We start from the raw sequence: 125,847 nt of genomic DNA, 5'->3' as shown, positions 1-125,847 counted from the left end.
GTGTGACTTATTTTTGGGATTGACCACCAACAAAAACTGCATTTTTATAGAACTTAAAACGTGGTCAAAATGTACAATAGGCTAGGTTTTTCAGGACACTATGAAAATAAGAAGTACGTGCCCTTGTGCTTCAGAAAACATCATGATTGCTCTTGGTTGCCAGGGCTGAGATAATTTTTTCAATGGGTAATACTGCAAAGTTCCCTCCTCTATGTCTAAAATTGCTTTTGGTTTGGGTTGTGTTTTTCCTCTGAGTATATAGGCCACCCCAGAAGCAAATGCCTGACGTAATAGACCAGTAATCTATTCTGGTTTTGCCGCTCCTGTGATCTTGTTCAAAGTATTTCTTGTATTAATTAGATGACTTTCTATGCATGAATCATGGTTTATCCTTTGCATAAAGGGATCTATACCTTGGGAAAAGTAATACAGAAATAAAAATTCATATAAACACAGGAAGCCAAAAATTACTGTTTTAATGGGATCGGTTATCCTAGGTGAGTTAAGTGGGGTTTTTTATGGTGTGTTCCTTACAAAACACACAAAGTCTTTCTTCAGATTGGCATCAAAGGTAGAGGAAATTTTCTTAATGGCTCATCTTACAACGCCTTACTGCTTAAACTGTATTCTTTAGTAACAGGTAAAAAGAGAATTATTTTTCCTAAAACTTAACATTTTTAATATTATTAGCCCATATTAAATAAATAACCTACAGTATATCAAAATCAACTGGTAACTTAGTTGGTTTTAAGTCTATTAACTACCAGTGCTTGCACCTTTACTGACAATTTCCGTGTATTCCACAAGCAGATGCACTGAATTAACTCAGGTTTCTTCTGAGGTAAGGCTTTGATGAGTGCCTAAGTTACTCGTATCTGAGGCAGTCAGGTGACGCATGATCTCGAGGAGCGCTGCGAGACGCCTGTAGTGCTCCATACGGCCCAGCATCTTTGACCTGCATCTTTTCCACCTATCCCTGGTGGCACTTCCGGCCACTGTTACAGTTTGGTTACCAGACCAGCTGGATCCGGGGTCTGCCCGAGTCCGTCAGGTACTGTACATAACACAGCAGCAGCAGGACCGGATCCTAAAGAGATTTACTCACCGTACATAGGAACACTTATGAGAAAAGCACTGCTGGTTAGACCTTTTTTTTTGTTACTAGAGAACAACTTGGATGAATTATAGCTTAAATAACTATTTCTGATGGAATGCTTGCAGTACTTTACAGATGTGCCTTGGACTATAGAGCTGAAATCCTCCTTCTCATTATTTTTTCCTACGGGGCAACGAGTCTTTTTTGTGATATATAAGGCGTGAGAAAAGGGCAAGAAAACATACCTACCATCCTTTGAAATTTAAAAAGCAATAGTTCCCGTATCAATCTGAGATTCCTCAGACCGAAGTATGTATAGTCTGTCCAGTGCACGCACAGTGAATCCAATGTGTCCACAAAGTACTGAATTTATGGGATGTCAGTGGAAGATTGTATTGTATGCAGTGTAGAGCTGATCTGCACACAATAAAGTCAGCCTGTCCAGAGCGCACAATGTATGACGCAAACGATTTGCACGGTGCAAATAAACCATGCAGTTCAACATACCAGAGACACTGTACATGTGATGCACAGTCAGCCTGCACCAACAGGTATGGTAGGTACCATCCAGAATTTGTTATATCTGAAGGCAGTAACAGCACCTTTCCTAACTATTTGCCTGCTGCATGTCCAGAGGTCCTGGACATCCAGCTGAAAGGTCATAGTTGATTTAGGAAGCATCTGTTTACTTCCAAAAGCAGTGGAGTTGGCAGGTAGGGGAAATCCATATTTGTTCTCCTGAATTTGCCACCATTTTGCTGCATGATCTTTCTCCAGATGCTTATTAAAATAAATCTGTGCTCAGGTTTCTTTCCCTCTCAAACAGGGAATAACAGAACATTCCTTACAAGACCAGCGTTAAATCTAATACAGTAGCTTGAGCACTTTAATTTTTACACCTAAAATGCTGCTAAAGAAGTCCCAAATATTCTTACTAATACTCCAGTAAATCCAAATTTTATGAGATTGCTTTGTGAAGCCCTTGTGAATATTCTTAAAGGGGCAGCTCCTGTTTCAGGTTGGCTGGCTCACCAGAGTCTTTTCACCACAATATTTACAGATTTCAGATGCATTTAGGGAGTTGTTTAATAGCAGTAAGCTGTATGAGAGGAGTTACCAGTTTTACTTGGTATAGGCCAGACTCAGCAGTTTTATAGCAATGATTTACATAATGGGCGAGCATACCAGCTGTGGATTTGAGCCCAGGTCTGACTAATTGTCACTGGCAGTGTGGAAGCAGAGACAAAAAAAATGGGATTTTGGAGACACAGGATCCTTCTTTTGCCTGAACACAGGTGCCAAAAGATGTCTTTAGATCCAGAAAGTCTGCTTCCGTATCAATGTTTAGGTTTGCAAATAAGTTTTCAGAAGCAATAGTTTCAATGGGATTTGCATCTTCCTTTACAACAAGGGCAACCAGTATGTGCAAGAAGCCCTGAATTATGGCAGCAACTGTTGACCAAAACAGTAAGCCAACCTTGCTAGGCAGATAATCCCTGCTTTCCACCACCACTCTGTAGAATATACACATTTGTGGGCAACCCTATAGCCTCTTCTATTGCAAGGCCAGCCAGCCCTCGCCTCCTACGTAATGACTTGATGTCTCTTGTCTTACCTGCATCTGTGCTTTTCCTATGGGAGGGCTTAATAACTCCTTTTATTACTACTTTTCTAGATTATTAAATAGCACAGTTTATCTTTGTTTTGTTTCTTTTTTTCGTGTGAGGAAAACCCTTTCGGAATTTATATTTACTGCTATTGTTGCTGTCAAAAGGCATTTTACTCTTAATAGAAATATCTATATTTCTTTACAGCCTGTCACTGGAGATGCACAGGAATTAATGAAACATGTATTTATGTTCTAGTCTTCCTAGCCAAAGTTTTTCAGTGGGTAAATTCCTTAAGCTTTATTAAAAATATATGATTAATGTCATCTCTCCAGTTATTTGAGTGAAGAAATGTAACCACTGGATTATTTATTAGGATTTGTAAGTTTCATATTAAAATCTAAAAACAATTTCATTCAAAAGACAGAAACATTCTTCAAAATGTTTCTAATGAGAGAGCTGCCTATAAATGAAAAAAGTTATAACATTTAACTTTTCTGGCAACAAGAGCAACAATTCAACTACAAGATGTAAACAACTGAAAATGTTTTAATTATTGGTAAGCGCATAACTATGATGCAAAGAATACCCAAAGATACACTTCCAGGAAAGACATGTTTTGAAAAATAAGAGAGGATATATTTTGGCTTTAAACAACTGCCCACATCAGTGGCAGGTTCTGTAAGCACCGTGCTTGTAATAGACCTTCTGAATCTAGAGCAATAGCAATTTTACAAAATAATACCCACAAATGTCATCCTGGTTTAACCAAAGAGGTGTGAATAATAGTGAGAGACCTCATGTAAGCTCAGATCTTACACTCAGCTGAGAGGTTTTATGAAGTTTAATTATCATGATGTTACCATTCTTCATTAAGATGCCCCTCTTTGTGTGCGAACTGGTATTTTACTCATTCAGCTCACATGAGGCCTAGCAAAACTGGAAAGAATATATATATATAATCTGCTGTCTTTTGAAGGGTGAAGAATAGAAGCATTTACTGAACTGACCCCTGCTATGACTTTGGCACGGAAAGCTGTGGCTCTGTTGCTCGTAACCCCACGCATTGAACTATCAGAACTGCCATCTCCACATCAGCTGGCACTTGGAAGTCAGAGTTTGCAATGGTCTTGCACAGGGAAACAGGCAGAGATTGGGTGGAAAAAAAGTCTCCCATTTTTTTTGAGGATTCCTGCTTCCTTTCAGGAAAGATGCTTTTTACTCCAAAACTGTTCATTTCACTTACTTGTAAGTAATCTGAATATCTATACATACGAATCCTCATTATGTAAATGTCCACTCCCTCCCACTGTCTCTAAGATTCAGTGTTATGCTCCTATTGGGTTGGTTTCTCTTGAACTTCAAAGTGACAGCTCCTGTCTCTCAGGGCTAGATGACACAGTCATTTTAACCTGAAACAATCATCATTTTCACTATCAGAGCTAGACGCCTGTGACAAACTTGTAGGAGAACCACCCAGAAGCTCTAGAAAATTCAGAATTCAGAGGTTTATTTAGAGAGGCTACAACTATCTAGCTTACACAACACTCCAGCTCAGGGGGCTGAACCAGCTTTGTGCTCATGTGCCCAGACTAAGATGTCTGTAATTGAAAAGTGATGGCCTAACTAGCAAGCAACACATCTTGCTTCGAGTCCTACATTATGTGTGACAACTTGTTTCAATACAAGAGACTCCTTCTGTCAGATCTTTCTCAGTCATAAGAAAAACCTGTACCAAAAACACAGATAAGGAAAGCATCTTGTAGCAAATGAGAAAAAAAAAAGTAATTAAAAGAAAGGAAAAACACCACATCTACTAGGAACAAGTGGATGTTTCACACCCAAATGTCAACAGTAGCATTTGTGGAAACTTCGCATATCATACTGAACATTCGTTCTCCAGAGTGGGAATTATTGACTTGAATTGGAACACTGTGTGTTGAGGAAGAGACTGAAATGAGTCTGGAGGGTAAGATAATGGCCTATCTGCAATTTAAGCTCATTTTGTTTAGTTTTCTTCATTAGAACTTGCTGCAGTTTGTCTCCTACAGGGTGTCATTGTTCTGTTACTGAACAATACAGCAATGCTTAACAAAAAATATTTTGTTTCCTGTCTGTATTTTAGTATGCAATATGAAAACACTGGGATTTGTTATTTTCCCTACAGCCTTCTAATACCTATGAATTTTGCCTTTATTTCTTAATTCAATGTTCAGGGATTTTGATACATGCAATAAAATCAAATGTGAAAGCCACTCAGACAGTATTTGTAGCCCTTATAAAAGAAACCCTTTTATAAGTAGAAGGCTTTCTTCTCATGAACAACTCCTGTTGATGATTATGGTTGACCTCTTTAAGACAGATTTTGACATCCCTGTTCAATTTTCTGCAATATTTTATTCTGATTCTATGCCAAGAAAACACTTAAAAGCATATTTTTATCTTCAGGTACATGTTTAGTTTCTGCTGATTTCAATGAAATGCAAAAAAAAAAATAAATCCTAGATTTAAGTCAGTGTTGAAAGTCTTTTTGGAATGGAAGTGAACCAGGGAATAAAAGCTTCTTTTGACCTGCCGTTAGTCTGAACTGCACAATCTGTAGTATCAGTGATCCCACAGCAGGAAGAGGGAAATCCCTTAGAAAGGCTTCAGTTGCACTATCAATTTCTGTTTCTGGGTGTCTCCCAGAACAGTTTTTATAAAAACATGTTTGTCTTTGGAGACCAATATTCACTTATGTTCAAATTAGCCACAACTTTAAAGTAATTTTTTGGAAGACAAAGCATAAGGTGCAAGAATTACTTAGAATTGCAAGACTAAATATGTCAGCAAATAAAATAATTAATTTGAACTGTCCTGCAGTTATACAAATAACATCCACCTCAACAGCGATCAGTTTTATAGGTGAATGAATATGGGTGGAGCCCTTTGCCCATATACAGCACCCTATGTGAACACGACTCTGCACCGGGGCATGAGACTTAGCCAAATACATCTTTAGCAAAACCTGCATAGATGATTCTGGCATGCATTTATACGTACGAGAAAAACCTTGTAGCACCATCTGACTGTACTCGATGTTAAACAGTGATTAACTAAGTTGTCATATCTTATTAAGAATTAATAAGCCAGTCTTCTCCCCTTTTGCAATATCATTAATATAATCCTTTGGTGTTAGCGCTGTATTGATTATTCATAATAACCCATCTAATTAACCATCATTCTACAATTACTTAGCTTTCAATTCTCATAAATTCCAGTCTTAGCTTTCAAAGAGTAGTTTACCCATCAGACTCAACCTGATATGTTCTTGTCACTGATGGTATATGACTTCACTAACACTAGCAAGCATCAACTATTGTTTCAGTCAGATGAAGCTGTTCCGATAGAAAGCTTTGTCCTTCTTCAGGCTTCTTTCTTAAAAGGTGTTTAGCATTAGTAAGTAATTGAAAAATTAAAAATAAAACCTGAAAATATGTTTGCTTTAAAATGTCTTTTATAGTGGCTCTAACAAGAGCATTCATATTAATAACATTATGTAAATTTTCAAATTTATCCAAACGGAAAGTTAAATTAATACCAAGGGAAGCACTTCATCTCTGTTCCATTAATGACACACGTGGCCTGTATCACGTTACAGAGATACCGCGGGGGAGACCCCCCCCAATATCCAAAATGGTACGTGGGATCTGTTGGCACCCAAGTATTTATGTAGCTGTGCTCAGTGACAAGATACAAACCGCTCTGTCTCAAGATGTTTTTCACAGAGATAGTCTTTGGCCACAATGGTGGTCTTAGCCCTCAGTTTCGGCTTTGTGCAAGCACTGCTCTATCAGAGCTGAAGATGTGGCTTACAGTATTTGCAGAGCTCTTGGTTTTCAGTATCTTAAGCACAAATCTACTCATTAGCTTAGATCAAGCTAACAAGAAAACACAAATATGACTGATAGCTTGCTGTTATCTTGCTATAATACTTCTCCACCCTATTATTATGGCTAGCACTCCCAAATGGATGGAATGACCTGTTGCCATAGCCCAGATAGCTGGCTAAAGTACAATTTTTCATAGAACATTCATGCTCAGTGGCCCAAACTGTGATATATTTAAATAATTATAGGAATCAAGTCTCAATATAAGTGCCCACTGAAAATTTGAAAAACAAGTGTTGTCAACATTTCAACAAAAAGTTTATCAGAAGCAAATGCAAAGTTACACACCTGGGGTGGAATAACGCCATTCAGCAATACAGGCTAGGGGACAACTGTATAGGAAGCAGCTTTGAAGAAATGGATTGGGGAGGCTTGGAGGACAACAAGTTGAGCATGCATCGGTTGAACATGAAGCACCGTGTTCTTGCACCATAGTAGGCCAACTGCATCCTGAACTTTTTAAAAAAAGTGTAGTCGGCAGGCCCAGGGAATTGTTCCTTTCCCCCATTTGGCACCTGTGAGACTCCATCTAGAGTACTGTGACCAATTTTTGATTCCTCTGGACAAGACAGACATTGACATATTGGAGTGCCTTCAGCAAAGGGCCACTAAGATGGTCAGGGGGCTGGAGCACACCACATAAGAAGAGAGGCTCAGGGAGCAGGGCTCATTCACACTAGAGAAGAGGAGGCTCAGGGGACATCTTAATACTGTCAGAGGATACAGAGAGGATGGAGCCAGACTCTTCTCAGAGGTACACAGTAATAGGACAAGAGACAATAAACACAAGTTTGAACATGAAAAACTACAACAGCTACAAGGAAATTTTTTTTACCATAAAGGTGGTCAAATACTGGAATAGATTACTCAGAAAGGCTGGGGAATTCCCACCCGGGGGGTGTCCAATACACAACTGGACAAGTCCCTGAGTAGCATGCTCTGGGACCTACTTTGAACAGGGCATTGGACTAGATGACCTTCCAAGGTCCCTTCCAACCTAAATTATTCTATGATCATGGAAACTGTATCACCTTCAGCGCTCATTTTCTCAAACTGCAGGCTGTGGACCTCTTTTTTGGGGTAACTGCAATTAAATCCCATTACAGATCCACCAAGCACAGTCATGTGCTTGTATGTGAAGAAGTATGTGAAGTAAGTATGTGAAGAAGAAATGGTCAAAACCTGATCCCATTTGTTTGAAAGGGCAATGCGGATTTGAATATGGGGATGGGTTGTAAACTAGATATTACAGCAGAACTGCTCATGAAAAGTAAGTCTGTCTCAGTGCTCATGAGTCAATTAAATTTAAATCAAGGTTAAATTAATAAAATAAACACCATCAGATCTTTAAGATTTTGCACACCAGGCGATCAAACATTAATAAATTAAGAGAACTGATAGGGAAATTTAGCAACATCGTGGGGGTCCTGGTCATATGAAGCCTGGCATGTGAGTCAAGGGTAAGGTAGCAAGAATCTTTTCCTGCCACATCAGTGTCAGGAAAAAGAGCAAATAGTTTCAAAGAACTTCAAACAACTATGAGAAGAAAAAAATCTAACAAAATCTGTATATTATTGGTACTGAAAACAACAGCTGTATATCAGCTATATCCTTAAACTACACTGCATGGGTACAGTCATGGAAAAAGTAAAACAACAGCAAGACCAATGGATTTCAAATTGTGTCTTAATACAGCATAATGGGGTTTTTTTCTGACCTCAATTGGGGCTAAGGCAGGGCTCTTGCTTCACTGCAAAAGAGATTAACTTAAGTTGCTTTTCAAGGTAAATTTCAAGTAAGTAGCCTTTTAAATCTATGGGCTGCTCACTAATTATGTCTTCAGTCCTATAAAAACACATAATTGCCCGTTACTATATTCAGTAGAAATAGTCAAGTATTTATTACGCACGTGCTTCCAAGTGTTTTCAGGATGAGAGTCCATGCCAAAGTCAATTAAGTACAGGACCCCAAAATGGTTAGGAAATTATATAGGATAAACAGGCAGAGGATGTTTCTTAAGTGAAGGTGCAATTCTGGATGTCAGACATAGTCAGGAGCATTGTTGTGATGTACTTAACCTTGCGAACAAACAGAAGAGTAGTTGTAACATATAATTATTAAAGAAAACACTGGCACAATTAAACCTCTAACTAATGCCTATTTACACAATATTCACATCCATCCTGAGGAGTACAGGTTTTTCATTTGTGAATTCCTTTCTTCTGTAGTCTTTCTGTTTTGACCACATTCTTATTGTCGGCAATCGATTTCGTACCACCCATTGCAAAACAAGTATTTTGTTTATGCTGTTGTGCATAACGAGTTTCAAAATGGTGATTAATTTAGCTAAAAAAATGCACAGTGACTACATGTTATGTAGGGCCAAAAGAAGCTGCCTAAACATAGGCATCTAGTTTGAGAGACCCCTGTGTATCTGAAACACCCAAACGGCAAATACAACACAGGTCTTATAAGAGACCTGTGCTCCTCTGGTATATTAACGGGGTGGCAGACAAGATACTCCCTGTCATCTCAGATAATAATAGATGTCTAAATTTAGAAAAACAGATCAAACTCTTACTCTCTAAAAACCTTACTGAGGATGTTGGAGACATGCTCAATCTTTAGGACAGCATGTGTTTATTAATACGGTAAGTTTTTGGTTTGTACGTTATCCTCAGAGTACTTTGCCAATATTTCTACGTTGATACTCGGCAGCATTTCTGCACTAGGTATTGCAGCTACACTGTGGAAGAACTGAGGTTCAGGGAGACTGAAAGCAACATTCCCGAATTTCTTCTTCACTCTTTGTTTCCAGCATTTTCCACTGGAAAAACCTAGAGCCAACCAATTGAAACACTGTCACTTAGTTGCAGTTTGGATAGTGTCAGTTTGGCCTCACATAACTTCCTCCAGGATGATTGCTTGAAGCCATCAGAACCCTTGGATGGGGAACTTGTTCTCATTGATTTTTAGAAGGCAGTCTGAAAGGAGAAAATGAGGGCTCTACAATACATGAGCTTGTGCTGTTTTAGTGAATAGCAGGTTGTAGAAGTATCTGAAGGAGCTACTCACTAGGAAGGTGAGAATCATTCCAAATTGTCCAGGGCAACATGCTTGTCTTCACAATTATTATTCCTTAGACAATTAAATACATGGAAATTGGCTTTGGGAATCACTGTTTGGAATAAAATGGTTCATTTTTTTAACATTTTGTATAGGTGCCTAGACTTAGAGATTTAGAGGAAGCCATCAAAAGAAGTTATTTCATTAACTAATTCAAGACATGAGATTCATTCTTGTAATTCAGCGTTGTTAGGTACAACCATTTAATTAGTAAAATTATATAACTATGCTCTGATATATCAAATTAACAACTACATTCAATTCAAGGTTTATTACTTTCTCTAAAATGCACAGGCCAAAGACAGAACCTAAGAGAATAAGAAGGCTGGGCATTTACCTAAGTAGGAAAGGATCGGGGAAGAAAGAAAATTCAAGAGTGGACCTGCCAAAGTGGACACGACCTGATCTCCAGTGGGGCCTGCAGGAAGTAGAAAGCAAATGGGAAGTAAGCAAGGGGGGTGGGGGGGGAGGGGGCAGGAAAAGGCCTTGACACACAGGAAGACAGGACTGAGAAAGAGACTAAATCGAGCAACTGACCAACAGGCTGGGTGCCAGGCACTTCTGGATTCTGATCTTAGATTCATTGCTGACTCACCTTGTGCCCACAAACAAATGACTCCACCTTTGTTTCAGTTTCTCATAAGCAGGGTGATATTTATCTACTAGTCTCATGGAACGTTGTAAAGATAATTAATAAATGTTTGGAAAGTACTTTGAAGATGAAAGACCAAGTTCACAGTAGTGCCTCGGAGGGCATCGAACTGAATTGCCCATGCCTTTTCAGCAAAAACAGCCTATACTTACAGAAAGCACACAAAAAGTACCAACACAGATTTGTTACTGCTGTCTACTCTCTCCTCTACCTATTTTCACTTATGATTACACTCTGTATTTAGCTAATGTTTAATTCAAGCAACACATATGTGTACAACTATTTATCAGCTAAAGTTAATCATGTGCCCAACCGATTGTCAGATTAGATACTAAGACTAAATGATGTGTAGAGGGCTGTCTTCTATCATATATCTATAGAAACATCTGATAAACACTTTTTCAAATATAAATAATAATAGCTGGTAAATTATAAAAAAGTGACAAATACATTTACCATTGGTCATCAGCCCTCTGAAGTTGGGACCTTTTTCAAGGTCTATTTTTGTGCCTTAGCATCCAAGTACACTGTTGATAGTGGGTGTTCATCAGAATTCTATATTATTAAAATATATTTTTTAAAAATCACCACAAACTATAGGATACATTTATTATTTTATCTAATGTCAAAAGCCTACTACATCTTAGGCAGCTTTGTGTTTATTTGGTCACAATCAGACCAGAAGCAGACTGGTATTCTGGGCTGGTAGAATTCTGGTTACTTACTTTTCCTAATGATTCCTCTACGCAAGGCTTAGGTCTTTCAGGAAGGCAAAACAGCCTTAGGTGTTAGGCCATTAGTGTCTTATGGGTGCCATAAGTCAACTGTAAATTCTATCCAACTTAATATGCCTGTCCTTTGTACGAGTCTGTCTAAAGTTTTGTATGTCAGGCTTTATATATGCAACTGTCTATGAAATCTCAACAACTTGACCTAATTTGCTGATGTTGAATACCAGAAGAAAGCTCAGTTGAGAAAGTTCACTGCCTTCCCTAAATAAAGTTTGTTTGTCAACTATTCAAACAAATTATTTAATAAATATTTTTGAACGATACAACACAGATTTGCTGTGTTTGGGTCAGGTACTGCCGCTGACTTCAGTAAATTATCATGATCTAATACAGTAATAGAAAAGACTGCTATTCAGTGTGAATTAGTACGTGAAATACCAGACATGCCATACTGATCAAGTGATCAGCCCACTTCTGCTTCTCCTGTACCTAATCAGTGAGGAAACCATTTTTTCAATCTAAGGAGAACAAGAAAATCTGCTGAAAGACCAAAATAGTATTAAATGCTGGGGGGGAAATAAATTTGCTTTTATCGCCTAATACAGTTTTAATTTTGGTCAACCCAGTGGAAAATAATTTATCATCTCTGCAAGGTAGGAAGCAGGGTTGTGCACTTTATTTGCCAAGCAAAAAGAAAATTGGGTTGTCCAGCCCATTTTCAAATGGAAACACAACCAAGCACACGCATAAATTTTGTAAAATAAGAGACAGCGAGTTGTAATTATTTAGCAAACAAAATAACAGCTAGTTTAAAAACAAACACAGGCTGTATCTCCAAACCATAGCACACAATCGCTATTTCTCAAGAACACCACATATAATATCACTTAACTTGAAAAGCCACAAAAAGCGACATTACCTCTAAATAGTCACATCTGAGTATGAAAGAAAAACAACATTATTTTTGTGGTTTGAGTGGCTTAACTGAAAATTGGATGGAACCACTGATAATTCACTGCTTGCTTTTTCCTTAGTGATACCAAAATGAAATGATATAGCAGCTTGCTAATCATGTGTGTGTGTCTCTGTCTCTTTGCCACTGATACAGGGTGCACCTATACTGCAGCCTCTTAACACCAGTCTAGTTATGGCAGCACTGAGTTGAGCAGAAGCTACATGGTCTGTCTAGGAGATGGGATATGTGCTCAGTTCGTCCATGTCAAGCTTTATGCTGCACACTTACTGGTACCAATACTGAACAAATACCACACATACTACTAACTCCAGGAAAAAAAATGTATCAATAGTGTATCGCATTTTCCTTTATGCTTTATCAGCAGCTTGATAGCTGTAGAGTGACAATCCACTGGTCAGAGTCTATTTTTGGTTCTATCACGGGTCTTTTGTGTGTTTCTAAACAAGTGTATATTTTGTCTTAGTTTCTTGTGCTATAAAGAGATTTTCTAACATCTTTTAAAATTTCTGGATGAATAGTGTCCTGCACAGTAAATGCAGAATGCTGTCACATCCAGTCACATCTAGTTTTACATCCTCCAATTTCCTTATCTATAGAATGAGGATTATTTTATGTGTTATAATTAACGGGTCACTTAAGAGGTTAAACTCATGAATGTCAGTTAAGTATTCTGAAAACTTGAAAACGGAAGCAGCATTCAAAGAATATTATTAGTTTCACCACGTGCATGTTACATAAAGCTTAACTCTACAGAGAGGCCAGGGAGCAGGAGACAAGGAACAATAATGTTATTGTGCCAAGAGTGATATTAGAACGATGACCGTTATAAGCTGATGATACTTTATCAACTGAATGGGACAACGGCCGACGCTTAGAACCTAGTAGTCTATTAGTTGTGACACTATAAATCAGAGAGATCATAAAAATGAGGTCAGATCTCTGGGCTAATTTTGTATGGCTATTTGTTGAGTACTGTTTGTATAGGGAAAAATGTGTAGTTCAGTTTACAGATCTACTGTACTAAAAAATGAGAAATTCAAAAGGGATGAAACTCAGCTGAGCTCCTTCCCAAGTGGTACCAGTCAGGTTCCTTTGTGGCAGGACACTGAGCACTTTCAAAAACCCCAGTGGAAAGCGGGCAGTTTGCAGGATTTACATGTCATGATTTGTTCTTTGGGAGGAAAAGAAACAGTTAACACCTAAAACATATGTTTACACACTGTCCACAGAACTGAGTGCTCCTCAGGGAACAAAGCAGTTGGACAAAGCTAAGTATTGGGGCTACCACTATATTTTTCCTCACCTACTTGGTTACTAGGGAGAAATATATATATCTATATATCTAGATGTTTGGGTAATTCGACCACCATTTTTTGTGTGTGTGTATATATATAAATATATAAATACAGCTAATAGCACTGGACTTGTCACACTGAAAACTATTGACCACCTAATACCCAGTGTGTCTAACCTTACTATAGTTCTCCCAAGGAAAGAAGATCCTTACCTAGTCAGTGAAGAAGTGCTGAAGTTCAGACAGACATTACCTTCCTTGAAGGCCTTCAGAGCCCTCTCACCACTGCATACCTTCCCAATGAGTTTGCCATGTGCTTTCTGATGTGAAACAGCTTTTTGGTGAGTAATCTGCACAAGAGTTGTGGGATAAATTACAGCCGTTACAGCAGTGGTTGCGCAGCAGTACAGCAAAGAATGTAGCTGCAGGAGCAAAGAATGCATCTATTGAATGGAGGGGACAAGAGGGGAAGCAGAATTACTAGAAGTAAAATCTGAAATCCAAGATGTCATTCATTTATTTTAGGTATTAAGAACAGCTGGAGTAGAAGAATGAAAGTGGCTTGACTGGCCAGTTCAAAAAAGTTTATTCTATCGTAAACTGTGATAAAAGCATGAAAGGCAGGAAAACAGGTTAATTGATCATACATAGTACTATTATCAGCATAAAAGAGGTAAGGAAATTAACTCCAGTAATTGAGCATGCAAAAGAAAATAACAAAAGGATCCCTGCAAATATAATGAATATGGTACACACTGTCCTTGTCCTCTCCTCTCTCCACTATAACTTCATGGAAGTTAAATGGAAATTCCATTGCACCCTTGGGGACAACTGATCAGTACAGTCTTTGTACTGGAGTCTGAGGCAGATCAGTGGATATGGGAAATGGGTTTTAGGTAGAATTCCATGCAGGTGCAGATCATCTAACAGAAGCAGGAGATGTGAGCATCGTCAATGGAAAGAAGGGCAATCAGTTAAAAGATGTTGCAGGTAAACATCAGGCCAGATTGTGGTGGGTTTTATTGGCCTTGTGAGATGCTAGACACCTTCAAGCTTTTCTTGATCTCAAAAATTTTAAAAAATAGGACAATTCAGGTTAGAAAGGACCTCAGAAGGTCTTTTGTCTAATCTCCTGCCCCAAGCAAGGTCAGCTATGAGACTGGGTTCCTCAAACCTTTATCCAGTCTGGTCTTGAAAACCTCCAAGGCTGGAGACTGCAAGACCTCCCTGGACAACCTGTTCCACTGCTTCACTGTCCTCATCTGCATCTTCTTTTATCTCATCTGAGAAATTAATTAACGCTTCCAGTTGCCAAATATCTCCTGTATCTGTTTCTGCTTCATCCTTATTGATATTGGCACTCTGAAATTGCTTTTATTCTTCTAAGGAGGCATAACTAACTGAATTTTTTTTTTACAAGGTTCATACAGTATGAGCTCTGGCAACATGATGAGAATAAAATACAAGGGAGATGATGCTGCACTATAAACTTAAAAAAACCCACCTATGTTCAGGGGAATGTAAAGCATTAGCAGATGGCACTGCCACGTTATGAACAGTCTCACTCTTGGTATATTTAAATTCTGTAGGCTAAAAAGCTCTAGTATAGTGATTTTAGGAGCTCCCACCTGACTTTGGTACAAGCTGGAAACATTCTCACTGTCATCAGAACAGTGATTTCAGTCCCCAGGGATATTTTTATGAAAGAAGAGAAGCAGCTGTGCGAGCATTCCTGCCAAAATAATCAACAAAACAGTAACTAACAGTAACTAACAGTAACTGGAGTAAGTGGCTGTATATTTTGTACCCTGAGAACAGCAGGGAGTCAAAGTGAGGGCAACAGCTGTGGAAGAAGTAGTTAGTGAAATAGCAAAGGACAGCAAGATACTCCATGATATAGACTTTTACTCATTCTGAGGTATGCATATGTGCCTTCTCAGACAGGGGCCAGGGTGCTCATCACCTCAGAGAATTAAAAAGCAGCAACGTCATTTGTGTCCCAGACAAAGCAATGATAAATATTCTTCCCACACCTATGCACAGAGGTGTGGCACTCTGGTCTTTCATCAAATCTCTATCTGCAGGAAAACAGCCTGCTAGATAAAGCATTGTAAGAGCCTTTCATAATCCACGCTGTAGACCTGCCTGGGTTACCCAGGAAATTTCCTCCAATTAATAATCCTTTCTGTTTGAAGATGGCTTTTTTTTTTTTATAAATCTGTAGAGACTTCAGTGTGCTCAAGGGCAGAATATTGGCCCAATCACACCACACTCCCTCCTCAGACAAAATGCAAAATTTTCAGTCAGGATGTTGCAGCTGCTCCACCACTGTGCACAGTGGTACTACGCAATAATTTAGGCCAGGAAACAGAGATTACTTCATACTAATGCAGAGCTGGTGATGATTTTTTAAAATTCTCAGAGGTAAAGTTTTAGTTCACAATAAAAGAAGTAAATAAATACCTGAAGCAATGGCACCAAAGTCAAGCACAAAGCCTGCTTAATAACATTCAAATATGAAGGACTAAAAGTCCAGTGTAACATAAAATGACAGTAACACATGTAACAAGTAAAAATATCCTCAGCCTATTCACCTCAACTGCTGAGTTAATAAAAAATATTTAGCCTGCTATTGGATCGTACAGAAGCTGCTCCATAGGCAGTAAGAACTACTTGATCCAAGCACGCACTACACTCTGATGAGGAACAAACTATTAAGAATTAAATAATCAAAAACAACTGCCATCTATTCTGCTAATCAGAAATTGACAGACAAATAATAAACCCTTGCAAAAAGACCTATTTTCTATCTACGGCTATATTATAAAGTCTTACTTTTAAAGATGAACTAGCTAGAAAACCATTAAAAATGAACCATTTTGCCTAAACAGAATTCCTTTTTGTTGTATCTCTCGGTAAAAACCACAGCAAATGCTTCAGTAAAAAAAACAAAACCAAAACCACATTATAATGCTAAAATACAAATGCAAAGAACTTCAGTGAATCCAGTTGTTTTTAATTAATCATGCTAATTAGCATACTAAAACCCTCAAAATTTAAGATGATAACCAAAGGCTGGCATTGCCAACTGCCTATCTTCCCACACAAGAAGACAACTCTGACTACACTGGCATTTGTGAAATTGTTTTATTACTTAACAGCTAGCAATAGTTAGGAATGGCACAAGCTATTGTGCCGATTTGTTGTTGTTGACTTCTTAAAAGTAACATTTGATAGAGGATCATAAGATCTGTTGCATTCATCTAAGTGTCAGACATTCTGGCCTTGCTCTGACCAACAGCCAGTACTACAGAGCAGATTATTGTAAATGCCCAGTTCACTGTTGCGTTTGCACACACTGGTGCAGAAGGAGACTTAAGGACTTAAACCAATTCCTTTCTGACACCTGCTTATATGCTGAAGCACGATATTTGGATCTCCTTGTTCTACTGTACTCTGTGACAAAAAAATATCATTAGTCCTCATAAAATGAGTCTATTTAAAAAACCAAATCAGCATTTTAAACTAGGAATTTCTGTGGCGTTATATTTCACCCACCAACTGCATGCAACATGAGTATTTTCAGTTCTAAATATGTTACAACCCAGCCACCCACCAGTCCTTGTTCTGTTATAAATTAAAAAGAAGCAACAATCCCTACTATTTGGATGTCTCATTCAACCATTTTTCTAGTTCTAATAAATTTGTAAATAAATTCTCCCACACGTCAACCATCTAGTACCAGTAAAGTGTTAGGTCAGAAAAATAATTAATGTCAACACTATTAGCAACCATCTTGCCCATCATCTAGCAAGTATTTCCTCATTGTTGTTCTGTGTAGGGCCAGATACGTAGGCAGAACAGATGGCGCAACCTGTCATTAGAAGCTCTGCTGGGAAGAGGCTGAATACTACAAACCTTCTCCTCCCCTGCTCCCAAAAATCACTTCCCTATCTACATATTAGAACAGAAAATCTTTACCAGCAATATCCTCAGTTTTGTCCTCAGCATCAGAATATGAGACACAATCTTCAGCTTTCTTCATCAGCTACATGCATGATGCAGCCACGTGGTCTACACTGTCAAACAAAAACACCTTCGGTTTTGAAAAACTAAAAGCAGCTTGAATAAGACTGAATATATTATCAAGATAATACATTGAGATATATACTGAATACTGACTATGTTTATCAAGATAAACACTAAGATATTCTGCATGGTTTTGGAATGGAGTAGCACCTGAAAGAAAATAGTAAACTGCAGTGGTCGTAGATGCATATTTAGGTCTGATTCATTTCATGTGATGTGGAAACTGCCCCCTTTGCTGTTCCATTTCTACTAGTGTTTTAATTCACCTGAGTTTAGGTTTTAAGGACTTCTGTAAACTTGAAAAAAATATTAGTTGAGTTATCCATGATGATTTAAAAATCCTTTTCAAAACAGTATCTGGCATCCTCAGAGGTCATCAAGCCTAAGAGAAAATTTTTCATTGGTAGGCAAGGCAGATCAGAAAAGGAGTAAGAACACCATCTATTAAGGTATGATTCAAAATTCTTCCTGTTCTCCTTAGGTGTTATTTGGTTTGTTGTTGTTGTTTTTTTTTTTTTTTTAAAGTGTTTAGTATCACCTAACTTCCTTCTTTAACTTCTAATTAATTGTTAAATATTTCAAACAATGTTGGTCCACTAAAAATCCAGACTTCTCTCATAAGTAACTTCTAGATTCTTCATCCTGGCAACAATTATTCTTGTCACTTAGGGCTTCATCCTGAAATGAGTTTATGCTGTAGGATAAGTCTGACCTTGTCACCTATGCAAAGCACCAGTTATTCCCATATATTCCAATACCCATGCAATATCTTCCAAATACTTTACAGTGGTTTTGCTTTTTATACATAACATATCAACAGAATCTGATAAAGTCCAAACTTAATTCTGAAATGAGTATGGGTTTCAACATAAGAGCTTGCTGTAACTTGTGGGTGCTTTTCTATAGATTCCTAGTGTGAACTCTGAAAATTCACAAAAAATCTAGAACTGTTTAAGTAGGGAAGTTCTTTTACAAACCAAATAAGCATCTGTATTGCATCATCCTCTCTGCTTTACTATCTAAAGAGTCTCCTAATTTCTCTTTAGTGTATAAATTTAATACACAATTCTCAACTTCCAGACTGTTTTCTCTAAAACGATTCAGCCCTTGCCAATTTTTCCACATTATTCTTGTTTGATCTTCACTAAAAATTTTTTAAGCTTTTTTGTCTACACTTCCAATATTTTATCTCTGTTTCACTCTTTCCTAGGAATCACACTAACTTGGAATTAGTTTCTTTAGAGTTTAACTACAAACTCCTTATTTGACACCATATATACATATGAAACATAGGATTCTACAATATAAAGAAATGCTACTAATATTAATTAGAATATCTAGGATAAGTATTATCTAATACAGTATGCATTGTGCATATATATAAGCTTGTATTTCTGTACTCACACACAAACTCGCACACAAACACTTAAATTTATACGAGACATGAAGTTCCATTCAAGCTAATGAAAAACCTCCAACAGCAAGACTTTCAAGACTCTGTTGCTTATATTCTCTACAGAAAGAATGCAGTCACCCAAATAGTTCTTTATCAGCTAAATCTTGCTGATCTTGCTTTGTAATCAACAGTCATTCAATTCATATTACCTACAAGAGGAAGGCAGCAGAATTTGGCTTTGCATTCATTTAAACATTTAAGCAAGATGCAGATCTCATAATAAGATTATAATGACCTTTATTACAGTTAAAAATAACAATTATGATTGCAAACTAAAAATAAATCCATTTTCCAGTTATTACTCACAACAATAAATGCTTTTTATTTCCCAATATCATGTATGAACAAAATTTTCCAATTTTTCAGTCATACAAATATGCATTTTATTCTCCAAGGTGTTAGCTGTTAGATCTTTTATTAAAAACATAAAGGTTGAGCACTGAAGGAGGAAGGATACAGTCTGCAGGAGTGTATTCTAGTCCATGATTGAAAATGAGCATGACAAAGTCTCCTGGCAATGCTTTGTGTAAAGATGCAGCAAACAAATAAGTGTAAGTTATACGCACAGTACCTGAAAGCTAGAGCCTTCATTTCTTATCCAAAAATATTTCGAATGATTCTACGTGCTGTTAAGGAGCTGTTGCACACAGCAGCAGACAATCCATGTAAGGTTGTATTTAGTGGACTTAGTTAACAGAGGATTAAAAGTCAGTTAAATACTTCAGATAAAAAATGCAAAAAAAAGAAAGTAATAATCATCTTCCCCTAATTTTTGAAAAGATCATGACCTCCTTCTAGTTAATATAATTTTTAATCAGATATCTTAATGTAATTTCTGCAGTAGCTGTAATAGAGTAAATCTGATAGTTGCAAGGGCTGGCTACGAGAACCTTTCAGCAGGTATTTGCCAAACCTGTCTGTTCTGCCTTAATTGTGCTGAATACAGTATAAATTCTTTAAGAGTTGTGACAAACTTATCCTTACACTCTGCTCACCAATAGGCCAGGCAAAGCCTGTGACACTACTGTTCAGGGGCATGGGTGTGGGTTTTTTTTTTCCCCACTGGGACAGATACCTCAAGAATCCTTGCAGTCCAACTGTCAACATCTTAACCATAATCTTTATGCCTAAGGATTGTTTTAAATTTTGAATTTGGGATTCAATTAATAAATTTTGAGTTTCAAACACTGTTCATAAGAAGATTTTGAGCACACTTGCAGACTACAAAACATTAAGCCTGAGCACTTCCTCAAGAGGAAGTAGCAGTCTTGTGCATTCTACACAGCAATAAACCACGGTCTAAATTATAATCCCAACACTGACATGAACAGTGGGAATGGGGCAGATCAGTTTACCACAGTCCCCTATTTAACTTGCGCAAATTAAAATGGTCTCCAACAGCCATTTTGGGGACCAATTACTTACCACTTATTACCTTCTGCATATTATAAACACACATTATTACTGCAATATAACTTCTTTTGCAGATTGTTACTGAAGGAAAACGTGGCTTGCTTTTCCTTTTTACCATGTACTTGTGCTAGAAAACTCTAGTTCTCCTAGTCTAATAAGTTAAAAGAAGCAAAGAAATGTTCATTCCTTAAAAATTCCTCTCAAATGCTTAGCTGTCCACCTGCAAAAACTGAGAAACAAGTTTCCAAGAGATTCTGTTACACACTGAATTCTTTTCTCTAACAAAGTACACACCCAACTCCTCCTTGATCAGCAAACAGTAGGAGACAAATCCATCTCATCTTGCTAAAGAAGGCAGTATGATTTCAAAAGCAAAAGAACTTCTGCCACACAGGTCACCATTTTTAGTGTAATCAGCATTTGAAACAAATTGCTTTTTCTTGTTTGTACTTCTTTGCATGTTCTTTCCTGGGCTACATTTATCAAATACAGACGGAGACAGCCTATAGAGCTAGACGGACCTTTGATCTGACCCCATGCAGCCACTTGTGTGTTATCTTATGTTCTAACCTCCTTCTTTTCTCCACTACAGTGCCATGTATCAGAAGTAGCAGAATTTTCATTGTACCAATTTGCTCCTGTAATTCAGATATAAGTATACTGACAGAGTCTTGTGACTGAGATAACACTATTGACTATTTTTGATGCATTACAAGAAGAGCCATATCCATATAACATACACGTAGTCCACACTAGAAAATCTACCACACGCCTCAAGTACCTATTTTCAGCTTCCATATCAAGGACTGAAATTCATTGTCTCCCTGATAATCATTTTTCAACATCTCATTGAGGATGGAAACCAGCTGAGAAGACTAAGACAATACAAAGAGTGAAAAATAGTTGCCAGTTTTCCCTTCTTTTGAGAGAACTTGCATCCTTTTGGACTGGAATAATTCTAGAATTTAATGTTCCTTCATTACAATCGTCATGCCTCTTTTTTGGTCTGGTTTGGAGAGATGCAAATATAGTCACATCTTGCTCATGTTGTTGCTTGCAATTCTATCAGGAAAGGGTAGCTCTGTAGTTTAGTTTCACATGCTACTACTGCTAGGCCACTCTAAATTTTCCTCCTTTATCCCCATGTAAACTGATACTGGCACTACTGTCACCATCAACCTATTGAGACTGTAAGCAAAATTTGGAAAAGGTTGTTTTTTCTATATTCAGTATTCTTATTTCTGACTTCCACAGCTAAACAAGGTCACTACTTCTGTCTGTCAAATTACACTGATACTCTCATACTATTTTTAAAAGGTTTTAAAAGTTTGCTCTAACAGCATTAGCTGAACTGACAATGTGTGTAGGCTGAGATTTTAACTTGCAGGTATCCAGTGTTAGTTTTGGGTTAGTTTTTTTTCCAGACAGCCACCTTACTGTCTTGATTTCAGAAAATACCAGTATCTTTCATTACAGAAACATTGGAATATTTATAAAAATTATACATTACTGGAATGTTCGATGTTGCAGAATTGTATGATTTATCTGGGCTACCTCTACCACATATGCTAATGTATGTCACTGGCAGAAAGACCTTTTTTAAACTTTCTATTACCTAAACTACTGTTAAGATTCTGTGCCATAGTCAATGTTTTGCTAAATACCCACCAGTTAAAATATATGCCAGGAATTATGTAAGAATGCCTCTCCCTCCCCTTGTGGTTATTCTTGCTCCAAATGATGAACTATCATATCAAAAAATCAGCACTGTGAATACTAGTAACTCAGTCAATATTACTGCATTTCAGGTCACTGTATCAGCTACAGATGATACTATTAACATTCAAAGCCTACCAACATTTACGTCCCTGGTTTCTTAGCTTCTAGTGGTTCTGCCTTGGAAGAAAAGGAAACCTTTTGAGGGCTATTACACTAACTAAAAGATGAGGTTCTTACATCTCACAGTAGTTACAGCCCTTTGTCCAACTGTATGTCCTTCTTCCTTAACTGTACTAGCTGTAATTACATCAAAAATTGTGATAAAGTGGGAAAGAGTATAGAATCGGTGATGGTGTTTCACAGGAGGATAGTTGAGGAGAACAGTTAAATCTCAGTGATATTTAGATTTTAAATAAGATTACAATCATAGTAATTGACAATTACTATTGTCATATGTATATGACAATCATAGTAACACATAGGACACAGCAACTTCTGTCAGAGCTCACCTAGCTAAGCTCACCTTAGTCTGCTGCCCTGTGAGAAATCTATCAGAATATTTTCCATCAGGTACTGAGATGAAGCATCTAGGCTGCCAAGCAATGCCTGTGATGGTTTAAAGCAGTCAACATAAAAACTGCAATAAAATTAAAATAGATACAAATTCACCATTCAGTGCAGGTTTTTTTTTTTGTACTGAGTAGTTTTCTGACTGTGACTTCATAAAGCAAAAATAGCCTCATTTGAAATGTGGAAATAGTAATTTAAACATGGAAATAGGAACGCTCATAGATGCAACATGTGAAGAAAAGCCAGGACCTCAAAGTTCTGTTTCTCACTCTGCCAACTCACACAACTTTGGCTTGGATTTCCTCTCTGTATTTATCTATCTCTGTCAAGCATTTTGAGTTCTATGGACCCTTAAAGCAGTCAGAGCACGAAGTATCATATTCATCATAAAATGATTGTGAACAAGTATAACCCTCAAGACTGAAAGCTCTAATAAGATTTCAGTTATTTGGGTCCCAGGTTGTTTTGCCACATGTGCAAGCTGATTTGCACTAAAGCTTTCAGGGGAAAAAAAATGGCTAGAGAGGAATAAGGACAATGGGTAAATGGGAAGCCCTCAGCATAGCGTAAGAAACAAAAAAATGAAGTATACAAATAAGAGAAGCCCAACAAACCATCTGATAACATGGCCTTTTGCACATTAGAATTTGAAAACCTAAGAGTTTCTTTTCAAACAACTCCCCTCTCCAAACCTGGAAAAACTAAATTTTATGTCCTTGGTGCCCCAAGTGGCTGTCTGTATTTGCTCAGTAGGAAGCACTAAGTACAAATGTCCATAACAATGAGAACAAAGGGACAAAAAGCACTTGAGAGCAACACGTTTAATAAATCAATCTAGGTAAAATCTTAATCCAACCAGGCCTCTTAGAACAGCCTTAGCTTCACTCTTGCCTCAGAGAGCCTTGCGAAGGTATCAGGCATTTCTGCCTCTCTCCAGACTACTCAGACATGTTCTGGTCCGCCCAAGCTCCCACTCAGGCAGGTCCATTTTGTGTCTATGGGAACATGCTTTATGGGACTGTAAGCCATTTCAGATGAAATGACCAAGTCGCTGGTTCTAGGAGACCCATATTAGATTAACACAAGCAGGCTGCTACTTTCTGTACCTCCAGCCCATCCCACTCAGGCCTGCCTACTCCTTCAAAGCAATCTAATGTCTGTGTTTTATCTTCAAGAAAATATCAGTTGTACATAGTATTAAACACAGTACTTACTGTCAGGGAGGCACTCCCAACAGGAAATAGAAGCAAGCACATAATTATCCCTCTAGTCTTCTCCAGGCTTCCTTGCTCAGCTTGCGAAAAGCAGACTACTGGGCAGGCTGACTCCTCACTCAGAGCGTATTTGGTGTAGTTCTCTTTTCCTTTTCTCATTAGACAGAAATATTAGTGTGATCTGATTTTGCATCAAGATGCCCCTATCCAAGGTAAGGCAAATGAGGCATAGGTCCATCTGGTGTTCACAAGCCATTCTAAGCCACTCATACCCCTGCTCCTTAGCGGCATCAGCAAAAGGGCTGCCAGCTTCCAGCCACCAGGCTTCTAGCTTCATATTGCGAACAAAATGTTTGTTGTGAGACAGAGCACTTGGTATTTTTTTAAGTTTTTTTAAGAACATTCACTGAGCAAAATGTGTATCTGGAAATCTGATCCCATATTCAAACTAGATGGTTACCACAGTAAACCTGTGTGTTGGTTATTCAAAACGTGAGGGACTACCATGACATGTTATGAACTCTCTATAACAAAAGACAGTTCGTAAACAACAGAAAAAAACCAAACCTTTTAGTCCTACCTTTCTAAGTCAAACTACCACTCCCATTAACTTCTCAACTCTCTTTTAAATGCTAGCAAAGTGCACAACAAGGTGTTCTGCACTAAGGAAAGATTACAAGAATTAAAGGTCAAACTGTGTTCTCAGCTACAACAACCTAAGACCTGGAGAAAGGCCCTTGTATTCACTAGAGTTACTTCAGTTTTACACTGAAGAACACAGACTAGACCTGCAAAAGCCTATTTTAAAACCCTATTTTATTTAAGTAATCAGACAGAAGACTACGCTGGAAGTATTTTACAAACAAGCTGCTTGGTCCAGCACTTTTAAAAGCTTTAAGGAATGCAATCAGATTGTAAAAACTAATGACAGACTGATGCTATGCAAGGTCTCAGCTATTTTCAAAACAGCTTTAAAATCTTCCATGTGAAAGTGATGAAATCCTGCTTTTAATGAGAAAATTAAGAATTTTATGCATCTGACCTATGCAGAAGTTTTGTGCAAAGGAGTCTTCAGATTGCTTTAACAGTGAGTGTATCAGAAGTAAATACTGAAAAAACTGACTGTACTTCAAGCTCATAAAAGTGCTCAGAATTCTTGTTTTGTTTGCAGTAATTGGACTTCCAAAGCAAAATGACTAGAGGGTTTGCAAGGTTTCTTGTGCAACTGATAATCTACATACTTAACCTAAGGAAGCGAACCACAACTTTACATAGATTCCAGTACATAGACCCAGATCCCTGGTTGTGTAAACCAACCTAACTCCCTTCAAGTCCTAATGTCTCAATCAAATTAGCAGAAGGATTACCATAAAGCAAACCAAATTAATTTCAGCAATTTGAATTTTCTTAGACTGGTATAAGTAAGTTACTAAAATTTAGGTTCAACTGAGAAGTTAATGTAGAGATCAATGTTACATCTCAGAATTTACTCACATAGACTCTGAAGTTGCAATGTCTGAACACAAAATAACCCAGGACCAGAATTTAAATATTCAAAAAAAGAAAAAAAAAACCATAAATGTAAACACCCTCTGACCATGCTCTCCCCCTTCTAGAGACCTCAACTACCTGTCTTATATACCAGGCTCCATTCTTCCTTTGACTATCTCTGGATCCACCAAACAGCACAGTTTCGGCCTGCTCTCTTGTGGCCAACATTAGAGCTACAACTGTCCTGGTACTGTTCAGTGCCAGGGACCTTCAAGAGTGGTTCTTGTACAGCATGACAAGTTTCCTCAAATCAGTCACTTACAGCTGAACCTAGTAAATGACTCAAGTTTGAACCCACAATCAAGTTATCGTGGCTTAACACATTACCAGGCATCAGCTTAGATACAGAACTGAGTACATGCAGATTTCGATCTCACAGCAAAGGAACTTGGCACTGCTGAGCCCCAAAGGCATTACCAATGCTACTCTGTACCACTCACATCTGTAAAATCATCGGACACAAACGTACTGCCAACATCTCGAAAAGAGGTCTTCAAGATTTATAGCAGTTTTCCAAAGGCTGGCCTAACATTTTTCGCATGTTTTTAACAACAGTCTGTCAGAGCTTGAGCTTACTGAGGTTATTTGAGGATACTGTTTTGGTCATTTGTTTGCTAACACATGATAGCAACTTCAAATATTTTCTGGCGTCAGTAACAACTGCCTGTTTCATAACTCTTTACATTGTTTGTTTTATAATTTGTGTTATTTTGTATATTTTTAAAGATCCCAGATGCTGAAAAGGTAAGAATTTTAATCTTTTAAAATTCTTACCTTTTGATACTTAATTAACATTGTGTCAGGCATTATTAACCTCCCAGAAATAGCTTTATGCCAGAAATAGTTCAGAGCACCTGAGCTGGCACAAGAGAAGTGCACAGACACAAGCAGGCTGACATAAGCAGTCTTGTGTCCTGAAATAAGCAGCCCTGAAATAAGGTTGAATTACGATGTCACAGCTCTGTACCAGGAGATAAAAGGTGCCAACCTTTTACTTTGTTGAGTTTTAAACACAGCTGCTGTTATTGTGGGTAAGAATGTGGGTAATTTCAGGAGTAATCATATCAGAGGAATCCATTCATTTTAAAAAGGACTTATCAAAAGCACAATCCATATCAGCAGAAGAATCAGCAATTTGTGGTAAGACCAGAAGTTTAAAACATTCCACATTCGCTATTATGCCTCAAGACCATCATTATCACTCTTATGACCCAAATGATGAAACATTCTCAGGAAGAGCGATGAATTTTTGATTAATAAACATTAACTGTATTTATTATTGAACATGAAAAAGATCACCAGTACAGAGATTGTGTTTTGACTGGGTTACTTAGTTGTCAACCTTTGTAACATATCAACAGCAAATGAAATATGCAGGCAGCAGAGGGTTGGGAGGTACTCAGGTTAAATGAATTACTCCACAAGACAAGAGTGACAAACTACAAAGCGCACTGAGCAACAGCATCTAAACTGTTGTATGTGACCCAGGTATGCATATTTCGTCTAGAATATGAAGGACAAGCCCCAGAACCTCTCCAACGCCTAGGCCACAGTTCCCTAGCAATTAATCTGCTTTGGGACTGCCAGAATCACAAGCACTGGTACAGGGCAAAGAAAGCCAGATCAGCTATCTAACCTACCTCACCACACAATCCCACAAGCAGCCATGTTGATGCAAGGGCAGAGGCAGAAGTGTGTGGTTGAAGGATGAGGGAAGAGCAAGACTGACCTTTTATGAAACTGTAACCTCAGTTTCTCTTCCTGTTGAAGGCAGAAAAGCATAACATCTGCAAGTTACCATACTGTTAAATATTCATATAGCCAAATTGTCTTTTTTTTGCTTCTACTAGGAGCCAAAATCCTTATTCTCCCTATACCACTGCCAAAAATTCCAATCAACATCATAGACATTCCAACCAAGCTCACGATGCCACCAAAACAAGGTATAATCTTGGTCACAAGCTGTAAGTATTATCAAAATACCTAACTGTATGATTATGTGAGCTGCAAATCACAAAGCAGCAAAAGTCAACACTCCTACCTCACTTATAAAAGTAGCAAATATTTCAAATAATTCATGAAGATTTACACAGTATTTGCAGTGCAGTCATTAGCATAAGGACTTGTGGGATTTCATGAGATTTCTATCCCAACTGAGCTATTGGTAGTAGTCTGTAAGTTTTGAATGGCTCTTGAGTCTTTAGAATAATTACACAACAATATTTAAAAAGACGGAAAGGGATGAGACCAAAATGATAACTGTAATGTTCCTACATCAACCACCTTGACAAAGTCTTACCCAAGCTCCCCACTGATATCCACTGATACTCTTTAATAAATATATGATCTATTTTCCATGAAAATCACCAGACTTCCAATTTCCTGAAATGCACAGTTCATTCACCAGTTAACTCAGTCATCAAAGCATGTAATTCCTTTCACAGGTAAATCAAACTCTATCTTAATTTTTTGTCCCCTGTTGGTGCTACTGGCAGACACTTTCAAAACCTTCTTGTCACAGGAATTGGTTCCTTTTACCATTTCTCAGCCTAAATTTATTTGGGATAGTGAATCATTATAATATTATTTGTCCTTGTGCTATCATCATCCTGCCACTTCAACAATTTCTTCCCTGACATGTCTATAAAGACAGATGCATCACTGTGATATACGTATAGCAGAATGGAAGAGATGGAGAAATATTAAGACCAACCTACCTTAAAGAAAAAAACATATAATCTTAATATATGTAAATAGTATATAATTCATATTTCCTCTAGAATACCTTTAAGCACACTGCTTAAAGGTATTTCATAGAATCATAGAATGGTTTGGGTTGGAAGGGACCTTTAAAGGTCATCTAGTCCAAACCCCCTGCAGTGAGCAGGGACATCCCCAACTAGATCAGGTTGCTCAGAGCCCAACCCAAACTGGCCTCGGCTGTTTCTAGGGATGGGGCATCTACCACCTCTCTGGGCAACCCGCTCGAGTGTTTCACCACCCTCATTGTAAAAAGTTTCTTCCTTATATCAAGCCTAAATCTACCCTCCTTTAACTTAAAACCATTACCCCTTGTCCTGTCGCAACAGGCCTCTTTGAAGAGGTTGCCCCCATCGTTCCTATAGTCCCCCTTTAAGTACTGAAAGGCCACAATAAGGTCTTCCCACAGCCTTCTCTTCTCCAGACTGAACAACCCCAACTCTCTCAACCTGTCCTCGTTAGGAGAGGTGTCCCAGCCCTTGGATTTTTGTGGCCCTCCTCTGGACCTGGATTTCAGAACAAGCTGCCTGACTCTAGTCCAAAGTCACCACCACACTGAACAGACCAAAGGCAAAGCATTCCCTTTTATTTTTCATTTGATTTTTTTTTTTTCCTTCACACTCCAGAAGGCCCAGTTTCCAGCCATTCTCATTCCAAACAGCATTTTCACCTTAGCCTTGCCAATACCCTGACAGAGCAAGGTGAGGGCTCACCACCAGCATGTGATTCCCAAGAGGTCTTTTACCGGGCCATAATTGCTAATTTTATGCCATAAGATTGGCAATTTTACACACGGCGGCAACAGAAACGGGATCTCTCGGTCCCCTCAGCCCTCAAGTGCGACGCCCGCAGCCCCGCCCCGCCCCTCCCCGCCCCGCCCCGCTGGCTCGCGCTTGCCGCTCCGCGCATGCTTGGTCACGCCTCCAGCGGCGGACGGGCTAATAGCTGCTCCGCCGCACGCATGCGTGCACGACGCTCTCCCCATCCGCCGCCGGGCCGTGTTGCGCATGCGTTGCCGGGTCTGGCAGCTCCCTGTCGTCGGTGTCGCGCGGCCGCTGGTCTGTGCGCGTGGTGCCGCCCCGTGGGGGGATGTCAGGCCGCGCGCCGTGGCGGGAGGAGGAGGGGGAGGAAGAGGAGGAGATCGCGAAGCTGCGCCACAAGGAGGAGCTGAGCCGGAGGGTGAGCTGAGGCGGCTTGCTGCTGGGGGGTGAGGGGCCTGTGGCGTCGCAGGCTGAAGGAGGGGAGCGCGGGTCCTGTCAGGAGGCCGGGGCTCCTGCGGTACGGTGTCCTCCTGGCCGGGCTTGGGGGAGGGGGGCTGTCCTGCAGCCGGTTCGTGTGGGCGTCGCTGTTAGCTCTCTCATCAAGTTGGCTTTTTGGTTCTTATTGCTCCAGGTTGAGCTGGAAATGTTATGGGAGTCGCAGTGGGGTTTTTCTCTGTAGCATCCCCTTTAGCTGCGTCTGCTCCAGCAGTCCCGAGGGGTTTCAGTCACAGGGGCCGGCATCCCGCATAAATCTGCTCTGTTTTCCGTGGTGCCAACAGCTTTGTTTAGTATGAAATCTGTCGAGCCCTATGGAAGCACTTTCCCTCAAAATGAATTCCTTTCCATGTGGCCATAGCGTATAAAGTCAGTGGTATTTTTAATTGCCTGGGAAGCTGTAAGTCTACCATGTAACAGTGTTGTAGGTTGTAATTTCTGTTATGCTTAAGTGGCTGGTTTAGTCCTTGGGGAAAAAATGACACAGCTGTTTTGTCTGTTGGAATTGTAAATATAAAATATTGATGTAGCTGTTGGAAAAGTTGTCTTTTCTGCATGCCACGTTCAGTTTGGCTAGCCTACTTCTGTGGCAGCTTTCTACTGTTGCGCCAATTCCAGGGGACACAAAGGAAGTACAAAGGAAACCAAATTATTTGGTTTTAAGCTGCTGACCAGACTTTGTTCTGTTTGTTAGCTTTTGTGATGGGCCGCCTGATTGCTCTTTAGCATTCATAGCTGTTATTATAAAAGAAAATGGAAGTGCTTTCCACCTCTGCCAGTGCAGCTGAAGAGTGGTAAATCCTACTAAGGAGGTTTTTGCAAAACTCCAGAGCAATAGAAAGACTTCCGTGGCTCTTAATACAGTTTTAGGGGTCTGTGGTTTTTATTGGTTTCATTTTGGATCTGGAGAATGGTTGTGATTATAAAGTGTGTTGTAGATACTATGCTAATTTTTTTTCTAAAGTTATTTGATGTTTTATTAGTTGTTTGCGCATTTTCTTTTCTTACGGGGGGAAAAAACGTGATCTCTGGTTATGAGTGCCTCTGGCTTCCCAGTAGTGATTGCTTTCGAGGGTAGGAGAAATATCAATCCATGCAAGATAACCTGTTTCTAGGGCAGTTATTTAGTATTTCATTTTTATATCTACTGCCACTTTGCCTTCAACGGTCCATTCAGAGAACAGCAGCTATACCTGCATGTGGCTTTCTTAAAGATATCAGTAAGCGTGTTCACCACCAGGATTATAATACAGTGGTTTATTTTTAATAATTGAAGTGCATCTTTTGCATTTCAGATTAAAGAGCAGAAGGTTGTAGTTGATGAGCTTTCTAATTTGAAGAAGAACCGGGTAAGTATTTACAAATTTGTTTGTGACTGTCTCATTTTAGCATCAGAGAAATAAGCATAGAGACAAGAGGGGAAACAAAATCGGAGCGTGCTATATTTAATTTGGTTTAATATAGATTTTAGTACAGATATGGTTGTCTGTTCTCAGGATAACTTGTCCTCCAAATGGTTTGATTATGTACACTTGTGCAGCTTAACACGGTACATTGTTGGGCTTTTTTGCCTTTTTATGTTTTATCTGAGTTATTTCATTAAGATGTTTGAGTTGATCAGAGACTTCATGAAGTATTTTTACTTTCCAGGTGTATGTGTGTTAAAATAGAACGTGATCCCTCACGCATGAGGAAAAGAGAAATGCAGAATAGTCATGCATTGATCATGAAATGTTTTCGATGGTACGGCATTAGAATGTTGGTGTTGTCAGGGCAGAATTTACCCTTCTGGCATAAAAATGAAAGGAGTATCTTGGCAGACCTGCATCAGCTTCTGCTGCAGTGTGGTTGCTGGAGTTTGTTGCTTTGACTTAATGCAGCGTTGGTTTTGTTTTACAGAAAGTTTATAAGCAGCAACCCAATAGCAATATATTCTTCCTTGCAGACCGAACAGAAACGCTATCTCAATGCAAAAGTAAGTTTGCAGTGTAAAAGTTGATAAAATAGTTAACAATTTAAAAGCTGTACTTGTAGCTGTTAATGATTTCAAAGGTATATTAAAATTAAAAACTGGCAACTGTATATCAAATGCAAAGTAGACTTCAGACATGTTCTTGTCTTCCTGGACTGGAAAAATGTGAAAGTGTTTCCAATTGATATATGGATGTGAAAAGAGCAAGTGCTGAAGATGTAGGAAGAGTGAGAATGTCCGCCCCACAGAGGAGTTTCTGTTCTCAGTGCCCTTTGGGAAGCTGTATAGCACTCTGTCCCTTAAAAAGGAAAAAAAGCTAAAAGTTGTATGGGATCAGTAGGAAGAAAATAATGACAAGTTAAACTGGAGGCTAAGCTAGAAATCTTTAAGTAGTTGAAAGAATGGGTCTGTAGGATTATGAAGACAGGAGAGTAGATGACAAAGAGTTGATGATTGAACAAACATTACGAGTGTATAAATTGAGAAGTATAAATTTATTTTCTGAAATGAACAATTGCTACTTTCATTTTCTTTGAGTTAATAGTGTTAACATTTTAACTGACACTTCACTTTTATTATTACAAATGTGTAAATTATGCCAATCATATAGGCAAGACTTGGCCATTCCCCCAGTTTTTATACTTGTAGTGTGGCTTTCTTTGGGAGGAAGAAAAAAAAATCTTTGTATAATTAAAGAGGAATAAGCTACAGTGAGCTATATTTGTGTTACACCAATACTATAGCACTTTTGTTACTTAGTGTTTCGTGTTTATCTCTTTAATTGAACAAGTCTCTGGACTTACTAATTTCTTACATACACCCTTAAACTTATCTACTCATAAACTTACCAGTTTATGGAACTGATTATTCCTGTATTTTTCTCTTACACAGATACATTAGATGAATTAAAGAAGGCACATCAGGAGATGGAAAATTCAGAAAAGACTAAAACGAAGAAATAGTCCATCTGAATTCAGAATCGCAATGTGTGGTATTTGTTGCGTTGTTACCTTGTGTGGCCAGCATGCTGTTCATGATTTCTTTAATGAAGACATACTCTACTGTCTTAGAAGAAGAGGACCAGACAGTAGCAAACAGTTGATAAAAACTGCATCTGATCTCTCTTATGAGTGTCTGTTTTCTGGCCATGTACTTCACTTGAGGGGACTGATGACTCCTCAGCCTCTGGAAGATGCCAATAACAACGTTTTTCTTTGGAATGGAGAAATTTTTGGTGGAGTGCACGTAGGAGATGTAGAGAATGACACTGAAGTGATGTTTCATCGTCTTGCATTATGCAGTAGTGAAGCGGACATTCTGTCACTCTTTTCATCACTTCGGGGTCCATGGTCTTTTATTTACTATCAAGCATCTAGAGACAGTTTATGGTTTGGTAGAGATTATTTTGGTCGTCGTAGTTTGCTTTGGCAGTTCAGTAATGAGGATGACAGTGCTTTCTATCTCACATCTGTAAGTGTTTATTCCAAATCAGGTAACCAATGGCAAGAAGTCCCAGCATCTGGAATTTTCAAAATTGATCTCAAAGCTTGTGCAACCACTAAATCTTTGTCTTTAACATTGTTTCCGTGGAAGTACAGCTGCACAGAGAAAGCAGCAGAAGAAATATTCATTAATGTTCTGGACCAAGTTTCAAAAGATTTACCGAACCGCATACCTCTTGTGATGAATGAATCAAAACTGTGTCTCACAGCACCAGTTATCCCCTTAAATAAAGCAATTTCTGAAGCTTCAGGTGAATGTCCAGGCACTAATATTAGCGACATTATCCATATGGTTTCTGTAGAAACCCTTCAAGGATTTCTTGCAGAGGAACACAAGAAAAAATTAGTCCATCAGTTCATTGATGTTTTAAGTGAAGCGGTTAAGAGACGGGTTTTATTTCTCTTTAGAGATGAAGATCAGAAAACAAGAGAAGGTCCAAGCATGCCTAATAGGAAAGCACACATTGCGGTGCTCTTTTCTGGTGGCATTGACTCTATGGTTATTGCAGCCCTTGCTGATAAACATGTGCCTTTAGAGGAGCCAATTGATCTTCTCAATGTAGCCTTTAGTATAAAACAACAAGCTAAGCAAGAGAGTACCACTAAAAAACATACCAAACAGGAAGTACAGCTCGATTTGCTTTGTCCTCAAGAAAGTTGTAAAGATCTTGATGCTAAAACTGGTGCTTACTTACCTTGCTTTGATGTTCCAGACAGAATCACTGGTAGGGCAGGACTGAAAGAATTAGAAGCCATTAACCCTTCAAGAACTTGGAACTTTGTGGAAATTAATGTTACGCTAGAGGAATTGAAAAAAATGAGACATCAATGCATTAATCACTTAATTTATCCACTGGATACAGTCTTGGATGACAGCATTGGCTGTGCAATTTGGTTTGCTTCCAGAGGGGAGGGTTTTCTTAGTAACCAAGGAGAACTGAAACCATATAAAAGTCCTGCAAAGGTACTGGTTGTTTTCTGCCTTATGCTCGACCTGTGAATGCAAAAACAGTTATGTTTCAGAATTCAGCAGGGGTCTTTAACATTCACAAGACTTCTGAAATTCAGTGGCAGAATATACATCAGTTCTGTACTGATAACCTTTGTGTAGTTCTGGAGTTAAAAACTGCGTTCAGTTCTTCTGTCATGTAACATGTATGGCTTTTTGTTAAGCCTGAACGAGCAGCAGTGTGACTAGGAAAAAATAACAACTACCATCTATCATTTTTGGTGTTTCAACTCCAGTAGTGGGTAACTGCTATTCAATCCAAATCGAATAGGTTAACAAATTTAGAGATAAACATTAAGTATTAAGTAATATTGATCTGTGCCAGCATCCCAATGTCTGTAAAATTACTAGCTTGTTACTTAGGCATACTATGTTACAAAATGGCAATTAATAGTGGCAGAAAAGATGACTACTTGGAATGTTTTGTAAATAGAGTCTGACTGAATGACCCAACTACAAAAAAAAGTTCTTTTTTTCTTTTTTGTAACTTATTTACATGTAGTAGTTTTTTCTTAAAAACTTTTTAGTAACCAGATGGTTTTCTTGGGAATTTGATTCTTATTTCTCACTTCCCAAGTCCTGATGGTTTGTGTAGGGAAGAATAAACTGTTTAATTTCAGGAATTTGCAGTTCACTGCTGCCTTTGCTTTTTCAGGCTTCGGTTACTTTTCTACTAGTTGCTAGATCTTAAAAACAAAAAACCACCACCACCAAAAAACCCAACAAACGTAATAGTTTGTGTAAAAACTAGTGCTGTCGAACGCAGTTGATTTAGCAGACTGATCTATTTAATGGGTTTGTAAAACATAAAAATTCATGTTGGGTCCAGAATATGTTGAAATGGGTCATGAGTTAATAAAACATAAGGAAATTGCCATTCTCCCATCAGTTCCTTAGTGCTGTGCACAGATAAAAAATTAGTTGGCTACTAGCTGGTGTCAGATCAGTGAAAAACACTTGACTGTTTATGTTCAGAGACTTCCACTTTTATAGTGAATTCCTGTTGAAGGCGCAGTAATGGACCAGATGTCATAGTGGTTTTCTCTTGAAAACATGTTACGTGCTTATCACTGAGTAGACAGAACGACATGACACTTTTTCGTGTAATGCAGTTGTTATTAATCCAGTAGCTGGTAAATTAATAATCTGGGTGTAAATTCAGGTGTCTGTTTAGAACCTACAACATACCGCATAATCTATGGCAACAATGGTTTTTTATAAATGCTGGTGGTTAACAAATTCTGGTTTTTTGTAGCAGAAACTAACAAAGACATTCTTCAGAGGTACTGGTCTATTTGTGATGTGTTATTTTGGTGTTTTTTCCTTGCCTCAGTAGAAATGTTTGTGTGTACTTTTAGCTCTGATTGCAAAACTGCTTCAAGTTTCCAGTGACTTTATTGGGAACTGTTTCAGACTCTGTAAATGTGTAAGGCACATTCCATCATGATAGGTGACATATTTAGAAGATACGTATTAAAGTTATTCTCCTTAAGATGTAGTTAAACATCTAAGATCTGTTGCATGTTATAAGCTTCCATAGATATTAAGAATTATTTCTTTTATTCTGTTTTCTTAGGTTGTGCTTACAGGAATTGGAGCAGATGAACAGCTTGCTGGGTATTCTCGACATCGTGTTTGCTTCAAAAAATACGGCTTAGAGGGTCTGGAAAAAGAACTTGAGATGGAGTTAGATCGCATTTCTTCTAGAAATCTTGGAAGAGATGACAGGATTATTGGTGATCATGGAAAAGAAGCCAGGTATTATTGTTTTAACATGAAGCAAAGCTGGTTTTGCCAGTTAGATTCTGCTTTCAACACTCCAACAGAAAACTTAATTGAAACTTGTATGTGTTTTATTATCTCTAAGTTCTGTTGCAGTTTTGTTAATATGTACTGTGTTGTGGGTTTTTTGTTGTTTGTTTTTTTTTTTAAAAAAAAGTGGTCTTGTAGTACTGTGGAACAGTTACTTAAGGAACTTCAGCAACTTGAACACTGCATTTCCATCTGGAAGTTTTAAGAAACAGCAACAGATGTTGAAATAGTCAAAATCAAGTTGGTTTTATCATTTTAAGTGGAGCAGTCTTCTGCACAACTTTGAAGTGTTCTGGTGTGGTCATTTGGGGAGTGACTTTGGAGAACAACGACGTAACATAGAAGCCATGTATTCCTGTCCATGCAATAAAAGCATCATCAATATGGACTGCATTTCCTGGTGGTTAAGTCAGGATAGCTAAAGAATAATTTAATTTGTGATTATTTCCTCCATGCTACCACCAGCTTGCAAAAAAATACCTTAGGTGTTGTCCAGTAGCAGAGGCCACCGAGGTGCATGAAGGGTCTTCTCACATGCTTTTTGTGCCAGTGTTTTTCCAAGTCTGTTCTTGGTTGCACATTTTCAATTCTGCAGTTGCAGTGGTGGACAGGCGATGCTGTTAATCATGCTTGTGATTAGACATGAATGCCTGGAATTTGGAACATTGTCAGAATTGCTTGTGGAAAGATTTTTGTTTGAGGGGCAGTGTAGTTTCATACAGTATTTTTAAATACTTAGAAGTTATCTTGAGGTGTTACTTTAAAATTTGTCTTGCTCTTCCATTGTATTTTCAGATTTTCTTCATAATTTTTGTTTTGTATAAACCCAGCATTTCCAGTGCTTGTTCTTACTCTTTTCTTTGCTTGAGTTTTGAAAACTTCCAAGATTCTGCGTTTAAACATGATATGTTACGTTTTCTTTCTTGAAGAGAGTGTAACTGCTTTGGAGGCTTGCCTCAGTACTGTGACACTAACATTAAAGGTACATCTATAGTTAGGAATTGACACAGACTCTGAAGCCTTTGCACATGGTTTAGGGAGAAACCAAGACTATTTGTATGAAGTTTTTTAAACGGTCTTTCCCATGTATATCTTCCCTTTAGGTTTCCTTTTCTTGACGAAGATGTTGTTTCATTCCTCAATTCTCTGCCCATCTCAGAAAAAGCTGACCTGACTTTACCTCGAGGAATCGGTGAGAAATTGATTCTGCGCCTTGCAGCCAAGGAGTTTGGCCTTACAGCCTCAACCATCTTGCCAAAAAGGGCTGTACAGTTTGGATCTCGGATTGCAAAGCTAGAGAGCCACAATGAAAAAGCATCTGATACATGCAGCAGACTGAAGTTATTTCAATAGATTAATTATAAAGCTACATTTTGAGATGCTGCATTCATCCTATATGCAAATTCAGTAAAACTTTAGAGTTTTCTTGGAATGTTTGGTCTGGTTTTTTACACGCTTGGACATTATTATTAATCATCAAAGTAATACATGTAAGATGTGTACTTGTACTAGAGACTCACTATGGATGCAACCTTGGAGAGGAAGGGAGTACTGGGCTCTGGGGAGGAGAGCATAGCCAGAGGTTGGCTTTCCTACCCTTCTGAACCAGTGTCAGTGTTGCAAAAAGCTTATTGAATCTGTCTAATCTGTCACGTGTATAGAATTCAGTACAGTAGGCTTTTTTCTGTTGTGGAACAGTCTTGCAGCACCCCTTTCCTGAAGGGTTCAGGTTATGGTTTTAGAAGGGAGGGCATGATGAGGAGCTGGTCTGGGTTGCCAGAGCAAAAAAGAACTGAGGGTCTCTGGCCTTGTTGCATCTTGGAGATCTGCCCTCCAAGCATCATGTTTGGCCTTTTGTTACTTAAGAAACAGACATCACACACACGCGCGCACACACTGGGTGTTTTGGGGCAATCCTGTGCAGCCTCCCAGCCCTTGGTCAGTTTTGCAGGGCTGGGTTTGGTGGTGGTCCCCAGGCTGGGACTTCCTCTACTCCCAAACTGGGAAGCTCCATCCAGGCTGTTCTTTGTCCCGTGTTGGCTCCCCTAGTTTGCTACCTCTCCTTTAAGCTTTAGCTCTGCTACTTCTAAAGTTGCAAAGCATCCATTGTGCACTTCAAAGAAGATGTCTTTTAAACAAAACAAAAAAGGTCTTTCTCTCTCAAAATAGGGCACTCTGGGAGAGTATGTTGGTTCAGTTATGGGCCTGAAATAGGAATGGACTTCCTCTCAAGAGAAGCTTGAGTTAGCTTGTTTTTCTAATTGGGTATGGAAGGTTTGCAAAGGTAATGTTATAAGAAAAACTGGATACATGCTTTCCAGTGTTGTTGGTAAGGACTGAGCTTAGTACTCAACTTGCTACCTTAAGGTTCTGGTTTTTATGTTTGTTCAGTTGAGAAAGGAAAAATCATACCAGGAAAAAAATCCATTTTTATAAAAACCATGATACATCTATTACTACAAGGTATCTCTAAGGGTGTAAGTAGATTTTCAAAATAATTTGTCCAGTCTATAGAGAAATATTTATTACAAAAATGTAAGTTTCAGACTGTTTTAAAGCACTGGCAGATTTCTTACTGGTGCTCTGAGGAAAGTTGACTCTCCAGTATCTCAGCCTGGAATGTTTGCAAGAGTTCTTGCATCATGCTCTAAAGCAAGTGGAGATTGGACAAAGGGGAACGTTAGCCTGGTGAAATGTGACTGTTCATTGTTTGTTCTCTCTGTAGTGGTGTTGCAGTATTCCTAGAAGTTAGATGTCACCTGGGAGCCTAAGAAAAAAAAGTTGTGCTTTTTATACCTAGGCAAATAATTTCTTTCCCAGACTAAGAGACCCCTGATATTTAGAGAAACATGAGACATAATCTTGCAAGGCATCAATAATTTTAGATAGGAGAAAGAAAACATATCATTTGCTGTTGGCAAATTTCTCCATTTATCCAGTTATTCATAAATTAATTTATTGTTACTATTTATGGTACACTTACTATTATTTATAGAGTTCCTTGACAAAATGTTTGGTTCTGGGGTGGGGAGGGGAGGTGGGGGCAGGAAAGACATTTTTAAATGCTGATGCATTGAAATCACATTCTGTCATATTTCCAAGCAACCTACAGGAATGTTACTGTCTCTTGATCTTGTCCTTAAGAGCTTTATTGTTTTCTTGCAGATACTAGTATAGCTCTTGATTAAGTAATATTCTCTCTCTTTTTTTTGTTAGCCTCTCTGTGTATTGTGTTTTAGAAACAGGAGAATATTCTTGAAAAATGCTCAGGCCTGATAAGCGTTCCCTAGAGCTGAATAAGCTGATGAGCTGCTTGTCAAACTTAGTAGCACAGTAAAATGCTAGTACCTTGTTTACAAAGTCTGGCAAAAATAAGTAGAAAGAATTACTTCCTACCATGTCCTCTACTTGGCTGGCTTCAAAAGATGACACACAGTGCTCACTGGAGATTGTGAGTGAACTGCTGGGCCAGCTAAAAAATCTATGTACCCAGACATCAACTTTGCTAGCACTGATGGATACAGATATGCCCTGGTATTGTTAAGAAGTCCATCAGATTTTGAAAAAATTGGCTGTTGGAATTTGCTGTTTAAACCTTCCATCAGTTCAGATGTGAGTTATCATCACCGAACTTCTTGTCAGCTTCCTCCAGCTCACACTGATACAAAAATTGGACAAATTTTGATCAGTGTTGATTACATGGCAGGATTTTGGGGCATATATACCCAGAGAGAAATGTGTTGGGTTCTTTGAGTGCTCTGAAAGGGGCATGGATACTGATGGGAAAACAGATGGAAATATTTTTTGAGTTTTTGTTTGGGAGGCAAGTACAAAAAAATTCCTATTTAAAAAAATACTTAATATTGCATGTAGTTTATACATGTCATTCCTAAAAGCTGGTTTTATGACTCAATAAAATACAGATCATTGGATCGCATGCAAAATTATAAAGCTGATATGAAATACTGTAAATCAACACATTTCCAAAATATCTCAGCTTCCACTGTGGTATTTAAGTGATTGGTCAGATTTTCAAAGGTCCTCAGTATTCTGAAGCATTCTGTAAGAGTGACAAGAGCTCCAGGCTTCTGAATTCTTCAGAATACCTTTCTAAAGACGCATATATTTTTTTCCTAGCATTTTACAGTTTTGTTTATATTATTTGCCATGTCTGTATAATTAAGATTTAAAATTAGTTGCCTTGCTATATAATGTATAAGGTGGTATTAGTGACAAAAGAATCTTCTAACTTTCTAACAAACACATAACCAGTAATTCCTAGCGTATTAATAAAAATACTGTCAGGTTATATATGCAACACTAAAGTGCATCTGACAAATACATTTTTAGAACTGAAGAATAATGCTTACATTTAGGTGGTACAAACATGTTTTTATGGCAGGCAACGATAGAGACCCTAAAGGGTCTCATTTGACCTTGTAGAATTTGTGCTCATTCCCCATTTGCAGGTCTAATTGGTATTTTCACTAAACATGATTTTGAGGAAACAGGTGTGAATTTTTTTCCAATTGTTTCTTCAGAAGCTTTTGCTGAAGAGCTAACCTCTCCTGCAGACTGACACATTACTGTATCTTAACTGGCCTCTGCTGATCTTAACACATTGGTGAACCTATTCATTGCGTCAAACCTAAATACATTTTTCATGTAGCTCAACTTGTGTAGTACCGAGTGCCAATTTAAATAGCATATTACAAGAATATTGCATAAAAGACACTTATTCTTCTCTGTACTGCTTGGATTCCAAGTTGGATCTTCATTCGTATTTTCATCACCTATCTGCAGGAATATAGAGTACCTCAAGTTAATGAACTCTGATTCCATTTTTACTGGGGTTTAAAAAGAAGATGGAAATCCCAGCTTTAAACATCTTCAGGCCTATTCTAGTAAGAAAACTGTAAATTTAATAATTCTTTAAATTCAAATTTGACATTGATATTTTTAAATCTTCTAGATATCAAATCTTGTAGGTTTTTATGTTTAAATGATATATCTTTATATATTAAATACTAAAATAACTTTAGTGGTTTAAGCTGTTGTCATATTGTTACTTCTTAAAAAAAAAAAAAACAACCAAACCCCCACATCTTTCTTTATATCTTGTGGAGTTAAAACTGAAAGAGAATTGCCGCTGGTTGTTTCTTTAGGGTTTTTTTGGGGGGACCCAATTTCAAATGTCAACATCTTCAGTATACACAGAATGAGTATTTTTATACTTCCATGGAAGAAAGAGCTTGATGTTGGTACGTGTCGTGGTTCGGCCTCAGTCGGCAACTAAACACCGCGCAGCCGCTCGCTCACTCCCCCCACCCCTGTGGGATGGAGAAGAGAATCAGAAGAGCAAAAGAACTTGTGGGTTGAGATAGGCACAGTTTAATAATTACAATAAAATAATAATTATAATAATGATTATTATAATAATGACAATAATGATAACATAATAAAATGGAAAAGGAAAAACCAGAAACACAAATGATACAGTTGCTCACCACCCGCTGACCGACGCTGCCCGTCCCTGAGCCGCCATTGCTCCCTCCGTCCCCCGGCCAGCTTCCCCCCAGTGAACATACTGGGCATGACGTTACATGATGTGGAATATCCCTTTGGTCAGTTTGAATCCGCTCTCTTGGCTGTGCCCCCTGCCCTCCTGGCTTCTTGTGCACCCGGCAGAGCAGGGGAAGCTAGAAAAGTCCTTGACGAGTACAAGCACAGCCAAACATCTGTGTGTTATCTCAACATTTTTTTTCATGCTAAGTTCAAAGCACAGCACGATGCCAGCTGCAGTGAAGAAAATTAACTCCACCCCAGCTAAAATCATGACAGTATCCACCCCTTATTCCAGATCATTTACATCATGCTCAGGTCCCATGCTGTCCAATACAATTTCAATACTCCCTACCCGCCTTCTCATCCTTTAACAGAATATACAGATTTCATTTATCATTCCCCTAGTCTATGAACCACCCCTGTAAAATGCCCATGAAATGTCCATTGAGTTCATTTAGTTCATGACTTTGGGTTCCATCTGTTGTAAGGTTCTTTCAGAGAGATGCTGTGTGTGGTGTTGGATTGTTACATGCTGAAGTCAGTCCTCATTCCATCACCACTGCACTTTCAGTCCTTGTTCTATCACTGCTGCACTTTGCTTGGTTCAGTTGAAAGTTCATTTTTTTTTGTTATTAATTTGGGAGATTCCCTCCATGACACCATTGATATGGCATATAGCAACCATAGTAGTGATGACATACAACATTATATAGCAATTAACAGCATATTATTCATTGTTCTTGTCTGTTTTCACCCAAAATCAAATCCCCCTGAGGTACACACCGGATACCTCCATCCTCCCGCATCGCCCACCAAGTGCACCCAGGTCCTCGAGCAAACACAATCCCACAAGTGGGTTTGCCTTTGCCTGAGGCAGGAATAACCCAGACTGTTTTGCCCAACATATTTTTTGTGTGCACTACAGGGACTCTATCCCCTTCCACAGTACGTAAGGATTCTGACTGGGCAGGGCCAGCTCGGTTGGCAGATCCCCTCGTGTTGACTAACCAGGTGGCCTTCGCTAAATGTGTATCCCAGTGCTTGAATGTTCCACCCCCCACTGCTCTCAGTGTAGTCTTTAACAGTCCATTGTACCGTTCAATTTTCCCAGAGGCTGGTGCGTGACAGGGGATGTGATACACCCACTCAATGCCATGCTCTTTGGCCCAGCTGTCTCTGAGGTTATTTCGGAAATGAGTCCCGTTGTCTGACTCAGTTCTCTGGGGTGCCTTGTCACCACAGGACTTGTTTTTCCAGGCCCAGGATAGTGTTCTGGGCAGTGGCGTGGGGGACAGGATATGTTTCCAGCCATTCAGTGGCTGTTTCCACCATTGTAAGCACATGGCGCTTGCCTTGGCGGGTCTGTGGGAGTGTGATATAGTCAATTTGCCAGGCCTCCCCATATTTGTATTTCAGCCACCGACCCCCATACCTCAGAGGCTTTACCCGCTTCACTTGGTTGATTGCAGCGCACATTTCACATTCATGGATAACTTGCGCAATAGTGTCCATGGTCAAGTCCACCCCTCAATCACAAGCCCATCTGTATGTTGCATCTCTCCCTTGATGGCCTGAGGTGTCATGGGCCCACTGACCTAAAAATAGTTCACCCTTATGTTGCCAGTCCAGATCCACCTCAAGCACAGCTAGTTCCCTCAGGTACTGGATACCTTTCTCCATGGTCATCCATTTCCCTAGGCGAAATACAATATCTTCTTTGAAGGGGCACCTTTCCTTCACTCCGGACAGAATTCACCTCCAGAGGCTGAGGGCTGGTGTTCTTTTCCAATTGGTTTATCAATACCCCCTTCCCTAGAGAGGGATCCCAGGTGTTTGGCTTCCTTCCCCTCTAATTCCAGGCTACTGGCCCCATTATCCCAGCATCAGAGCAGCCAGGTGACAATGTGCTCACCTGAATGGCACCCGAAATCTTTCCGTATATCCTGCAACTCACTCAAGGATAGGGATCGGGTAGTTTCCATTTCTTGTACACATTCTTCTTCCTCCTCCTCTTCTTGTGATGGCCCTGGTTCTTCAAAATCTCTTTCTAAATGAGTTGTCTTCCAAGATTTCTTCTTGAGTATAGGGGCGACTGAAACTGGCACAGGTTGGTCCTCTGATTTAGCTGCAACACTTGTCACTGGGGTTGGAGTAGCTGCAGTGTCTGTCGTGGGGGTTTGAGTGTCCGCAGTGCTTGTTGCTTTCCTTGTCTTTGTCTTTTTAGATCCAGAGACCTTCTCTTCCCCTTTGGGGTACTGAATAGGGTCAAACAGGGCTCGATAGGCATGAGCCAGGCCCCAGGACATTGCAGTGATTTGTATCTCTCTGAAACTGCCAGGGTGACAGCATACTTCCTCCAAATATTCTACTAATTTTTCAGGATTCTGCACTTGTTCAGGGGTGAAGTCCCACAACACTGGGGGTGCCCACCGTCTTAGGCATTTACCCATACTATCCCACATACCCTGCCACGCATAGCTAACGAGCCTTTGGGCAGATCTCTGGATTATATTCTTAAATTGCTTATTAACCGTAGACAGAACTGACACCGTCTGCCAAAGCAATACCAACAGACGTATCTTAACTACCCAGGGATGTTCAAGATACTGAAAAGTTGTTGTAATGAAGGAGGAGACATTATATAAGATGGTAGTTAACGTGCCATTCTGTATTTCCTCCATAAAAAACCTCTCAGAGGAGGAGGTATAATCGCTAATTGTCTCCATGAGGTGGTAGCTGAAGTACAGTAAAAGCTTCTATGCAAGACCTAAATAACCGATAATGGTCAAGGCCAATGTTTTAATAACAAATCTCCTAGGCAAAACATCTCTAATCACTGCAGAGCACAGCAAACTACAAAAGCCAACAGCAATTTTTAACGTGTACTTTACAATCAGCATGGTAGAGACTGGACAAACTAGTATTAAGAACAGATGAGTCAATGCTGTGACCAGCAACTGTTATTATCTCAAACCCTTCATGCCCCATGTTGGGCGCCAAAATGGACTGTCGTGGTTCAGCCCCAGTCAGCAACTAAACACCGCGCAGCCGCTCGCTCACCCCCCCCACCCCTGTGGGATGGAGAAGAGAATCAGAAGAGCAAAAGAACTTGTGGGTTGAGATAGGCACAGTTTAATAATTACAATAAAATAATAATTATAATAATGATTATTATAATAATGACAATAATGATAACATAATAAAATGGAAAAGGAAAAACCAGAAACACAAATGATACAGTTGCTCACCACCTGCTGACCGACGCTGCCCGTCCCTGAGCCGCCATTGCTCCCTCCGTCCCCCGGCCAGCCCCTCCCAGTGAACATACCGGGCATGACGTTACATGATGTGGAATATCCCTTTGGTCAGTTTGAATCCGCTCTCTTGGCTGTGCCCCCTCCCCTCGCGGCTTCTTGTGCACCCGGCAGAGCAGGGGAAGCTAGAAAAGTCCTTGACGAGTACAAGCACAGCCAAACATCTGTGTGTTATCTCAACATTTTTTTTCATGCTAAGTTCAAAGCACAGCACGATGCCAGCTGCAGTGAAGAAAATTAACTCCACCCCAGCTAAAACCATGACAGTACTCCATCAGTAAAGGATATTTCATTCGAGATCATGATTCTAGTTTGCTGTCTGTCTTGTAATATACATGTATGGATGCCTTTACAGCTAATAAAGTATGAGAGAATATCGTACTTGGTTAAAACTAGTGTCAGGGATAAGGTAAAAACGCTTGCTCCAGGAGTTCATAGGTTTTTCCAGGCTGTTTTTGCTTGGTTATCTAAGTAGTTCTTATAGAACAGGCTAATACAGAGTTCAGTACTTATTTCTCAAATGAGTATGTTATATGAGCATAGCCTTTAGCTGGCATTTCTGGATGGCAAAATAGCAGTCTGAAGAACAATAAAAAGATTCACCTGAGAAGGTATCTACTATTCCCTGCGGGATGCTTCTCATTAGATACGGGTTTAATTTGCCGTGACGTGCAGATGATCTGTGTAAAGAGGAAAAGCTCTTCTAAACATTAAATGAAATCACAGTTGTACCTCAGTTCCCACATTCACTGAGCATTTGTAAGGCTTGTGAAGCTGGAACTCCACTGGTCATTTTATTGATGTAAGCAGTCAGCTGTTGATGCAAACAGTCCTAACAGCTGATTTAGTAACTTTCCTCATAGACTTCCTGTTGTGCGTTGGGCTGTAAGGCTCAGTTATTTGACATGGATATGCCAGATAGAGAATGTTACCCCATTCCAGTGATGGAATTTGATGGTAAGAGGTAAGGAATGTGCACAGTAACATAGATACTATAGTATAATCTTTAAAATAATACAAGTCCTTTCTGATTTCAGATTGGCGTTTACTTAACTGAAATTGCTGAGTATACTGTGAAGGTTTAAGAGGAATAAAGATTTTTGTAGCTGAATAAAAATTATTTTGATTCCAGTTTGATGGGTTTTTAACAGATTAAATGACACTATCAAATACTAATTTAAGGTCTGTACATATAGTACAGTTGCTGGTAACATACAAGGTTGGTGGCTAAACATTGTGCAACTGTTTATTTTGTATAATGCAGTTACTTTTTCTGGAAATAATTAAACAAAAGTTCTGTAGAAACAAATTAAAACATAGATGTTCATCAAAATAACAGCTTGGGTTTTTTCAGTGCTTTGAATTCAAGCATGTGAACATATCCTTACAAAAGCACTATAAAACCAAGGTTTAAATTGTAAACAAGCAGAGGCTGTGGTTGGAGGGTTTTTTTCTTCCCTTATTTGAGCACTGTAAAACTTATAAAATGTCCTATAGGAGGCAGTGGTTGTATTTCATGTAAGAAAACTGCTCATCTTGCTGTAGATGTATTAAATCCCAAGTAAACGTTGTTCATTGTACTACTCTAAAACTTATTCAAACATATTTAAGGAAGATAGAATTTAAAGAAAAAAATATTTTTAGGTTTAAAATCTTACCAATTGTTTGGCTGTTACAATTACTGAATATAGTTTAAAACAATATGACTCCTGAAGTGATATAAAATGATTACATTCTATGGGTTTTATTAATATCCAGGGGGTTAACAAGTAATGAGGACAAGGCATATATATTGTGTACATTGCAGCAGGCTGCAAGGGATCTCCAGAGGTTGTTTAGGTTACAGCCTTGTTCTGGGTGAAGGACTGTCATGGTTTAACTCCAGCTGGCAACTAAGCACCACCCAGCTGCTCACTTGCTCACTCCCCCCTAGTGGGACGGGGGAGAGAATCGGAAGAGTTTTCTCACTTTTACTCGTGGGTTGAGATAAAAACAGAATCACAGGTTGGAAGGGACCTCAGGGATCATCTAGTCCAACCTTTCTAGGAAGAGCGCAGTCTAGACAAGATGGCCCAGCACCCTGTCCAGACGACTCCTGAAGGTGTCCAACGTGGCCCAGTCAACCACTTCCCTGGGGAGATTATTCCAATGGGTGACTGTCCTCACTGTGAAAAATTTCCCTCTGGTGTCCAATCGGAATCTCCCCAAGAGCAACTTTTGTCCATTCCCCCTTGTCCTCTCCATGTGACTCCTTGTAAAAAGGGAGTCTCCATCTTCTTTGTAGCTACCCCTTAAGTACTGGTACATGGTGATGAGTCCCCTCTGAGCCTCCTTTTCTCAAGGTTGAACAAACCCAGTTCTCCCAGCCTATCCTCTTATGGCAGGCTTCCCAGTCCTCTGATCATCTTGGTGGCCCTTCTCTGGACCCCTTCCAGCCTGTCCACATCCTTTTTGTAGAGCGGGGACCAGAACTGTACACAGTACTCCAGGTGTGGCCTGACAAGCGCTGAGTAGAGCAGGATTATGACTTCTTTATCTCTGCTGGCGATGCCCTTTTTGATTCAAACCAGCATCCTGTTGGCCTTCTGGGCTGCAGCAGCACACTGTTCGCTCATGTTGAGCTTCCTGTCCACCAGGACCCCCAGGTCCCTTTCCACAGAGCTGCTCTCCAGACAGGTGGATCCCAGCCTGTGCTGCACTCCTGGATTATGTTTTCCCAGGTGCATGACCTTACGCTTCTCCTTGCTGAACTTCATAAGGTTCTTGCTGGCCCACTCTTCCAGCCTATCCAGATCTCCCTGCAGAGCAGCTCTCCCTTCTGGAGTGTCTACTTCCCCACTCAATTTGGTGTCATCCATAGACTTAATCAGGCTACACTTGATGCCGTTATCCAGACCACTTATAAAGGTGTTAAATAACATTGGGCCCAATATTGATCCCTGGGGGATGCCACTAGTGACAGGTTGCCACTTGGAAAGGAGCTATTTACCACCACCCTTTGGGTGTAGCCTGTCAGCCAGTTCCCCACGCGCTGCACAGACCACTTGTCTAGGCCATAACACATTAATTTCTGCAGGAGGAGACTGTGGGGGACCATATCAAAGGCCTTGGAGAAGTCCAGGTAGACAATGTCCACTGCCCGCCCCATGTCAACCAGGCAAGTCACTTTGTCATAGAAGGCCACCAGGTTTGTCAAGCATGATCTGCCCTTAGTGAAGCCATGTTGGCTTTTCCCAATCATGTGCTTCATTTGACTTGTGATGGCCCCCAGGAGGATTCGTTCCATAACTTTCCCAGGGATTGAAGTAAGGCTGATGAGCCTATAGTTACCTGGATCCTCCCTTGAGCCTTTCTTGTCGATAGGGGTAACATTTGCCTTCCTCCAGTCCTGTGGGACATCCCCCGTTCTCCATGACTTCTTGAAGATTATGGAGAGTGGCCTTGCAAGGATGTCAGCCAGCTCTCTCAACACCCTTGGGTGGATGGTGTCAGGGCCCATTGATTTGTAGGGGTCAAGCTCCTGTAGTAATTCATGTACTAACTCTTCCTTCACTGATGGTGGGTCAGTGTTTGGTTCAATCAGCAATTTTATTCCCAAAGCCTGGGACCCGACAGAGTTGGTAAAGACAGAGGTGAAGAAAGTGTTGAGGACCTCTGCCTTTTCAGCATCATCGGTAATTGACTCTCCTTTTCCGTTTAACAGTGGGCCTATGTTTTCTGTCTTTTTCTGCTTATGGTTGACATGTCTGAAGAAACCTTTCTTGTTATTTTTGACATCTACAGCCAGTTTCAATTCACGCTGGGCTTTTGCTTTTCTAACTGCATCTCTGCACACTCTGACAATGCCCTTGTAGATCTCGATGGATAATCCTCCACTTCTCCATCTCTGGTATGCTTCCCTTTTGGATATAAGTAGACCCAGGACGTCATGTTTGAGCCATGGGGGCGTCTTGCTCCACTTACTTCCCTTTCCTTTGTAGGGGTTAAATTGGCTTTGTGCTTCCAATAGGGTTCTTGAAGAACTCCCAGCACTCACTAGCTCCTTTGTCTTTCATGGAAGCTTCCCATTGACTCCCTCCCAACTGAGCCCTGAGTGAACTAAAGTTTGCTCTTCTAAAATCGAGAACCCTTGTCTTAGAGCTGACCTTCAGCACACTCAGCAGGATAATAGTTTAATACGCAAAAGCCGCACACATAAGCCAAGCAAGGAATTGATGCACTACTTCCCATGGGCAGGCAGGTGTTCAGCCATCTCCAGGAAAGCAGGGCTCCATCATGCATAATGGTTATGTGGGAAGACAAACTATCATCACTCTGTCTCCCCCCCCTTCCTTCTTTTCCACCAAGCTTTATACACTGAGCGTGATGTCAGATGGTGTGGGGCATCCCTTTGGTCAGTTGGGGCCAGGTCTCCTAGCCATGCCCCCTCCCAGCTCCTTGTGCCCCCCCAGCCCACTCATCTTGACTCTGTGTAAGCCCTGCTCAGCAGTAACGGAAACATCCCTGTGTTATCAACACTGTTTCCAGCACAAATCCAAAACCTAGCCCCATACCAGCCACTGTGATGAAAATTAACTCTACCCCAACCAAAACCAGCACGTTCTCTACCACAATGAGAATGAAGTATTTGCAGAGCATTCTGTTATTATAACTTGCAGTGGTTGAGGAATCTGTTTCAATAGGTAACATGCTCCATTACCTCTCTCTCTTAAAACAGAAAGCTTTCTCTAACAGCATTTTAAGGTTTTTCTGCAAAATAAGCTAACTACTTTAATCCTTCCTGCAATGAACAACATAACACTGGTTTTGTAACACATTTTAATAGACTGATAGTTCTTCAGTATATCACCTTCATTGTTTTAGTCAGTCTCCTACTGCAATAGAGAAACCCAACCCTGTATTTCTTGTCTCTTATGTATTATTCCAATAATAAAGACCAAATATATGCTTCTCTTGGCGCTATATTGTTGATTCATTTTAGATTTGATTCCATTAGTCCTATAAATCTACCTCATTATTTCTAGTCGGTATTTTGTATTTGCTTGTCCTTAAGTGTACTAGTCTACTGAATTCTGTTTTATTTGGTTTTTTGAAAACCAAACATCATTGTATTTGTAAGTAGGTGTTCAGAAGTGTTAGCAGCTGCTTTCAAAATGGTATAAGCTGCAATTTCTCCACTTACTTTTATGCTTTCAATTTTCAGCCACAATTAAAAAATGTACAGAATGAGACACTGAAGCAAACCGTTCAAGACCTTGCATGCTATATAATCACGGTTCATCAAAAGGCCATCAATAACTACTCACTGAGCAGAGATTTTTCAACCGTGTGATTTTTTTTATTTCATTTACTGAGATAGGCCAGGAAACTGTCATGATAGCATTTCTAATTCCTTGTTGCAAGACACCTCCACGTAAATATTTCCAAAAGTCTTTACTACAATTACTTGGGGTATTGTTCACATATACTTGTTTTGGAAGAGCTTTAAGGTTTTTTTTTTTTCATTAAAAAAATAAATCAGTGTTGCTGTATAAACTCTGAGATGAGATAAACATAATAGTGATCTGTTAACTGTATTTGTGGTACCACGCAAGAAAGCTTCTGTGGTGTTAGAATCAAGCTCTCTGGTCCGAACAGTAGTTTTGGGAGGCTTGGTGTGCTCCACTTCCAGTTCCTTAGGATGGGTCCCCAACAGGAAGTACGTATGGGATTTTATCAGCATTTGTTACACAAAAAACCACAGCTATTTAACAATGCTTTCCTCTTCAACGTTCAGAAAGTTTGGAAGCAGGGAGAGACTTCTGAGCAGCAAGACTGACTGGCTTGTTGATCCCAAGGAAGGCAGGACCAGCACTAAGAACTGGGATAATGGAGAGATTAGGTGTAATATGGAGGAAAAAAGGGTTTGCTCACTGTTGGTTTACAAATTCCAGTCTTTCATCTATGTTTAAATCAGTGAGCCACACATATAAACACATACTGCTGCACAGGGCCTAATGTATTAAGTGATATATTACTTTATCAAGAAGATAAAACTGCTTAATGGTACAGATAAACTACTGTACCAAAAGATAAATTAATTGTAGTTGAAAACCCATGAAGATGAGACTCCAGCAATGCTACGTAACAAAATGTAAATACTATGCACTCTGGCAATGCTTTCTGTTCAATGAGGGATCTTAATTTTTGGAAGAAGGTTAAGTATTGGTGAAAAAGTAATGCATGTACCTTGTTGATTTGTTACATCTTGCCCTTGAGTCAAAAAAATAAAATTTAAAAAACTGTAAAAAACAGACAGCTTGTTTGTCTGTTTATAACTGTCCCACAAATCCCAATTACTTGTTCATATTTAAATGGCAGCAATTTTAAACATATGCATTATGAATTAGAAAACTCTTATTGTCATCCAAAATGAAGAGGTACTTAATACTTACTCATTCCAGTAAATACCATTGCAATGAATAATAATGTGAGAGTATTACATTGATTATCAAAAGGCAAGGTCAAATAAAGCATTATTGACAAACCTCAGAACCTGCATATCAACAGCTCACTTAACACTGTGATTAGCTTTACTGAGCTGTTTCTAACAAAAAGAGAAAATTAGAAGGCACTAGCCCTATACCCCTGATTCTTTTTTTGTATAAGTAAGAATAGGCTTCTCTCCCCAGCAGCAGAAAATTAGGTACTGTTGAAATTCAGTTGTACTGGCCCAGGTTAACACATTGACATGTTCTGGAAAACCCATGCTCTCTCATGTTCGCTTTCTGTAACTTCTCAGCCATGGAAGGTATGAAATTTTTTTAACATGTAGTGTATATTATAACTCTCATATGAGTTATATATTATGATATATATTATACATATACACACTTTATAACAAGATTTAAACGATGGGGATTCTAATAAAATTTACAGAAATGAAAGTAAGTACAATTTTTTTTGGCTATTGTTTTAATACCTAGAACTCTTAGACATTTGTGGAACAGTAACTGGAATAATTTTGGTGATGTCACACAGCATTTATTTCTCTGACAGATGATTTTTCAACACTTGTAAATCAAGTAGTGTCAATAAATGTACAGCATTGACACAGCTTTTATTGAACAATTTATAGTTGCATTTGCTTTAGTAAGTTACTTTTTAAGATGCCAACCATCGTATCTTCTTTTTTAGTTTTGGCACCTTGATGGCATCTTCTTCAACTCTTTTTGAAATATCAATTCCAAGGGGAGCTCTAGAAAATAATAAAAAAAGATGTATTAAAAGCAACATTATTGCCATCACACACACGTGCAGATTCACAGACGTTTTTTACAAGGAGCATGGGAGTCAAGAGATTCCTTGCCCTGTAAGACTGCATTAAACCACCGTGTTAAGATGACTCTGTGTTAAAGACTGTTAAACCTGCGATGGACCATTAAAATCGTCCATCTGAAGCTGCACCTAGAAGCATTGAGGAAATGTTTGCAACTCAGGGAAACACAGTTGTGATTTCAAAGCGATCTTTTTGGAACATTGTTTTATTCAGCTTCTGATTTAGTTGATAATTCATTTTGTATATCTCACTGACTAATGCAAGACACACTAGAGATTCACAGGTATCTCGTTATGTGACCATCTTAAAGAATGTATAGTCTACGGCAAATAAGACTTAGTATTTTATTCACTGAGAGATATAAAGCAAGTGATTTTTGAAGAGTATTTTTTAATTTTTCACGTGAAAATTACAAAACAATTTTTTTTTTGTCCTGAGACCTTCCAAGTCTGTTTTCCTGGAAATGGAAAGGGGTAAAAACCTGGAAAAAACAAGTTTAAGACCAGCTGGTACTCTTGAAATACCTGAACTTTATTTGGCCTTAAGCCTAGGATCTACTTAAATCCACAGAACAAGTCTTACCTAACAAGTAATTTAAAAAATCAGTATTATCAGTTTAAAAAAAAAAGAAGTATTACCAGATGTTATGTGGGCCAAATTCTTTTTTTGAATTGATTGCTCATTATGAATACACAGTTTGACTTGGAGCATTTTGATTTATGTCTCCAGTGACTGACAAGCCAGGAGGAGGTGTATTACAGCTTAACTTGCTCCAGTTTTCCCATATGACAATGGTCACAGGAAAATACACAGAACTGTTATGATGTATGGCAATTTAAATTCCTGAGCCAAAACAAGCATAAATGCCAGACACAATCATTTGTATTTCACAACTACACTGGAAAGGAAGTGCTGGTAACTTTTAAAGCTTATATGCACTGCAAAGATACTCCTCAGCAGCTTCTGCTACTCTTTTTAGTCTACACCTCCTTCCAGTTGACCACTTCCACTATTGACCATAGTGAATAAGTGAAGAAACAGACTGTGAACCAACTGAGTCACTTACTTCGGTTCATAGCGGATGCCATCAGTACTATGTAAAACACCAACTCCTGCACGTAACTTCTCAATGCCATTCCTAAGCAAGAAAGCAATTATGTAAAAATTGTGTCATAACTATCTGAATATGTGTATATGGTTCAGTCACCATCAACAGAAGTTCTTGATTCTGATGTCAGCTTCTAAAGAATGTTATAGAAACACATGCAAAGAGAAACAGCTCTTACCATGCGATCATAACACCGTTATCGGTGCACAGTCTTGGAGGAGGGCAAAGAAAAGCAAAATCATTTGCATCTGCCAAACTCTGTAGACCTTTTCGGATATACTGATTACTTGCAACTCCTCCCGATAAAACCTGACAACGGTTTCCAAAAGAAAAAAAAAAAAAAAAAAAGCATTAACTCAAAAGTACTGATGGGTCACACTCAACTAATTCTCTTTTAAAAAACATTACCAGATAATGTTTTGAAGACAGCAATAAATAATGCATTTTAAGATTAAAACATATCTTCAAAGATGAAAACATATCAGGAAAGAGTACAATAAGTGAGCTTATTACACTAGAAGAGATTCCTGAATAAAAGCTTGTTACAACTAGAACAGCTCTCAAGTATTGGGGGGCACTAGGTCAAATTATGTGACCTACATTGTTATGGAAGGTCAGATTAGATGGTAAGAAAATATCTTTCTAGCTGAAAGCCAAACTAGGAAAGATGTTATTGTGAATATTTATATGAATATTACTTTAATCCTGGTATTTTAACAATGTAATACTTACTGACATCCTCTTCACCTGTCAAGGGAGAAAGTACAACAAGGCACCTGCATCTGCACCTGCATCTTCAAATGCAGGTCAAATATAAAAAAGAAAAAAGGAATGTATACCCACCAAAGTTGCATTTTTTGATGATAATATGCTGTTTTTTCTGCAGAACAGCATGGCTCGATATGTCCGCTGGAAAATATGAACAGCCACCGCGTGCTGTGCAGCAGCAGCAATATCTTTAACACAGGACAGGATCTCACCTTCTTGAATACCTATAAAAATGTATGATCAAATGGATTTACCCGAGTATAGGTCATCAAAAACATGGTTTGTATCTGGCTGTGTTTGAAAATACCTTCTTCTTTTTCTTTTTGTGTAATGGCTTTATTGACAAGGTTCTGAAGTCCAGAAAAAGAAAAATCACAGTTACGATATTGTTGCATGGGAAGTCTGAACGTGTGCTGCTGCCGGTTTCCAGTCTGAGCCAAGTGCTCTATCGCCTTCCCCCCAGCCATGCTGCGGCACTCTGGGTGCTTTCTCAAAGAGAGTCTTCTTGCCACCTAAGGAGATAATAAACAACAGACTCTGAATAGACAGCTAAATTAATTCCTCCTGTAACTGCATCATCACTGTATTGTAGTCCGTGGAGTAAAATTAGACACCACAAAATCCAACTGAACGTGAAACTACGAACAGGGCAGGTGGGGTTTTTTTGTTTGGTTTTTCGTCGTCGTTGTTGTTGTTTGTTGGTTTGGGGGTTTTCTGGTTTGGTTTGGCTTCCCCCCCCCCCGAAAATGCAATTCTAAAACAGTTTGGGCAAACATGAGGATCAACACATTTTGCAGGAAACATTAATTACCCAATTTTTATGCTATAGGAAAAAACACACACAAACTGCCATGTTGTATTACCAGATAAACAGGAACAAAGTTGGTTTCAACTTTAAACAATCCCCTTTCTGACTCCATTCACTCACCCACTTTTTTAATTAATACACACAACATTGTTTAAAAACTCTGCTTGTGTTTGAGAACAAAACATTGTGATCTGTTTTACAGGTTGTTCTCGGTGACCCAGAAGACTTAGATGCTGAAAGCCAAACCAGCCTTTTCAAGCTGTAGAAAAAAAACCTGGCAAGAAATGTTTTAATATGTATTGTTCTAAACCTGACCGCATCCTTTAAAATATCACTATCAATCTTCTCAAATTCATACAACTCATTTGTATAATGGGTGTCAATGAAACTTCCAAGACCAGTTTTGGCTATTTGCTAAAAATATAATTAATTTACATATGTTACAGCTGATGCTATGCACAGATTTTTAACAGCCTCTTGTGTCTTAAATCTATGGTATTTCAAAATAAAAACTTAAGTAACACTCATATTACACTGTATTACTGTCCTTGGGCTGATGACAACACTACCATTATGTAGTATAGCTGCAATAAGAAGAAAAAAACCCCTAGATTCACTTATGTAAGGAAATGTTACCTTATCCAGCATGTCACCCGGTGCTATATCTATGGACTGTCCAAGCAGAAGGAAATCCGAAACTCCTCGTGCTACTGCCAAGATGCAGTGGCCTCCAGAGAGTAAAAGAACTAAGAAAGGAAATTCCACGTGATGTGTCAGTCTGATGGTCAGTGCGTGAGCCTCCATGTGATGAATGGGTATGAACGGCTTCTGGTACCTGTTCACCAAGTTCAGACTGTACTGCAGCCCCACTTCAAGGCTTAGCGCAAGTCCTGGTTTTATTGTAGTTGCAATAGCTGCAAGGTCACGTACCGAAACCCCACTGACACTAAGCGCTTCTTTTACTACTTGCTCGATGTTTTCTCTGTGGAGTTGCTGTGCCACCAGAGGAATTATTCCACCTGCTCTAGTAAACACAAAGAATTACAATACATTTGTATTTCACAACAGATAGAATGGCATAAAAACAGATTTTAAACACCTCTTAACCTTGCCATATCCTGCCTGTTTCCTTCGTACATTCTCAAATGCCTTGTTTAGTGCAACGGGCACCTATGCACTGCAGAGAGCATAATTATCACTGGAAGGTCAGAAAAGGATGTAACTTTCCCTTTTTGGTACACATGCCTCTTAAATGTATCTCAGCACTGTTCCAAGACAATGTCTGTAACAATATTCATAATCCCTATCTTGTCAGTCCATGTACTTAGCCAACAAAGCCTATATTTGATTAATTTTCCCGTAAAAAAAATTGAGACATTTTGTGGTTTTAACAGTAATAATGGTTTCATCTTTAATTCAAGCTAGATAAGTAATCTGCGTCTTTGGGAAAGAAAATACTGGATGAAACTTGTCAAATGCACAGCGTATCTTTCCTCACCCTTAGTAACCCCTCAGACAGAATGCGGTGTGGCCCCAGGGACAGGTCTTTACGCCTACCCACTTCTTACTGAGTTTTGTGGACATTAGATTTTTATACAGGTGATACTACGAGGAAGAACAACAATAACATCACTGTTAAGGCAAAAGCCCCGAGAGAAGTACATTCTCACTCTAAATGGACTTCCTTCTGGCAGTGCAGCGCCTCTCCCAGCACGCCGCCGGCGTCGTCCACCACCGCCGCGCCGGTGTCATCGCAGCTCGTCTCTATCCCCAGAACCAGCTTCCGAGAGTGCCGGTGCCCGGAGCCAGCAGAGCTGCCCCTCAGCCACGCAGCTCGGCCGCGTTTAACCGATGTCAGAAGGCTTTTGGCAATGCCGTTCATTGTTAACGATCTGTCTGGCGGTTACGTCTAGGACGGAGCCGTCCCCGCCGCGCCGTTCCACCGACAGAGGCCTACCTCCACCCGCCGCCGCTGCAGGCCTCAGGAGCCGCCTCCCGCCATTCCCCGTCCCCGCCCGGCCCGCCGGCCCCCGCCCTGCCCCGCCCGCCGCCGGGGCTCCCGGCCCGGCAGCCGCCGCTCCTGCCGCCGCCGGAAGGCGGGGAAGCAACGTCCGCCGCCCGCGGGCGAGTCACTTGCGTTCCGCGAGCGGAGAGCCGGGCGGGAGCGGCCCGGCGCCCCCGGCCCCTTCCCCTGGGCTCCGGCGCCGCCCCCGGCCCCTTCCCCTGGGCTCCGGCGCCGCCCCGCCGCGACCCTCGCGGAAAATCCTGGTCGCCTGAGCACAAACCAGCCATTTCCGAGGGCCAGCACAGCCCTGGGGTGGTCGCAGTTTAAAAATCGGGCAGTTAGCACTTCCTGTACCAATAACACGAAGAATTAATTACTTCCAACTGCAAAAAAAAAAAAAAAAAGAATCCGTAACTCATTACTTTTTTTTTTAACAGCATATTTATCGATAAAGTAAACAGAAAATTCTCTTGCAAGAAAAGAAGTATGACACTGTGGGTTCCCCCCCCCTTCTTTTTTCCAGCTCACTGGCTGTGACTACAACCAAAATGTAAATCAAGTCTTAAATGGAGTCTTCCGTTAAATCTGAGCCAGTTTTGGCTGGCAGACACATGGTAAACTTCAAAATTCATTTTCCAAAACAGAGAAATAAGTGGCTCACAGCTCTAGCTGGACCTCCTCCACACTAGTTCTATCGTTTATCACATGTAAGATGACTCCATACTGCATGGTACCCCTAAAACATGGCATTCCTCCACATTTCCAGGACATGCAAATTATCTATACCTTTTTTTTTTCTGCAGAAGCATACAGTTAGTCCATGTGATTTGCCTACTTACCTACTTCTACTTCAGCTTCTAGTCTAACTTATGACCCACACAGAGCTTCTCTTGCGTGTTCTGACATTGCTGCTCTACAAGAGCTGCTCCACAATGCTTCTCCTACAAGAGCAGCAACCCTTTCCCCCACCATTACAGGCCTCTCAACTATTGAAAAAATAACCCATCAGTCAAGTATCAGAGAAAACAGTCAAACACCCACACCTTAAAAGAAATTCCAATTTTTCAGGATCTCCCATTTACACACAGAAAATTCAGTATCCTGGTAAGCAAAATTAAACAAACGTAACAGTAGCAACCTGCAAAAGCGTACATAAACTGGAGCTATCAAGTTGATGTAGAAATCCCCTGAGCTGACAGTTAAGGACTTTCATCAGTCTTCGTGACAAAAAAAAAAAAAATCACAAGAACAGATAAGGCATGAACACCACCATCAGTTTATGCTAGCCATCACAGTATTTACTGTGAGACAAACTTCTACAGTGCAATAACAAGCACAACCACCTACAATCCACACAGCAGAAACTAGCTACTTTCACTTAATCAAAGAATGAGGCCTCACCAGTCGTTGGCATTGAGGATCTTGGATTTATACATAAGGTTACCCTTTGCATTATTGCTGACTGGGTATTTGCAAAATGTTGCTCTCCATTTCAGCTGTTACTCACACACTCCTTATGAGTCACTTGCATCCACCAGGCATACATGCAGTCTTAGTGGTGATTACACTTTAGAGCTGGGCCTGCCCAGTTCTTCATGGAAATCTTTCTTCTGCAGGTTTCCGATTCACATTAAAGTATTTGAAGGTATCTTCTTACAAACTCAACTTTCATCCCAATGCTGCAGGAAGTAGGAATTTTATCTCTGATGTAGAAGCATCTCTCACTGAATACGATTAGATACGTGGCACGGCAGACTACTCCTTCAGCTGGGGAGCACCAGTAGCCACGTCAGCGGCAGACAGTGCCAAACCTTCTGCTTAGTATTTATTATTAGTATTTATTGATGCCAAAGATTCGAACACCATGCAGTTGTGGCAGCTTGGGGATAAGCACGGTCAGGAGAGAGGCTGTGTTGAGGATAAAGTGTGTTGGATCATACTTGGTGTAGAAACTCGCCAGGAAGTACCTGTGGGAGAAAAGGGAGCAAGCTTAGCTGCTAACACCCTTATCTAAAAAATAAACAAAGCACAGCTGGAAAAAGTGCTTTAGTGACCAGTCATATTTTATTAATTAACAACTGAACTACTCCTGTATTAAATATCTCACCTGATGTTCTAAAATATCTACAGCAAAATTATGGGCTAACTCTCTTCTTCCCAGGCTTCTCAAGCAACTCTCGGCTAGTATTTTCATCCAGCATTTCTCCCTGCCCCTCAGGTTGGAGTCTCTGACCTCTGCAGCTACAAGCCTGATTTGTGATACAGGTTTTAAATGGTGTTAAGATCTGTAACCAGAAAACTTGCAGTTCTACTCTCCTAGCAAGCTCACTGACAAAGCATTGGACATTTTTCAGTGCAAAAATCATCTGTGCTGAGCACATCTGCGATCAGTGTGATTTTAAAATGCTTCCCGTCTGGCAAATGTTCCCAGCACACTTTTCTTTTAAGCTAGTCCACAACCTGTTCAACTGGAAGAATAAGAAAATGGACCTCACAAAATCCAATTTGCTACCAACTTCTTTAAGCTTTGAGCCAATAATTTCACCTCATTCTTTGCAAACACTAGTCACAGAAATGAGGCTATTGGATTGTTGGGTTTTTGTTTTTCTCACAGCAAAACAGAGATGTTTGTTTAGCTACTTATGCATTATTAGTGCAGGAAGAAAACCATATGTAAGTGTTATAAATACAAGATTCCCACTGGAAAGTAGGAAGCTATCTTTGAAGAAAGAGAGGATAGTTTTGGAGTTGTATATACTTTTTCAGTTTCTATCCTTTGTGAACCAACTTCCTCAACATGATGCAGGATCTTCTTCCCCTCCCCCCTGCCCCCCACTCTGCAAGTGGACAACTTCCTTAAGGGAAAAAAAGAAAGACTTTTTAGAGTTGGATATTAAATACTTATCTGATTTCCTTTAGTTACACAACCATACTTTTGTCAACAGAGACAGGCGGTGTAGAATTTCTCATCTACTTACATAACTAGTGTAAACAAAAAACAATCTGTACAATGCAAAACTGACATGTAAAATCCTGATCCCCCCCATTCAGTGAGGACTGCCACACTACTCGTGACTCCCAAGTTGCAGAATGTTTAAAAAGTGCTGTCATGTTGTAAAGACAACTCGTTTAGATTTGATATTTATGACTTCACAATCTCATAAAGAACTTCAAGAGTTAACAGTAAGTTTTCCTCATAACATTTCTAATCTTTAATACCTGCCCCGCTAATAACTGTTTACAAACTTTGACTTCACTATGTGAATTAGAGTGTTGAAAGCTGCACGAAGAGAAGTTATTGACTATATGGCCTGTAAATACATACTCCCTTTGTATGATGTGGAAACAAACAAGCAAGCAAAAAAAGGGAAAAAATGCTTTCAGAACGTAAATTGCAACTCATTTGGTTGCAGCTTTTGAAATCACGGTTTTATGACTCAATTAATCCATAATATGGTTTTGAACTCACAGAATTATAGGAGAGATTGTGAAGAATTTCCTTGAAGATGTAAATTGTACTCCATAATCCAGTTGTTCCCAGTGTGTTAGTAGCCTAGCTTTCCCCTGATCAGGTGTTTCAAAAGGAGTTCCCTTTACTGCATGCAAAAACACATACATTCCCTGGGGAAAACAAAAAGCAAATACAGCGGCACTTTTAGCTGTACCTTTTTTTTTTTTTTTTTTTTTTTTTTTTTTACAATTGTTACATTGTTCAAGGCATTGTAAAAAAAAAAAAGAGAGAGAGAGAGTAAACGAGTTCTCACACAGAAGAGCTGCTACCTGTAATGACAAATTATAGAACAGGAAGGAAGAGACAAGAAGTGATTTGCCTGAGGTCGGGCAGTTAGTGGCACAGTCAGAATTAAAGCTAAAGTCTATGTGACACCTGATCCACTGCCTTGTCTTCTACATTAGATGGCAAAAATTGCATGATATCAACAGAATTTTAACAAGCACTGTAACAAGTTGAGGGCTGCCAATTCATACTACCACTTTCCTAAGACAATGTTAAATGAGTTATGAGGCAGAGTCTGCACAAAGCAAAAATACCTACAAATACTGGCAATATTACAAGAACTTCTGAAAGCTTCTCAGCCCCCCAGTAGTTTCAAATACTTAGAAGCTGACTACCAGCCATCTGTTGAATACCACCTGTCCATCTCTCTGCTGCTTCTCCTTAACCACACTGGACTGTTCTTTGCTGTTGTTTCTATTTGATGGGGACATCCTATGTCTGGTCTGTTCTGAAAGATCAATTTGGGCCCAAGGATCGGGCAGGGGAGTCCACCCTCTTCCAGTTTTAATGAACATTTGTTTTCTATCAAACAGAGCTCAACAAGCAAGAGTCTCTATCAGAAAATACGAAAGACTTCCATTTTCTTTTGGGTGTGTTCTTATTTCTTATGCACACAGAAAAATTGTTATAGAAAGCTTTATCTAGAAAAAAAATCACATTTTTTCTGAATTCTTATGAAGGAGGTGAAAGTTAAACAAGTGACTTCACAACTTCTTCTACTTCCTTTTGGAACAGCCCCCTGAACAGAGAATTAATTTGCTTAATTAACTCTTCAGTTCATTATGTTTGCAGCATCTTGGTTTTAATAACTTAACCAGAAAGGCACTTTTAGGATACATCTAAATGCTTACATTAATTACATTTGGATAATGCTTACATTTTATTTCATGGTGGTACTTTCAGAAGGACCACCAAAATGCTTTCAAGGTCAGATAAGAGTTTTCCATTAGGAGAAATCCAATTTTTTTTTGTTTGTCAACAACTCAAGAATTTGTTTCCAAAAAAGCGCCACTTATATGCTGAAATATCCAAAAGCGCCATTTACACTCATCTTCCGGTGTACCACTAGAAAATTACTTGCCAGTGCATGTTCTCACCCCTGTTGTCATTATAGCTACTTGCAATGAATTCAGTAAGGCATTTGGGAAATATTTAGTAATACTTGCCTCTGACAACATCTTCTGAAGTCAGGCATGTCTGATGCTGTCAGAGGTAATATACAAAATGCTCTAATGATGCTTAGAATCCCACTGTTAGTTTTAAACCTAGCTACAAAAATAAAAAGCTTGAATTTCAAAAAATAATTTTTTTACAGTATTCTAGAGGGTATTATCCAACCTCAGACTTTAGAGTGAGCTATCAGTTTCCTAAATAAGGAAAAAGCTATCTTTTTGTCAAGACTTCTTTGCTGTTAATCTTTGAAAGCTGAGTTAGCAAACCTCAAGCATGATGTAAATTGCTGGATTACGGCCCGCTTTCCTCTAAACTTGGCAGGACCAATATACGTTCTTCCATTATTTTAAATGATTATAACAAAATTATAGCATCCTGGGTAGAGGAGGCAGAAAGATTCTTAAGGTCTTCGGCTTCCAAATCCTTCTGCATGCAAAAGTCATCATGCAAATCACACTCCACTGAATAACAAACTGGGTCAAGGTATCCCAGTTTTTCCCACTGCTTTCAAATAAGATTTTTCTTATGTCATGTATAGTAACAAAGTTGTGCGCTGAAGTAGTTCTGAGCTAAACTTTATCTAGCTTGACCAGAAATCAAAGCAAGAAGAAAAAGAACACAAATGTTTCTGTCAAAGGAAACAGGTACAGTGCTGAAACTAAACATTTTTGGATACTAACAGATTTATGTAGAAACATTAGTAGATAATATCCAAGCATTACAAATGTAATATATTTTATGGATTCAGCACAGCTCTCTAATAATAAACAAAGAACTGTAAAAGTCGGTTGGCATGATGATGTTTGCGAGATTCTAGATTAATTAACTGCCTTTTTTAAAAGAACACATAAAAGATTTAAGGTATCTTTCATGTCTTTTGTGCTCAAGCCCAAAGTGATCATGTATCACTCCTCCTCCCCAGAACAGCCAACTCATTTACTAGTGGATAAGCCAAGCAGAGGTGGTATTTTGGCTAGCTGGATTTCATTACCCACACAGCCTGGCTATTTTCCTCGTGCCCTGCTACTAAAAATAAATATGTATGAAGAACTTTTCAAATTTTGTTACAAGAGAGGGTACCTACCAGGTTGTGAATCACATTTGTTAAAGTCCAGGCGACGGGGACACTAAAGAAGGGAATGCTGAGCAAGACAATGTGCAGCATGCCAACTCCGAGCGCGTACGTCAGCCACATTCCACGACTGTTCATCACCCGTGTGTTTGGATTTACCTCGCTGTGGGCAACTCCTACATTCATTTTTACCCTATAAAACAGAACTGTTTGAAGACTGAGACTACTGTTATAGAGAACTACTTAACATATGCAATTTTTGAAATTGGTAAAAGGCCATTTTAAATGAGCAGGTCTGGAGGGAACACAGTGCATAAGTGAAGATGTACCTCAAGATCTTCAAAGTATGGTTTATAGAGAAGTCAGTACAAAGGGACTGTTGGGAACAGTTTGTTGTTTTGTTGTTTTTTTTTTCAAAAAAAAAAAACCAAATAAAACCCACAAGCCTGCTGCAGAAGGGATATTTTTAAAAAAATAGTAAGCTGTGCTGTTAGAAGCTGAAGTTACAAACGTGTAAAAAACCAAGCTTTGTAACTTTTGTCCTCTAAATTCCTTTCTCCATCCACTACAATATCCGCAGTTCTTTTCCACTTCCCATATCAGACAATTTTCCTCCTGTTTCTCATTCATGTAAGAATTCTGCATAAAACAATTGGCCAGCCACCTACTGCTTGAAAGAACAAATGAGGTCTAATTTACGCCTGCTTTTCTTGCAGCAGAGCACAGATTTCAGATTTTCCTCCTCTCCCCATCTGTTAGTTTTCAGACAGGCATTTCTGTCTTTCAAATATGGCTGAAATTAGCCAACGGGTTCAAAAGTTTTCTAAGTGACAGACACGCGCAGAGATACTCAGAACAATTTCATAATGCTGATTTCTTCAGGAGATTGACAGAGCATACTGGAGGTGACATTCGAGCTGTTGTACTAGAATTTGTAACGATAATTAAAAAAACCTCATTGCATACTTCATGTGATCTGTGATGCTATTTATATTCATTTATGGGACTGGGATGGAGACTTTTTAACTTCCTTCTAAACGGGTCTACAAAAACCAGCGAAAAACCCCGCAAAAATAGTTTGCTTTTGGTAGGAAGTTTGTTTCTCACACTTGCTCAGTGCTGTAAATCGCTGTTATTGCCCACGTATTTTGCGCTATTAACGGTCGGCTGTCGAATAAGGCGCGATGAACCTGAAACTGAGCTGTGGCAGTGCTGATTTTAATCAATACTTGCTGCAAGGTATTTCACAAAGGAGCCGGAGCAGGGAACACACTACCTGAGGCGGGTGAGGCGAGACCGTTCCTCCGTCCCCGGGGTGCAGCGGGGCGGCGAGCGGGTACCCACGCAGCCCTCTCCACACAGCCCACCAGCTCTTCCCACCTTTCCCTCCCGCTTCTCGCCGCAGCGGGCGAACACCCGTCCCAGCGCTCCGCGCCCCTCCGCGGCCGCCTCACCCGCCGCCGGGAGCCCAGCCGCAACGGCAGGAGCGGGGGCGCTGTGCCCGACGAACCGCTTCCCTCCCCGGCCGCCCACCGAGCGAGCTCCCCGGCAGGGCAGACCCCCTCCGGCAGGCACAGAAAGACTCCCTCCCGCCGCCCCGGCCCCTGCCGCTGGTCTCAGGGCCGGGCCCGGCTGCAGCCGCCGGGCGCCCCGGGGCCTGCCGGCAAGCACCGGTGCCCAGCCGGCAGCGGCTCGGCCCAGCCCGCCTTCCCCATCCCCCGCCTCCCAAGCGCGGCCCCACCTTCCCGGAGACCCACCGACCGCGCTGTAGCCGCTTCTGCGGAGCGGGAGTAGAGCGCGGGCCGCCGGCCGCAGGTAGAGACCCCCCCCGGGCCGCCCCGTGGGCAGGGCTGCCGGCGAGGGGCGGAGCAGGGCCGGGCCGGGCCGGGCCGCCTGCACCGCCCACGGGAACGGCGGCGGGAGCGGGGACGCAGGTAGTGCGGGCCCGGGGCCTTGCGGGGGGCGGGCGGAGGGGAGAGGGGCGGTGCAGGGCAGCTGCCCGCCAGCTGCTCGCCTGCCGCGGGGAACCGCGCTGGTAATGCTGCTGCTGCTGCTGCCGCCGCCGCTGCTGCCTCCCCCGAGGCCTCGGCCGGGCGGGGACGCTGCGTCCTCCGGGAAGCTGGCGGCACCGCGGCGGGAACCGCTGCCGCTCCGGGCTGGGCCTAGGCCTGGGCCTGGGCCTGGCGGGGCGCGGTGGCCCCCAAAGCGGGGCCGGGTCGTGCCGGGGAGCGAGGCACACTGGCCGGGACGGGAGTGGCGCGTCCCTCCCTCCCCGTGGCTCCCCTCGGCTCCCCTCCCCTCGGCGGCCCTGCTGCCCGCGTTGTTTCGGCGCGGCCCCGCCTGCTTTTCTTAATGAAAAGCAGAACCGGGAACTGGGGGCTGTTCGTGTGGTTTTAGGTGAACTCAAGGGTGACCCTCCGCAGGTTTCATCTGCGGCTTTCCTGTGGGGTTTCTTTTTTTTTCCTTCGTAAATTGAAGCATTGCGGGAGTACGTGTTGTGGGGGGGCTCCCAAGAAAGGCGGCTGTTGGGGCGGGGTTTGTGTGCGGCTTTAGAATCTGTGGGGCTGCAACTGTGAAGTTCAAGGGGTTTTTGTTCGCGGTGTACCTGATGGTGTGCAGTATTATAGCTATTTACCCCCCGCTGCTGGGGTGTCCGACTTTGTTTAGAGGAGCAGAAGGACTACATTGGTGACGGTGCTCAAACATAGAAAATGCTGTGCCTTCCGACTGAGCACAGATTATATGATGTCCGGTCAGCGAGGAGTTATAGCAGTAACGAGGCTTGTGGTGAAATATGTGTCTTTTAGCTAAAAGTAATCAGGAGTTGGATGCACTTCCATAGATAAGAAGGGCTAGAGATCTCTCTCTTCCCTCCCAGCAGGTGCCCCCGAGACGTGGCCAGCGTGGCTGCGTGCCCACGCACGCTGTCCCTCTGCCATCCAGCGAGCAGCCGGCAGCCCTGCACGGGGTGGTTTGGGTCCGGGGAAGGGGAGGGCACACCGGGGGCTGGGTTCCTCTCCCAAAGCGCCTGCATCAGTCACACCTCGTAGAAAATTTTACATTGGGATCTGCAACATTTTTTGTTTTAAGACTAAGACACACACACACACACACACACCCCCCCTTGTCTCAGTTGGTGTTTTTTGATAAAGGTATCCAGCTCTGATCTGGCACTGGTCACTAGTAATTTATGAAACATTTGACACAGGTGTCCCATATAAGGTGTGAATGCATGAGGAAACTGCCATCCTGAATGCATATACATGATTAATATTGGTCTGTCTTCAGCAACTCACGTCTTCCCGTGCTTCTCTTCTTTTCCAGTTTGTTTGGTGGAAGACTGATTTGTCAGATCTTTTTACCACATCTGAAAGGCAAACTTCCTTTGGAATGCAAATAACAAGTATAAAGAGAAAAACTCTTTGTAGCTGTTCTTAGAAAAGTTTTACTGCTGCTGCCTCTTCAAAACACTGTACCTTTTTTCCCCCCAAGTAACCATGTTTTTGCTTTTTCTTTTATGGTTAAAGAGTGGCAGCCTTTAGAAGGATATCAAGGCAGAGAAGTGTCCTGTAATTGTTTTATCAGCAGCGCATACCCTGCAGGATAGTGGTGCTCTGGGGTGTTGGCTGCAGTCCCCCACTGTGTCCTGACTGCGTCAGGAGGAAATCTGGGTTTGCTCCATTCCTCCACACGTGCTCATATCCTTGGGATGGGTGCTGAGTGTGCGGTCTGTGTTCTCCAGCAGATAGCTTGGACTGAATCGATGGTGAAGCCAGGACCGCCAGGATTGTTTGCCTGTCAGTGTAAATAACATTGCATAACATAAGCCAGGAGGGAGTACTGCTGTGGAGGGAAGAAACGTTCCTTGTAGGACAGAGTACAACCCAACTCTGAACCATTTTTGAGGTGCAAAGAGCTGTCTAGCAATGATCTTTCTCTCCTGCTCTCACATGTATGAAAAACTGTGGTCAAGTTCCTTGTGTCATGCCACAAGCATCAGCAAAGATTTTTCCTGGAGCTTGGTTAATTGTGTCTACTTGGGTACTTAAACAGCAATGCATTCAAAAATTTGCAGATCCACTTACAGTCTCTTCATGGTAAGGCATCTCTGTAATGCAGCAGGAGTTTTATAACCCTCTGTAAGTGGTTTTCAGTGATTAGAAAAAAATCTCAATTTGCTTATTATGAGGCATCTTCATTTTCAAGTGGAAGATGCAGAGACGTAGAAATAAAGTGACCTGCCTGAGGGCATGCAGTAAGTCTGATCAGAAAGGCAAGGTTATAGTGCAGAAGTTGGGGGTTTTTGTTTGTTGGTTGTTTTCTTTCCTTTATTGCCAGTAGATCACGCTGCCATTGAATATAACTTTTGCCTCACCACCACTGTGCTTCCTCCCCACTTATTTCCCAACTCCAAAACAGTTTCTTTCAGGTCATATTGCTTCTAAGAATTTTTGGATACTGGGAATTGCACATGCCACACAGCAGTGCTGAGCTCAGAAATTTTAAATGCAGGGAAAACACAATGCAAGGAGTTTGGGGGAAAAAATTGTCAAAATTCCTATTTTTTTGCATCAGTGGGGGAATTAGACCCAGTGCTGGGTAAATATCCTATCTGAAAGTGTTTCTTATCAGCACTGTGGGTTACCATCTGGTCTGTCTACTCTGTTATAATTGGAAGATCACAACCACATGTTATAGTAATTTACAGGAGATGACTATATACATGTGGGATACTGTTTTGATTAATGTATCTCTGAATTATAATTTTTTTTCTGTTAGAAGTTTAATCTGCTTAAAATAACGTTTTCTAGTCTAGACCTGTGCCTTGTTTCTTCCACAAGTCAAACTCCCATTGATTGCAGAGGAAGCTGGGTCCTACTGTATCCTGAAAATTACACTCTTTAGCCATAGTATTATGTTTCACCTACATTTAAAAGTTGCTGTAAAACAGTTACTTAGAAATATGTATTTGTAATGTGCCTTTTACATTCTTTTTCTGTTATCTTTCTGTGCAGCTTCTCTGACTCTTAATTCCACTATGAAACAGCTGTCGACAGAAACTATTCGTCTCCTCTCAAGTTCTCAGGTGATTACATCAGTTGTCAGTGTGGTGAAGGAGCTGATAGAAAATTCCTTGGATGCCAGTGCCACGAATATTGATATTAAACTGGTAAGTCCTCTTTCTTTCTCATATGAAGAACTGGACGTAAAATAAGATGCCAGGAAAGTTGTTCCGCCGCAAATTTTTTTTTAGGCTATCGTGGTTAGGGCATGGAAGGGTACTGATAGTATTTATACATATATATTTTAACGTCAAATAAAAATGGTCCAAAATCAGTTTCCAGTGATGTTGTTGAGGCCTCACTGAAACAGTGAGGCATATTTGTGCTCCTGAGTGCATCTTGGGGAAAACTGTTGAGTTCGTTAATACTTCTTTTTCTATGTACTAATTACTTTTTCTGTCTAGTTGTTTTGAAAGATGTTGGACCTGAGTTTCACTGCTAGACTGGCATATTTAATGCTCATTAAAAATACTGTCAGGAAGGTGAAAATGGAAACAACAGAAAAGGTTGATGGCCATGCTAGGTGTTTTTGTAATATAAATTACCACATGGTCCCTAATTAGCATGGTGAGCTCTGGCTATGTGTAACATCATATTTTTACAAGATGTTAAAAAAAGTTGGCATGTCACTCAAGGATAGTTTCTGAAAAAAGAAAATATTGCTTATAATAAAGAACTTGTGCTTTTTTCCCCAAATTGGGTAAAATGGCTAATTGATCAGCTTCTCTTGCTGCCATGAGTATTTTGGGTTTTGCAGTATTTTGTCAACAGCTGCGTAGTGGCAGTATCTCCTACTTGGTAAGAAGGTGTGTTGTTACAATCTGTATAAATGGATGTATCCAGAATTGCATCCAGTTTCCTTTCCTGCAGGTAACAGTGAATGTATAAGCTATTCTTGAATTAAGTGTTAGACAAATGCTCTTAATTAGGAGGGCGATTCAATTTCTACTTGTCTCTTTGTCCATGTCACTGCTATCTTTTCTGAATGAGTCTCAAGTGTGTTCCATCTGCGTATGGTTTCCTGCAGATGCCTAGGAACGTGCTTATTTGTTATTTGCCTTAAGTGAGCTGAAGATACTCTGTCTTCACTATGGTCTGTGATGACCTCTATCTTCTCAATATTTAAACTGCGTAGTATCATGCTTCATGAATAACTCCAAAGTGAGTAGCATGTGCACAGTTCTGGGGGTAAGGGTATCAGAATGAGATCCTGTGAGCTGATCAATAACTGCAAGAAGTCAACAGAAGGTTTTGAAGCCTTCAAAAATTGTTAGAACAAACCTTGTCCCTCTTACTGCAGTGCTGATATAGAGCCATGCAGGTAGCAGGAGGAGAAAGCCCTCTAATTGGTGTGGGTTTCACAGTGCAATAACCAGCTGTTTCCATAGTGAGAGGTCCCAAATCAAGTAAAAAGAGCGTTTTCAATCATCTCAGTGCATGAGTCATCTACACTACTGTTACATTCTGTGTCAGTTCAGCCAATCCAAATGAGTGTATTTCCAAAACAAACAAACCTGGCTTTACACAGGTTGTCAGTGAGTAAACAAGATTTGCTGATTGTTCTGCTGTGGGAGAAGAGGAAACCTGCACTTTGCACAACTGTACAGGGTAATATTGTAAAACAATGTTGGTTTTTTTTTTCTGGGATTTTTTTGGTGATAAGAATATTTTTATATGAAAATACTATTTTTATTGCATGAAATTTTAATAAGGTCAACCACATAAGAGCTCAATGACCACATTAACTCTGGATTAGTTCAAAAGCATAATAGAGAACAGAAACTTTGAAATTTCATTTTACTGCTTGATGGTTTTTGCCTGAAACTTGCAGCATTTTCATTGTTTCAACCTTTTTGAGGTGGGTTAGGAAGGCTAACTGATTCATTCAGACTTGTTACCCAGTTTACCTGAACAAAGACAGGAGTGGCTTTTTTTGGAGACAGGCAGACAGGAGTTAGCCTGCAGGTGGAATGGTTCTTGGGTAGAAACCATGGCAGTGGTCAGGTTAGTGGGAAGCTTTGGCTAGTATTTTATTCCTGTTAACTTCTTGGTTGACCAACTCCAAGAGGTGATGTTATTGAGCACCTTTGCACTGTGTATCAACTAGCTTTTACACAACACTGGGAAAAACATTAGCTTATATTGTAGTTTTAGATAATGTGATATTACTTTAATTAAAATTAAAAGCCAGTCATTTTATTAGAAACTGAACTGTGGCCTTTCTATAAGGTGTTGAGTGGTATCTATTTATTAATTTGAACCTCAGCTTTTTTGCTTTTAGAAATACAAACATGGTGGAGCTTGCCTTGTTGCTAGCAGAGAGGGGTCAACTGCCTCTTTAGCATGGCAGTGCATTAAGTGTATAAAACCTTATGTAGAATGATGGTTTTATTTTTGACGTGATGTTCTGGCTTCAGGTTAAAGTATGCTAAAAACCATTGATTCAGCAATATAATTGCTTGTGTATGGATAAAGAGACTCCATGGTCATTAGTCTATCAGTTTCCCTGACTGGCTGTGAACAACAGGAATTTATGAGAATAGTCTGCACAGGCTGGCTGAGAGCTGCATATTTTAATTAATAGAGGAGATGAGCCTGTGTTAGTAGTTGGAGAAAATGTTGGGATTCAGGAAGGACAAATCTTAGCTACAGGTTTACTGCTGTTATATGAAATGGCTATTATAAAAGGCAGACACTTGTGTCTGCACCTTTTTTTCCAATGTATGAACTAGGAGCTTTAATTCTTAGAACCTTCTCAGAGAACATTTAGTTCAGGCTGAGGTTCTACTGTATGCCTGATCCATCTCATTGCCTGAAAAAGAAAGTCCTACATCCATCTGTGCGGTGTTGTTAAATGTTTCTGCCTCTCATGAGGCACTCATCTTGCTAATGCTGCCGCGGCCAAGAAGGCCAACAGGATGCTGGGTTGCATCAAAAAGGGCATCGCCAGCAGAGGGAAAGAAGTCATTATCCCACTCTACTCAGCGCTTGTCAGGCCACACCTGGAGTACTGTGTACAGTTCTGGTCCCCGCTATGCAAAAAAGATGTGGACAGGCTGGAAGGGGTCCAGAGAAAAGGAGGCTCAGAGGGGACTCATCACCGTGTACCAGTACTTAAGGGGTAGCTACAAAGAAGATGGAGACTCCCTTTTTACAAGGAGTCACATGGAGAGGACAAGGGGGAATGGACAAAAGTTGCTCTTGGGGAGATTCCGACTGGACACCAGAGGGAAATTTTTCACAATGAGGACAGTCACCCATTGGAATAATCTCCCCAGGGAAGTGGTTGACTGGGCTATGTTGGACACCTTCAAGAGTCGTCTGGACAGGGTGCTGGGCCATCTTGTTTAGACTGTGCTCTTCCCAGAAAGGTTGGACTAGATGATCCCTGAGGTCCCTTCCAACCTGTGATTCTGTGAAATTAGAATTCAGTATGCATTGTATATGCATAGAATATGTATTGCATATATGTAAAGGTAAATTACAAAGATACTTGGCTTCCTTGAAAGCTGGTTTTAAAAGAGCCTCTAGGAACCTTTGCTTCTTTCTGCAAAGTATTGTACCTCTTTACAAGCTTTTTTCTTTCTGTCCCCATTCATGCCTTGCTCCCATTAGAATTTCAGCTTCTGTATATTGAGACACAGTATAGAGACTGGAAAACTACAGAAGCAGTGAAATGACAGAAATTAAGACTGACATTGAAAACAGTTCTAAGTGACGACCCAATGGATGCAGGGCTGAATTTGAGGTGATTTCAAAAAATTTGATGCCAAATAGGTAAGAGGGATCAAAAGAGGTGGAAAAGTCTTTAGCTTTCCAGCTATAGATCACTTTCTGAGCTTAGGTTTGCAAATTTCATCATAGTTTTTTAAAAAGTTACTTAATTCCTGTTTTAATTTTTACTGTATTTATATTAATGTGCTGTTTCCAAACCACAAGGTATGAATTACATTATTTAATTTGAGAAGCCATCACTACTATCCTAACATTTTGGGGTTTTTGTTTGGGGTGGTTTTTTTTTTGGTTGGTTTGGTTTTTTGTTTTGGGTTTTTTTTTTCTTTTGTTAGCAGAGGCATTTAATGGCTGCTCTGTTTCTCCAAATAAACAAAACTCTGGATGTCTAGAAGCTGTAACCTTAGCTGCTTCAAACTTGCATCTTATTTCATTCGGTTATTTAGCTGCTTCAAACTTGCATCTTATTTCATTCGGTTATTTAGCTGCTTCAAACTTGCATCTTATTTCATTCGGTTATTTTACTGCTTCATTATGTTTTCTTTTTAGGAGAATTATGGGTTTAACAAAATAGAAGTAAGAGACAACGGCAATGGAATCAAGGTTGATGATGTTCCAGTTATGGCAATTAAACACTACACCTCAAAAATAAGCTCTTCTGAGGACCTTGAAAGGTTGACAACATACGGTTTCCGTGGGGAGGCTTTGGGATCAATTTGCAGCATATCAGAGGTGAGCAGTTGCTATAAGTGAGTCTAGTCTTCTGTGTTGTGATTTTTTGTTTGTGTGTTTGTGCAAGTTTCATTACAGTATCAGTGCAAAGACTCTAAATTGTTCCAGCAGCCTAGCAGCAATATGTTTTCTGAACAGTTTGGCTTGTGTATGCTGCCGTTCCCTTCCTCCCCAGAAGCCATGTTGCATGGTTAGGAAGCAGTATGGATTTCTTGTTAGTGGCAGTCCTGCCTTTCTGTCATACTGGTTACAGCAGCACTGTAGTTTCCTCAGTCAGAATAGATGAGATATAGATTGCTTAGTGTTTCCTTTTTTTTTTGTATCAGGATATAGATATGTGATTCCTTATACATACATGTATAGATACATGATTTCTTAGAACACTGGCTTATCCTTTTTAGTGTTATCAACAAATATAATGTCAAAGACTATGGCTGAGTGTGCTACTTGACTTAGGGTAAATCAAAATGAGGAACAGGTGGTAGCCGAGAGAAATCACTTCAGGGAACTGATGGCCTACATAGCTACTGTTCCAGTAAGGATTTTTACCTTGATGTTATCTAGGCAATCAGCAGTCATGGAATCCTGCTGGGCTCCATGTTGCTCCTTGGCATGTATGTGACTGCAGTTGCACAAACTTTGTTGTCCCTATGAGTAAACAGGAACCTGCTTTCTGGCCTATCTGAGCCTGATCCATATGTTTGTGTTAAGAGGACTGACAGTGTACTGATATTTAGGATTTAACTTGTTGGCTGAAAGTAAATACATTGGTTCAAAACCATCCGAAAAATGTTCAGGCTATTAAGAGCATAGCATCTACCTCTTCCATTTTCCTCTGCCTTTCTGTACTCGTGCTGTGCCAAGGTCAAGTTTTAGATTCTTCTAAGTCTGCCAAGGATTAGATCCTGCAAGAAGATACCAATATCTGTGTGTGACTGGAATGGTCAACTGTCGAGGCCAGGAGAGATGTCAGAGCTTAACTTCTTGCTACCTTAGACTACATTCACCTTGCACTAAGCAGGAGTGGGTTGTGTGTTTGGACAGAGATTTCCAAAAATGCTTTCAAAAGTGTTGGTGTTTGTACCAATGATGACAGACCTCAGTTTTTTAGTTTCTTCTAATGAGTTGGCAGAGCAGGATGCCATCTGTTCTAAGCATTTAATCAGTTCTATGGTATGTTTCATAAGAGATGGGAGGTGGCCTGAGTGTATTAAGTACCTTAATAGGTATTACTTTAATCCTTAGATCACTAATTATGTTCATTAAACACTCCCGGCGTTAATTTCATTCTGGCTACCCAAACTGCCCCCTGAAGTTTCAGTTAAGAGGTAGTTTACTATTGACCTTTAAATAGGTCTGTACTGTTGTCACTTCCTATTAATCAATTGCTGTTTCTTCTTACCAGGGGCCTGGCTGAACTCTGAACGACTCATATGAGACACTAAAATAAACCAAAATATCCTGAAGCTCTGTATGTGTCATAACCTTTATATCTTTCAGGTGGTTAAAGTCCAGTGGCTCTGTTGTTCAAACTACTGATACCTGAACTGAGGGAATTGTGATTTTATTGAACTTCTGATGTATGACTAGTCTTGCAAAAGCCAATCTGTGTATTGCCTTAATAGCTTACAAAACACACAACTACCAGTTGCTAGATATATTTGGGTGTGGAATGATAATATACAGTATCTTTCATAGTAGTCGGTACATTTTGTGGAATCTCACATGAATTTAAGACGTTGTCATAGTATACCTATGGATGAAAATGCAAAATTATAAATAATTTTTTGTTGTTTATTTAACCTGTATTTAGAATAGAAGATATAGGAGTGTGTGTTGTAGGCAGTAGGGATTGCTATGCTTTTTGTGTATTAGTGTGATAGAAATGCGTGGCTTTTAGTTAAATGGATGGAGAAATGAGTAATAATGCAGAATGTTTCTGTGATATCTGTGGAAGAAAAACGTTATAAATTAATTGTGGTGACTAAAATAACGCAATGGAAAGAGTAGTAGCAAAGCTTATCTAAGCTCATTTTGAACTTGGTAAATCCCTGATTAACATGATTTTTTTTTTTTTAAATTACCCTTTTCAGGTTTTGATCACAACGAAGACAGCCGCTGATGAATTCAGCACTCAGTATGGTTTGGATAGCAATGGGCATATAACTTCTAAAAAGCCTTCCCATCTTGGGCAAGGTAGGATATCATTGTTGTAGTGTTGCACTGTGACAGAAGTGTTCTGTGTTTCTCTGGGGCTCTATTCGATGTTGAAATACCTGTTCTGTACTTGAAGGCAGAGTATGAAATCTTTGCAGCTGTAAACATTTCTTGCCTTATGTCTGTCAGCTGACATGTGTTGTTATCATAAGAAATAATATGTCTTAGAAGTTGCTTTAGATAATAATTACAAACTAGTTTCTCCTTCTCTGACTCACTACTTCAAGCTGACAGCAGAAATAAAAGCTATAAAATTCAATGCCCCAGGTCCAGACAGATAGTAAATATGAAAGATTCGTTCAGGACCAAAATAACGTTTATGAACATAGAAAAATCCTTGCTTAAAGGAGAAAGAGTTGCTCTACTGCTATACAAAGGAGTTGCTGGAAGCAGCATGGCTGTAGGACCAGGCAAAATCACAGTTCTTTTCTAACCTGCAGGAAGAGTATGTCACTAGAAATCCTCCTGCATGTTTGTGTGGAAGATTAAAGGTTGTCCTCACCTCAGAGGTGGCCTTGGTGATTCAGACATGGTGTAGGTTTAGGGTAGTATCTGTTCTACTTTGTGCTCTGCTCAGCTAATTGTTGCTCAGTGAGGACTGTTAGAAGACCACACTGTGCCCTCACATTCACGCTCCAGCTGGTGTGTATTCCCAGAAGAGAGGTGGTTTGCTCCTTTCTTGTGACAAGGATGCCTCCTGAGGAAGCAGTTGCAGCTCTTCCGTAAAGCTCAGCTTTTTCCTGTTGTGCTGCAGCAGCTGCTTGTCAATATTGTGCCCACAAGCTGCCCCCAGCTGGCTGCAGTGCTTGTACACCCGATGGGGAGCTGACTGCCAGGGCAGCTTCCTTCCTCCTCAGTGCTGACTGGCCGTAGGGGGTCATTAAGCCAAGGACTAGTCAATGGCCAAATACTGAAGAAAGAGCTGAAGCCGAGAACTAGCTAATTTTAACCAGGGACTCTTTTTAAGATTTAGGTTGTAGTGTTTTCCACAGCTGGAAAGCCTGTGGGTTGCGTTGCCTTGTCTTCTGTCAAAATTGTTGAATGATGGACTGGATTCTGTGACATACATTTAATACTTTGTAATATCCCTATGGGCTGTGAGTTCATGTGATTGTGTTGATAGATGAATATTCCTCCTCTTACTATGTACAGTGCCTTGAAAAGAGGTATCGGGCTTTTCAAGTACTACCCAAAAGAAAATGCTTGTGAAGGGCCTTGATCAAGCTCAGTGTTCCTTTGCCTCCAGATGTCTGATTAGATTCTAGTCTGTTAATCATTTTACTAAAGAGAGTTAACTTAATATGCACTGATAGAGTCTTCAGCTTTATTTAGTGCTGATTCTTGCTGTTGTCAGTGTGTACAAAAGAAAGCTTAATGCTACAACCATAACTCAGTAAGGGAGGGGAATCACAGCTCTTGAGATCTATAGGTACTTTTTGCAGGAGGATGACTGCTGATCTGGTATATTTCTTCCCACACAAATATATTGTAATTTAGTGTTAATAGGATTAATTTTGGATGCAGCAGCATATAGACAGGTCTCTTCAAGTAAAAATGAAGTTCCCTCAATATCCAGTCAGTGGCATGCTTTCAGTGTGATGTCTACTTGTTTTTTGTCACCTGCTTGCAGGTACTACAGTAACAGTCCTAAAGTTGTTTAAGAATCTTCCTGTAAGAAAACAGTTTTACGCAACAAATAGAAAATGTAAGGAAGAACTGAAAAAAGTCCAAGATCTACTGACAGCATATGGTATCATAAAACCAGACCTGAGGATTACCTTAACACATAATAAGGTAATAGTTTTTCTCTATCAGCTATCATAAGGATCAGTTTCTGACAGATTTATGCAGTTCATCTAATACTTACATAAAATCTTTCATTCCTAGGAATTTTCTTTCATCATAGGTTTGTTTTGAACTCCATTTTTCTCTTCATAGATGTGTATTTATGATGGTTACAGATTTTAATCCTAAACTTGTAAAACGCTGGCTCAGATCTGCCCTTTGGTCTACTCCCAACAGATGTCTGGTTAGATACACGAAGTATAGAAGTTACTTTACATGCTAGCAGTATAAGAATGATTTTACATGCTAGTGGTTAGTAAAGATGGTGGTGATGTTCTGCAGAGCAAAGCAGTGATCAGGCCACAGGGGCTGATCAAGTGTTAACCTAAGCCAACTAAAAAAATTCTCAAAACTATTTGGTTAGGCTATATATCTGGATAGACCCTAGTACATACAGGTAGCTTGCTATATGCTGAGTCGTGAGAGCTTGATACATAATGATGGTTTTATTTGAAAGGGCTAAAAAAGCCAAAACAATTTTCTACATTGGTGTAAGTAAGAGTAACGTATGAGGCCTTAGTTGGGATAGATAGCTCTTTGTTTAGACTTTGGGGAACAGATTCAGAGGCTGCTTGGAGGCTACTTCGACTTCACAGCATACTGAACAGTAATTTTGTGACACAACTACAGAAATTGCACACACAGCTACAGAAATGACACATTGAGCAGTTCTTCTTTACCTGACCCCAGTTTAACATAGGTAATTTTGTTGGCTGTGCTCCTGGTTTTGGCACCTCTGAGAAAAAAAGCTATGCTAAAGAATTTCCAAGTTGCCACAAAGTAGAGAGTGACATCTCGTGGCCAGATCCCTCAGCAATTCTTTTTCTGTTCTAAAGTAATTTTGTTTGTTGATCTTGCTATTTGGCCTGTTCACTGAGCAATTTTGACCAGTTACCCTATCCACCAAACATTCACACTTCAGTTCCTCAACAGGAATGATGAATGATACTGTGCTTTCTTGAAATGACAACAGATTGCCCATTCTTTTCTGGAGTTGTATAACATGCTCTGATTATGTATTTATTTCCAAAAACAAAAGTGTAAATACTGTGAAAAACAAAAGCCAGCCCTGTGGCTACAGAATTAGTATTCCAAAGCTGAGAAAGTGTAGCTTCTTTCAGTCTTACTCATTGGAACTACAGAAAGTTTGAAACGAGTGATCTCAGGGCTGTGCCCTTCTTAGATTGTGTTAAGCTTCTTGGCATATCTAGCAGTGGTTCACAGTATTGGTCTTAAATGTTGGTTAATAAAACTAATTTTGTCTTTTACTGGTAGTTTATTTTTGCCCTTCGACAAGTTGCAAATGATTTTTTTTAATGCTATTTTGATTTCATCTCCTTTGAGACTATTACATATCTTGTTTTTCCTATTTTCTGCGCTTATTTTAATACAATGGCAATAATGTGGAAGAAAGTGATCACATCTTTTTCACAATACTTAGTGTAAAACTGGTGTAGAGGGCAGCATGATAGTAGCCATTGCACGTTGTTTTTAACTACCCATCCTGTTAGCTTCAGAGGTAAATTCTTCAATACACAATTTGAGTAGGTAAAATAAATCAGTATAAATTCTATCTGCAGGCACTATTATTCATGATAATGACAGAGATGTTGCTGATTTTTTTGGGCTCTTCGTTTTGCACTGCCAGCCATATGTTAATTTAATTTATTCAGAAAAAAAAGTAAGAAACTGCTCAGACATGGTTCGACACAAGAGGTCGCTCAGTAGCTATTGCTAGGCAGGGAAAATTAAAGGCTTAAGAAATCGTATGGAAAGTGTAGCCTGGCTCTGTGCACGTGTAAGTGCTTTAGAATAGCCTGAACATGTTAAAACAACTTTACATGCAGATCCCTGTGTTTCTACTGCTGTTGTCACTCCCTGCAAAATAAAAAAACACCTATCACATCATACCTCTTAAGAAATTTGACATTCTGAAATTCCAGTGCATAATAACTTTCAGCAATCTGTGGGTATCCATTTTACCATAATATCACAGAACATGAATATTTCTTAGTTGTTTTTCCTTCAGATGCTATGCGTTATTGTCATTAAAATTATTAATTCAGATCAGAAGGTGTTTTTCCTATAGTGATATATATCTGCTAGAATAATACTCTGCTGAGTAGGGATGTCTGCGAATTTTTTTTTTGTGGTGGCTGTTGTATTTCTGTTTGAACTGTACTACGAGAAAGAATAAACTTCTTAGAATGGCTTTATTTTTCGTGTAGCTCAGATTATACATTAGTTTAAAAAAAATTGTATGTGCGATTATTCAGAGGAGTTCCTAGAATCCCACATTCTTGAGGCTGAGCCAATACTTTCTGTTGCAATGGAAGAAGATACACGTCAGGAGTAAGATCAGGTTCCAAGGCTTAAAAGAGCAAGAAGGTAGCAGAGATGAGGTATTACAGAAGACAACAAGAAAAGATGGGTTGAAAGAGTAGGAAAGGTAGTAAGTAAAAAACGTCTAAGTGAAAGTGTATTTCAAAGAAATCTTGAAAATAAATTACAAAACAAGTACATCTTAAAAAAAAAAGTCTGTCAAGTTCTGTATTTTATAACAAATGAAAGGAAAATGGAAGACAGCATAGCCATAGCTTTACTGAGGAAGAATATAATGAGGCTGAAGCTTTCATAGAAGTGTCTGAGGTTAGGCATCTGGAAATGGTTGCCTAATTGATTCTAGCTGAAACTTATTTTGACAAGTCGGGCCTCTTATTGAGCTGTTGAATATATATATGTTTTTAGAATGCACAATACTTTGCATGTTTTGTTTCTACCGTGGTGGTTTGTTTTTTTTAAAGGTGTGTGTCTTGTGCTTCTGAATGAAATTTCCAGAAATTTTTCGTGTTATTGTGCCACATTTCATATCTGTGTTAGTTTGGAAGATATTACCATTAATTGTCTGATTTTTTGAAGAACCACAATGCTTTTCCTGCCTTTGGTTTGTTTTCTAGTAAGTTAGAAAATAGATACCCTTTTGTCAGTCATCCTAGGCTTCATTTATTGTGTACTCTCTGTCAGTGGATTTCTGAGATAGGAAATATTCAATTGCTCTTTCTGCTCAGAATGTTTTGTTTGCATTAGCAATAAATAATGAATCACTTTGCAGACCAACCCTTGAAGTACTATTGCTATTTTGACAACTTGGATTAGCTAGTGCTCCTTCTTTTTATGAAGGTTTATCCTGCCAAGACATTCTTTGAATACTGATAATGTTGATCCTCTTGCCAGTATGGTTATGTTAGAAAGAGGTATTTTTCTTCTTTCATCACCGTGTTCCTTGAAAGCATATTGAATAATGAGACAGCCAAATGGAAATAATTTACATGAGTATTCAGCAAGTTTATTTAAAGTTAACATTATCTGAAGGCGTGCTAAGAACATTCTAAAGTCAGCTACTGCTTAAACTGCGTCAAACTCTTCAGCCTGAAACGCCATGTTCTAGCCACCTATGAGTTCTGGCTGTATTTTACCCAAGGTGGTGTAGGGCAAACAGTTTTCACACTCTTCACTGTTTAATGCCAGCAGCCCTCGACTCAGTCTTACAGTCCAGTGATGTTCAAGAAATGCCTTTGGGCTGAAAGGTTGATGACATGGAATACTTTAATTCTGTTCTAGTTGCCTTTATTCCAAAAATGCTGAAATGAGAGAGGACGCATAATAACTATACCTGTTACAACTATTTCAGATATAATAGGGCTGAACAAATTATGGCAACAGGTGCCAATCAGCAGGTCATACAATACACAACTGGTCCCATGTCTTGTGTGAAGCACAGGTGGGCTACAAGTAGAATCAATAAATTTTCCAGTTGCTTCTGAGGAAAAATCTACATAAGGGCATATTTTTTCCAGTATTTGTTATGCGTAATATTTTGAAGCCTTGGTCACACACAGTTCTGCCTAGAACTATGTCTTGTTTGTTTCTTGAGAGGGACATGGGTCAGAACTTCTGGATGCAAGAGGTCCATTTTAAAGCTGTTATTGTAACTGTGGATGATATTCTTTCCCAAACCCTCTTTGTGGTTGTAGTTGGTGTTGACCTAAAGGATGTCATATTCATTTTTCTTCTTTACAGTAAGTCTCTTATTTCCAAGTCTAGATAATCTCAACCTACAGTCTGTATCCAGTACTCCAGAACCAGTTTTCTTCCTGTGTCTGAGTCCTTTGTAGTAAGTGTGGGGTTTTGGAGACAGAGTAAGTGCAGGTGGTGGCTTGACCCTGGCTGGAGGCTGGGTGCCCACCAAAGCTGCTCTATCACTTCCCTCCTTAGCTGGACAGGAGACAGAAGATATAACAAAAGGCTCATGGGTCAAGATAAGGACAGGGAGAGAGCACTCACTGATCACCGTTATGGGGAAACAGACTTGACTTGGAGAAATTAGTTTAATTTATTGCCAGTCAGATCAGAGTAGGGTAATAAGAAATAAAACTAAATCTTAACACATCATCCCCCCACCCCTCCCTTCTTCCTGGGTTCAACTCCACTCCCAAATTCTCTATGTCCTCCCCCTCAGCAGTGCAGGGGAATGGGGAATGAGGCTTGCGGTCAGTTCATCACACACTGTCTCTGCTGCTCCTTCCTCCTCAGGGGGAGGACTCCTCACACTCTTCCCCTGCTCCAGTGTGGTGTCCCTCCCATGGGAGACAGTCCTCCACTTCTCCACTGTGGGGCCTTCCCACAAACTACAGTTCTTCATGAACTGCTTCAGTGTGGGTCCCTTCCACAGGGCGCAGTCCTTCAGGAACAGACTGCTCCAGCATCCAGCGTGGGTCCCCCATGGGGTCACAGGTCCTGCAGCAAACCTGCTCCAGCATGGGCTCCTTTCAACATGGGGTCACGGGTCCTGCCAGGAGCCTGCTCCAGCATGGGCTTCCCATGGGGTCACAGCCTCCTTCAGACCTGCTCTGGTGTGGGGCCTCCATGGGCTGCAGGTGGATATCTGCTCCACCATTAACCTCCATGGGTTGCAGGGGGACAGCCTGCCTCACCATGGTCTTCACCATGTGCTGCAGGTGAATCTCTGCTCCAGTGCCTGAAGCACCTCCTCACCCTCCTTCTTCACTGGCCTTGGTGTCTGCAAGGCTGTTCCTCTCACATATTCTCACTCCTCTCTCTGGCTGCAGTTGCACAGTTTGGGTGGTTTTTTGGTTGGTCCTTTTTTTCCCCTTCTTAAATATGTTATCCCAGAGGCACTACTACCATTGCTAATAGGCTTGGCCTTGGACAGCAGCAGATCCATCTTGGAGCAGTCTCGAACTGGCTTTATGGGACATAGGGGAAGCTTCTGGCAGCTTCTCACAGAAGCCACCCCTGTAGTGCTCCTCGCCTCCTCCCCCAAACCTTGCCACGCAAACCCAATACAGTGCATTAGGGTAAATTTACCATTTTTAATAATGGGATTGTAAATTAACCACTTTTAATGATGGCATTATACTTTGCATTCATGCATTGTGCTTCCAAACTCTGCTGTAGCTGCATGTTGAAAAGAAATCGGCATTGCGCAGAAACAGCAGCACGTGAGCTCTTGCTTGAGTTGGAAAGGCTACTCTGTTTAATGTAATGATAAATTAAGTCCCTCCCTAATCTGTGTGTCTTAAAATATAAGGAGGAATTATGATTAAGAATCTGCAGTGCTCTACAACCAACATGCTTTCATGCTGACCTGGAATATAGCTCAGTCTTTACTTCCATTCGTTGTTCAGTGGCTTTGCTGAGAAAGCCAAACAGAGAGTTAATTATGGTGTTTTTTGTGATGAGGACACCTGTCCACTAGGAAATGCGCCGAGACCCTCAACTCAATTTACATCAGCCAGAGAACAGCTGCCAGATGGTAACTACTTTTGGTCACTACCAACCTGGTTGAATTTGAACTGGTGACCTAGAGGTGAAATGCTTTATATCCTATTACTAATTCCTTAAGGTTTCCAGTTTCTCATCCATCACTTTTTTCAAATGACAGCACAGTATATGTCTGAAATCTCAAAACAATTACTGTTTCACATATGCAGTGTGTGTTGCAGAATCTGAGATGTGCCTTTAGCCCTAGCAAGGCTTTCACACTCTGTACACTTAAAAAGGGTTAGTAGAAAAAGGATGCTTCCAAAGCTGCGTGGGAGCTTTCCCTCTTACTTACCAATGCACTTTGTCACAGTTAGGTATGTTCTCTGTTACTTTTGTTAACCACTATTTTACTAAAGGCTTTTAAACTTCCTTTATTTAAGTGTAATTCTCTAATGATGTGCATCTTCTGAATGACAGTTTAGGATTAGAAATTGTGTGGTGTTTTGACAGTAGTTTAATTTTTTGTGAGTTGTTTGGGTTTTTTTCCCTTCTACTATGGAAGTGGAATTTAAACACCCGCAGTTGAACACGTGTGGCTAAAGATGCCAAAAAACGTACAGCACTCTCTATGCTCTGTAATTCTTCAAAGGCTCTGAAGAGATGTGTTGCCAGATGAAGGTCCTTAAATCCTTGTAATATCACTTAGCTCCTCTTCTGACTTACCTTTCAGCTCCTAAATAGAAACGTTTCTCCATGCATGATGCGCAAGAAAGCCTTTTCATTGAGAGGGTGCTCTCATATCACAAAATGGAAACCTGAGCAAAATTTGTAGGGTGAGCAGTGCTGTGGAACATTACTGTCTTGAACAAATCCCCTTGATAGCTATCATGGCTGATGCCTACAGGGTAGATAGGTATGTCATCCGTATCTGGTGAGGGGGAGAATGGTGCCTTGAGTTTCTCTATTGTATATCTCTGCTGGTAGTTGTCCCATCATCACTTATGAAGTGGATGGGACAACTGATTCCTCAGGGGCAAGTAGAAAATATATGGGAAAACAGTTGTGATTATGTAGAGAGGTACCTTATTTTTCTTTATGCTAAATTGGAAAACCGTTGTGATTTCTATTTTCAAGGGAACGTTATGCAAGAGCTCTCTTCTAGTAAGATAACTTAGCATTGGTGTTAAAACAAGACACCAATTATATGGCATGGAGCTGATAAACAATATCAACTCTTTTTCAAGGCTGGGATTTTAAAGAATGTGGTTAAGACTTTATCTTGATGCCTTCTTGATCTTAGCTGATAAGTTTTCTTCCACTGCAGAGAACATGCCAGCCCTTGCAGCTAGGTGTCTGTGCATCATAAGCAAAAGAGGTTATTGTACAAGGTGATGTCTTTTTGTTTCCCTTTGGCTGAATTCAAACTTTTGGTATTACTGCCTGGCTTTGTTCCTTTTTGTATGTTCTCTCTAACAGGTAGGCAGCAATGTTTTCAGTTTGTGGGAGCCTTATAGACTATTAGGTTTTAAGTCAGGAAAGCTGGCCCAAAGAGTTAACTATCTGAATGAGATCTCAGATGCCAGGGTAACAGGATTTTTGAAGCATGGAAAACAAAATTAGAGAGACTGTGAAATACAGCTCTCTTTTACAGAGCTAACTCGTGTTATGTTACCAATCTACAGTTCATGTACAGTGCTTGCTCTACGAGACTTCTATACCCTCAAACTTTATTACAGGGTAAATAACACAATGTTTGTCACAAAACAAATACAGAAGATAGATGTTTTCTGGGTATTAGAAGTCCACCGGGTTAAGTTACTGCCATTATGTAGTAATAATGTAAACGGGATGAATCTGTTTAACCCATAGAATTGTAGTTGCACTGAAGTAGCCTCAGTCAGCAGCAGCATCCAGTGCCCAGATCTAATTAAGGTTCTTCTTTTGTCAGTGATTGCAAATCATTGTGGCTGCTGATAGAAGTTCTAAAATATGAAGGATAGTTGGGGATGAGAGGTGGCTGCATTTTTTTCTCTGTCTTTCCTTGGTGTCTTTGAGGAGACAAATAGTGAGCAGCTCTTATTTTCCATAGTGCTGTGTACCAGGGACCCCAGCGGGAAGAAGTTGCACATTCTTTCTCTACTCGTTACAGATTTTTCAAGGAATCCTTCTGGGCTATGTGTCAGCATCCTGAAATAACAGAGGTGCCTGCTCCGTGTATGCATGTACGTTGTCATCCTCCACAAAAGTATGCATATGCATATGTCCTAGGGCTTGATGGGGGTGCAGAAATAGAGACACACACACACGTACTTATGTTCTGTATACATGCAGTAGATTTTATATACATTATGACATTTTGTAAGATCTAGACCATGTAATCCCCTTCAATGAAACAAGGAGGGAGGTGGGATATATTTGGCTAGCTCTAGCAAAACCTAAGATGGGCCATATGTAATAATATATCTTTGAGTAGGCTGTTTCTGCAGTGTCATCATACTGACTAGAGTCAGATTCTTCCTTGGCTCATCCTGGACACCCGCTTTATATGACCTAGAAAAAAATATGGGGGGGTGTGTGTGGGTGTGTATTTTTAGCTAAACTAAAGGGTATAAGCAAGGTTAAAAAAATAGGGTATTGCAGGAACCTCATGGAAACAGGCACTTTCTAAAATAAATTAAGTGGGACAGGCATTGTTTCTTTGTGGATTGTTAAAGCCTGTTGATACATCTGGAGAGTCTAGAACAATAATTTTCTTTAAATTACCAGCTATTCCTATGTTGTTGTTTCATAATGTGCAGTCAGGGCTAAAAATGGACATGCAATCTATTCTGTGTTTTTATAGTATAGAAATTCAGGAGTTGCCTGGTCTCTTTAGTATCTGGGCTTTAATTTAACATACAGTGGTAACTAGTTCCTAAAATTTTGTCTGTGGTTCTGAGTATTACTATCTGATAAATGTATGACTAGTTAAAAAATACCCTGTGAACTTATTAACAGTATCTACTTTTAGCAAGTTTGCATTTAATAAGTTCTCATTTTCCACAGCTTTCTTAAAACCACCTTACTGACATGATCTTCTGACAGTCCTGAGTATCAGCCATTCAGCAGGTCAAGCAATGTAATAACCTTGCATTAATCAGCAGCTAAGATTTATATCTGTAGCTGCGGCATCACACTAGTATAACCTAAAATAAACAGCATGATGTTTATATTAGTCATGTAACAAGTGTCTTTCTCAGTTTGGTCACATGCATTTAATTTAAAATATAACCAGTAAAGAAAAAATTGCTTGGCACTTTGTGTTTCCTTTTTGAGTAATCAATTTTAAAATAGAAGCAGTACAGGATATGTTTTATAAGAGGAGCTCTAAAGAAGAGGACAAATTCTTTCATCACTCCAAAATGTCTTTGAGGAGATTTACAGCAGGTGTAGAGGAGAGAGGCTAAGAGGCAGCATGCTTTGGGCAGCGCCAGGCTGTCCTTTGCTGCTGCCTAAGCACGGTGGGGACTCTCCCTACCAGAGCTGTGGACGCCCGGCCCGTGGCTCTGCTTGCTCATTTCTCCTTCTCCCCTTTTTTATATTCACTGCCCTCCCTGATGTAAATTGTCCTTTATGTTCGGGGGTGTTTGTGCTCGTAGCATGACTGAGCAAAGGGCTCTCAGGCTGGCGTCTAGGAGGTGAGTTGTATTCAGGCAGGACTAAAAAGTCCCACTTCACAAATGCTGCAGAGTGTACATGGAAATGGAAAATTAAAGATTTGGGGAATAGCTGTAAGCTCAACAGTCTCAAAGCTTTACAATTCCACCTGTCCTGTAAGAAGGGAATATCATTTTACAGGAGCACCGTGTTCTTCTGTGGAATTCACCCCCCAAGGCCAGCAAATATCCCACTGGACAGGTGGAATTTTAAGGCGATGTATTGCATTTCTTGAGATGGGTGCATGTGTATTCTTTGCTCGCTCACGACGCTTTCACATAACATCCTGTACCAGAATAGTATGAACTCATTTTGAATTTATTGGACACCTAGCACCTATTTAAAACATGCATTTTAAACAGCACTTAAGATTTAAAATGCAACTTGCTGCATTTTTTTTCTTTTGTGTTTGAATATTGCACATTGAAATACACTCAGTCAGCTAACAGTGACAGAAATAGATATAAAGTGGATCTGAATCTGGCAGTGTCGGTTGTCAAGAAGCAGAACACCAACTAAGCAAAATTTTTTTGTTGTTGATACACAGCAAAAAGCAGATTCAGAGTTAAATTTGTGGCTGTTTAGTATAGGGCTTCTCATTAGTGAGACACAAAATTTCACCTCGCAAAGTAACTAATACTTTCTGTCTATGTAAGTGGACTTGACAGGTAACTTCTGATGCAAGATGCAGTTCATACTTCCTTACTGTATGTATGAAATCTTTGCAATAGTTTTGCAAGATATGTAGTTAATAAAGCAGATATCCTTTTATCCTTCTAACTTTTACAAAGCTTTCATTAGAGGAACAACTGCTTTCCTTATACATACTTCCTTAAAAACTGCTTTCCTCTCTAAATAGCAGGCTTGTCATAGACCTAGAGTATCCAGATCAGAGCTATGAATGAACATCTAATAGCCTGATTCCTACCGAAAAGACCTTTCTCTTGAGTATAAGTGCGATAAGCACTGCAGTGCCTACCTTCAAATGTTGACCACCATGCTGGAGACATGTCATAAACCCTCAATTTATATGCTTGGTAAAAACACAAAGCGTACTGCTGTATATCCAAGAGGAGAAATAGTGTTTTTATTGATTTGTTTTTCACAATTATTTCAGGTGCAAAAATCCAGATTAGCCACGTAATATCCATAAATACAAGCGTTGCTTAAATTTCCAATCACTACAAGTCTAAATAAGTAATACAATATGAGGAGACATGTAAAAAAGTACCATATCGTGTGTGTTAACGCTGAAAGTTGTGAATGTAAGAGGGTCAAAGTACAGAATGTTACATATACAGTATGTGTGCAGTTGCATATGCATGTTCATAGACATGACTTGAGTTCAACAAATATAATGTCAAAAATTTGACTCTGTGCCATTTGTTTCAGGCAGTTATTTGGCAGAAGACCAGGGTGTCAGATCACAAAATGGCCTGTATGTCAGTTCTGGGAACAGCCGTTATGGGCAGTATGGTACCTTTTCAACATTGCTGTGAAGATCCTGAGGTGAGTTTAAACTTCCTTCTCCCAAATCCACTTAAACCCTGTCAGTGAAGAGAGCTACATCAATATTCAAAAAGGAGGAGACTGAAAAAGAGAATATTATCTCCAAAATGACATCTGATTAATGCATTTGATTCTGCTACTGTCCTCTGTGTAAAATTAATTAGTTTGGTGATTGAAAATCCACTCCAAGAATCATCTAGGCAGGACTCATGTGGCACTGATCAAATGGCAGTAAAAACAGTTGTGATGACAAATGCAGAATTGCTGATTGCTCAGAGCTGTCTAAGTTGGGATTCCTGGCCCACAGGCAGGTTGTGCTCTGATTAATATCTAAGCATTTATATCGTTCTCATCCTTGTGGCCTCTTAGCCTTATACTATCCCCTGAATTTCAGTGTGGGACACCTGGGCAGCAAAAGAAACACATACTTAGAAGGCAAGTTATGCAGAATTTCCACTAAACATATATTTCAAGGAAATACTAGTTAGTTTTCAAAAAATTCGTGCACTTGGCTTTCTTTGCCATTGTTGAAATTGAGGGAATTCCCCATGATATTATTGTTTGTCAAATATTTTCAAAAAAATTTTTGTTCTGCTTCTATTTTTGTTGGAGACCTTCTTATGAAGGGGAGTTTTGCTACTGCTGATGCTTCAAAGTTGCATTTTCCTGTACCTTGTAGTAATAAATCTTGACCAGTCAGATGAGATGAATCACCATCTGTAAAGTTACAGTGGCTATTAAAGACAACTTACCATGCTGCATTCAGCATGGTAAGCATGCTTCATTACTTTAGTGAAGTCTGAATATATATGTGTGTATTAAAGTTTAATAGCGTTATTCAGACTTGATCTTGTCAGAATGCTTGTAGTATCCATATGCAGGGAAATGAGGGGAAAAAAGAAAGTTGCTTCTTGTAGTTTACAAAGTTTTAGTGTTTATGTCTGAACAGAACATCCAGAGTCATTCTCACCTGAATGCAGGTTGGTTGTGCCCCACAGGGCAAGTGCAGGGGGCTCCGAAGGCTGCATATGGGGGTATTTAGAAGGGACTAGCTTGAAGGAGGCACTCAGGTTCTCACATTACCTCTCTGCTATATCATGAGGCATCCATATTCCTTGAATAGACATTGGGGAACATTCCATCTCTAAATAGTGTGTACCACGTGCATCATTTATAGGTGTATAAGTGATCCATGCATATTGCTCACGCACAAATCTACATTCAGAAACCATGGGTGTTTCTAAATTAAGCAGCCAAACACTATGAAATGACAGAATTAAGGTCGTCTGTGGAACTCTCTTTCTTTCTTTCTTGTGTGCAGGTATTGGGATAGGTATTTAATGACAAGGCATGTGCTGCTTTTTTCTTTCCCATTAGGCCCATGCCTCATTCAGTACACAGACCAGAGGGCAGCTCTTTAATTCTTTTCCTTTCCTACTTGTTCATTGTGTAGCTTCATACTCTTTTGCTGCAGAGTCTACTCTGTTGAAGACAAAACTAATCCTGCTATAAACAACTGTAGGCTGTAAGGTAGGCTGTACCTTACTAACTGTAGAGTTAAAACTTCTGTAACAAGTGATCCAAGGGTTTTAAACACTGGCCTTCTTCAAAACATCTTCATTACGAGCACTGAATGAAACAAGAACACATTTCAAGCTGACTCTAAAGCATGCAAACTCAGGAGCTACTTGTAAAATAAAAAGAAAACTAAGAAAATAAAGAATTGACACAACTTTTTACATGTACAAAACAGCATCTATGCTTTTCACATCCCCAGTCTCGTAAATGGATGGATCTATTTTGGTTCAAAACTTTCACACAGGAAATTTTCCTTGTCTCTTCTTTTTCTGTCGAGGTTAAGTTTAGCAGATACATGTGCCACTGGGAAAAAGAAAAGTACTTAAGAAAGACATTCTACCGTCTACTCAATGCAGATATATTTTAATACATAAGTTATTTTTTATTAAAGTATTAATTTTTAAAACAGTTGATCTAATTTAAGAAAAATTGCCTAATATTTTCCAGTCTCTGTAATTTTGTCTTTATACTTTGTATACTTTTGTATATGAAAATTCTAATAATTAAGACTAGTTTTAGAAATTGTTGCTAACTACTGATGAGCTTACTGATATTCTACGTGGCTTTAAATAGTAACAGCACTCAGCCATTTCTAAATCTGGCAGCTTCTTAAATGAGTTATTTAGAGACTTTCAGTTTTGCTTTAATGTTGTCTGTATATGAAAATATTGTTTGAAATGAAAGATTTGTACAAATATGTGAGAATTAGAACAGGACCTTGAAGCATAGAGGAGGAGCATTCAGGGAGGATGTACTAAAGTTGCAGAATAAAATCTAGAAATCCTGCATGTTGTTTTCTGATAATCATCCAACAGATATTTGACACCTCTTTTACTTGACCAGTGGTGTTTGGTTATGTGCGACGTTGCTGACCAGAACACTCCAGCTTTAGCACAGAATGGTTATTACAAGGTCAAGAGGGAATAAGGGAGCACATGAGCAGATAGCTGGCATGACGTAGATGAATGGGAAGGATAGGCCAAATCCCAGGGATTTTAAATTCCGTTTCAAATGCATGATAATTTGGATTTTAGTAAATACAAGTGGTTCTGCCAAAAGCAAAGCTAATGAGGTCTGATTTCTGTGTTCAGTGATCCACCCTGCTCCCAGAACATTCTCCAGACTTTCCTGTATCTCCAAAATCTCCATCCTCACAATGCCCCAGTGTTCCTTCACCTATTAGTTTGGGCAAGTGGCAGTGGGGCAATGTGTGGGGCAGTATGTGGGCTGGTTGGCATGTCAGTTCTTACATGCTGATGAATCCTGGCTTTCAAAAATCTACAATTGCCTTTTCCTCAGTAAGGTCATTATCTTGAGGCTCTCCTCTCCAAACAGCTGTCAGTTATCACAGAAATTGTAGAAACATAATATCTTTGGGATTTCTGCTGCTTCATCAGATTGAATTGAAATTGATCCAACAGTGTCAAAGTTACTTGGTGGGGGAGAGGCGGAGGTGATGGGACAGGCAGCACAAGTCATCAGCCTCATTTTGACCTAAAAAAACCCCTAAGCTAAAGAATCTCAACAGAAAAATCGTAAAACTTGGAGTTAATGTGAGGTACTTGAATCCTGTGATTTCCCCCCGCCCCCCGGCTCCTTGGCAGTGCTGTGTGCTCGCAGGTTCTGGTGCGTTCTGTGAATCGTGGGTGCTCAGCACTCTTGAGAGTCAGATGATTTGGATACAGGTGGCGTAGGTAAATTTAGGTGCCCTGAATAAGTGCCCTATGACAGGCTATTTAAGGTGCCCTGCGTGTAGGAAGGGAGGGATTGTGTGTGTTGGGCTTTCCCCGTAGGGGTAATTCACTACTGCCTTCACCAGGCTGGGCAGCAGTGCATCCCTTCACCTTGTACGGGGATTATGCAGGCAACCCTACAGTCAGCAAGCCTCAAGCTGGCTGGCGTTGTTCTCCGCAGCCCTCAGCTGCAGACAGCAGCCAAGTGCAAATGGCTGTCCAAAGGGATATTTCTCAATAAATTGATCAAGGAAAACACATACAAACCTATCCTTCTCAACCTCTTTTTTTTCCTTTAAGTCCTTGTATTTTTCTGCATCATAATTTTCAAGAAGCAATACATGCATTTGACTTGGACTCCTGGACAATTTCATTTTAATATTTCATCTCTAAAAAACCTCTTCAGGGTTCTCTCTTAAAGACATTTGCACTGTATCTGTTTTATCGTTGCAGATAAATCTTTCTGGATTTCTCCCAAAAGCTGAGTCAGACAGTTCTTTGACAAGCCTTTCAAGTTCAGAAAGGAGTTTTATTTTTATAAATAATCGTCCAGTTCATCAAAAGGAAATACTGAAGGTAACGTTCTCTAGCTTTTTATGGGAGGAATAGGAATGTGACTTCTTTGAGGACAGAGACACCTATGCAATCTACAACCTTTTTTCCCCCCAAAAAATAACTAGAGTATTATAGGTGAAGATACAAGCATTTACAACAGGAACCTCTTCCACAAGCCTGATGCTCCTGATGCCTTAGTTCTGTTCCCTTTGCTGAAGCCACTTATGACCACAGGTTATGTTTATGGCTGTTTATATAATTTCAGATACTCTATGCAAGACATGAGAATAGTTGATTCTTTCTTTGCATTAGCCTGCAGAAATACACCTGTGCAGTTTTCCACGAGTGAAACAGTTTCTTGTAAGAGAATTCTTCTGAAAATGAAGTTTTGATTTTGCCCACTTCTTGCTGTGGGCTTATCGAGCAAGTACATGTACTTTCCCTTTAAATTTGTGTATGCATTGGATAAAAATGAAAGTGATAGTGCAGTAGCATTGGCTACAGCTAGGCATTGTGTAGGCAGAATTTGATACTCTTGGGTTTCTCACGCTACTGAACCTTGCAGCACCTCACTTGGAGCAGCGTTGCTGCCCTAATCCTTGCCCTCCCTAGAAGAGAAATCACGTTCGTGCCAAAGTGTATATGTAGGTTTTAAAGTGGAGTCAATGAAGTAGTTTTCAGTTGGCAAACAAAGCTTTGTAAATGTAAACCCTAAACTTGTGTTGGTACATTAACTGCCAAATAAGGCTAATCCATCTCCATGCAGTATTTGATGTGCCTGGTTCTTCCAGAAGTTCAAAGCTCGGCTTGAATCCCATGACAGAGACAGTTTTTTAACCAGAGTACGGAGGCCCAGGTTCAAGATGGGATTCAGAGTGCTATCACACAAAGTGAAAATACATTGCCCTTCATTTATGGCTGTTCTTGTAGTAGTGCAAGGGATAGTCTTACGCTGCCTGCTTTTTCCCTCATCCCTTCTCCCTCCCCCCCCGCCCCAGTTCTTTAATTGAGGCTTTTTTTGGCCAGGTGAGGATAACAATACATCTGTAAGAATACATTTTTTACGAGTTTGGAAAACAAGCTGTAGACCATTTTTATCTCCATGCTATGCATGGCAAAGAAGTGCTGGTGGACCTCTTACTCCTACAGACAGCTGAGGATAGGCTGTGGAAATATTAAGGTTAAAATAACATGAAAATATTTCAATAAATTTAATGTTACTTAAACAACATTTAAGAATTAAAAATAATGTAAAAAATTTAATCTGCAGTGGCAGCTCTTTTTTTAGGCTTTCAATTCTTTTTGTCTCGTTAACACATTGTTTTTTCCAGTATGTATGTCTGCTGAAGGATCCCTGATAGCAGAGCGAAATGCAAGGATCTTTATTTGATCCTTCTAGTTAACGAGACCAAAATTCTGAAACAAATAATTTTTTGTAGTATTTTGGAGGAGTTTTTGGGAGGATTGTAAAGAAAATAGTGAGGGTGAGTAGAGTTTGAGAAAAAGTTGTAAATTTATAATAGGGTTAATAAAAGCAACAAATTAATGCTGTTCTGGTAAAAGAGCAGGTCTGTGGTGCAAGTGCTACTTTCTCAAGCAGACTTTAGTTTGACTGAAAGAGACAGCAGTGTAGTAGCATGCTATATAAGTAGATTTTCTCAAAAAAACCCCAAACAAATAATAGTATTTGTGTTGATTGAAGTAGTAAGTATCGGAGTTACAGTCCAATTTGAGCATATCACATCTTTTCAGAAGGTTGAAGGAGTGTCTTGGAATAGGTTTCTTTTTTTTTTTTTTTCCCTTTCTTAATTTAGCTGTATTTAGCTGTGTAGATGTGGAAACCACCAATAACTGCCCTTCTGGTGATTATTCCAGCATACGTATGTACCCATGAGGACCTTCTTAGCATTCCTTCAACTTTGAAACAAAAAACCCCACCCAACCAAAACAAAAACCCCCCAAACCAATCCCAGCAAACCAGTTACGCTTTTCTAATTTCAAATATTGTTTCTGTGTCCTTGTGTCTATTTTATTGTCTTTCCTGACATCTCTTTATTAAATCAATCTGTAGTTAATTCGACAGTACTACAGTGTGGTGACGCACAAGGACTGCACACGTTTATATCCTGTTTTCTTTTTGAATATTACTGTACCTGCCTCTGCTGTGGATGTGAATTTAACACCTGATAAAACTCAAGTTTTACTGCATTATAAGGTAACTAACATTTTAATCTGGTTTTGAGTTGTCAATCTTTTACTTATGTAAGCTTAATAAAGGCTTCTGGGACTACTGAAATGTTTGAAGGGAAACAGTGCTGCTGATTTTTTTAAAATTTTATTTTTTTTTAGTTACATGATAGCTTGCCTTTATCACAGGACTGTTTTGCTTGAAAAGTATTCAACAGGCTAAGTGGAGAATTATTGAAAATTAATTTCCCCATTGATAGCAAAGATAATTTTTACACTGTCAGATATATGTGTGTATCACTTTGTTTTCAGATGGCTTTATAGTAAGAGAAGTTAAATGCAATTATGATGTGTGTCCCTACATAAATCTCATTCATAACTTCATAATTACACCAAATAATAACTTTTTAAATGCCACATACATTAATGTGGGGCGGGGTGGGGGGGAGTTGATTTCTGGTCAAAGCAGTATTTTGCCATTATGCACATAGATTGTTGTTGACATAACTTAAGTTTCAGGATATCCAGTTCATACTGTCAAGGTTGTGTGGGTTGTTTGTTTTTTTTTTTTAATTTTGTGGGAATTTTTTTCTTTTTTTTCTTTTTCATTTCTGTCATTGGTGCAAAGCTGTCTTGAAAGCAGGCGTCATAAAAGCACCTGCGCAAACACGCTGACATGACATGGGATGTTGGTGCATCTGTCCCAGCTATAAGTTTCTAACTCCATATTAGGTGGGAATAGCTTTACCTGATAATGGTTGAAGCAGTCAGTACCCTCTTATAAAGAAAGCAGTTAATTGGTTTGTGATATCAGAGTAAACCAGTGAAGCAGAATACCTATCACAAAACATTTGAGGCTAAAGGTGTCCAGTTCAGAGTCTTTGAGCATGTGGGAACAACTGAAATGCAATCATCTGTCCAGATTTTTCTGAAAAATATTCTGAATAAGATCACTTTGCTTATTGTTCTATATTCTCAAAATCTGTCAGTTACATTTTCAGGTGTGCTTGTGTGTGTGGCTTTTCTGTTGTTTTTTGTGGGTTTTGCTTTTTTTCTCCCCAGGAATCTGTCTTTCTTGCTGTTGAAAATGTGTTGAAATCACTGTATGGGCCACTACCTGCTCCAGTCCCTGGTGAAAGTACTAAAACAGATGTTACCTCGGAAGACATGTTTGTTCATAGAACAGAACAAACAGATGTGGTTGTTAATGAAATGGGACCATCTGGAAACGATGATCTACATGCTCATACTTCATTCCTTTCATTCAGCGGTGATGTGCAAAACTGTCAAGCAGGAAAAAACACAGAGATCTGCTTAAATCATCAGTCGTTTTGTGGTGATAATGTACATAGTTGCCTAGAGAAAAAAGAAGTTTCTCAGTGTGATGCCTTTCCAGACAGTTCCTTAAACTCGTTGTGTGAGAAGGAACAGAATAGACAGAATATAACCAATACGCAAAGTAATAGTGTTCCCGTGGACCCCAAGTCTAAAAGAGCAGATGAGCATCTTCTGAGTTCTGATAATATTGACGAAATAGAAAAAAACGAGGAAGCTTTAGTCCCTAATGACTTACCTGAAATCTCTGCTGATAATTGGAGTATGGGAAGTGGGCTTAAAAACCATCTTGGAGACAACCTAGAACCTGTTAAGATTTTGATTCCTGAAGTTGGCGGAACAATTAATGAGGAAAATGAACATACTGGTGAACAAAGCAATGATCCACAAATCTCAAATCAAAGCATAAAGAAAAGAAATGCGATAAGTGATAAATTTGGTCATGTGACGGCTTATGACTTAATTAGTAGTAGAATAATAAGGAAACCAAAGTCTGCAATTGGATTTTTCACTCAAGAATGTCGTCCGAAATTGATAACTGATAATCCAAAGACCAGCATGGAGGACATCCTGCTGAAAATTGAAGAGCAGTGGAAGAATTTGAATGAAGAGGAAAAAAAAAAGTAAGGTTTCAGGCTGTCTTGCTTCTAAACTTGTAGTTACCAATGAGTCACCTGTAGTGAATTTAAAAAAAATCATAACTTCCCAGTTATTTATGAAAAAAGAGACTAGAAAATTACTTTTAGCTTTTCAGGATTGGCATCGATATTGAGTTGTCATCTTTTGCTGTGTGCATACGTGCACTGCGGATTTGAGTTACCCATTTTGCCACTGTGCAATGCAGCAGTTAGCTAGGGACAGTTTTGCTGAATTGTTATTTAGAGGTAACAGGCAAGAAAATGTACCGTTTGAATCCTACAAACTTCTGTTTTTTAAGGGCTGCCTGTGTATTGTCACTCCTGATGCACTGTCAATGAAAACCAGCATGGTGATAGACGAGGCACCATATAGTTCCTCCAGAGCTTTTTCCAACCAACAGTTCTTTTTTTATTACTACAAAGTGAGAATTCTTTTTCAGGATCTTTAGTATTTGAACATTTAGTAAACTCCTTTCCTATGAAGTTAGTACATATCCCAACCCAGGCTACCTCAGAATTGTATTTATAAAACCCAATCAAATGATACTAGGAATTTCTTTTTCCCCTAAACAGCTATTCCAATGCTTGTTCATAGAGTATAGTACAGTTTGAATTTTAATCTGTTTCAGTCAAAACCAAATCTTTTTTTAGATTACAATCTGAATAGCTAAATTCCACATTTTTCTACAATGAATTGTCACTGAGTTTTTGAAATCCGTCTGCAAGTAAGGGAAATATTTTAGCCTAATTTGGGGCAGGGTTGGATTAGTTAAAATATTAAGTATATGTTGTCCTTTATGTGGAACTTACGTTATCATAAAAGATTAATTCAAATAACAGATTTTGAGGCATTCTAAAACAGTTAAAAAAAACCCACCACACCAAACATTCCACATTTTGTTTGTAATTTTATAAAATGTAAAACACTGTAGGGCATCGCACAGATGCGGAAAATAGAAGTAGTTCTTCACTAGTTTTACATGTAATGATTTGAATGCATATTGTGATTTTTAGCAGAAATGTTGGGAAATGAAATTTTGGCTTTGAAGAACAAACTCATTTTAAGTGTTGTGAAGATGTGTTTTCTTCATGTTATGGAAGCAAGGAGAGGGAATTCAGACAGACCACTGAAAAGGAAATTATACTAGCCAAAACAGTGTAATTTTAACACTAATGAGAGATTTAATTAGGAGAATGGTAAGAAAGAGAATCTACACCTACTGAATTACTGTTAATCTGTTTTTTCCTTGACTTCTTGACTTTTTTAATTTTTTTGAAAACATCTGCATTGTTCTGAATACCAGCTATGTCAGAGTCAAGTAAAACCTTTTTATCTAACTTCTGATTTACATAATATAAAGCTCACTAAACAAGCAACATGCCATGATCACAGATGAGAAAGTGTTTTGTCCGTCTCTGCATTAGCAGAAATATTAATGTAATAGTAGAAATCTACTCCAATTATATTCATGCTTTTAATGAAATGAAACAAAAGGTTCTGCCAGCTGTTTCAGAAAATTTTAATTTGCTCTGCTTTAGCTTTTGAGATTTCATGGTTGCTTTCCTGGTACAACTGTTATGTTTAAAAGTGTGCCTATAGATTAACTTTGTATTAGTTCAGGAAGGAGACCTCTCTGGTAATGAAGTTTTCCTTATATGTAGGAATGAATGCAGTATGGTCCAGTGGATGTTGAAGTGGATTAAAAGTACTACTAGTTGCATCCATGCATTTCAGCTTTGGTGTACCTCTTTTCTGCTTTTAATCTTTTAAAATTGCCTCAGAAAATAACAGATACTGAGGAAGAGATACTCAGACATCTTTTCCTCCAAGGCAACAATCCAGAAGAACTGTTGTACGCCTGGCAGACAACGTAAGTCTTGCCTACCAGATACTCTGGATAAATTGGGCCACCTAGAGGTAACAACAAATGTATATACAACAGGGCATCCAAAGTGCCACGGTTCTACTGAGCACTCTATACCTCCAGCTTCATGCAACCTTGCTGCCAAGACACCACTTTTCCTGGGCTCTAGTCCTCCATCTTTCTGTGATAGTTACACATTTATGTTACAATGGGTGTGCTTGGCTTCAGCATCTCTGTTTCTCTCTGTGGCTCCTCCAGCAGGTTTAAATGAGTTGAAATCCCTTTTGGGAGCAGTACAACCAACAGATGTCTCATAGTGACATAGGATAGCCTTTTCAAAACAAGCCAGCATTTATTACTCAACCGGAATGTAAAATGTTATGGTCTTTATAGGTTATAATAGAAGAGGAAAGCTTCCATGCATGTCCGTGTTGGCAGCATTGCGTATCCCCGTGCTTCGCAAAGCCAGGATTTAGTTTCTTGCTCTTAGTTAATACAGCTTGCCTATGTTTCTGGCCTTAATATTTCTTGCATATCAGGCTCAGGTAAGAGTGGGAGAAATCCCTCCAAGTGCCATGACAGTGGCAGCAGTAGTTATCCTGAAGTTGTAGGAAAGGTTCAGAGATACACACATTATCATGGGGCTGACAAATTACCTTGTCAGCACTCTACAGTAATTCTTCATGAGTATATTTGTACCTTGGGAGAAACGTGATTTCAGGTAACATGGCCTTTTCTATCTGCTGACAGGTAAGAGAGTGCATAGTCAGTCATTAGTGGCTAGTAGTAACTAGGTCAGTCTGCTAGCTTTTTATTGCCTGATAAACCTCCCATGCATCTCATGGCTTGTGTGTATGCTTTACTTGCAACTCTCTCACACTAGGATAAATTTGCTTGCTTTAGCAATTCCAGAAAAATTCTTTTTTACTGTATTTTAACCTTTTAGTTAACATGTTCTCTTTCCTTTGGATGGAAGTAATTTGGTAGTACCATCTCATTATTGGCCATCCATCATCTCTCTAGCTACCTCTGTTCATATACTGCCAGGTATTAATCATTATTAATAATTGGTATGAATCCTTCCATACAGTTTCTTTTCCCAGCATCTGCTCAGTCATACTAGAATGATAAAATCATTTAGGTTGGAAAAGACCTTTAAGATCATTGAGTCCAACTTGTAAACCTAACGCTGACAAGTCCACCACTAAACCATGTCCTGAAGTGCCACATCTACACATCTTTTAAATACCTTCCAGGATGGTGACTCAACCACTTCCCTGGGCAGCCCATTCCAATGCCTGATAATAGTAGGTCCCATATTGTCCACTCCTAGAAACAGTGCTAGTCACCTGAAACCTACGCATTTCAGAAAAAGACTGTGAAAAGCTGATATGGGCAATTAAAAGCTTTTTTTTGTTTGTTTCCTGCTTCACAAAGGAAGGAAGCACAGAAGTAGACTGTAATACTTACTCGTGGTGATAGTTTGAGTTGGTTTGGTTTCATTATGTGAAGAGGCTGATGCTGAAACATATTACATTCCAAATGGGATGGTGCTCTATTCTGGACATGCATGAATCTACACAACTGGCCATTTCCAGTTGGAGTTTTCTCCAAGTAGTCAAATTCAGATAATTTGTCGTATAAGCTCTAAGAGACCTTATATTAAAAGGATTTTGTTATATGCTAAATACTACATTTCAGTTTCAGATACAAGGGGAAAATAATAAATTGTGGATCCATTTTTCGACTTAAAACAGAGCTGCCTTTGAAACTAGGCTTCATTCTAATCTTCCACTTCCCTCCTTACACCCACTTTTGCAAATTTCCTTGGCTTTAAGTTTTGGAGCTTCAGGAAAGGATCCCAAATTTACAGTCTTAATTCACAAAGCAGAGAAGAAACTGTTCTTGAGCACTTGTTGATTATACTTGCCTCTGTGGAAGGATTTTTGGAAAGGCAAAGGTGTTCCCTTGCCGTTTGTAAACCTGCTGTTTTCTTTGATTGTGAGCAAACCACTGATAGCGATGTAAATGAATTTGCAAAACCCTCACAATCAAAGCTTGTTAGGTTAGAACTTTCTGATGATACCCTAAAATGACAGGCAAGTTGGACTTTCTTTGGAAGTGCACTTTTTTTTTTTAATCAGTGTATCACTGAAACCTCGGTTCTCTTATAGTTAAATATTCTCCTGCATTACAATTGGGTCTATTCAAAATGAAGTATTTATTGATCTGGTCAAAGCTATAAATGTGTTTGGGATAAAAAAAATTCTGTTCAAGTCATTTCATCCGTTCATTTTAAAAGGAGCAGATGTTTTTTATCTTAACATTTACTCCATATTTTCTAGGACATGATTTATTGCAAGAAACTATTTAAGCTGACTTTTTTAGTTAACTAAATATTGGTACCATATGTGAACGCTAGCACATCATAATTAATTGCAAATGGTGACCCTTTTGTTGACCTTAATTTTCCAGCATGCATACACATAATTGAATCAAACTGTTGCAGCAAGTAGCAATAAATAAGTATGACCGGCTAAAATACTTATTTCCAATACTTACATATGATAGTACTACTTTTTTTTTTATTGAAGATTGGACCAGTTTGAATTACCGTCTGGAATTCAGAATATCAAATAAGGGCAAAAAGGAGTTCAGCAAATCACTCCTTTGGCCTTCAAAAACGTAAGATTCGTATGCAGTAGTCAAGTATAAACCTGCCATCTATAAAAGTTGAACTATCTTCCAGACATTTGTAAACTCATTAAGAATCCATTCAAGTTGTAGAGATTTAGTATGTAGTAATGTTTTAATCATTTAGGCAGCGTTTAGGAGTAGTTTGTTATTGAGTACTTTTTGAAAAATCTGTAAGTTTATTAGTTACAGAATTCTGTGATACTTGTATCTATTCTGTATTCTCACGCTTTTCATTTACGTGGCAAATTTTAGGCCATTTGAAATCAAATGTACTTCTTCATATTAAGTAAAGCCTTCTGCTTATGAAGTTACTTAGGCTCCAAACTCTTGCCTAATCCCATGGACTCCCCTTGAAGTCTGTAGAGCTCTAGAAGCTTAAATGACTTTGAGAATTGGGCTGGATGTGCCTGTGACAAGACTCCTTCCACAACTATATATCTGATTGCGAATTAGGGTTAAACATAGTCTTTGGGAATGAGGTGAAAAGAAACTTGCTGTAGCTGTTTGTATGGTGCAGTCTACGCCTCCCCCTTCAGTAATGCAGGTTTTGCTGGCTGTCGTGTTGAAGGAAAATTTCCAACTCATCATCTTCAAAGGGTAATGTAATAGGGGTACAGGAAAGCACATTGATGTGGCTACTTGAATGAACCATAGGAGCTGTTCTTGCCTGTTGAAATGGTTACCTTGCCTTTTATTTTAGTGTTAGCAGTTGGAGTTTGGGGTTTTTTATCTGATGATGCTACTGGTTTGTTTTCTCTTTCAAGTTATGAAATAAAAGCTGCTAAAGACCTGGAACGGTATGATAGAGAGGTCAAGAAAGCCAGGGGACAGACAGTGCACCGACCAAGAAAAGAGGCAGAAAAACAGAAACCCAAGCCGAAGACTTCCCCATCTGACCAGCAGAAGCTTGACAAGTTATTTAATGCTCAAACTGAAAAGAAGCGGAAACCCGAACAGCCTACGAAAATTGTGACAGTGCCTTTTTCTCTGAGCTTCTGTAGACATCAGCTTCAGAGACACGAGAAAAATGATGCAGATGAACATGAGCTTTTCCTAATTCATCGTCAGAGTTTTCCTGATGTCTGGATATTTGCTACTGAGAAAAAGCTAATGTTGCTGAATCCATATAGATTGGAAGAAGCCCTGCTATGTAAAAGATTACTGATGAATCATAAGCTTCCAGTAGAGAAACTAGACAAGCCAATTGTGTTAACGGAAAGGTACAGTACAATTGAGCAAAAATGTGTATGTTATTTCAAGTATCATTTGACAACTATTTACAGTAAAATCTGGTAAGATCCTGTTTGCTAATTCTGTGATTATTTGTACATTTGTTTGTAAGAACAGATTTTTATGTTTTGTATACTTTTACCTTATAGTAATGAGCAGGCCTGGTCATACTCCATTTGAAATAAGTATAAATTTTGACCAGTTTCATTGGTAATGCAGCAAAGACAAATTTCTTCCCCCAGAGGAAAATTAAATGCTCCCTATTTTCATGACTTCACTCTAGCTAACTTTCCCCCATGCATTAGGGAATGACTGATGTAATTATTATTATATGGCTAAACTTGGTTGCTCTTTAAGATATGTGAATAGTTGCAATTTTGCTTCTTTAAACAAATTGCATTTCAGAATACTTTTAAAAATCTTCATCACTCCTCATCACTTACTACTTTCTTATGTATTTTTTTCACAGTAAGGTTTTTTGGTTTTTAATACTTGGGGGATTTTTTTTTTCCAGTCTTATTGGTGGATTTCAGTATATGGCTGCTCTTTATAAAATGCAGAAGGATTACCAGAGTTTCAATGGATCAGGTTATTTGTCAGATCCAAGGCTTGTAGCAAATGGATTCCAGATAAAAGTGATAGAAGGTATGATGGTTTTAAAATCTTTTAGTTGTACTGGGGCTTGTTTATTCTGATTTAATGATTTAAGTGATTGTTAATGTAGATCATGTTAACCTGCATCACCTTTTCATTTAAAGCATTAACATCCTGCTTTCCTTAACACTGACATTTTATTACTTGGCGCAAAGATTGTAATCTACACAGAACATTGAGTAATGGAAACTGATAACTGAACAGAAAACTTTAATAGTATTTCAAAGAATGCTCTGAAATCCATGCTTTCCTGACTTTTATGTGTATTTCCTTTCTCAAAACGCTGGATGTCAGTATCCTTAGTTGCCATTCTGACAGAATTTAGGTTAAACTGATGAGAATTTCTTAGTCCTGGCAGCTTCTTCCAAGGTGATACTTGCAGAAGCTTCTGCAAGTATGTGTTTTAGCTGACTGCTCCTCTGCTGTTGAGCAGTTGAGGAGGTGCAGTAGGAAGCTGGATCTGGTTATTGACTTACTTTCATATCAGTTGTAACGCAGAGCCCAAAGGGGCCAGTAAAGAGAGGGTGACAGGATCGCCATCACACCTTTTGATGGAGTTCGATCTGAACTTGTTTTTTAAGGCAGCCTACTCTTCAATGCCTTTACGTTGATCACAGAATTTTGTATAAGATCCTTTTACATTAGCAAGAGAGATCAAATGTTTATACATTTTTCTGAAGAATGATCATAGGGATGCTGTTGGAAACCCGGGGCAACCCACCCAGGGTTGGTTCTGTGGGTCAGGATTTCTCTAGCAGAATTCCAAGAAAAGCAAACTTCTTTGGGGGTAGTACCTAGCTGACAGCTCAGGAAAAAAAGATTCACTATAAGAGCTGTTAGAAATGCTATAGCCTCATGTGTTACAGATCCCCACATATGTACAGTGATGACAGATCTACTGTAACATATGGGATCTCTTAAGGGTAGGTACGAAAAAGGGATGTAGAAGAACTCCTTCACTCAGAGGCTGGCTTTTGGGAAGAACAGAGCCTAAGCTGTTTTCTTTACTGAATCATGCACAGCAAAAACTTACTTCTGACTGGCTAAATCCCTACATAAATAGCAAAAACTTTGTAGAAGAGGTGTTCATGGTAGTAATCTTAGATTGAATGATTAGGGGAATAAAGCGCATATTGTAAGAGGCAGCTCTGAAAAGGCGGATTCAGTCTAGCAAATCAAAAGCTGAGGTTGGTCTAGGATATGTCTATAGGCAAATATTGGAGAAGGGGGTTGTTGCTTAGCCCTTCTGTTCACCTACCTTTTTTTCCCCGCCTCCTGGTATTCTAAGTTTGCTTAAAATTAATGTAAACTAGATGTGAATAAATTGAATGTGAAAATTTGAAGACAGTTTCTGGGCAGCAACGATAGACAGTTGTTGACCAATCTTGTGGTACTGGAGATATGAAACTAGTTTTTAAGATGGTTTGATTAGGTTAAGAGCAGAATTGTACAATATAACAGCAAGGGACTCAGCACAGTAACTGGGAAGTAGTAACAGTCTTCTAGTCCTGTGTTCCTAAGTATGTAAAATGAAGGAAATGAAATCTTGTGAGGAAACTGTTCTCATTTGGTTTACAGTTCATGGAAGTAAAAGTGCTTTATATGCACTATAGAGGTCAATGAACTGTGGACTTGATCAGTACCATACGGCTAGCCCATATGAGAATAGGAATCGAATTCAGTTCTTTGTCCCAGTCTTACATTTTAACTACTTGAATGAAATGTTAATAAAATCTGAGGCTTGTCAGTCATGTTTATAAGCTTCTGCTGATGACATTATAGCCTCTGTTATTAAAAGAGCATACCATTGCAGATGAAGGTACAAATATCAGCAAACAAATGGAATTTCCCCCAGCCTTTTTTCCAACTGACCCAAGGATTTCTTCCTACTACTTCACCAGTCCCTTCTTTTTCTTTTTTTTCTTACCATAATCCCTGAAATATGCTACCTTCTACAAATATGGTACTATCTTCAACAATTATTAGAGCTGATTTTTAGAAACACAGGTATTAATTAACACTCCTTATGTGTCCTTCACTGGGTATTTCACTATGCATTTCAAGGTTTTTTTTAATTTATAGATTCTTGTTGTATAATCTTTACGGAAAGTGACCTGCAGATCGGGAGTGATTTGTGCCACTTGCACCTGAGTATTCTGTAGGATTTCTCAGCTTCAAGAGAACAAGTTTGTCTCATAAAACATTCTTCACTATCCTTATAGAAGCATTTTTTTGTTTGCAGTCTGAATTCAGTGTCTATTTTCGTGGTTTTTTTGAAACTCCGACACAGCCCGAAAGGGGGAGCATTAAGATGTTGTTGAACTAGAAGTTGCCTCAGAAAAAATTTGTTTCTTCAGGATATATTAATTTTTTGGGACAGGCATTGCCATTTCGCATGATGGGTGATAAAGTCACAGTTTGCTGTGGAGAGGTGTCCAGATGGCAAATGTGCACTTAACTCACAGTAGTCAGAGAGTTTCACCTTAGCAGTATCCGTAGGAGCACACCTGATCCCCAGTCTTTGCACACGTGCATTTACAAGTAACTTTTTTCCCAATTTTTGGGGTGAATTGGATCAGTCACAGTATTTGCTGTTTCTCAACTGAACTATCAACTATTTTTTGCTGTCAAGATCCACTATAGTATATTTCAAGGTCTATACTTTCATTTGGGACTTCAACCCTGACATAGTCATATTAGATGTCCCTTTCTGACTGCTGGTTGATTTCTTACTAATAGCCACTAGTGCATGGCTTCCTTTTCCATCCTGGGTTAAGGGTTTTACTTGCTGTAGTAGAAAATTTCAATTTTCTAACAGACACATCCTCTTTTATGTCACAAGCAAAGGTTCAATTTCTTTAGCTTTGAATTTGAATGTGAAAGTGGTATTTTTGGTAATTTCTTCTTGCAAAATAACAAGCCTTTCTGTTGACACATGTGGGTAAGTCTGTGATGCCATCAGTAACTCTAAGATACCTTCCAAATAATAATAAGGGAAACAGCAGTTCCAATGCAATGTTTGGCAGTTTTGGTTGCAGAAGAAGAGGCTTTCCTTGACCAATGGTGATCTCTGAATAGGACTGTCGGTCTAGTAGGTTGCACTGATTATTTGTTTAAATCTCCACACATATTATGCCAAAAGAGAAGAGAAGCACCCTGAGTATTGCTGCCCATTATCACATATTAAGTCTACTCATAATGCTCAGATACTACTTTGGAACACAAGACCTCTTGCTTTGGTTATTGAGGACCTCACTAGGACTGTTTCCTAGATGAGTGTAGTAACTTGACTATAGGATGATAGATTCATTCCTTATTTCCTCTTGGTGTGGGAGGTATTTTACAGGACTGACTGTTTACTTAATACCAAGAATATCTGAACAGCTGCCTTAATTTGGAAGGTGACTTTGGTATCCCTTGTTGCATTGGACTTGCATCTCAGCTGGTCGTTGTTAAAGATGCTTCTTCACGGTTTAAATTCCTACCTTTTGGCAACTTAGGGCACAGAGGAACTTTTATAAAGATTTTGATTCTGATAGTTTCTTACTTGAAAAAAAAAGAAACCCCACGTGGTATTGGTTTTTCCTTATTTGGATGACTTGTCTGTAAAGGACAACTTCTCTCATAGGATAAAAAAAATTCATTAGTCTTGCACTAAATTTGGCAGGTCTTGGGATTAATGCTCAGAAATTGATTCCCGTTTCCTTACAGTGTTGGAGTTTGTAGAAATGCAACTCTACTTTTTAATGGCCAACACCTTTTAGCTGGTATGGTGGTTCTGAACTTCAGTTACTCTAATAACATACCAGGAGTCTTTCTCACTTTGAGAGTGACATGCCTCACTTTGAACCCCATGGCACCATGTGCCACCAGATGGTGTCACATGACCCCTAGTAGGTTTTTGAAAGGTCTAACTAGGATTTTTCTTCCTAACTCCATATGGAACTGAGTCCTTGTTTTGTTCTTGTTCTGTCATTTCGGTGGGAAAACTGTTCTGGTAATGTTTTCCTTTTCACAAATGCAGCCTTTGGATAGTTAGTTTTATAAGAGCATGAGGGTTTGAGGCATAACTTGCCTGTTGTTTCACGGATAAGTCTGTCCTTCGAATGCTTTCTTCTTGTAACACAGGAATGTAGAATCATAGAATCATAGGGTTGGAAAAGACCTTTAAGATCATCAAGTTCAACTGTTAACCTAGCACTGCGAAGTCCCCCACTAAACCATGTCCCTAAGCACCACATCTACATGTCTTTTAAATACCTCCAGGGATGGTAACTCAACCATTTCCCTCGGCAGCCTGTTCCAGTGCTTGACAGCCCCTTCAGTGAAGAAATTTTTCCTAATATCCAATCTAAACCTGCCCCGATGCAACTTGAGCCATTTTCTCTTGTCCTATTGCTTGTTACGTGGGGAAAAAAGACCAACGCCCACCCCACTACAACCTCCTTTCAGGTCGTTTCAAAGAGCAAGAAGGTCTCCCCTGAGCCTCCTCCAGGTTAAACAACCCCAGTTCCCTCAACCTCTCCTCATAAAGTTGTGCTCTAGATTCTTCACGAGCTTCATTGCTCTTTTTTGGACATGCTCCAGCAACTCAATGTCCTTGTAGTGAGGGGCCCAAAACTGAGCACAGTATTCAAGGTATGGCCTCACCAGTGCCGAGTACAGGGGGACAATCACTTCCCTACTCCTGCTGGCCACACTATTCCTGATAGAAGCCTGGATGCTGTTGTCCGCCTTGGCCATGTGAGCACACTGCTGGCTCATGTCCAGCCGGCTGTCAACCAGCACCCCAGGTCCTTTTCTGCCAGGCAGCCCCCCAGCCATTCCTCCCCAAGCCTATAGCGTTGCATGGGGTTGTTGTGACCCAAGTGCAGGACCCGGCACTTGGCCTTGTTAAACTTCATACAATTCACCTCAGCCCATCAGTTTAGCCTGTCCAGATCCCTCTGTAGATCCTTCCTACCCTCTAGCAGATCAACACTATTTTCACAACTGTTACTACTAAAATGCTACTTCAACAACAAGAAATTTACCTTTGCTCCATATTGTTCAAAGACTATGTATGACTGCAGCCAAAGTTGTTCCAGGTATCCTAGATCTTGGATGTGCCCTGTCTTCTTGTTTTGGTAGACAAAGATCTTTTGTAATGTGTCCTTGTTTCGCTTTATATTGATTGCTCAGCCGTCAAGTTTTCAAGTTGACTTTTCAATGAGTTTTCAACTGGATTTGTCTCTGGATAGCTGGCAGTGGAAAACATGTTGTGAAATAGCTCAGAAAAAGCTTCTTACTGTAAGTATGTCAGTTGGGCAAAATCAATGGTTTCTTTGTGGAACGTGCCAGTTGTTGTGATTTGCAAAGCTGTGACACTGAGCTCCAGTCTGTCTTCCAGTGCCCTCCCGCCCCCTCATGTGCTGGCCTTACTGAGGCTTCAAGTGATGCTACCTTTGGGAGAGCAGTCTGTTTGCTTTTACTTAGTTCAGTATTCTGGGATCTGACAGGCATTTTTTTTTTTCTTTCTGGGAATAGCTTGCAATGACCCCTACATACAGAGGAGCATTTCAAGAAGTAAGATTGATTACTTTCCATCCAGTTCGTTTTAAGATGTGTTTGTTATATGTACCTTCACTGCACATCTGTCTGTTTGCCTTTGTGAAAGTCCTAGAGAGATGTGAGTTCTTGGCTGGAAAGGAACTGACAGCAAGGTTAGCTGGTTAGCCTTGGACCATGCTCCAAGGCAGGCATTTAGGGTAGAATTGTCTGCCTGATAGAATATGTGTACCCAACATGTGTATATACAAAAAATGTGCTTACAGGGCAACAAAGAGCAGTAACAGGTAAATAACCCATCTTCCTTGGTAGTATAGGCTGCCTCAGCTCTTGTAACCAACCAGTGGAAAATCATGCTGCTACTTAATTTCAGTTTGATTTTGACCATAGACTGGAAGATAGATAGTCTTAAAGTGTCACCTAATCCAGGTAGCAGCTAGAAGAGAACGGTTTTTCCTGGCCATTGAGAAGGAATTATCCAAAGATGATTGTGAATTTTTTGGAAGGAGAAAGGGGAAATTTGTAGCAATGAGAAATCCACATCTTTAGTCAATGGAAGACTAGTTTATTTGTTCATGGAAATATTTTCCTTGGAAGATGCAAAGTGTTTCATAGGATCTACCATGGAAACCGCTTGAAGACTGCTGTTTGAATACTCAAAAATATTAAGGTGTATTCTGTCAAAAACTTACAAGTCGACTGAGGCTCAGACATCTGCTTATATCTTCAAATGTTGCTGATACCAGAATTCCTGAAAAGACTTGCAAATAAATATACGTTAATCAGCATGCAACGGGCTACTTTGCAGTCTAAAGAATGTAAGCAGAAAAGGAGAATGACACACAAACAGAAATACCAAAGAAGGAAACTTCTTTTAGCCAGGACTTGTATTGTTTGGTCTTATGTTAGATTCTTTGAAGCACCCTTTGACTTTCAAATTGATGAGCAGCATGGTGAAGTCAAAGCTGGCTGTCAAAATATGCAGACAGGAAAATTGCCATTGGTAAGAATGAAGAGTGTCAAGCACCAGCAGTCGTGTTAGCAAGCATGTATGATTGGTTTGCTGTATTTGGAAAAAAAAAAAAAAACAAAAAAACCCTCAAAAACCCAGACCAAAACCACACGTTTTGCAAATCCAGAACCTCACTGTCTTGAAATTTTAAGAGGAAGATCTAGAAATACAAGTTTGTAAACTGAAAATCTTAACACTTGAAGTTTAACAAAATTTTGTCCTGTCTTTGGTAGTATATAGAGAGGTAATTATTGTAATTACTAAATTCTAAATCCTATTCTACTGCTAAATTCTCATTTTAGAAAGCAGATTAATCACATGGTCTGGAACAGTTACTCAAATCTAGTCTTCCATTAAAGCAAAATTAGGATAAAAATGAAAAGAGCTGAAGGAGATTAAAAACACTGTCTTTTGCTCCTGTCTCTTACTGGCAGCCTTTTCCCATGGGTAAGAACTGGTATAGTGCATCATTTTATCTCATCTTTAATAACTGGCTAACTTTCAGATAGTTTAACGTTTTGCTTTCAGCTGAATCTGATCATAGGCTTACAGTAGTACATAAAAAGTATGACTGTTTTTGCTGGCCACGATTAGGGAAAAACAGCTTGAGAAAGAGAAGGAAGACAATGTTGGGTGAAAAAGGAAATAAAGTTTCAAATTTAAAGCTGTGTTAAATATGTAGCTGGAAGGAGGTTATGTGATTTTTTTGTTTTGCTTTGTTTCCGCAGAGGGGGTTGTTCCCTATATCAAATTCACACTCTGGTCAGTGTGTCTCTTGCCATGAAGCTTAAAAAGGTCTAACAGCATTGTTTACCTTTGACACACCCATATTTAGAAAAATTTTCAAGCTGTACAGCCCTCTTGTTTATCTATGCTCTTATTTAATGACTGTCTAATAAACAGCACCTGGTCTCATTCTGCTAGCTAAGGAAGGTACATTGTTGTGACTTAGATTGTATATCTATTTTCTCTTGCTTCTGACATCTTTCACATTGTTTGGGTTATGAACATGAATGATCCATTATCACAGTTTTAGTTTAATCTGCTTTGTAGCAATCTGTCTCCAGCTTTTTTGACTTTGCAAAAACAATTTGCGACTCACGCTGGAACGAATTTATCCTACCTGGGGCCATTACACAAGAGTGGATTTATTTTCATTATGAATTGTATTCTTCCATGCTCTGCTTTTAAATTTCTATATTTGTTAGACTTGTAGTGGAGGAAAAGGGAAGGTAGCCACGTAGGTTGGGTTGAGATTTTTGTGCACCCAGCATGAATGAGAGGAGGAGCTCCGAAGGACTGCCCAAGAATATGTGAGCCTGACCCCTAAAGAACCTGCTCCTGATTGGGGGTGGAAGAAGAGTGACCTGTACTGTAGCAACTTCATTAAAATATTTTGTACGTAGTGCGAATAAAAAGTGAAATCTCTTGCACCTCAAAGATAGAATAGAAATTTTGTTGGGAAGGTTGTTTAAATGTTTTATTCATCATTCCTATTCAGAGTGGTACCTGCTGCAGCAGTGATATCATATGGATGATAGTATGAAGTCTGTCACAGAGCCTTTAGTTATATGGGCTTGAGGTCTTCCTCTGCTGTGGTAGGAGAACAACCTGCTTTTTATTTCAGTAGAAGCTGAATTTGTTATGATAGCATTTGAACCCTACAGGTGTTTAAACCAATTACACAGGAAATAGTGGCAAGACCCTGTTCTAATTTTTTTCAAACTAAATTATGTTTTATTGCTAGCTTCTACTTTAATTTCATGTACATTTAATTAAAGCCATAGAAGCTTCAATTAAAGCTATGCTCAAAACTGGGAATGCTGCAAAATGTTATAAGCATTTAAACAGTGCCAGCTAGGATTTGAATTAAAATAAGCTGAGATATTTGTGATGTGAATAGGCATGCATCATCATAATGAAACATTGGACAAATAAATGCTTTTCACTCCAAGGGAGGAGCAAAAAAGTTACCTAATTATATTGAATTTCTGAGACTAATTTACTAAGTGATTTTATATCAGTTTAATTTTCTCTGAATTGCTCCAGAATAGAAGTCAAAGCAGTGTATAAATTCCTGTTCTGTTTTTGTATTTTCAGGTGCTTCAGCTACAGAAAGTCATCTGGAAATAGAAGGGATGGCAAATTGTCTGCCATATTATGGTATTTCTGATTTGAAAGAAATTCTGAATGCAGTAGTTAATAGAAATGCAAAGGAAGTATATGAATGTAGGCCTCTCAAAGTGGTAAATTACTTGGAGGTAAGACAGAAGTTTGCTTTTAAGTATTGGCTAGCTAAGCTTATAGTAAATCCTTAAACAGCTGGAAAATCTTTCTTCAGCTTTCTGTTTTAATTGAATTAGTTCTGTTCTAACCAGAGGTTACTTTTGAAAAGGAGAATGTCATATCCTCTTTTAGGTGTATGAGTTCTGCATTGCTTACCAAAGTACTTTCATCAGACATACCCAAACCCACTTGTCCAATGTGATACAACACATGCTGAAAGCTGGTGTTCACAACGTGTTTCTAAGTAGGCAGTTTTCAGACTAGAAAGGCATTTCTCCATGTTAGAATATAGATCTGCCATAAAATTGCTTTACGAAGCCTAGAAGGCAGTTGAGTCCAGAACAGTCATCAAGATTTAACTCCTTTATAAATCAGTCTATGGAGAAGAAGTTATAAAATTATTTAAGGTAATAATTTATGAAAAGCAGGTGTTAACTGAAGCTTAATTCTCATGTAAACCTCAGTGAGATGTACATTGTGAAAATCAGAAAGTGCACTATTTCCACTTCAGAAAAATTCCTATGATTCATTCAAAGAAAGGGCAGAGAGAGACAAATGGGAACTTTTTTTGCCAGAAAAGCAAGCTGTCGCTGGAATTAAGATATTGAAGTAAAAAATGAAGTCACACATACTGTGAACCCCATATGCCTCCGCAAATGCTTGTATTTAGTGAACATCAATAACTTCTGCAGTTAAAGGAAGCGTGTACTGACAACCGATGGAGTCTTGTAAGTGCACTCTATTCAATGCAGTAGTGACTAAGTTCTGCAGAGCACTTACAAGTGCTCTGCACAAGCAGCCAGCATCATTAGTTGCCAGAAATACAGTACTTGAGTAAAAGAGTCTTTAATCTGTTTTCTTGCAGAAGTTGTTATGCAACAGTTGAAACTGGAATGATGCTGGTTAATGTTTGATATGCAAATAGATAAAATCATCCATCCAGAGATGATAATGAGCATGAAGTTTCAGAGTCAACTAATATACGTAGCACTAGTTAAAGCTGGAGTAACTAACAACAGTAGTTTTCTATCACTTCTTGTCGATGTATTTCACTGATGCTATCTTTAATCCCAATTCTTAAGATCTCTGTTCAGAAAGGTTACCAAAATGCATGTTGTCTCTTCTTAAGCATTTGCTAACGTGCTTTCCTGAATTGGGCTACTTAAAATGGGACCTAGGCATTTACACAGAATATGTGTTTTATCTTTTAAACGTTTATCATACAAATCTTTCCCTGTCTTTTTGGGGCAGTAAGTTCACAGCTGCCTTTGGAGCAAATGATTCTGTTGTGTACTACTGAACCATTCGCGTGCACTCATAAAGGAAGCTTAAAGAAGGGGCGAGTTAAGTGTTGAGACAGGAATGGTTTGTAACTTGGTTTGGAGGAGGAAGCTTTATTTCCTCTACTTACAAATAAATACTCATCAGTCAGATTGAGTGGGATGGAGTTGGTTTAGAGAGAGAGAGAAAAAAGTGTGTGTGTGTGTGTGTATATATATATACACACATATAAAGATATATATCAAGACATTATCAAAGGAAGCCTTATTAAGATAAATGTTGATATTGTAAGGAACTGTTAGAAAGAAGATGCATGTGCAGCAGTAACAGTAGCTGGAAAATACATATTAACTAGGAACTATATGGTTTGCCATCATAAAAAAAAATATATAAAAATAAGCACTGTGGTTTTTTGACCATTCTGGGGGGTACACACTGGAAACTCTATCCACTGTCATGTTCAGAATTGTAATTTTTATAAGTTTTGTGTTTGAACAGGCAGCACGTCTGCAGCTTTTGCTATCTTTCAGTAGACCCAGAAGAAAGAAGAGGGTAATGGTTAAAGAAGCAGCCTTCCTAGGTAGACAATAGTCCGCAGTGATCTTTTTTCCAATTGGAAGAGTGGGAGAAAATCCCAGACAAACAAAATGAGAAGATTCAGATTAAACCATTATGAACGCTGCTTCAGGCCTGTACAATGTAAAGGGAGATTGTGTGCCACATCCATTTCCGTCTAGGCAATGTTACTGAAGTACAGTAGCGAAGGCAATGGCAGGAAGGCCCATCTTGGAGGAGGAAACAAAAGGCCCAACAACTTTTTGAAGTTGCGTGATTCTTTGAGGATGGGTTCTTCAGTAATTGTGTTTAGCAGTCATTTCTGCTTGCTAGTATTGTGAGATACTTGGATGCAGTAGACAAGGGTTAAAACAACATTAATCTAAAATGTCACTGTAGTATTTCTAAAACTTTGTTTAGCTGTTTGACTTCATTTATGTTAGTTCTAAAGTTTGTGGTGTAGAATGTGTCTTGTGAAATGGTAAACATCTTCAGCTGATACTGGTGCCAACAGGAAATAAGATACTCAGAAACATAGTGTCTTGCAAAAGTGGACCCTAAAAGAAAAAGTGCAAGCAGCGTGAGCAGGAGAACAACTGTGTGTGACTCCGTTGTAGAAGTGCCATGAAATGACCAGTGAGATATGTTTAGAGTTACATTTGGGTTTCTGGGATTTGGAATATTTATCAGCAGAAAAGAGTGACCTTTAAACAGTGAGGGCTTAATTCCTGCTTTCTGGTAGTCCCAGAATAATGTGTTAAAAAGTGGTACTTTAAAACTATTGGGGTTTTGTTTTTGTTTTTCCTTTCCACAGGGAGAAGCAGTACGTTTAGCTCGGCAGCTGCCCTTACATTTGTCAAAAGAAGATGTACAAAACACAATTTACAGGATGAAGCAACAGCTTGGAAAGGAAAATAAAGGCTGTGTTCACGGTCGTCCTTTTTTTCATCACTTAACAGATATTCCAGAAGTTGACAAGCACAACTCCACGGAAATTATTCAGTAAATGGAACATTTTGTTTTGGATCATATTTCTCTTGCTTAATTTTGATCATTACTCTGTAATTTCAGTATGTTTTGTGCAAAAGCTTTTGTATAATGACTTTTCATTATCATACGTTCACCTCCTAGAGATGTTTTTTATTTAAATTCAAATACTACTTGAAAATTGGAAATAAATACTGTAGAGAAACAACTCATCACTTTTTTTTTTTTAAGAATTTATTAAAGAAATGTTCTCATCTGGTTTGATGCTTTTCTTATTGCTGCAGCTTTAGAAAATATCAGTATGTCAAATTTTTTTAGATGTGATGTGATTAGAAGTTGCTAAGTTGCTTTCAACAGATCCTGGCAAAGTGTATTGTACTAAGGACACGAGATGTTAATTTTCAGAGTAACGCCACGTAGCTGTGGATATTTAAATGTAACATTGCCATATTTACAACTGCTGTTATTGTATTTACACTTTTATGGTGTTGTATTTCTATTTGGAAAGTGCTAGCTCGTGTAAATGAGTATTGAACTCCTAGTGTCTAAACTCCAAATAGCTTTTTTACACACTTATAAAAGTGTGATTCTTAGAAGTATAGTACACTCTTAAGATCAACAACAACTTGAAAAATCAAAGGATCAGAGTCACAGGAGCACAGGTTAGCACTGAAAGCAGATGCCAATATACGTGTGTTGGTATAATGCTATCACAAACTGGGGTGGGAAACATAACTGTCCTCACTCAGGGAGGATGTGGCTAAACTAGGGCAAAGTCTGCTGTATCAGCTACTGATAGTAGTAACCTTATTAATTTTCTTTCTACTGGAACGTAATATTTACTCCTCTATTTCAAGTAGTAGCCTACTTCTGCAAAGCTACCCCATTATCCCTTCTGTGCATAGCAGATGCAATGTCTCTGGAAGAGTATGTTTAAAATGTTTCAAGAAAGATCACCTGAAAATTCCTGTTCATTCCCCATTGTTCTGCTGTTAGCGAATCTTGGCACTATGAAAACGTGATGGTAAAACAGGTTAGTAGTGTTTCTGTGGCTGCTAGGGAAATGGTTGAAGGTTGCTGAAAGACCTGAGGGCAAGCTAGTTTGTGGGCAGAAGTATCAGACCAGACAAGAAAATGTACAGTCTGAATATGTAAATTGCTGATCTATTGCCCTGCATCAAACAATGCTGGACTGGTGAAATAAGAAGTCGCATCACAGCAATACATGACAACATATAAATTCTAAACTGAAAGGTAATGATTATGTTTTTATGCTCTTAAAGTAAATTTATCGTTTTCATAATGAAGAGAGGATTATAACTTCAAACTGGGGAAAGGAAAAACAAGTACAGAAAACATTAACTGCACTCTGTAGCATTTTAAGTCACAGTGCTCGTTTTAAGTAGCCATCCTATTTAATTATAGTGTGTTTGCCTCAAAGTAGCTCTGGTAGTCTTGCGTAGAGTTTCATATATGTGCATTTGGAGTGAACTGCTTAAGAGGATACTCATGCCGGCGAGCTGGGAGTACCTTGTATACCCACATAGGTGAAAGGCAGGCTGAACTTGACAGTCTGCCCTGTTCAGCAGCAGGTGGCTGGACAGTCAGCACATGCAGACTGCTGTTGCGTTCAGAACACATGCTGACTTTTGCCCAGGAGACATATCGAGGAAGGTTTAGAGGGCAAAGAATGCAAATGCATAGGAAATTTTTGCCTATTACCTCTCCTGATATGTGGCGGAGTGGTGCGAAGGCCTGAGCTGAGATAAGATGTAGTAGCACAGCGTGCTCTCCTGGTGTTACTGTTTCGGCGTGTGCATCCTTCAGAGCTACAAAGGAGTAGGAGCACAAGAAAGCGCAGCCTCCTCTGTTGCTGCTCCCCACCTCTGCCATGCACATGTGCAAGGTCAGACTGGGAGCAGCTGAAGGGCGTCAAGTGAATGCTGTGTGAGGGTAGTTAAGTGTAAATTGGGAAGGAGAGCAGAGAACTTTCTGTGGAGGAAGAGAAAGTTTGATGTGAGCTGTCATGTGGGGGGTGGGTGTTTAAGGTGTAGCCATGAATAAAATACCTTTCTGGTAGTGGGCACCAAAGGAGGGTGAGGGGCAATGGGGGCTGATGAGGAAAAAGAGCAGGGGTTCTCAGAGGGCACAAGCAGGATATCTTTCCAAACTTAACCAGTGAGCAAGGTACAAGATGAAAATGTCACTGCAAAACTGGACACTTGTTGGCTGTAAATGTCACTCGGTGCAGAAGATGTGAATTTTTAGAATGGAAGTGAGAAGGTAGATGGAGACACAGGAAGGAGACGTGACTCTTGGCTCTGAGGGGGAAACAGGATCCTGGCCTTGCGGTGGATGCAGAAGGTTATAGTTTGTTTATTTTTATTCTTGTTTGGATACAAACTGTAAGAGTTTAGAGAGTAGCAGTTAAGTGAGAAAAGCCAAAGACAGGCTGGAGAATGGAAATTTATCTCCAAACTGGTGAATATGCACCAGTTTTAGTCCGTTGGGAATATAATGTGTAGTATTTAATGAGATTAATAACTGTTCTTTTCCAAAAGGTAAAACAGCTGTATCCTAACTATACTGGAGCAAATGCTAGTATCTTTTGTAAGACTGGAGTCAGCTTCAAGTGCTTTCTTATAATAGTACCATTGCAGAGGACAAGGTGTTTAATAGCTATTCAGGCCCTAGGTTGAGGGTAGAAAGTGATTGGTAAACTGGCATTCACATGCGCCAAGGTGGGCTTAGTTGCTACGGAAGTAAATTGGTGTCAGGCAGTGTTGTGGGTGCAGGGGTGCCAGGGTAGGCAGTTGGGGCTGGGTCTTTCCTCCTTCCTTCTCTTCTGGCTGGTTTGCTGGCCTTTACCTCAGAGGGCTGCTGTGGATGTCTTCCTTAGGTACGTGTACGTACAGTTTGCTGTCTGTCTCGGGCGTACTGGGGATTGTTGTGTGGCTGGGTGCCAGCAGCGAGTGCTGTAGGAGGACTTTGGAGCTGTAAGTCTGGGTGTTTCCCCACTGTGGTACTCTCGGGTGGGGGCGCAGGCTGAAACGGTGAGTTGCTTTGATGCTGTGCTGATGGCAGATGGCTTTAGATAGGGTGGGTCTCTCTTTGCTTTATCCGGTGTGGGCAGAAGGAAATGTTACTTTCTGCTTCTAGAGATGCTCTTATTAATGCTTCTGGCGACGCATCCATTTTATGATGTTCCTTATTTAAACAATAAGAGTATCCCGGTTCTAGATTTACGAGTCTAAAAGAAGTGAAGTGGTGTGCTTGATTTAATGGCTCTTGAAAAGGGAGGCCCATCAACTTATTGCCTGGCATCAGCACCTGGTGCCACTCAGATGTTTCATTAAGTGGCGAACCCTGCAAAGCTCTCTGGAGAGTGTGCAAAGGCCGCCTGTCCTTGCAGTCCGTCCGTCCGTCCTGGCTTTATGGGCTATCTGAAAGAAGAAAACCTGAAATGTGTACCCATGAGTAGACTTGCTCATTGTTGTGCTTGACCTGTTACCTTAGAGGGAAGAGCAGCAGGGCAGGGCCTGGTGGGTGCGTGTCCCAGCGGTGAGCGGGCAGGCTCCCACCGACGCTGCGGACCCACGTAGCCGTACCCACCACGAGTGGCCCGGTCGGGGCATTTCGGGGGGCTTCTAGTATTTGCACTGCCCTCTGCTGGCGTTTTATTTTTGTACAATTTTGACCACGTAAAATGATGGGTAGGCAGGGCTGAGGTTGACCATGAACAAGCATCATTCCTGCCTTATTTTCAGTCACCAGCAGGTCAAAGAATTCTCGCATATGGTACTTCTCATGGTGTGCATGTTTGCCTTCCTAAAATACGCCTAGTGCGGGTAGCAGCGTTCCCTAAGTAATAATCGGGAGCTTTCCAGACTAAAGCATCATCTCGTAATAAAACCTTAAAAATCTTCCGGTTGTACGTAGGTTTTCTATTTTTCAGAGGATCGTTCGTACGGTTGATTTGGGCAGGTTCGGGTCTGGTGGTGTATTTGCAGCTCAGGTGTCCACCTCAACCAAATTCTGAAAAGATGCGTATTATTTTAATAGGAAACCATTGAATACCAATTTTCTTTTTAAATATGGGAAAATCTCATTGAGAAAAGAATTCTTTTTCCCTGCATGTAAACACGGGTATAAACATGAAATGGAGTTAGTGCCTTTTACATGTTTCTTTTCTGAATGTATTAGGAATCTTAATAATGAAGTTTCTGTTTCCTCTCAGTTAAGAAGTATGTGTGTGAAGGGATTTGGAGTATTTCTCTTGTTTGGTTTTTTTTTTTTTCCCTTTACTGTGAATAGTAGCAGTTCAGAAAATAATAGAAAAAACTGGAATGCTTAACTTACTTCAGGAGCAGTCATTGGCAAAACTGTACAATGTAATTTATGATTTGTTAAAATGGATTCTTCTTCTGTATTTACATATTCTAATCAGGAATATTTAAAATACCTAGCAATAGAATCAATACTCCCAAGCAACACTATTCAGTTATTACAAGCACCCATTCCTCGGTCTCAATTTCTGCGGGTGATTTTATTCCTTCCCCCCCATAAATATTGGTATTACTTTCATGAAAGTAAGCATCAAAGAGCAACTCTCTAGGTTTTTGAAAGGGTTATAATATTTGGTCCTCAGAGCTTGTTTTATCTTCTGCAAAGCAGGTCTAGTTTTGGTTTGGTAGGGGGGTTTGGTCTGGTTTTGTCAAACAAAGTTATAATTCTGAATCAACTTTTTTGCTGCAGTAGCAATAATGCAGGTTTCTTGAATGTTTTGTTGCTTTTGTACCCAGCATTTAACAGGCTGGATTGGCAATTGTAAGAAACTTAAGGTACACCATTTAATTTTGCAAATGGAAAGCTACCAGAGGTAGCTTTTATTTTTTCCCCCCTCTCTCTAAGTATGGAGTATCATATCTGAAATTATGGAGAGTATAAATGTGGAAATGTTAAATCTTTTGTTAATGGCTTCGAATTAAGCACACATTGTTGCAGATTATTTGGAGGACTTATTTAAAGTAAATATACAATTTCAAGCTCAATTATCATTTATAGTTTAACTGAACATAGTGAGATATTAGGTCTGTGAATTTGATACAGTGTTACTTCATAATTATGATGCTTTTTTACAGTAAATTTGATATAGAACAGTTGCTAAAGGAAAGCTGCTGAATAGTGTGACCAACCATTTTATGGGACACATCTGGTGCATTAGTTCAGGATGTGCACTGTAGAAGAACAGAGCCTTTTGCACAAAATGAGAAGGAAGCTAACTCCACATGTATATGTTTTGCGGACATGCGGAGAGGTTAAACAATTACGAGTTAATTGTGTAAGCTAATAGGAGGGGTGTTCATAATGTCATTTCAAAATAGCTATGGAGGAAATGGAGGAGAATTATTGTTTTAAAATCTCAAATGAATGGTTTACACCTGTTAATGTTACATTTAGAACAGCTGTTTCTTTTATTATCAGTAAACAGATGCAGAAAGTAATGGAATGTTTTAAAGCAATATGTTAATCCTGTCTTCCACTACTGAACATTCTCACAATATCATGATTAAATATTAACTGTAATGCTGCTGTCATTTGCAGTTGCAGAATTCTTCCTTATTTTTTCATCGCTTTTGTATCTGAAGTTGTAAATGTTTATCCAAAGTTATTGTAGTCTTTCATCAACCCATCGTAAGTCTTCTTGCACATCAATAACTTTACAGATTATTTCATTGAGCTGAATTACTTAGCCACAGCAACCCTGACTTGGGTTTTGCTCCATCTATCTCTATAAGGGGAGAAGAAAACTGCTCTTGAGGGCCCAGGCTAACGCACGTTTCTGTTGAACTCCGTGTGACGTTGGTTGGTATTATAGTCAAAGCTCTGCCAGAACATGCTCAGCTAGGCCCAGCGCTGCATATTGGGGTAGTACCAATCAGGTGGTACGGGAGAGGTTCTTGTTTAGTGCATGGGATCTCATGTTTTATGTGAAAATAATTTTAATCTTAGGTCATTTATTTTCTGTATGTCGTATGACAAATGTATTGTGCTACTAAGGTTTTGAAATACAGAGAAGCTATGGTTCTGACAGCCTCTTAGGAAAAAATACCTCAAAATTACAGATGTGTGATTTCCCCCCACCCCGTGTGTACCGGCAGGTGGGGGTAAGTATTTAAAAATTAGTGCCTAAACTGACCTGAAGTTTCTTAGAAACCAGTACCTGCCACTCAGGTGCTCAAAGGTGATAGTAGCAGTTCTTTAACTGGAAAATATGTGTGTCTTAATTTTAGAATTGTAGTATCTGTAAATGTTCTAAAAATGTGGCTTTTCAATGAAATAACATGCGATTTGGAGCATTACTAACTCAGCACTCCAAGAACGGAAGCACAGAAGATTAATACTGTATGACTTGTTTGGCAGATTAGTTTTCAGGAAATGTAGAGACCAATGAATATGGCAGCTGCATTATTAAAATACTGTATTCAAGCCCAGGTCAAATTGTTCATTCACGCATGGAGTAAGTCAGCATTAATTGAATCATTACATTTTTTAGATATTTTAGATCACCGATATTTTTTGCTTCAGCACTTAAAATGCCTGTTTAAATTAAAGTGCTCACAAGGAGCAAGCATTTTGACAGAGGAACGCTGTATGAAGCGTTTGTATACAAGTGTTCACTTCTCGGGTTATTGCAGTAATCAAATTGCACAGGTAGAACTAAGGCTCTACCTTACTTCTAATGTCAAGACAGCCTATTTTTGGAGGATTTTAAAGATGCTTAGTCAGATAAAATTATCTAAGTTGATATAAAATAATAGAGAGGTAATATTTTTCCTTGTTCTTGTTAAACTGGTACTGTTTATATTACATAAACGAGAGAGTGTTCCTGACAAAAGGTAAAAGAATTTACTTTCTCAATTGAAAAAACGGGGAGGGAAAAACTATCTCGTGTTTAAGTAGCTTTAAGAAGAGTCCTGTCATCTCACTTCCAGAGAATGGAAAACTCTTTTGGAGATAATTTGAGTTTATTTTATATAAAGTAGTGGTTGAAAGGCAAATGGTTTCGGCTGTGAGGAGCGGATCTAGGTATGATTCTGATCAAACTTGGCCAAATCTGACTTGTAATAAATAGATTGTTTCAAAGCAACATGCTGTTGGATTTCTGCTCTTCACTTAAAGAAGGCAGTTTGACTATTATTTAGTCAGTTAACATTCCTGGCGTTCCCGGACAGCTTAGGTATGTATAATTTCGAAGGACAACCTGTTAGTAGTTACTAAGGCATGCGCAGCTATATATGTGTGGTTCTAGGAAAATGTTCCCTCATCAGAGGAATTCATACGGTTACTTCTCCCACAAGGTAGCCGCCTCCGTTACAAAACATTCCCTTAATTGTTGCACTTAAAGCTTCACATTCAGCTTCAAAATCCTGCTCTTCAGATCTGCTTGCCTGAGATCCCATTGCCATTTAGGAGAGCCATAACTTCTATGCTTTATTTACAACGACCTTTGAACAACTGAAAATGCTGCCAACTCCTTTAGGAAGTGTGGATTTGAAACGTCAGTTTTGGTCTATGTTTGCAGATAAGTAAATGTGATTATGCGTCAGCTATAACAGCAATAAAATGGATACTGGCCTCTTAGAATTATAGTATTTTACTCTATTAGTGATCTTTACTGTAGAATCTGAATACACTCTATAGTGCACCAACCACTCGTAGATTATGGAAACTGAAGAAACAACTCAGCCTTGAGCTGGATGCAGAGGTTACAGGGAGGAAGAAACCCAAGCTCTGCAGCTCAGCTCCTGCTATTGCATTTTTACTTTAATGAGCACGAACCTAATAATTAATGAGTGGGTGCAGCTAATTCTTGCCTCCTTATGAACTCTTTGTGGAGTCCTCAGGACTGTAATTTGTGACTCTATACTAATTTGAGGTGCTGAATGTTAAGCAGGTTTTTATTATTGTGTCCCATTTCTTCTGAATTTATTTGGATGCTATATAGCAAGAAAGTGCTGTATTGAATTCTTATATCATATAAAGTAATGAAGGTTCCAAGCACCACTTGATTTTTTGGTTTGTTTGTTGGGTTTTTTTGTTTGTTTTGGTTTTTTTTTTCCCCCAAACCTGTGTGGATGCAGAATTAATAAGACTAAAATCAAGTCCAGGTAAGGAAAGACTTCAGTCATAAAATATGTTGCTATAATAACTGACTTACCAGTTTTCTTCTGGTTGTCAGTCCAAGTCTTTTAACTGTAGCTCAAAAATCTGGAGCAAGTATTTTGGCATAGCACAGTTAGTTGTAAGGAAGATTTAATAGCTTGTTGTGTCCTATTTCTATAAACAGAAGTCATTTAGAGTTCAGCAGATATATTTAGAATCAGCATTTGTGCTGGTAGTTACAAGCTGAATAAAATAATCTTTGAAAAGCTGAATATACAGAAGGGAATATGCAAGTTCAAGTTTACCTTGCAGCTAATTCTCTTTCAAGAGGCTATGGCATATTCACTGATACTAACCTACAAAATTGGGAATCACATTTATTGTTTTATTTACAAATCTTTTAAATAATCTGTTGAAGTGTTGTGTGCAAGCTTCATAGTTTTAAGAGAGCTTTATGATCATTGCTGTACAATAGGTCTGACCTTGCACACTTTACTGTGGCAAATTTCCTAATCTTCATAGAGGATGATTTCTCTATCTCAAGGAGCGCAATGCAAGGCCCAATAAAATGGAAACCCAGAAGTTCAGGACTGGTCTTCTCTACTTTAGGCTCTTTTGGGTCAAAATATTAATAGGAGTTTATACCGAGTAATTTGTAATCTAACCTGTGATTTGTTGACTTCAAGGTATGAGTAGTATCTGGAAAATGTATGTAGAGTCTGTTTGAAGATACGAGTTTTATAGCAAATAGTAAATTAAAACCATAGTGACCTTTTGGTCTTGCTGATCATGTGCGTAAAGATGTTCATCTGTTGGTCCGTACTAATCACAGTAACAGGGCTCTTGCTCAGGGGATAGCAGGCATGAGCAATACTCTCGTATGTTTGTTCTTCTACTGTGCTTTTTATTGAGAAAATTTTGAAATTAAAATGTTTGGAATCACACCTTGATGCAATTTTTGCATATTTGGTTTTAGAAAGTATAGTAGTTCTTTCCCTATGAAAATAAGGTTCTTTTAGTGGGTCAAATAGACATCGGTGCCCTAATTTAAATTTCTATTTAAATTTCTATTTATATTTCTGCCCCTGCTGCTGGCTCTGGCAATGCTGGTGTGAAGTCTGATAATTTTTACTATACCATTTCTGGTATAAACTTTTCCAAACAGGAGTTTTAAAACATTGAATTGAAAATATATTATAGGTTGCACTTAAATATTTTCTTCCTCCTGTATTTTAACACATTGACAACTGTTTTGCTTTTTCCTATATTGTGTCCCTGCTTCCTGCATCACAAAAAATGTCACCTCATCATATGATCGCCCCATCACTTTACTAAAGAAGTATCTTGCAAGGGTTGCTTTGCAAACAACTAAAAACCTCGTTTTGTATTCTCATATCTAAACAGGATGCTTTTCAGTGTTTACCATGTTTGAATTTTGATTGTTTCAGTAAACATCAGGGAAGTTTTGGTGTAGGTGTATTTTTTTAAAAAAATGTCATTACTGAAGAGAGAAAATATGAGTATGTTTTCTCGTGTTGCTTACTGAGATTACAAAATGATACTTTACAGTGTTTACTGTTCACCCAAGCGTCAGAAATGTGAAGTTGTATACACAGATGAGAGCCATGTTATGCCTGTTTGTCCCCTCGTTAAACTGGTGTCTTGAAAAGAGGACTGGCCACATAGCTGGCTGTTGGCAGATCTGGGAACAGAACCTAACACGCCGATAGTGTTTCTCCATTTTAACTACATGGGAAGTCTACTTGTGGGGGAAAATGATATGCTGGTACCAAATGATATATATGATGTGCAACAGAAAAGATTTCCTGTTTTCAGTTTATATGACATGACCTGTGGGCTAACTGAAGAAAACATCACTGAGAAAGTGCTATATCGACATATACAAGTGTTCCTATTGATACGTTATTTTTCTAAGATTTTGCTGAGTAAAGCTATTTCCATACATAAGCGTTTTGGCCATCTGCAACTGCTTGTCAGTGAGCCTGGTTTGAGAACACTGGTCGTAATTGTAACCTCAGGAATGTGTGACCAGCTCGCGGCCAGCTGTGCATGCCCTGACTTTTCCCAGGTGTTAAGATACATGGCCACTTTTGTTCACTTTAACCAATGGGGCAAAATACAGCCCTTGTTTCTCCCCACCTTGTATTAAACCTAAAAACTGCTGGGTTTTATTGGTTTTTTAATATGTCATAGCAAAGTTGTCTATGTTATTTAATTATTGTGTATACTCGACACAGTGTGCTGCATCTGTATCGTTATATGTATTTAGAGAAATAGAAAAAGGGTCCACAGTGTGCCATGGTCTTGCTATGAAGTAACAGTGCTGATCCTGCAAACCATACAAACGCTCTTTTTTGTTTCTTTGAAAAATATTTTACTCACGTTTCAATGGCATAGATATTTCTGCAGTTTTAGCCTCTTCAGCCAGAGTGAGTTTGGCTACATTTTCTTAACCAGTTTTATTATAATGATCCATTTCATGATGATAGGAACACTTACTAGCTGTCTTCTGCATGGGAGCCTAACTGGAACTCCTAAATCTGACCTAGAGTTGTCTGCATAAAGGTTTTTGTGTTTTGTCTTTACCTGTGTAGCATTTTCTTTACTTGTGTAGCATTTTATATATTCAAGGGGAGGCATGAATAGCTTGAAAACAATACATATGAGCACAGGTCTCCTCTTACAGGTGTTGGAGGGGGAGAGCAGTTCTAGTAATCATTAAGACAAAATTTTCTCCATGGCCTGTGATGCTCTGTTTAGTTGAGTAAAAAGTGGAAGCATGAGATTAACTTATGGACGTGATAATTTGCACACTGTGATCGTTATAAAGGAATACATCCACCTCTTAAGTCCCTGCTAGTTGGCTCTTAATTGCAAACAAGCTGTCATGATCTCCACGTAGTGGATGTGGACAAGAAATTTGTTTGTAACTTAGACTGATTCTTTATATGGTCAAAAAGACACACACTAGCCCTAAAAGTGACCTAGCTATTCAGATCAGTTTCCATGGGATGAACTTGGACCTTCAAGCAGAGCAGGTCTGTGTCTTCTGCAAGAAGTTCTAAGTTCATGAAGTATGAATTTCTGCCTTTTATGGCCTTTCAAAAGATGTTGCACTCTTGGTTTTGGTCATCTTTGAACATAGCGAGGACACACAGATTCTAAACCAGTGCTGGGCTTTTCCTAAATGTTCAGAAGTCAATGGGGGATGAGCAGATGTGAAAACTTTGTACATGCCTAAAAGCTTTTCAAAATCTAGTTCTAGAGGACTCACAAAAGCTGCTTTAATCTTGAAAGTCTGAAAAATTAGGCTCCTAAACAGTTACTGAAAAATGTACCAGGACTGGTTTGGGGGAGGAGAGGATCACACCAATCCAGTGGAAATCGACTTAAGCATAAACCTGTAGCACGACAAGTTCTCCTTTACAGCTGCAACGATATGTATGGAGCACTCTTGCATGATGGTCTTACGTAAAAAGACACAACGATGCGCTTTTTCAAGGGTGTTATTGTAGTTCAAGTGCGGGCCCTGTGGATCATCTTTAAAAAGCAGTGACTGGCCACTCTTCACCAGAGCACACGGGAGAGCTGATAAGACCTGGGATAAAACTGCACAGTACAAATCACTCATAAGTGATTTGTGCCTCTGACTGACATCCCTCCAGTGAAGACTCCCAGATATGTACCAGCATTGCAAGATTCCTGTAACCACTGGTCTTCGGTATTTCCTGTGAAACTTAAACCTAATGTTCGAAATCTGCATCAGCACTGAAATATTCTGTCCTTTGTTTTCTGTTCGTCAAGGTGGCTTTTCTCATTAGCATAAATCACAAAGCTCCTGCAGCAGTAGCGTGTCCATATGATATACAGCATCTCTGCTGTGGGCAAGGAATATTTACAACCCAAAATGCTCCGCTTTGCTTGATTTGGAGAAGCCTTTCATTGTTTCTTCTTTCACAATTTCTTGCATCCTGATGAGTAATTTTGGTTATAAGATGGAACAAATAAGGGTCTTTAAGAGAAAATCACATAGAATACCATGATACTTTTATTATTTTGTCTGTCTGATGTGAAAAAAAAAAAATTAGCCAAAGGCAAATAAATTGTGGACATTTAGAAGTTTGAAAACAATTAAATAAAAATATCTGCAGTGTGTTACATTAGACTATGGTAAAGAAGTTAAATGGCTCTAAATTTTGTGTAACCTAGTTGAAGAAATAAGATACTTCTGTGGCGTTTGGATACATAATGTAAACAATTTCAGAGAGTATTTGGCAG

At 39.4% G+C, this 125,847-nt stretch overlaps 5 protein-coding genes across 14 annotated transcripts; 3 read left to right on the top strand and 2 right to left on the bottom strand.

The window, feature by feature from the left end:
• Nucleotides 1-29,132: 29,132 nt before the first annotated feature.
• ASDURF (ASNSD1 upstream open reading frame) lies at nucleotides 29,133-32,436 on the top strand. The gene is made up of 4 exons (XM_064452014.1): nucleotides 29,133-29,362; nucleotides 30,735-30,788; nucleotides 31,339-31,414; nucleotides 32,303-32,436. The coding sequence occupies exons 1-4, from the start codon at nucleotides 29,273-29,275 to the stop codon at nucleotides 32,371-32,373; spliced, it is 291 nt and encodes a 96-aa protein (XP_064308084.1). The 5' UTR covers nucleotides 29,133-29,272; the 3' UTR covers nucleotides 32,374-32,436.
• ASNSD1 (asparagine synthetase domain containing 1) lies at nucleotides 32,396-37,166 on the top strand. The gene is made up of 3 exons (XM_009514635.2): nucleotides 32,396-33,877; nucleotides 35,499-35,680; nucleotides 36,838-37,166. The coding sequence occupies exons 1-3, from the start codon at nucleotides 32,396-32,398 to the stop codon at nucleotides 37,085-37,087; spliced, it is 1,914 nt and encodes a 637-aa protein (XP_009512930.2). The 3' UTR covers nucleotides 37,088-37,166.
• Nucleotides 37,167-51,614: 14,448 nt separating this feature from the next.
• On the bottom strand, nucleotides 51,615-56,627 carry OSGEPL1 (O-sialoglycoprotein endopeptidase like 1). 2 transcript variants are annotated; one of them, XM_009503426.2, is made up of 7 exons: nucleotides 56,286-56,627; nucleotides 55,252-55,639; nucleotides 54,115-54,319; nucleotides 53,883-54,031; nucleotides 53,218-53,348; nucleotides 52,998-53,069; nucleotides 51,615-51,850 (listed from the first exon to the last, which is right to left on the bottom strand). In XM_009503426.2, exons 1-7 carry the CDS (start codon nucleotides 56,495-56,497, stop codon nucleotides 51,757-51,759), a joined length of 1,251 nt encoding a protein of 416 aa, XP_009501721.2. In that variant the 5' UTR covers nucleotides 56,498-56,627; the 3' UTR covers nucleotides 51,615-51,756. The 2 variants fall into 2 exon arrangements, with proteins under 2 accessions (XP_009501721.2, XP_064308083.1); XM_064452013.1 differs by having other exon boundaries at nucleotides 55,252-55,634; nucleotides 56,286-56,397.
• Nucleotides 56,628-57,664: 1,037 nt separating this feature from the next.
• Nucleotides 57,665-64,509, bottom strand: ORMDL1 (ORMDL sphingolipid biosynthesis regulator 1). 5 transcript variants are annotated; one of them, XM_064452023.1, is made up of 5 exons: nucleotides 64,419-64,496; nucleotides 63,769-63,862; nucleotides 62,674-62,854; nucleotides 60,090-60,241; nucleotides 57,665-58,587 (listed from the first exon to the last, which is right to left on the bottom strand). In XM_064452023.1, the coding sequence occupies exons 3-5, from the start codon at nucleotides 62,845-62,847 to the stop codon at nucleotides 58,452-58,454; spliced, it is 462 nt and encodes a 153-aa protein (XP_064308093.1). In that variant the 5' UTR covers nucleotides 62,848-62,854; nucleotides 63,769-63,862; nucleotides 64,419-64,496; the 3' UTR covers nucleotides 57,665-58,451. The 5 variants fall into 5 exon arrangements, with proteins under 5 accessions (XP_064308093.1, XP_064308094.1, XP_064308096.1 ...); XM_064452024.1 differs by lacking the exon at nucleotides 63,769-63,862 and having other exon boundaries at nucleotides 64,419-64,509; XM_064452026.1 differs by lacking the exon at nucleotides 63,769-63,862 and having other exon boundaries at nucleotides 62,674-62,867; nucleotides 64,419-64,493.
• Nucleotides 64,407-113,636, top strand: PMS1 (PMS1 homolog 1, mismatch repair system component). 5 transcript variants are annotated; one of them, XM_064452022.1, is made up of 13 exons: nucleotides 64,407-64,476; nucleotides 67,677-67,831; nucleotides 72,006-72,188; nucleotides 74,282-74,384; nucleotides 76,036-76,199; nucleotides 87,126-87,242; nucleotides 91,007-91,129; nucleotides 93,180-93,323; nucleotides 94,358-95,253; nucleotides 100,595-101,050; nucleotides 101,575-101,705; nucleotides 110,374-110,534; nucleotides 113,210-113,636. In XM_064452022.1, the coding sequence occupies exons 2-13, from the start codon at nucleotides 67,700-67,702 to the stop codon at nucleotides 113,399-113,401; spliced, it is 2,802 nt and encodes a 933-aa protein (XP_064308092.1). In that variant the 5' UTR covers nucleotides 64,407-64,476; nucleotides 67,677-67,699; the 3' UTR covers nucleotides 113,402-113,636. The 5 variants fall into 5 exon arrangements, 4 of the variants coding, with proteins under 4 accessions (XP_064308092.1, XP_064308088.1, XP_064308090.1 ...); XR_010373056.1 differs by lacking the exons at nucleotides 64,407-64,476; nucleotides 113,210-113,636 and adding exons at nucleotides 64,506-64,595; nucleotides 106,896-107,003 and having other exon boundaries at nucleotides 110,374-110,514; XM_064452018.1 differs by lacking the exon at nucleotides 64,407-64,476 and adding an exon at nucleotides 64,506-64,595.
• Nucleotides 113,637-125,847: the final 12,211 nt, after the last annotated feature.

This window comes from Phalacrocorax carbo, chromosome 5, assembly GCF_963921805.1.
Source record: "Phalacrocorax carbo chromosome 5, bPhaCar2.1, whole genome shotgun sequence".
Lineage (NCBI taxonomy): Eukaryota > Metazoa > Chordata > Aves > Suliformes > Phalacrocoracidae > Phalacrocorax > Phalacrocorax carbo.
Note: the sequence above shows the minus strand (reverse complement) of the source record. Positions and strands in the feature narration are given on the sequence as shown.

Excerpts from the sequence above, each read along its gene's own strand:
- ORMDL1 (XM_064452024.1), bottom strand. The coding sequence starts at position 62,847 with ATGAATGTAGGAGTTGCCCACAGCGAGGTAAATCCAAACACACGGGTG. Across the intron at positions 60,242-62,673 it reads CAAATGTGATTCACAACCTG|GGAATGTATGTGTTTTTGCA; the intron begins GTAGGTACCCTC and ends TGTTTTCCCCAG. Across the intron at positions 58,588-60,089 it reads ACAATCTCTCCTATAATTCT|GTACTTCCTGGCGAGTTTCT; the intron begins GTGAGTTCAAAA and ends TTTCTCCCACAG.
- PMS1 (XM_064452022.1), top strand. The coding sequence starts at position 67,700 with ATGAAACAGCTGTCGACAGAAACTATTCGTCTCCTCTCAAGTTCTCAG. Across the intron at positions 76,200-87,125 it reads TTACCTTAACACATAATAAG|GCAGTTATTTGGCAGAAGAC; the intron begins GTAATAGTTTTT and ends CATTTGTTTCAG. Across the intron at positions 101,706-110,373 it reads CCAGATAAAAGTGATAGAAG|GTGCTTCAGCTACAGAAAGT; the intron begins GTATGATGGTTT and ends TTGTATTTTCAG.
- ASNSD1 (XM_009514635.2), top strand. The coding sequence starts at position 32,396 with ATGTGTGGTATTTGTTGCGTTGTTACCTTGTGTGGCCAGCATGCTGTT. Across the intron at positions 33,878-35,498 it reads CATATAAAAGTCCTGCAAAG|GTTGTGCTTACAGGAATTGG; the intron begins GTACTGGTTGTT and ends CTGTTTTCTTAG. Across the intron at positions 35,681-36,837 it reads GATCATGGAAAAGAAGCCAG|GTTTCCTTTTCTTGACGAAG; the intron begins GTATTATTGTTT and ends TCTTCCCTTTAG.
- OSGEPL1 (XM_009503426.2), bottom strand. The coding sequence starts at position 56,497 with ATGAACGGCATTGCCAAAAGCCTTCTGACATCGGTTAAACGCGGCCGA. Across the intron at positions 55,640-56,285 it reads CAGAAGGAAGTCCATTTAGA|AGCAGGTGGAATAATTCCTC; the intron begins GTGAGAATGTAC and ends TGTGTTTACTAG. Across the intron at positions 54,320-55,251 it reads CGGGTGACATGCTGGATAAG|GTGGCAAGAAGACTCTCTTT; the intron begins GTAACATTTCCT and ends TTATCTCCTTAG.
- ASDURF (XM_064452014.1), top strand. The coding sequence starts at position 29,273 with ATGTCAGGCCGCGCGCCGTGGCGGGAGGAGGAGGGGGAGGAAGAGGAG. Across the intron at positions 30,789-31,338 it reads CTAATTTGAAGAAGAACCGG|AAAGTTTATAAGCAGCAACC; the intron begins GTAAGTATTTAC and ends TTTGTTTTACAG. Across the intron at positions 31,415-32,302 it reads AACGCTATCTCAATGCAAAA|ATACATTAGATGAATTAAAG; the intron begins GTAAGTTTGCAG and ends TCTCTTACACAG.